The sequence below is a fragment of the Tauraco erythrolophus genome, chromosome 7, assembly GCF_009769465.1.
Source record: "Tauraco erythrolophus isolate bTauEry1 chromosome 7, bTauEry1.pri, whole genome shotgun sequence".
In the NCBI taxonomy this organism is placed as follows: domain Eukaryota; kingdom Metazoa; phylum Chordata; class Aves; order Musophagiformes; family Musophagidae; genus Tauraco; species Tauraco erythrolophus.
This window is the reverse complement of record NC_141471.1, coordinates 48,917,164-49,060,494: the sequence shown is the minus strand read 5'-3', so window position 1 is coordinate 49,060,494 and position 143,331 is coordinate 48,917,164. Positions and strand designations below refer to the sequence as shown.

The window sequence follows — 143,331 nt, the reverse complement described above, 5'->3', positions numbered from 1 at the left end:
AAAAAGGCTTTTCTCAGCCTGTGAAAGATGCTGGCCAGGATGCAAAATTGAGTCTTCACTACAGGGAATAAATTAGTAGGGATGGATCATGACAGTAACTAACAGCAGTTTTTGGAGGAATGTTGGGGAAACTCCTCCCTTAAGAGGCAGTTACTGGGAGCTTCTCAGATGAAGTATATTGGTAGACTTTTTTCTGACTTTAATAGAGCCGTTCTGATTCCCAGCAGCTGGCAAAATGTTCTTCTTTATCATGTTCATATTCTGCTGTCTTTCTGCTAGGAAAAAAATCAGGGAGCTGAGTCACTTAAATCAGATACAAGTCAAAAGTAATTCAGTGGAAATGAATGAAGCAAAAAAAAACCAAAACCAAAACACATAGAAAAGGTAAAAGCAGTGCCCATAGAATCACAAATATTTATCAATCTGTAAAAATATGAAGAGCCAGTGGCACTGTGCTTCCCTGGACTTCGGATATAATGAGGTTCCTTAGACTACACGCACATTGTAGGAGACACATTGAGGTCCAGAAAGGTTCTGGTGCTGCTTGCTTTGGTAGCCATCCTGACTGGCGACAACTCGCCCTGCCCATGCCCTCCAGGAGCACCGCTGCCCTTCTCTGTCCAGCGTGCACAGGTTTAAGGAAGTTTTTCTGCATATTTATAGATTTTATTGATTTTTTTAGATCTATAAACAGAGCTAGAGAAAATGAAAAACTCACGAGCCCAGAGATTTGTCTATTTTTTTGCCATGAGATCAGCTGATTTGACAAGAGCTCCTCACACATCTTGCCTGCTCTGGCTCTGCAAAGGGGAGAAGGGTATGGGCTGAGTGCAGTGGTGAGCATTAGCTATAGGTGGCACACTTGAATAGGGCTAATCCCTGCCTTCCCCTGAGCAGCCCCAGAAACCCTTTGCAAGGGATCAGGACAGCCACAGCTGTCTCCCAAAGGGAGCCTAAGCTGAGCATCTGCTCTTCAGCAGGCAGATACATCCACATCTGCACCAGCTGTGGATAAGCAGAGCTGCTGAGAAGTCAGATTTGAGCAGGTCTTGCATGTGGCTGTAGGTGAGCCCGGGCCTCTTGTGCTGTTTGCTGGGCACTGGGATGCTGGTGGTGTGTTGTTCATCAATGCTGTTAGAACAAGATCTTTCTCTTGTCTCCCTCTCTGGCCCCCTACTCACCTCAGCTGCTCTTGACGGGTCCCTGCAGGATTCGATCTCCCATCCCGTCTGAAGCTCCATCACACCATCCCGGGACCAGCCTGGAACTGGCTGTCTTGCTGCTGTATCACCTGGCCAGGATGCTTCTGGGACCCGTGGTCTTTTCCAGGCAGCCAAGTCTCTCCTTGAAAGTGTACAAGAGGCTATAAGCACCAGCTGCATCTGCATGGATAATTTATGGTTCAGTTTGTGAAGCTAGACTAAAACCTCGGCAGCAACATGGTGTTTTCAGGTACACTTAAAATGAAAACTTTTGGGGTTTGTTCTCAGTGAAAAAGTCAGAAAAACACCCATCTGTTTGGGATCAAAGTGTTTCATGGGGGAAGGTGGAAGGGCACTCTAATTACCTGGCGGATTTCTCATTTTTCCAAAGCACAAACATCATTTTAAAGCAAAACTGCAAGGGCAGAACACAAAGAAAGGCAAGCCTTGCATTTAGGAGCTGAAACCTCACATGTTGAATTTTCGTAACATTTCCCCTTGTTTTTTATTTTAGTTTTTATTTTCCAGATGAAGCTATTTGCTAAATGTCCCCACCCAACTTCCCAAAGGCTGCTGGAAATGACTCAGCTGTGCCCCGTCTGCCCCAGACCAGAGCAGGGCTGTGCCTGGGCAGTGGCAGATGGCGCTGAATCAGGCCAGTTGCTGCCCCATCACCTTTGCCCACCCAGGCCAGACCCTGGCACCTCTCCAGAGCAGAGGCCCCTTCTTTGAGCAGGCAAAGACCACCCTAGCCCCCATGGGAGATGCAAGGTGCCCTTGCTCTATCGTCTGGACAGTGTACCCTCGTGCCTCACTGCCCCAGTCCCCAGCTTGTCCCCAGGCGGGAGGAACACTGAGTCATCCACCTGCAGCTCCTCGCAAGGCAACTCACTCAAAGGAGTCTGAAAGGACAGGCACCATCTTCCAAGTGTGATTGACAAAAGCGTTGTGTTTTTGCTTGAATTTTAGATAAGAAGATAGCATGTTCTTTCGTCACACCTCCCCCAGCAACAGCCACTTTCACACTTTACCTGAGAGAAACCACCTAATGCGAAAACATGATACTTAGGTTCCAACGTTCCCTTTCTCAAAGACACCCTGATACTTTGCCGTGTCTTGGCTTCCACCCGGGTGCATCCACATTGCTCAATAACACTAATGACAGTTGTTCTTAAATATCCCCAAGAGGCAGGTGATGGAAGCATGCAGAAACTGGCAAAAAGGGATGAAAGGATTTTGTTGTTAAGGCTTTATCTACCATGTAAGGACAGTTCCTTGGCTGCAGCAATATTTCTAAGATAACAAATAAATAATGCTGCTATAGTCAACTGCAGTTCAAGCGGAGAAGAGCTCAGATGAACTGATGGAGCCTTCTCTTCTGTGATCCTCTGGTTATAAAACTGAGTCTCAGATCTCAATTCATAATGCAGAAAAAGCACTATTTGAAATTCAGGTATTTTTGTTTCAATTCTTCATTTAGGATTTTATGAGACTGTCCTTGTAGGTGTCTGAGCAACAGGGTATAATTTTGCTTTTTTATGCTGGAAGAGCAATGTCTATTTGTTTTTAATGACAGCAGAGGAAAAATGACAAAGTTTGCACCCTGGCTTTTATATACATCCTTATGATATGTAAAAAAAAAATCAGAAATTTAAATACAGGCAAAAATTATGACACCAAGTTGTGTGGTGTTGTGGACACGCTGGAGGGAAGGGATGCCATCCAGAGGGACCTTGACAGGCTGGAGACGTGGGCCTGTGAGAACCTCATGAAGTTCAACAAGGCCAAGTGCAAGGTCCTGCACGTGGGTCGGGGCAATCCCAAGCACAAGTACAGGCTGGGCGGAGAATGGATCGAGAGCAGCCCTGAGGAAAAGGACTTGGGAGTGCTGGTGGATGAGAAGCTCAACATGAGCCGGCAATGTGCACTCGCAGCCCAGAAAGCCAACCGTATCCTGGGCTGTATCAAAAGGAGTGTGGCCAGCAGGTCGAGGGAAGTGATTCTGCCCCTCTACTCAACTCTCGTGAGATCCCACCTAGAATACTGTGTTCAGCTCTGGAGTCCCCAACACAAGAAGGACATGGAGCTACTGGAACGAGTCCGGAGGAGGGCCACAAAGATGATTCGAGGGCTGGAGCACCTCTGCTATGAAGACAGGCTGAGAGAGTTGGGGCTGTTCAGCCTGGAGAAGAGAAGGCTCCAGGGTGATCTTATAGCAGCTTTCCAGTACCTAAAGGGGGCCTACAGGAAAGCTGGAGAGGGACTTTTGACAAGGGTGTGTAGTGATAGGACAAGGGGCAATGGATTTAAACTGAAAGAGGGCAGATTTAGATTAGATATAAGAAAGAAATTTTTCACTCAGAGGGTGGTGAAGCAGTGGAACTGGTTGCCCAGAGAAGTTGTGGATGCCCCATCCCTGGAAGTGTTCAAGGCCAGGTTGGATGAGGCTTTGGGCAACCTGGTGTAGTGGAGGGTTTCCCTGCCCATGGCAGGGGGGTTGGAACTAGATGATCTTTAAGGTCCCTTCCAACCCTAACAATTCTATGATTCTATGAAAAAGGAAGGGAAAACTTCTGCCTGCATCCACAGCACATGGCAAGTTTGACTCTTCTGGTTTTCCTGAAGTGCTCTGCAGCTGAGCACGGAGATCTTCTGATACCTGGCAAATGAAATATGACTAATCAAGATGGGAAGTGGTTTTCCTGTGTGTAGGTTGATTTTGTTAATATCTTCCTACCTCAAATGGCAAAGCAACACTTTGGAGAAAACATGTTTCTTAAAATTTTGAGCATATTTCCACTTCGGGGCTGAAAAAGCTTTGAGGCTGGGGAAGCAGAGACCTCTCCTAGTAAAACCAGACTTCTCAATCCCGGCATAGCTGAGGCAGAGAGAGAGCAAGCCTGAAAAACTGCTAAAATGGCAGCAGGTTTACTTCTCCTGCTACAGAGCACCAGCCAAAAATAAAGCCACACCTTGAAGAAACCACCATAAGAAGTCTCTGCAGCTCTTGTTCAAAGTCTGTGGGTGGGGTTTTAGTGGTCAGGCTCTTGAGGTCTTTCATGCCCCATCAGAGTAGAATGGATGGAATATTGTGTGTGCCAGGCTGGCCATGGCCAACCCTTGGGCAGGTTTTTCATCCACTGGTGGGATTAAATGTGTGCTCACACTTCTGATACAGCTGTGCAAAGGTCAGGTGACACAGCTTAAACTGGTGAAGAACAGGGGTTTAAAATGAGTGCCTGACTTTGGCAGCCATCACTGAGCACCCCGCTTTGTTGCTTTAGCACAGAGGATCGGAGGCAGGAATTTCCACTGCTGCAAAAAAAAGTTACGAAGCTTTGTCTTTGTACACAAAACGGGTGGTTATGAGCTGATTGCATTAAAGCACCACAAAACCATGCAAGTGAAATCTCAGTTTGATTTAAGTCTGGTTACACCTGTTTTTGTATTTCTGTATTAGCTTCATGCCTTCCTGCCATCAAGGCACGCTAAATTAATATAAGCCACGTTCAGATTGGATTCAGTGTAACCATTTTTATACAGATTTCTCCAAAACCTGCTTTTAAGCTGGCTTGAAGACAAAATGCCCTACTCATCTTTTGTAGAAACTGAGTCAAAGCGTCACCACATGTTCCTGAAGCAGGAACTAGTACATCTTTGTTTGCTTCCTGCACTTTTACTGAACTCATCATGAAACCAAGCATCACACTTAGCTGAAATACTACCAGTTCCCCTTTTGTCCCTCCCGTCCATTTTCTCCAGGTGACAAAGATGGCAGAGTAGACTCGTGCCCTGTTTAGGGGACACCACAAGGACCTGACAAAGTGTGTCTGTAATTGTAGCAATGGGTTGTTGTCACAACCCTCATCTCTTTTTGCTCTCCTTTTCTGCCTGGGCAGTGAAAAAAAGCAGGGATGTAATCAGATGTGGGAGCATCACTTTCATCTTTCTTCCTGAGTTTTCTTCCTGAGTGGAGGTTTCTTGCCTCTGGCCTTTGGTGATTGCCCAGACGATGGGGCAGGCTGTCCCACAGCAGAGGGAGGTATGCTCAGCTGAAATACACATGGTGCCTGCAGTGGGGTCTCTTCTCTTGCCCCTCCTGCGACGTGTGATGCTGTGCCTGCAGGGCTGGTGATGGAGGGCAAGCTGCACCCCGAGCTTACGCATCCGATCAGCCCCTTTCCTTTATGGCGGCTCCCTATGGGGTGGTATTTTGGGGGAGGAAGGGTTCTGGAAGCCTGGCTGGTCCCACTGAGGCTCTGGGCAGTGTCTAGGAGTTTGCCTAGACCTCTTGGAGCAGGATTGCAGAAGGTGCTCATGCACCATTGAGCAATGTGACCCTATGGAAGGTCTCATGCCAGTCCAAAACTGTGGGGCTGGGGAGCAAAGGACACAAGGGACACCTTAATTTCAGTTGGCAGGAGCTGAGGACTGCAAAATTAAAGCTGTCCTCAGCAAATCACTGTTTCCCAATGAGAACCTCAAAGTTGAAACCTCAGGTATGAATCACCTGCCTTTTAAAACTCCTTGAGGTTGCAATCAGTTCAGTGTTTGGGTTAAGGATTAAATCAATGAGGCTGCAACTTCCTCTCCTTTGCGGTAAATGCAGCACATCCACATGCTGGCTCCCAAATTCCCTGTGTTTCCACTCTACAGCTTTGTCTCAGGAATATGATCACCCCAAGATCCCTCTGCTCACATCAAACTGAGTCAGTGTAAATGATCTGCAGCAGGGATGGGAAGATGAAATGAGGCCAGAAAGACAGATCACTGGAGAATTTCACCCAGTGCTTTGTGCAGCAACTTTGCTGTGGTCAGTGGAACTGCACTCACATGCCCAAATTTGACCCTGTGGGTATCTCTCCTGCTGAGATGCGAAGGGAAAAATGAAAAGGGAGATGTACATAGAAGTGAACTGGGATCCTGCTGTGAAATTGGAGCCATCATGATGATCAAAGATATATATTCTTAATTGTACTTTTACAAAAATAAAACCAGGCAAGGACCTTTTGAGCAGGAACAATATAGACCTTGATGCACCTTCCCAGTGCTTCCTTTTCGTGCTTAGCTCTGGCACTCTCCTTCCCACGAGCTGTTTTGTAACCTCTACTCCTTGTTGCACTGTGTGTTGCAACACAAACAGCCCCATGACGACAATTGGGGTCTAATGCGTGATAGTGAACATTCAAGATATTTAAATAGGGTGGTTTTTGGAGTCAGGATCTCAGGCCAGATGATGGCTCCAAATCCAGCTAATTTGCACTACCTCAGAAAGACAGTTTTGTTGGCTCTCTGGAAGACCCTTCAAAACAAGAGCAATGTTGCAGTACAGCCTTGCTGTAGTTGCCCCAGGCTGTCCCATCTCTTCCTCCTCAATTATTTTGGGCCACTGGAAATGGGATCACAGCTGGAGTCTGCCAGTCCTGCTATTCTTCGTGGCTGTGGCTAGATCCTGGATAGGGGCGTGAGCTGAAACTGGCCCCAGGAGGCAAAGCTCCTGCAAAGACATCCTTAATCCGTCTCTTCCTGAGATACCTTGGCTTATTTTTTAATGTTTTCTTGGAGAAACTAGCATGTTTTAAGGGTACCACAAAGTATCACTGCAGAATGAACAGCTGAGAGTGAGGTGCAAGTCTGGGAGACAAAGACCCTGGGCCAAGGCATGCGGGAGGAGTTTGTCTTGCTCCCAGGACTGGTTACACCCTTGGTTACCACAACCTAGCTGAGGTCCCTTTCGTCTTCTGAGGACCACTCATAGGCAGATCTGATCTTCACAGCACTGTGTCTATGTAGCTTTCTCTACGTAGCTTTGGAGAGCTACAGGGCAATGGGAGAAAGCATGCACATTTGAGAAGATTTCTCCTCTTTTCTGGAAAGACATGGAGCAGCAATTCCAGGGCATGCAAGGAGGAGCTGACAAGAGCTGGTAGCAGAGCAGAAGGTGTGCAGGAGTCCTGCCACCAGCTCTGCAGAGCTGGATAGCTACGCAGCTGTGATGCCAAAAGTGGAAGCTGGGGCACGTAGTCAAATCAGCTTTGCTCAAAGGGGAACCGGATGCTCTGGGCCCAGATCATGCTCTCGGTTTACAGCAGGTAAAGTTAAGCCTTAGCTAGCTGCAGAAGACCAGGTCCATACCCAGCTGACAACACTGGCAGCAGAGCTTGGTTCCTCGAATCAGTGCAGTGCAGCAGATGAGGAAGAGTTGCTGTAGCACTTAGAATCATAGAACGGTTTGGGTTGGAAGGGACCTTAAAGATCATCTAGTTCCAATCTCCCTATCATGGGCAGGGACACCCTCCACTAAATCAGGTTGCTTATGATGTGGGGCATCCACAACTTCTCTGATCAACCTGTTCCAGTGCCTCAACACCCTCAGAGTGAAGAATTTCTTCCTTATATCTAATCGAAATCTACTCTCTTTTGGTTTAAAGCCATTGCCCCTAGTCTTATCACTATATACCCTTGTAAAAAGTCCCTCTCCAGCTTTCCTGTAGGCCCCTGTCAGGTACTGGAAGACTGTTATAAAGACTTCATGGCAAAAAAAAAAGCAAGATCATCTCAAGCGTGGCCAAGGCTAAGGACCATGCAGGAAGTTTGTATCTCCAGTGGAGATGAAAGGGCTCCCCAGGGGGGTAGATGGGACACAGGGCAAGAGGCTGTGCAAGGGGAAGAAACACCTAACAGGTAGTTGTCTGGACTGTGGAACCCACACTGTGCTTCCTGCTTCAGCATTGCCCCAGTATAGAGCATTTTATCCATTTTAATGGTGTAATGTGAAATCCGTGGGCACTCTAGGACCCCATCTCATGATTAGAGGCAGAGAAGCTGGATGACAGCTGCAGCAGTCAGGGAGACAACAGCCCTCATATATTGGAACATGCTATTTCCAGAAAAAGGGACTATAAGTACATCTGACTGCTTGGTGAGTGGGGGGAGACTTGATGCCCAAAGGCAGCCAGTGCTGTCCCCGCACCAGCCTCCAGCTCCCGCCATCTGTGCATCCCTGCAGCCCCAGGAGCCAGCAGCTGCTGCCCCATGCTGCAGCACTGGAAGCTGCTCCCTCCCGGGCTCCTGCCAAAGTGCGTGCTGCCGGCTGAGGAGGTGGAGGAGGAGGAGGCTGTAGCAGAGCTGAGCTGGGAGGTAGGTAGCACTCGCAGGCGTGGGGATTTTGCTTTACCTACCCAGTGTTGAGGAAAACTTTCCCAAACCCTGGCACTTTACTACAAGGGACTGACCAGTGGTGGTATTTTAAATTTAGGACAGCCTGTTGTTTTGCTTCTTGTGCTTCTGGTTTTTTTTTGGACTCCCTGAAGCCTGATTGCTGTTGCAAGTCTCCTTCTCTCGCAGCTGCGTTTGCACTGTCTTGGAAGCGGCTGTGTCAAAAGTTGGTTGCTCCTTCACCTCTATCTGATCCCTGTATTTTCGCACCCGTGGCTCTGGGTGACAGTGGCCCAGAGCATCTGCCGGCTCTGCAGCACTTCTCACCTTTGGTAATCCTGTCCCTAGCATCTGGGCCAGAGATGAGAAAGGATTTGAAACCCAGTCACGCTAGGGAGGAACAGGGCAGAGGATGTTTTCGGCTCAGGTGCTGCATGTTCACACTTTGGTGCCAGCCAAAGGGCTGATCCTTTCTCACCTGGCTAGCTCTCTGAAAATGCTTCAGATGAAACATGGGACCTATGTATAACCCCTGGTAATCCCTGACTACCAGCTGAGCTGGCTGCCTTTTATGAGAGCATGATTTTCTCTCCATGCACGGCAACTCCCTCCCCGGTGCTCTTGTGCTGTAGGTAACCCCTTCCTTTCAGCGCCCCATGCACTGTGCCGCAGCCACGGAGCGGGATGTCAGGGCAGCGGCTGCCTGTCCAGCCACCTCTTTTCCACGCCACCACTTTGCTGACACTGCTGAAAATTTCTTTGTGTTTACTGGAAGATTAGGTGCCTTTTGTTTTTGCGTAAGATTGATTCTGAGTCAGAGCAGGCAGACCTCTCTGCTGCGCCCATTGTAGTGCATGCTTCAGGACAGAACGGCCGTGCTGAAACAGGAGCTGTGCCAACTGTAGTTATGACTTTGTTTTGCTAGACCAACCTCTCCAAGTCCTTTCCAAGTTCCTCAGTTAGTTATTTGCTAGTTGTGTGCATACCCAAAAGCCTATGTGAATTTATTTCCTGAAGAGTTTCTTGGAGGACCACCGAGCAGCCTTGAGATCCACATTCTGATGCAGGGTGGTGAACGCTACTTCTGACATGGTTCTATAACACCTGAGGGCCATTTGTGTGGTCTTGTTGGCCACCAGTACCCTCAGACCATAGTTTAGGATCCTAGACCTAAGATATACTAAAAACCAACTTTGCCTCCAAAGTGTGTTTGGATGTCAGGCTTGCAGGTGATTCCCAGGGCTGAATCTTTAACACAGCAAGTGATTGAATGAGCCTTTTTTGTCACAGGTTTCTAGAGAGCCTGGAGACAAATGTGTAATTTCTCTATACAGTCACTTCCTCTGCTTGTGCAACAGGGGAGTAAAAAGCTGTGTTTTATACCAAGATTAATGCTGCTGAAATCATGTTGGGAGCACACTCATATTGTTGACCCGAGTGCCTTACTGGGAAGTATATTAAACATTAACCTCCTGTGGTATATGTGGTCAGCTGCTGTACGATGTCTTATCAGAATACCTATTCATGTTTCAAAAGGCAAAGAAAACCTCAAAACATATTGCATATTTTTTTTTTTATGATGTGATCTTACTTTGCTGCCTTGAACGGTGGATCTATTTATGACATTACAGTGGAGAATTTATGTTTTAACTTTCTGTTTTTAATTTTCCAAAATCGAAATGAGACGTAGCAGGAATAAACGAGGGTTGTTCTATTTCATCTTCAGACCCATTTTACTGATAAAAGTCCTAAATAAATAAAAAGGCAAGCCTTCTTTGTCCCAGCTGACGACAATTATCGCTGGCAAAGTGAGATGTGAAGGTTTTCCAGTGCTGACTGCCCCCACCTATGCCTGGGCTCTTCCTTAAAGAAAGCTCACATTGGGAAGGGTTTTCCACGTTTGGAATCACTGGTTTTGCACATATTTCATAGGATAAAGATGAAGCAAGCAGAGGGGCAATCTGGGTAAAAGAAGCACAAACACCCAAACCACTATTTTTGTTATTGGATATTCAATATTATTTGAGATGAACTCAAGAACTTTCTTTTTCTTCAAAGATTGCCTAAAGCATTGTGGCTCAACTCCTGACTTCAGGATTTCTCTGATGTCCTTTGCTCTGTCCAAGAAATGCCCACACATTACTACTAATCTTGTCTATAGAAGCTGGTCTTTCATTTGATCCTGGTCAGAAATACACATTCACACTTAGTGATTTCAAAAGGTTAACGAAACTTTTGACTTTTTACTCTTCTGCCTACAAACTTACAAGAGGGGAGGTGTGAAAGCTTGATGGTTCTTGAAGTTATCAGAGTGTATCAGAAAAGAGTCAGCAAAAGAAATTCTGAGTGTTGTAAAAGGAAATATAGATTTTACCTATGGAGTGGCAAAAGTTCATCTGTTTTGTCCCACTCATTTGAAACCCACAAGATCCCCTGTTGTGCTTTCAGTACACCAGAAAAAACATGAAGCTGCAGTTTGATAATGAGAAGGAAAACTACCCCATGCATCTGCATACTGGAAAGACACTCGTCCTCTTCTTCAACTCAAATTCTTGCTGGATCTCGTATTTTTCAGAGTGTTTTGGGCTGTATCTCTTACCTTCATTGAGCTGAGCATATCCATCCCCAGGCACAGGAGAGGGATGGAGCGTGAGCTCTACCTTACCCAGGCTAGCCTAAGGGATCCTCCTCACTGCTAAGGTGAAGAGCAGGGGTAAGAAGGGTTGATGCATAAAGCAAACTCCCTCCTGTCAGTGCAAGGTGAGCCATGCTGCAGCTGAAGCCAGGCTTGCAGCCCCAGCGCTCCGGTCTGTGGTGGGAGGAGTGCCTGCCCCCCTACTACTTTACCCTGTCCTGCCAGCAGTACTGCCAGCAAACCCTGGCATGTCTCCCTGTAAGCAGCAAGCCTTTGGGCTTGATTATTTGCTTGTTTTCTCAAGCAGCACCGTGTAAGATCAGGGGTGAATTTAGTGATCAGTGAGCATTGATCCCTGCAGGTTTTGTACCTGCACCGATGCCCACAGCCTAGGGCATGCCTAGGGTATCTGCTAAGCAGTAGCACGGTCTGTCCTGCTTCCTCCTGATGTGTCTGGACGACTTGCTGGGTCCATGCTAAGGTGCTGGGTGCAAGCAGCCTTCCTTCTCCCCCAGCAAACTTTGGTGCATGGGCTCAGCGTGGCTGCACTTGTTCGCAGTGGTGCGGATGGTGGACATGGCTGGTGTGAAAAGGAGGCTCCCTGGTGGATCTTTGATGTTGAAGATGAGTTCCCAAAAGCCTTGTGCTGCAGCTCTTGAAAGAGAGCTACACCCCTAGCTCTCCTGACCAGAAAAGTTTGAAAGCTCTATCTGATACCAGTGAACAGCCCCCTGAGTTGCAGCATCTAATCATACTACAAAAGTGTGTAAGTGTCTGTATTCTGCACAGCTGAATCCTTTTAGCCTTATTTTCACTGTCGTGAGTTTGATCCTTGGGCTTCCAGCTTCCAGTGCGATTGCCATGCCCTTACTGCCATGCCCTTGCCAGGCCTTTTGACTCACCACCTCTCGTTCAGCGGGTTGAGCTAACTGGGAGGTTTTCAACACTTTTCATATCATCTTGCACATTTCCTGCAAGAGGTGACAGAAAAATGTGTTTCCTGAGATGAAGTAAGCGAAAAAGAATAGCTATGAAAACCAGACCAAGAGAACCTAAAAAACCAAGAAAGAGAATAAAGCTGTTCAGCAGCTTCCTGTTTACCAGAAGCTCAGATACAGATTTATCGGCGGTGTTGCTGAGCTCTCCTCACACCTCTTCTCAGACCACAGCAGCGCAGGAGGTGTGTGTCACCCCCCAAAGCCTCCCTTCGCACCCCCATGGCATGAGCAGAGGCCTGAGGGAAAACAGGAAAGACAGGACAACACCTGCTTTGAGACCACAGCCACCGCGGTCTTGTTGGGAAGTGCCAGCAGGACGGGACCATTGCCCAGATTTCGCTGTGTGATGCTCTCATGCTGAGAGCAGCCTGCCCCAGGGAAGTGTCCCCCTTTCCGAGGAGACCCGCTGCCAATGGCAGGTGCAGGTTTGAATCCACAGTCCCTGAGTCACCATCTCGGTCTTAAACCACACAGGCTCCCGTTTTAAGAGCATGGTTTCATATGTTGAAACCCTTTTTTCCTTTTAAATTCTTATCAGAATCCAGAGCTGCTTCCACAGGAGGCTCCTGTGATGAGAGCGGAGCCGTGCTCAAGAGGCAGACGCAGGTGCCAGTGGCCACACAGGGAATTTCCCACTCCACAGCCCCCTGGTTCCTCCCAGACACTGGGCAGGTGTTGCCCAGGGCCAGCTGGGAGGCAGAAGCGACAAAGCCACTGCAGTGCAATGGTGAGCGTTTGCAGGGCTCAAAATCTCAGTTAAATGGCCTCAAAAACCTCAGTTAAATGGCCAGGAGCCAGTCTGGCCATTTAACTGAGTAGCTAATGGAGTGCCCTCACCCACGCCCCAGCCCCATGTGGATTGTCTGCGTTTGCCAGAGCCAAAGCACGTTGCGCAGGGTTAGGTGGCATTGGTGCGGTGGGAGGAACCCTGCCTGGTTTCTAGCCCTCAGACTTCACACCTGAAGAGTCAGAGAGCCCTGAGAAGAAAGCCCTGAGCATTGGCAGGAAGGCATGTTGTGATTGTCAGTGGTCTCTCACCGGCGCCGTCTGGCCAGGCACCAAGAGCAGAGCTGTGCCCTGGCTGGGCAGCAAGGCCACCTCTCTGCAGACCTGCCGGGGGCAGGCAGCCCTCCCACTCTGCCCCGTGCACCCAGGACTGGGTGCTGTTGTGAGCAGAATGCTGGGTCCGGCATGGCCAGTGCCAAGCTCTGGTGGTGAGCACTGGGCAGGCAGATGGCACAGGTAGCCTTGATAATCTGGTGGGGAAACATCAGTTTACGCCGGAGAGGGTATTATGTGCCAGTCAGCGTAATTACAGTTCCCAAAAAGCACTAGAAGGAGTAAGCAGCCTGCAAGAAAATACAAAGAGTCAATACAGTTTTGTCAAGAAGCAGCTATGTCAAATCAGCCTCAGTTACAGCCTCATGCCAGCTGGGCAAAGCAGTGGTATCCCATACCTCGGAGCTAGCAAGCTTTCTGAGCGTATCCAACAACCTTTACGTGGATGCAGAAGCGGTCAGACAGTCAAACTCCCGAGCGGTCGCTGCCAGACAGGAGAGCTGCCCAGAAGGGTCCTGCAGCCAGGGCTGCGCCCTGCACACCCAGCGTGTGCATTACCGCTTTGGATGAAGGGCTGATGCATGCCACCACCTTGGGAGGGGGTGCAAATGTTCTGGGGGACAAGATGGCTGCTCAAATTGACCTTGACAGATTAAAAAGCCTGGAAGCAATGGGCTGCAGTTCATTAAGGACAAATGCCCACTTCTGCACATGGGCAGGGTCAGCCGAGACCACAAACACAGCATGAGGAAGGCAGCACTTCTGGAGAAAAGGATCTGGGGCCAGTACCCGGCATGAGAGAAGCATGAGTCACCAGTGCTACATGATTGCAAAAGACAACAGCTACCCCAGGCAGGTAACTCTTCCATTCTGCTTTGCCAGGGGTAAGGCCACAGCTGGGGCTTTTTGTCTAGTTTTGGGCACTGAGATGCAAAAAGATTAAGGAAAACTGGACAGCTGCCAAAGGAGAACAGTAGCTAACAGTGATTAACAATTTAGCAAACATGACCTAAAAGGAAAAAAATGAAGGAATATGAGCTATTAAGATTGAAAGGGAACATTATCTTCAAATATTTTCAAGCAGCTAGAAGAAAGTAGCAATTGTTTTTCCACAGATAAGATAAATAACTGACTTAAATCATACCAGGAGAGTTTTAGACTAAGTATTAAGACAAATTTACAAGGAGTGAGTTTGGAGAAGCACTGGGAAGGTTTGTGAGGAGAAGCTGGGAAGAAAGCAGGAGCTGTAGGAGCAGGCTGAACAACCATGTGGCAAGAATGACAATGGGACACTGCCCCTGCCTTCAGGATGGGGTAGACTACATGATCTCCCAGTGTCCCATCCAGCCCTGTTTTCCGTGATTGCTCTGTTCTAGCTCGTTCTGGCTTGCATCCTTCTCTGCTCTCCACCCTTAGGCAAAGTAGTGTCAGATGCTAATCTGAGAGGTGCCTTCGCACTGGTGTACGGAAGGTGTGGGACAGCAAAGGCTTAAAAACCTACGTGCTTTAGGATGAGAAAAAAAGCATCAGCTAAGGGACAGATGGAGAAAAGTCATGTTCTCAAAGACTCCATATGCAAGAGATGTATTTGTTTACTTCTTTCTGTCTCACAATTACCCTGTCGTAAAACATGAGCGAGAAAATCCCACTCACTGCTGACGTTGTTATGAATGAGTTACTGTACTGGGAGTTTTGCAACGCACTGATTTCGGCTTTGGTGAAACTAAGCGATTGTGCAAGGCCACAGCTGTCAAAGCCATAATCCATGCGGCTTTGGTGCCGGCAGTGAAAAGCAGAGCGTGGAGCAAGAGTGAGCTGATCCAAACCTCACCAAGCACCTCCAGCTGCTACTGCTGTACAAACTCGGGAGGTTTTTTTCTGAGGACTCTCTGGCCTTTTTTTCTTACTGAGCATCTGCTGCAGGAGAGAGCACCAGAGCAACGCCAAATCGGGTTTTCGTACGCACATTTGTACATGTCTGCATACACAAGTACTTTGTCACAGTAATATAACTCCACTTTGGTGCAGGGTGTCAACATTTTCACTGACCAAGTTGGAAAGAAAAGTAAAAATTTCTGTCTGCTATCAGCAAAATAGACGCATTTTTGTTCTACTGGAAAATTTTTGAAGCTTTGAATCCTGCCTGTTTTTGAGGAAGAAGGGTTAGAAGAAGAGGTTATTTATAAAAAAATGCTATATTTGAAAATGACACATGTAAAAATGAAAAATGACAATGTTTTATCTGGAACTTGTCAGAATAAAGTATTGTGACTCTTCTTCATTTTTTTTTTCTCTAATTTGGAGGCAGGGAATCCCTTCCAAAAGAACTTGACACTTTCAGAGTTATTTCAGTCAACCTAAATATATCTTTTTGATGGCAAAAAACACAATCACTCAAAACCTCACCCGGTCACAAAATCTCACCCACCTCTTTGTACAGAGGTGTACAAATATGTTATCCACATTAAGAAAGGCAAATGAACCATTCTGCCATACGGCGTATTTGTACCTCTGCACTGGCAATGGTCTGATTAAACAATTTTGATTAAGATAATGTGGTCCTACTAAGATGGTGTGTTGATAGCTGAAGCTGAAAGACCTAATCATTGTGGCAATTACTGAAATAGGCAAATTCCTCAAAAGGTAGCTCCTATGTGCGGTTTCCTCCTGCACCTCCCAGGTGACTGCCAGTCCTGGGCACCCAGGGCTCTGTGTCCCCCTTGCCCGTTCCTGCTACCACATAGGAGAGGGGTGCAAAGGATTCATCGAGGGTGCTATGGCTGGGGAAGGATGCTTGCTGGTCCATGCAGGCAGTAGAGACACTCAGGAGAGAGTTGTTGGGGCAGAGAGATGGCCAGGAGGAGGAATTTGGGATGGGAATTTCGTCAAAGTGCTACCTGCCACGGTGCTCCCACACTGCAGAGGGCAAGCCCATCCCAGCCCCCCACCTCTACCTTCCACTGCAAAGCTGAACTGTCGTCATTGTTCTTCCCATCAACAGTGATGACTGCTGGTATTTTACAAGCTATTTTAGCTGAGCAACCTAGCATCTCTGAATGTTGGATACCCCCTCTTGCAGTTAATCTTGGTTTTGTTTCCTCTGCTGAACTAAGTCACCTCTTCCCTCCTCTTCTGATACGACAGAGTAAACCCTCTGAGATGTAAAGTGAGAGCTGATTTGAAAGAGAAAGGCCTCTTTTTGACTAAGAAGCTGCTTTTATTTTGCTGTTGAGCAAAGGCAGAGGCAAACTTGTCCTCCACTTTCCAGCCAGATGCTATGATAGCAAGCAGGTCCAGGAAATACTTAGTTTTTTCTTGGGAAATATCCTAGCAGGTAGGTATCTTACTCTGCTTTTACTCCCATCTTTTCCTAACGGCTGCTGCACCAACACCGCAGCCTGTGCCATGGTGTCAGAAATGTGCCTCCCATCTGCCTTACCAAAGAGCCAGAGCCATACTAGGGCTTGCAGCTGGTGCTCCTGAGGCCAAAGCAAGTTCTTGCTGGTGGTGTCTTCTGTTGCAACCATAGTTTCCTTTCAGTGTTCAAACTCGGTTCATCTAGATCGTCTGTAGGAGGAAGGAGGGGTTCCTACAAGAGCAGGCATAGCAGTTTTGCAGCAGCTAAGCCGTCATCCCTAGGCTGAGGGGCTGCAGAGGCGGCACAGGATAAGAAAACCCTCCAAGACTAATGTCTCGCTGAGTTAGCGTGCACAGTTGGTCCCACAGTGCCAGTGAATATGTCTGGCTGTAGGAGCTGCAGATGTGGCCATGCTGTGTGCCTCACAGCAAGATTCGTTTTGGTCATGGCGTTTGCCGCAGCTTGGCCATTTAACATGGGGCTTCAGTGGAGCATCACGTCCCTGACCTTGGGGCTCTGAGTAGTTTAGGGGAGTGGAAGTCTGCGTTACTCTGGTCTGTTGGTCACTTTTAGGCTGACAGTGACTTCAGCTGTATGAGGCGTTGCATGTTTTTTTTTCCCCACTGAAGCAACTTTTCTGACAGAAGATAAACCAGCAGAAACGGTAACTTCAGAGTGTAAACAGAAGAATTGCTTCTGTGGTGATGGCAGCAGGCACAGCTAAAGGGGAAGCGTGAACGGCGTGGTGCACAGTCTCATGGTGTGAGACGCCGCAGCACCCGCCGGCTGCCTGCAGCCACTGCAGGCTCACCCTGACAACCACCAAACCCTTTCCTACAGTGACATTTTTGCTGTGTTTTTTAGCCCGAGCAATGACTGAGATGCCTGTGCACTGGTGTTTTCAGCAAGGTAGTGATGCTACACGACTCTTCTCTCCTGCAGCTCACAGTGCTGACTGGGGCCATGAAGTGTAGTGTGTGGCACGGCTTCTGCATCTAAACCAAACTGGCCATAGGTTGGAGCACCAGAGATACCAGCAGTCAGTTGTCTCTGTTTACTGTATTGTATTTCTTTCTCATAGAAAAGCCCGTAAGAGTATGGAGAGACATCACTAGCACTGGTATTAGTGCCCAGCTAAAACTCAACTTGAGGAACACTGCAAGGCAGCAGCCAGGGCTGCTGGAGAAGAGAACTCTAGGGTGAATTTTGGATGGGTTCTTAGCAAACAGATCTGAAACCTCCCTCCCCTTTGGCTCCCAGTCAGCACCTTGGGAGCACCCTCAAGGCCCTGGGAGGGACTGTCCGGTGCCTGCTATCCTGTTCCCGGCTATGTGAGCCCCCAGACCAACTGTCCCCTTCATACGCTTAACCAAAGATCATTTTACACCTGTTCTCCTCCCGCAGGAAGGCTGCTCCACAGCTCCAGCACCCCCTTAGCAAACTCCCTTCAGCCCGAGGGACAACCTGTAAGTATTGCTCTCATATGCCTCTGCTTTCTGCAAGGTGAGACAATCCTCCTTTTCCCTTAGCCATTTCCTCGCTGAGTTGTCTGTATGTAGCAAACGTATCCCTCCCACAACTTTGCTTTACCAAGCTGAGCCCAGCTCGCTCACGCTGCTCCTCCTGCCACCTTGCAGCCTCTCTGCACCTCTTTCCGCTTGAGTTCAGCACTTTCGAGTGCAGGTGACCTTTAATGTTTGTGTTCATTTTACCACCTCTGTGTTCATTTTTAACCACATTTTCTGCTTTGTTATCCTCCTCAGATGAACTTCAAAGGGCTGTTTGTTGGCTCTGTACAGAATTCCTGTTTGCCTGCATGGCCCTTGTGTAACTCAGGACAAGGTGAATGCTACTCACAGACTGAAAAAGTGTCAGGAAGGATACAGGTCATTACTGCCTGACTCGTAGCTGATGGTAGAGAAAATCAGAAACGCGTGCCTCCCATCCTCCCCCCACCAGATATCCTCCTCTGAGTTTTCAAGGGAAGTTTAGCACATCGACAGCTTTCAGCACCCCGCATCTATGAACACACCAGTAGATGTTTATCTCTACCACCCTCCAGCCCAGCAGTGCTCCATCTGCTCTTGCTCCGCTCAAATTGTAGGAGAGCAGGTAGGGCTCAGCATGGGGCGAAGAATAAAATCTGCCTTCGGTTGTTCTCTGTCCCCAACCTAGGCATCTTCCATTAGTTTTCATCATCATAATTATTGCCCGTTCAGCCAACAGTTCCCAGGTCCACCCCTGTGCTGTGGGCCTCCTCTCCCATCCACCCTCATACCTGCTGTTCAGGGACAGCACCTTTCCAAAGTCATATTTGTCATCTCCTAAACTCATCTGTGCTCCCTTCCATTCATTGCCTTCCACAAAACACATCCTCCATTGCCTTTAATGAATTTTCTTCCTCTTCTGAGAAAAGCTCGAGGGATGGCTGTGTCAGGAACACCGACCACCCAAGACGCAGTGCTGGCATATAAACCTTTCTGAAAGCCAGGCAGGGCCAGGGACTGAAACATGTATATCACTTCTCAAAATGCAGTAAAACTCCTCTTGGAAATGTTACATCAGACTCTGTAATTCCACTGTTTCCCTGCAAAACACTGGCACCACCACAATTTTTTCCTCCCTCTCCTTATTACCAAGCTGTTACCCATATTCCAAGCATAGTCCTCTCTGGTCTGCCCGAAGTGCAGCAGCCAGCTGTCCTCCAACCACAGCAGTCACCAGGCTTGCTCACTTGTATCTCATCTCTTTTTTTCACTTGAATTCAAGATCTTTTCCTTGCCTTTAAGGTCTTCTGCATCTTTTTGCTTGCTCCAGCTTTCTGCAGCTCACACAACATTTCGTCTGACATTTCATTGCTGCACTCTTCCAGCTTCATGCCTCACTTTGCCTGGCCATGCAGAATTGCAGCTGGTAAAAATACACAGCTGGAAGATTTCCAGATTAAAAAAATACACCTTTCGAATGCACTGAAATATTTTTGCAAAATCATAGTACATGCAACACAAAATAACTCAAGAAAAAATAGATTTTTTTTTTCATTTTAGAATATGTATAAGTGTTTTAAAATGTGGATATATTTAATTCTTTTATTGGTTTCATGTCAAACTATAGTTTTTTTTTTTTATATGTGTTAATAACTTACCAGCCAAACTAATGCAAAAAGCATCCAATGGAAAAGGGGATGTCTTTAACTAAGTGATGTTTTGATCATAAGAGGAAGTAGTGAAAGCTGACTTTATTGATTTCTAAACAAAAAAGTAAATAGAATGGAGTTACATTGTGTTGTACTGTATGTCTGTAACAGCAGGACATACTATTGACATATTATTAATCATATAATTAATATCTAAAGAATAGAATAAAATAAAGTTCTATTACAACAATGTTCAAATATTAATTCTGAAAAAAAAAAAAAGCAGAAAAAGAAGAGCTGGTCTCTCTTATGTAACAAGATCAAGTGAGTACTTGGAGGCAGGGTGATGCTGTGGTCATCAGCAGCATTTTGAGTACCTCAAGGGACAGGTCTTTCCTTCCTGACTGTGCTACTGACTAATGCCAGGTCCTTCATTAGTTTACTACTTTTTTTTACCCCAGCCCATTTTCTCACTTTCTTTTTGTCTACCTGCAGTATTTAGCCTTTTTCTTCTTTGAGACTCCCTTTCAATATTTGTTTATGCATCAGCCAGCAAGCTGGAAAGCTACTTTGTATTGGAGCTGCTAGCTGCTCCCAAAGAAAAAGTTAATAACTTTAATAACAGTCATGCTTTGGATCTGCCACATACTAATTTGGGGCTCTTGGGCAAATGTCTTGCATTCTCTGTGCTCCTATAAATCAGGAAAATGGTGCTTGTTGAGATTAATGGATTGAAAGCATATCATCTGACTGACATAAAGCACCACAGTTTACAATAATAAAGCACCACAGTTTACAATATTACACAAAACAAAAATAATTTGAAGTTATTGAAAAAAAAATTCAAGCCTGTCCGCATTTCAATATCTTGTCCTTGACCATATATCCTAAATGCACTAAAATATAGTTCAAAAAACCCCAGTGTAGCAAAAAACCTCTGAAATACTTCCACTTGAACAAGAGGCATCAGTAGCTGTGAGTTCTTATTTTCTTCAGAAAATTAATACATTACTAACGGAGAGGGACATAACCAGATTCCAGTATACAAGTCAATATTAGCTGAAGGAAACAAAAAATGAAAATAATGCATCTTGCAAATTATATATCAGCTTCTGTAATACGTTGCAAATTTATTAGGGTGTGTTCTGTGATGGAGACATTTGAACTTTTAGATTTTTTGCTTAAATCAGGAGTGGCTGTGAGGAAGGGCTAGTTAGCACATGCATGAAAAGGAGCACACCTGTTCATGTGGTACCTTTACTGTCTTCAAAAAGAACCGTATTTGATTTCTGTTTCACAGAATGTGTTTCTAAGCCTTTTCACCTCTTTTCCTGTTTACAGCAGCTACAAAACCTTCTATTTGTCTCAAAACCTATCCTGTAACTGGCAGCTGCCCATTCGACACCCGCATAGCACCAAATTTCAACCCTCTCCACAAGTGATGGAGTAAAACTCTTGGAAACTCCTGAGCCTGAGAGAGGACAAGGACAGAGTAGAAGGAGAAGGCGATCGGGGCCAACTGAGAGAGCAGAGACTTCTTGTAAAAGGTAAAGTCCATCCACAATTAAAGCGCTACTCTTAAAAGTAATGGGATCACTTTGGCAACCAGAGAAAAGGATAACTTGCAGCAGTTATCTCTCTCTTGATACTCTCCAGAAAGGTGCTTTTTCAGTTTGACTGTTTTGCCAACTGATGTGGAGAGAGGAGAAAACGGAAAATGCTGTGCCTTGTCAGAAGCTGTCAAAGACATTAGTGGTGTAAAGGTGTTCTGGAATTCTGAAGTGGAGCATGTCCAGTCTCTGTTCAGCCCAGGAAAAACACTTCTGAATTTTGCCAAAATCAGATGCATCATATATATCAATCTATATCTATAGATTTGTATCTATGTATTTATATATCTATAACACAGCATTCATTATTTTTTGAAAATTTTTTACTTTTGGTTGTTGAATCTATGAACTGCTTTTAAGGGGTCTCTGACTGGCAATTAAGAAAAGCAAGCCATTGCTGCAATACTTACAGTCACAGTGTGCCAGGATCACACACCAAAAACGTTAGCAGGAAATATTTTCTACCCATATCTGTTGCTGCATGAACAACTATTATCTAGTGACTCAACTAGAGTTTTGATATTTAGGTGTCTATGCGTGAAAGCAAATTTAAAATTAACACAGATGTCTTACCTACAGCTGAAAACTAAATATAGGAAAGAATTACATTATCAACGTAGATTGCAGCACTGCTTTTCTCTCATCACTCATCATTTCTGAACAAGGAACTCTGTAGGGTTGAGTGTTGTATTTGTAACAGGTTCCTCTTGCATTACACGTGCCAATTGACTTTGGTGGAAACAGTCCTGGTGCCTCAAGAAATGATGAGACAGGTCAGTGAGACATGAGCAACATCCATACCTGGAACAGAGGATGAACACTGATGCCAGCACCCCTCTGTGCTGTGCATATGGATCCTCCTGTTTCCCTGCACAAGGAGGCATAGCCAGGCAAAGGGTTAATTCTCATTCCTTCCTCATCTATACAAAAATTTTCACCGTTCTCTCTCTTTTCATATACCTGAGCTGCAATTTTTAACTCAGGAGAGCAGGCTCTCTACTTTTAATGAATTGATCACTGTCATTCATATTACTGCTGCAGCTTAATAGCAATGATTATTACAAATAATTCTTCTCGCTTGGAAAGTCTGTTTTTGGAGCTCTTTCAAGATGTCATCAACCCGTATGCAAGCATGCAGGTGCAGTGTACAATAAACGTGCAAATGTCTTAACAGTGACAAGGCAAACTCCTTTGAAATGAAAAAAAGGTGGCTAAAACACTGACTCAGTTTTGGAGAACAGGTCGAACTATTTTAAAGCTGTCTTTATTGTAGTTCTTCAGGAATGACAGCGTTGAAACCCCCCATCCCCCAGATTGTTTTCATTTTCTCTAAAGTAGAAAACTGAAGTTGGGCAGAACAGGCAGGAGCGATAAACTGCTGTGTTTTAGCAATAGGCACAGACGAGCTGCTCACCAGCTGATGCGGAGGTCGGTGGCAGCCTTGCTGCCGCTGCCCGCAGCTTGGCACAGCAAGTCCTGCTGTGTAGCCCTGTGAACTCCTTGCTGCTGCAGACTTTTTTTGTATGTGATCCTGCACCCACCCATGGAAAACTTGCTTACATGTCTCTGCACTCCATGCCAGTATCTAGCCCTGATCAGCTCAGCTAAAAATGTGGTTATGCTGCTGGGTGATGTCTTCTTCAGTTGAGACACTTTTATAAGCATTTTATGCTACAGACAAAAAGCTTCCCCACCCCAGGGAGCACCAGAAAATCCAGATTCTTAGATCAGATGCAGGTTTTGTACCATTTTGCACCATTACGACTATTCAGAGCATGAATTTTTCCCCGTCACTGTAACGATGAGGGACTAACTCACTGGCACGGAGGCTGTTTCAGGGAAAACGAGAGTATCCCAGTGCTCATACTTACATCTGTGTAAGAATGATTGGCAGGCTGCAGGTGCAGCCTTTTGGGTGGTACAGCTGCTTTTGTCCAGCCGGTGAGATCAAGACTGCATTTTGCAGTCCTGCTCTGCCTGGAGGCTGACCCAGGGGCTCGATGGGGCACAGAGAGAGGCAGAAGCCACCCTGGGAGTTCCGTGCCAGGACAGCCAGCCATTTATCCCTTGCTTTTTCCTACACAGGTATCTGCGATGAATCCCACAAGCCAGTTCCTTGTCACAACAGAATATGACTATGGATATGATGAAAATACTGCTCCGTGCAATGAAGGAAATGGCTTTCACAGATTTAAATCCCTCTTCCTGCCAATTCTTTACTGCCTTGTGTTTGTCTTCTGCCTTTTGGGAAACTCCTTGGTCCTTTGGGTTCTGCTGATGAAGAAAAGGCTGACGACGATGACTGACATCTGCCTGCTGAACCTTGCAGCTTCCGATCTCCTCTTTGTTGTGCCTCTCCCTTTCCAAGCCCACTACGCTTCAGACCAGTGGGTTTTTGGCAATGCTATGTGCAAGATAATGGCTGGCATTTATTACACAGGTTTTTATAGCAGTATTTTCTTTATAACTCTCATGAGCATAGACAGGTATATAGCAATTGTCCATGCTGTCTATGCTGTGAGGATACGGACAGCCTCTTGTGGCATAATTATCAGTTTAATCCTGTGGCTGGTGGCTGGCTTGGCTTCTGTACCCAACATCATGTTCAACCAGCAGCTGGAAATCGAGCAGTCTGTGCAGTGTGTCTCCACATACCCACCAGGCAACAACACCTGGAAGGTTGCTTCTCAGTTCACAGTCAATATCTTAGGCCTCTTGATTCCTCTTAGCATCCTCATTTGCTGCTATGCCCAGATACTGAAAAACCTGCAAAAATGCAAAAATCGAAACAAGATGAAGGCGATCAAGATGATTTTCATCATTGTTATTGTTTTCTTCCTTTTCTGGGCTCCCTTCAACATCGCACTGTTCCTAGACTCCCTGCAGAGCCTGCACATCATTGATGACTGCAAGACGAGCTACCAGATAGCCGTGGCCCTGCAGCTGACGGAAACTATCTCCTTCATCCACTGCTGCCTGAACCCCGTGATCTACGCCTTTGCTGGAGTGATGTTCAAGGCCCATCTCAAAGGACTGCTTCAGTCCTGTGGCCGTGTCCTCTCCAGCCCTATTAGAGGTTCAGGGGCTGGTCAGTTGTTTCCAGCGCCCACCCAGCTCTCTGGCTGCTCTGACAGCGCAGGGGTCCTCTGAGCCCACTTGAGCTGCTGCCTTCTGGTGCGAGAAGTTGGCCTAAGCTCTGACATGGCCCTGGAGGTTGTACCATGTGTGCAGCATCCTCTTTGGAGGGCCAGTATATCTATGCCTGCTTTTGGCATATGCCATGAACTACGGCACTAGTGGCGACGTTATTTTCTTAAGAGCACTAGTGCATTTGTGCAATGGTGACCCTACAAGCTTGCCACAGAATGATTTTTAGTGAAGTTTTAGAGCTCTTTTAATTCATTTCAGCAAGCAAGATGCTTCCTCTAGTACTTATCTTCTTCTCTGATTAAAACATTGCATCTGCCTTACCCCTAAATATGCTCTGCCTTGTGGAAGCTGTGGGAAGGCATGGGGAAGTGGGGAAGGGGTTAAGCTTGGGATTACTTCACATTGCAAAGAGGGAATCACCTCTTGTCACTGCTCCCCCTTTGCCTCAGCTGCCAGATAAAGAGGCCTCTCAGCTCAGAGTCCTGTTGCTTTGCTGTGAGACGCTCTCAGCGGCATGGCTGTGGGGTCCCTGGAGCTGCTGCTGCCCAAAGCAGCCTTTGGTGATGATGCCTTCAAAAATAGCACAGCAATGCCTCCAGGTGCCCCCTATCCTGGTCGCTCGTAGAGGCCCATACACTTGAATATGACATCGTCGTCAAAGCAGCCTGGTAGTCTGCATCATGGCTGGAGGTGTGGGCTCTCCAACTCGATGTCCCCAGCGCTCACTGCTAAATGTAAACACTACAAAATGGCATGTAGCATGTAGGCTCCATCTCTTTTTCCATACATAATTATTTTCTGCCATTTTAGAAATGTTTTCTTTTAATAAACATATTAACTGCATCTTTTTATGCCTTGGCTCCTGAAAGTCTTTCTAATAACTTGCAAGCCTAGATTAGGCTAAGGAAAGAATGTTTTTACTGATTGTTGATCTGGTATCACATAAAATACATCTGATGAAATTGAGAGGCACCCTGGAGCTCTTCAGCAAAATAAGTCTTGCCTCTACTTTCCTGCTGAGAAAGATTTGTTCTCAAAATCCCAATAAAAATTCACAGTGAAAAAATAATATCTATGTTGAGGTGGTGTTACTGTAAACAAAATTTTTCAAGTTAAACAAGGGAGTACCTGAAACCAGGAAAAACACAGCCTGGGTATTGTCAAAGATTGTATTTTCTAGGCTAATAAAAAGTATTATAGGTTTTCTTAGTTCTACCTTTCCTTGTGAAAACATAATTGCATTTTTTAATGTTTCCTAAAAATTTCAAATACATTTCTAACCTCAGTGCCAAAATATTCTTACTGTTAGCTACATAGTATAGAAAACACTTCTTTCATTTATGATTGATAGCGTAATTAACATTTCTAGGTTTCATTCCTCAATGGATAAGAAATGCACTGCAGCTCAATTATTATACTGTTTAATTTCTCAGAAGACTTCTAGATACTTGGAAACAAAGCCCTCTGTTCATGTATTTCTGCGGTGTTTTGTACTGTGCAGGCACTTTAATGATTGAAAGAAACATGGGCCAGCATCTCAGGTCAGATATCTTCCCCTTGTGGCTAGAATTTTGGAGTTTGGATAAAAGCATTTCTATTTAACATGTTTTGTGACATGTATGATTATCTTATCTGTTGATGTTTCAGATTAAAATGGAAGGGAGAAGAAACAGAAGTTATAGGTATATATACATATACGTATATTACTTTTTTAATTGGCATTTTGAGAAGAAGGGAAGATGGAAACGTTTTGTGGCCAGCGCTTACACACTGACACTTTCCCAATGAGCAGCATCACTGTAGCTTAGACAGCACAAAACTTGTCAACAACAATCTGTTTTTTTCTGCAGCTGTTATGTTCTCCTTGGAATAAAGCAGGTAGCAGATGTACTATTTACTCAATTTCAAGGGTTCTGACAAAAAATAAAGTTGGTAAAACAATTTTGCAATCTACTTATAACCAAATCAGCTAGTTTTCATGAGCTGAGATGTTGTCAACTGCAAATACCACTTCAAAAGCACCAAGGATCATTCAGGTTTCATGCCATCTGGATTTCCTGGTGCTGTGTGTGGTAGTGTGAATATATATGCCAAAATATCTAGCCCAATCTCGTTCCATTAATTTAGTGGAACAGATCTCCTAATCAGATGTTGCACAACAAAAGCAATTAATGTACCTCCAAGGACCAAACTGTAACACCTACCATTGATATCAGATTGCCAGCTAAAGTGCTAAGAAACACTTCCCATGTTTGGTAACATTTCCCTAGCTAGTTCTAAAATGTGTCTCGACCTGCTTGAACTTTCTAGCTATTGATTTTCATCTGCCATATTTCGCAATCGTCTACTTTCCTGTTTCATGTTTCTCTGCTGTTTTGTGGTATGATGCCTATGACACTATGATAAGAAAGCCTGACCTTACTCTAGTCCAAGACCACTTGGCAGCATGCAACAAACATCCAAATGTGCACATCCATTAAATCCCTTCCAGACCTTTAAGATAAATAAAGTGTAATAAACTGTGCAACACAGTGCAAAGGAGAACAGGGAGAGTTAGAAAAGCCAGGACATCATGTAAGATAAGGTGCTGTCGGTGATTCCTCCTGGCTTTTCTGTAGCCTGCAATTGCCAAGTTCACAGCTTTTGTAATGTTCCACAGTCCTTATTGACAGCCCAGCCTTAAGAAGATGTGAGAATGAATTTTAGACATATCACATTTGGCCCACCTCCCCAGACTAGGGTCATGAGAAATCTGATTTGATGAGGGCTCTTGGGAGATTAAAAAATGAAGGTGGGAGATCATTCTACAGGAAGAAAAATTCCTGAAAGCGAGGTTCTGCCTATTCAGGAACAGTGTTTGGAGGCTGTGCACACTCTGGCTTTATATCTCCTCAGCCCTGTGAAGCTCCCCTCTTTCCATAGGAAACATGAAGACCTGCACCTGGTGTGAGAAGAGAGTAAGTGCTGTTTTGTTGTGTGTTGACATCCAGATTCGCCCTTATCGTCTCACAGGTGTAGAGGCCTGTGACCCAGCTAAGGGGCTATGCCCTCCCAATGGGAACAGTGACAGGAGGTCAAGGGAGACAACCCACAGAAGTTGTAGAAAATGTCTACTTTCCTTGCCTCTTTCACTTCTAGGGAAGAAAACTGGATGTTAATTTATGACTAAATACTGGAGTTTCATTTATTCAACTTTTTTTTGGCTGCATCTGCTCAAGCTCCTAGGAATGAACAGGAAAACACAGGTAGAACTCTCAATTAAGATGCTTAAGCAGTATGAAAAAAAGGGGGAATCAACCCATAGAAACCACTCATTGAAATTATGTCAGAAATCACACAATATTTCAGGATGATAAAGCTCTGGAAAAACATCACATTAAACTTTATCTTATAATGCTACATTACTTAAGCTAATCTTCTCAGTAAGTCTGGGAAACCATGAGTATATGCCTCCAAAGAGAGGCATTTATACTCTGTATAAATGAACAATTTATTCAACGCTCCTACCGGTTGTTCTTTGCTGGCCATCAGATGCTGAAGGCAGTGGTCTCCAGGCAGACCGCTGTCATTGGCAGCCCCAGGCAGCTTTCCAGCCCTGGAACCACACAGTCTCAAGAGGTTAGGCTATTTGGCAAATGCTGTGTGACATTCAAAAGACATTGAGGATTATTTCACAATAACAAAGTTAGCGCACAAGTCACACACACTATTAGGTGGCAAAGACTTAGAAAAAGTGTGCTTTAGGTGCTAGAAATAACTTCTTTTTCCAGTGCAATTTCTACAATGGGCAGTTCAGGGTCATGAAGAGATAACAAAGTCACTTTCAAAATAAGAAATGTACCAATCAGTGAATACAGTTTCACACAGAGAGACTGCTTCAGAGACACAAACCTGTGAGATAAAAAAAGTGTTCTGCTGTGCTCAGGCTAATTAGCAGCTGAGAGCTATGATGAACAGGTCACATGGCTGCTAGTCCTGGACCTAGCTCAGATGTACCTGTAACTGTGCAGTATAAACACATTTCTCCACTTATTACAGCCTGTGCACTAAAATGTCCCCAGGACCTGCTTTTGGAGAGTCTCTCAGGTCTCCAGCAGTTCAGGGACATGGACATCAGTAGCCTGTGACAGTAGGGGCATGAGAGGCATGAAGAAGCCTCAGAGGCTGTGGCTGGCATGGGAGATTTGTGACAAAACCCAATAGTGCCGTTAACTGCTGGGAACCCAGCACAGGGTGTCTCAAAAGAATATGGAAAAAAATATGTCAACAACGGTTGTTCTACAGTACAAAATAAAACTGTAAAGTGAAAGACGATCTAATCTCTCAGCAGAAGAGGGAAACATGAAGTTATGACTTGACACTGGTCTTAATTTCAGGAGCTGTTTTAGCCACTCTCCTACTCAGAAATTTCAACCCACTGTGATACACTCTAGAGTTTCAGTTTCCTTGCCCCTTCTTTCTTCTGGGGCACTTCCCTTAGCACAGCCTCCCACTCCTAAGGACTACTTCCTCTGTTTCAGGAGTCTCTAGCACCTTGATTTCTTTTCTGCTGTAAACATGCTAAAGGGTAAGTCTGTGCCTTTGTCCCAGTCCTTTCCTCACAACACAGCTCTCTGCTTCTCCACATCAACCTGCCAGGTTGCTGGCTGTCAAAAGCTGCCCTGTGCAGAAGGTTGGTGAGTGAAGGATATTGTTGAATTCCTCTAGCCTCACTATCTCCAGCTCAAAAATATAAACGTTTCTTGAAATACATTACTATATCTTCTTAGTATTGTCTTGTGAAATATTCACTGATTACCTCTTTTTACAGGGGAATGTAACAAGGGAGAGACTTCCATGACCTGTAAATGGAGACTGTGCTTTCCGAGTGTCTTCTGTAGCCCTGTTGCCCAGTAATACGGTATTGGTATTGCTGTTGCCAAGCCATAGTAGTGTGCAAAGTCTCAGGACTGACACTTACCAGTCTGGCTTCGTCTGAACTCATGTTGACCTGCCTCAAGCTTTATTTTTGCTTGGTTTAGCTGCAACAGCAGTTCTTCTGAGCAGGTAGCTATATTTAATTTGTCCTAGTTTTGCTTATCTTTGTGTGGCACAACCACGGTTTTTATGCAGATAGTAGTAAAAAGTAGTTATTCTTTCTAATATGACTCTAACATGATGCTGCAAAATAGAGAACTACGGTCCTAGTATGATAGCAGAGACTTTGAGAAGTAGGGACAGAGGATGAGGTGTAGAGGGACCCTTTCATGAGGCACCAACAGGCTGAAGCCATTGACCTTAGCACTCAGAGGTGCAGTGGAAAAGTAAAAGCACTACACTTAGAAAAGGGCTGTAAACTAGGAAATGTGTATACAACAGATTTAACTATTGTTTTTATTATTGCTATTATTATTGTTAAGATTATTCTGCCCAGAAGTATTAATGTATTTTCTTTCTTTTTTGTCTTTTCTTTCTTTTTCTGAGATAATTAGATCTGGACTAGTAATGATTGTTGGATTTGACTGCTAGAAGTTCAATTACACTAACAATAAATTCTTGGATTTGTGTAGAAGGTGTTTCCTTTTTGCCCATAACAGAATTGTGAGTATTACATTTGCCCCACAGGCAAGGCCAACTAGGCATCGTGCACCTTGGTAGACAGGCTGGGTTGTGGCACTGCAAATTTGTGAGGTATGGCACCGCTTCAGGGAAACCCAAAACAGATGTGAGAGAGTGAAGGTGCCTCACTCTGAAAGCTTGAGATGTCACAGGTCTGTATATGATAATCGATTTAAAGCCAAGTTCTGTCACATGTTTGAGATCCACCACTGAATTCAGTGAGGCAGGATGCGATAGTCATCAGGATTCGTATAACGTTTTCCAGGGCTTGTCATCAGTGTTATAAAGATCCAGATAAGAAATACTTATTACTTACTTCTCTTATTTAAGACAAAGATATAAAGAAGAAGAGCTGGATCAGCCAAAATCAATGATATGGCTCATTTGTGGCCACACACTATAACTACCTGTAGTCCTTATGCTAGAATCTTGGCTACAGAAACACACCTCATATGGTCTTCGTTCTGATCCCTTGTGTAGGTTTTGCTGTTCTTAATCAGAAATACATTATAACCAAATACATTATCCAATGCAAACCCCAAATGCATTAATAAATTCACCTAGAAGTGAGACACAAAACTTTCTGTGGTTTACAATTTTCTGCTGAAATGACCTCATAACACCACTAAGTTCTGAAGGTTGCCTGACTTCAACTTTCTTTAAGAACCTGAAAACCTCAGAGGTCTGCTGAAACTCTGATGACCCTTAGATGACTCCCGCGCCCAAACTCTCTCTCTCTGTCAGCAGTTCTTTTCCTTCTCTTGAGCTGGAGAAGATCCTCAGGTGTTCCCTCTCATTCATCCCAGTGCACTCCAGTGTCAGCTAGTCAGTCTGTCTCCCCTCCTAATGGGTTGTCCTGTTCTCCTCCTCCACACTGATTCTCAAGCTAGCTGATAAATCGTGTTTTCACTTGTCACAGCTTTCTGATACAGCTTTTCCAGGTTGTGGCTGACGTCCAGAGCCTTTGGCCCTAATTTTTCTAGGCTTTTCTTTCAGGCAGAGAAAATGTTAGGCTATATCCCAGGAGAGACTCCTTGATTTCTGCACTATCCAAGGACAAGTGCTAGTAATACTGAAAATACATTGTGACTTGAAGAAGTCTTGTAAAATGGAGGATCAGTGTACGATGTTAATTCCCCGAAAAAACATGCCAGCGATAGTTTGGTTTTGAGGCTTCAAGGGAATCACTTCAAGCTTTATGTAGGACTTATCCCAGCACACCTTAGTACGACTCAGGCAGAAATACCAGCTTTCCTCTGAATTCTCTTGCTCAGATGGCTTTTCAGTTGAAGCTATTTTTATCACTTACCTGTGGCTTGCTTTCATCTTAACACTTACACAATCTCTTCCAAGAAGAATGGCAAACTAGTTTGCATGTGGTAACTATATCGGCATAAAATAACTATTGCAGAGTGATCTGAGAGCTTCACAAATACAGATGGACTTGGCTTCATATCACACTTGCTTACACTGATACTATTTTGCACAGTGGCACAAACAGCCTATCCACAGCTGTTCAGCTAACAGAACAGGTGTAAAATATCTCACTTGTGGATAAAGCTGTAAGCTACCTCTTCCATTCCCATTATGAGATAGCAATTAGCACTTCCTTTAAAAAAACAGAAACAATGCAACAAAATTTACCGCACCATAGTGCAGAAGATACCACAGTGATACTCATTGGCTGAGAATGGAGAGCAGCATGCACAGTCTGTGGTATTACAGACTCTGTGGTGTGGTTAGTTGGCCGTGGACTGTGACAAAGGAGGTTTTGCTGGCTTACCTAAAGCCCAGTGTTTTCTTATATTTTGTCTACAGGATTTACTAAGGAAATGGTGTCTCCACCCTGTAAATAAAACCTGTCAGAAGATTATTAAGGTCAGATTCAGTATGTCTAGAAATTGATGTAGTGTGGTTACCAAGCTGGCTTCAGGCTGATGGACTCTCCATGGGGAGTTTTCTCAGAAATAAAGCTGGCTCCACCAGACAGGTGCAAAGGAGCATGAGCCCGGACTGACAAGACCGAAGACTATGTGAGACTGCTTGTGTCTTTTGGATTCAGTTTCATTGAGCAGTCTTGCAGATACCTGGGAAGCAAAATCAGGGAAGACTTACGTTTCAGAGATGCCAAGTTCTGTGCCACAAATACTACTGGAATCTGCAAGCTTGTCACAGGGCAAGCACAAGTTTCACCAAGGGATCTAGGCACTTAGGCCTGAATTTATCTTACCTACCCTTAAGTGTCTACTTCTAGCATATAAATTAAGCACCTTCCCTTTCCGCTTAAACTTAGATTTTCATAGATGGCCTCTGAGGTTGTGTTCCTCATGTTCCAGGACCCAATGTGAAGACTGAGAACCAGCAGCTACAACAGGTGGGAACCATGGCCCAGGATAATACTTTGCTTTGGAGAAGAACAGTTCACAAAACAGGTTCCCCAAATTAATAGATGCTTGACAGTGTTATTCATAATCTTGGCTCTTCAGCTTCCTCACTGCAAAATGGAGATAATTGTATCAATTCATCTCGTAAGTGTGGTGAGAAGACAAATACTGTAATATCTGTGAAGCTATCAGATATTACCCTTACAGAACCAGAGATATGATCATGAGGGAAAAGCAAAATTCTGCAGTACAGGAAGGGTCTGGGTAGTGTACATTAAATAGGGCCTGGTCCTGCATGCTAGTGAAGTGCAATAAAAAGAACCCAGAATAACCAGTCCCTCAGCTGGGAGGATGGCTGCTGCAAACTGAATGAAGCATCATTATGTGCCTACTCAAGAGGCTAACATGAAGGGCAGACTGCATTGGTATTTCTGATGAGAAATACCAATTTCTCATCTCCAGGATGAGCTGGAGATGCGTGCACATGAGCAGGGCTACGACCTTATTGGCATCACGGAGACATGGTGGGACGACTTCTATGACTGGAGTGTCAACATGGAGGAGTATAAGCTTTTTAGAAAGGACAGGAAGGGGAGACGAGGAGGGGGTGTTGCTCTCTACGTCAGCAACCGGCAGGAGTGCGTGGAGCTTTGCCTGGGGTCGGAGGAGGAGCTGACAGAGAGCTTATGGGTCAAGATTAGAGGACGGGGACGGATAGGCGATGTTACAGTAGGGGTCTGTTACAGGCCACCTGGCCAGGAGGACAGAGCAGATGAGGCGCTTTATAGCCAGATAGGAGCAGCCTCGCGGTCACAAGCCCTGGTCCTCATGGGGGACTTCAACCACCCTGACATCTGTTGGAGAGACAATATGGCAGGGCACAGGCAGTCCAGGAGGTTCCTGGAATGCATGGACGACAACTTCCTCCTGCAGGTGATAGAGGAGCCGACAAGGAGGGGTGCCATGCTTGACCTTGTGCTCACCAACAGGGAGGGACTGGTGGGCGATGTGAAACTTAAGGACAGCCTTGGCTGCAGTGACCACGACACGGTGGAGTTCAAAATCCACGGGGCAGCAAAGAAACTATACAGCAAGCTCTGTGCCCTAGACTTCAAGAAGGTGGACTTCGGCCTCTTCAAGGACCTGATGGGCAAAGTGCCTTGGGAGGCGGCCCTGGAGGGACGAGGGGCCCAGGAAAGTTCGTCCACATTCAAGGAGCACCTCCTCCAAGCTCAGCAGAGGTGCATCCCGATGAAGAACAAGTCGGGCAAAAAGACCAGGAAGCCCGCGTGGATGAGCAAGGAGCTCCTGGACCAACTGAAAATGAAGAGGATAGCCTATAGAGGGTGGAAGCGGAGACAGATAGCCTGGGAGAAATACAGAGAAGCTGTACGAGTGACCAGGGATCAAGTGAGGAAGGCTAAAGCCCTGAAGGAATTGAATTTGGCAAGGGATATAAAAAGCAATAAGAAAAGCTTCTATAGGTATGTAGGGGACAAAAGGAAGTTCAAGGAGAATGTAGGTCCCCTCCAGAAGGATACTGGTGCTCTGGTTACCCGTGACATAGAGAAGACTGAGTTACTCAATGACTTTTTTGCCTCAGTCTTCACTGATAAAGCCTCTTGTCTTACCACCCAAGCTGTGGAAAGAACTAGCAGGGACTGTGAGGATGAACCACCGCCCACTGTACTTGAAGAGCTCTGCTGCTTACACAATAGAGAGAATCAAAATTCCAAGTGAAGGACTGTGCGGATGAAGTTGCCAAACCACTGGCCATTGTATTTGAGAAGTCGTGGCGGTCTGGCGAGGTCCCCAATGACTGGAAGAGAGGGAACATAACCCCATATTTAAAAAGGGGAACAAGGAGGACCTGGGCAACTACAGGCCAGCCAGCCTCACCTCTGTGCCTGGCAAGGTCATGGAGCAGATTCTCCTGGGAACCATGCTAAGGCACATGGAGAGCAAGGAGGTGGTGGGTGACAGCCAACATAAGAAGGACATGGACCAGTTGGAGAGGGTCAGAGGAGGGCCACGAAGATGATAAGAGGGCTGGAGCACCTTTCCTATGAGGACAGGCTGAAAGAGTTGGGGCTGTTCAGCCTGGAGAAGAGAAGGCTCCGGGGTGACCTTATAGTGGTCTTCCAGTACCTCAAAGGGGCCTACAAGAAAGATGGGGAGAGGCTGTTCAGGAGGGCCAGTTGTGATAGGACAAGGGGTAATGGTTTTAAAATAGAGGGAGGTAGATTCAGATTGGATATTAGGAAAAAATTTTTTACCATAAGAGTTGTAGAACACTGGAACAGGTTGCCCAGAGAGGTGGTGGATGCTCCATCCCTGGAGACGTTCAAGGCCAGGTTGGACGAGGCCCTGAGCAACCTGTTCCTTGCAGGGGGGTTGGACTAGATGACCTTTGAAGGTCCCTTCCAGCCCTAAGCATTCTATGAGTCTATGATTCTATGATTCCTTGTGTAGTTCTTCCTGTGGGCAACTCAGAATATTTTAAGAATACATTGAACTCCCAATTTACTTAATCTCAGTTGTCAAGTCTTACTTCCCCAAGGCTCTGTGAAATGCCCCAAAGCTGTGAGGAAGTACTATGACACCTGAGTAGCTGACGATGCAACTTTCATATGCCGTCAACAGAAATTGTGTTTTGCTTTTATGTATCTTCCTATCTCTTCTAAAACACAGCACCCCTTTAGAATACCTGCATGGGTATGAGGACATAGGGGAAGAGGAGGATGGCCTTTGCAGCCTTACTCCTGTGACATGATGGGGAGCACATACAGTTTTCATGGGCATGAGCAGGGTACAATCTTCATAGTGCCCCATAGTCCATCAGCAGGACTGGTCTTTAGATCTACAGCATAGGTCTCTTCCTCTTCAGCAAAGGATGTAGGCAGCATTATCAGGCTAACCTGCCAAAAAAAACACCTCAGCCCCAAAGAACAGCAAATCAAAATATTCGGCTGGATCTTTTTCCAAAACAAATAATGGTTTCTCATCACCAAAAGCCCCAAAGATTTCATTCAGGTTATCTGAAACATTTGATTGAGCTATAACTCAGTTTTATCAATGTACAGGTTAGCTGTCTGGTCTGAACTCATTGTCTAGGCTTTTTCTATCACTAAAGAGAGACTCCCCTATATGGCGATTCATTCTACCCTAAGGTGGAGTAGTTTGGAGGCAGATACCCTCTGGAAATACCTACCTCTATCCTTTGACTATAGAGGGAGCCCTACACCAGCTAGCCGATTACCAGCTAAGGGTGGGAGAAACGATTCCTACAGCCTGTAACATTCACTTTGAAGGAGTCTGGAATGAATTACCTACTAACAGACCCTGCAAAGTCCACCTAGTGCTCCTCCTAGTGCTCAACGGATGTTGCCACATATCCATCCCTGTAAGATTGAGGATAATCAGCAAAATGTCTGCTGAGGGCTACTGTGGATGAGGACACTCAAGGAGTCTACTGCACGGGACTCAGTAATATGTTTATTGAACTCCTTTTTCAAAACAAAGCATTTACTTCATCCATTTCACCATAAAAAGAGTAATAGAAGCACAGCACGGCTTGGTTCCCTCTCATCAGTTCTGTCAGTGGTAGTGTTGTGACAGCTTGTAGAAAACTCCAGCTGAAGTAAGACAGTTTTGTTGCAGAAATTTTTCTGATTTTTTTGCAGAATTCTTTTTTGATTCTTCTCTTTGGTACAACCAAGCCATACTTCCCTGTTTATAGAATTTCAACTGATTAGCACGGAGAAGTTTACGTAGTCTTTTCTTCCCTTTTTGCACTTTCTAATTTTGAAGATGGAGAATCTAAGTAGCTCTCTCATTTTATAAGGCAAGCAATCTTCACCTGGCAATGTCTCTGGCTTTGGGAGGCTTTTCTCCCACTGCTTCCTCTGCTTCCAACTCCTAGGCAGTTTTTCAGATTAGTGAGTATTTATAAAGCTCACTAAACCCTTACAGGAAAGATGCTAAGAGTAAAATCATAGAAAGTAAATCTGAGAAAGCTCTCCAGATGTGATCTAGGCCTTTTCCAACCATTTCTCACAGGTCATGCTTGCTAGACTGATGAACACTTCATTCCTCTCCCCTGGATTTCTTCAGAGTCCCAGCATCCCTGAAAAAGGGATTTTCAGGTGGCTCTGCCCTTTCTAACAGGGCCTATCCTCTGTAATATAAGCAACCCAGACTGGAGGCACAAAGAATTAAAACTCTTTCAAAACAATGTGTGCAAAACTGTGCTTTCTTTCTCAAACTGGAAGTGAGTCGTGAGTCATGAGTCACTCATTCCCCATCACAAGGATTCATCAAACCCAATACACCAAACTCAAGACCACTGCTCACCTCACAGATTATGAAACTAGCGTGTACGTCTTCCAAGGATGACTTCTGTGATCTTTCCTAGGACTAGTCTGTGTAAGAGAGAAATTGAAAACAAAAATTTATCCATTCCCGAGAGACTTCAAATTTTAGCAGTTATAGCAATATATAGATGCTTGCAGATTTGTATAAATTTATTTCTCCTGCATTTGTTTAGAAAGTACTATCTGCATAGGCTGCTTGCTATACAACTAGATCTTTTTCCTCTCCTGCATTGGAAGAATTGAATCCCAAAGTGCTGCATTTGCTAAGTTTCCAAAACTTTTGCTGTCGCTTACAGGCCGGCTCTGCTAGTTTCAGCTGTAACTGCTTTTGTTTGAGCAAATTGATAGAGCAAGCGAAAAGAAGGAGCTTGGTGACTCCAGAAAGTCCCTGAAAAAGGCAGAAGGAAGCCCCATTGTCACAAGACAGGGAGAGAAGAGGGCAAGGATTACTTCTGGTACCCTAAGACAATTACACCCACCTATAGCCCCTTGGCAATGGAATCCAAAGGAGTCCCACTTTTGAAAGCCAAGACAAGCCCCTTCTCTGGGTGATCACCCCTCTTTCTCATGGGGCTGTGAAAACAAAGTGCCTTAGGCAGGATTTTTGATCCTGCAAGCCAAGCATTTTTTTTACCAGGCATAGTAGTTCACAAAAGATTAAACTTGCAAATAGAACTGCTGAACTAGCAGCCTGTACATTGAGAACGAAGAGATGTCCCAAGTGGTAAAATGCGTAAGTTTTCAAATTCAGACAGCAACTCAGAGGGAGATAGTATAGAAAGAAAATATGGGTTATGGCTCCCCGTTATCCACTGTGTCCCTGGAAGAAGGGCCCTTTCTACTCAATCTTGAAAGTTTTCAGTGTTTTACAGTCTACATTTACAGCAAAATTTACACAGCCCCTCCTAAATCGTCAGGAAATGTTTATGTTCTTTCACCCCTCTTCCTAATGCCTTGCTTAGGCACTCCTTCTGAAACAGCTCTGTGAGTTTCTTTTATACTGTCTGGAATACATGTGTTCAGGTTATTTATCACTGGTTTTATTGAAACTCCACATAGACTTTCTAGGAAATTACAAAATCCAGCTATAATTGTAGCACAAGCCAGCCTTATAGCTTTTCAGGAATACTGCAGGAAACCACCCAGCAGTCTTAGAGAAAATGGTCAACAGCTGCTGCCAAAACCCTGCAAATTTGAAAAGTGTAGCCTTGCTATAACTTAGTATAAAATTGTAAAAAGACTCCTCAGGGGGCAGATAAGTGACCATATTATTCATCAGTCCTGGTTTATAATGATCACTTACATAAGCACCAATTATCACTCCAACTGCTGGAGGCTATTGCAGCTGCAGTGCCAATGGCATTGGTGAAGTGAATGTTTTAAAAAGATAAATGCATGACACCAGCCTGTACACTCCACTATACTTCCTGCCTTTGAAGTTAAAATTTTTAAAACCACTTTCTGTTATCTCAATGTCTTTCTTTCTATGGCTTTCAATCCTGCAATGTCACCACATCAAAAAGGGAATGACCTGCAGGTTCCAGCTTGCCTCATAGAGTAGCCTCTTAAAGTGTAAGATGATTACAAATGGCTTTGCAAAAATTATAACAGATGTTTAAGGAGGACTGTAGGGTGTAGACTGCATGAGCTGGCCACATAACTGGAAGGAAGGTAGCTCTACCAGCACAGTGCTCTGCCTGACCTAATTAGCTCTGAAACATCTGGACCTTGACTTGTCTCTCTTCCTAATGCTCACCTAAGGCAAGTATGATTCTGTCCAACATGACACTGTTTTGTATAGTATAAACATATCCTAATTTTGCTTACAAATTCTTTTTCACTAGTGATGATGAAAGGGAGAACCATGTAGAAATTATGTAGAAGTCAGTCAGTGACAAGGAAGAATATTGTGGTGGGGTTGTTTCAACAGTCATTTTGGAGACCTGAATTTAATTTTAAAAGCACACATTCTATATGCCAGGTATTTCACACCAGTTTCTGTTGAGCTGCAGAGGTGTCTAGAGAAGCTAGAAATACTTATTGTCCTGAGAACAGGATTTTATTGAATTTAACTACCAATTCTTAATCATGTAGAGAGATGCAGTAGTTGGATACTGAAGGCTCCAGTTCCAGCTGGAGCAGAAGAAGTAGATGCCCATAGAGTCTTCACCCCTCAGTTCTGAACTCAGCCTGTAAACTGAGCGCTTTCAGAAAAGAAGAACCATATCCTTGATTCTTGTAATAACGTTTTGCAATAGATGACACAGGAAGTGCTGTTTCCTATTTTCAGATATAGGGTTTAACTATGTGTTTATTCACAAAGAAGAAGAAGACATGGTCAGACAAAACAAGCTTGATATCAGTGAGTAGCTGTTTTTTTTCCTTTCTTACATGTAAATGTGTATACATAGATATGGATTCACTCAGTGGGGAAATACATGTGGCTTATGACAGTGGTAGTAGAGCTACCGTTCAAGCAGAGATGTTATCTTTAAGAACTATTTGGTCTTGTAGCTAGCTTACAACTCAGGATGGGGCTAAATGTGAGAGCAGAGAATTGAACTGGATAAATAGTGTAGAAAATTATAATCTTTTTTGTACTAGAAACTTACTGGGTCTTGGTTTCAAAGCTGTTCAAGGAGGTCAGTAGCTTGAAAATGTATTATGCTGATGATATAAACTGATCAGACATTAAATCCTTCACACTTAATCTAACCTCCCCAAATCTAAGCCATATCTTGCTCTATCATATGCAGATGGCAGATGTTCTTCACCACTATCCTATCACATGATTTCTTTGCATTATGCAAGCATTTAATCTGTTAAAGGTGTTGTTTCATTATCATGTTATGAAGGGATATGTTCTTTGGGATTGGTTCCTCTTTTTAATGTGATGTCTCTGAGCCACCACATTAGAAACCCTGTACTCCATATCTCAGATAGATCAATCATTATCTGGCTTGCAATTTTTACATTAATAAAATTCATCACTATCACACTGGAATTGTACCATTCTCACACACTAGGAGAGGTGAATTCCTCTGCTTGGATAAATGAGACTTGTCATTTGGGTATTAGCAAAAAAGCTACAATAACCTAATAATAGATTTTTTTAGGGGGTAGTATATCAAATATGCAGCTATAGAAACATTTGGTTTCATGGAAGAATTACATTGTCATTTGCCAGGAAGAGTTCATAGTGCCAGAGAAGTGAGCTTGAAATTGTCTGTGTGGAGACCCTTATGGCAATAACATGACAGGGACATGATCCTATGACATATGTTGGCAATCTCCACTTCAGACTAATATCCTTCTTTTTTTATACTCAAGTTCATCCCCAGAATGATTTTGACTACAACTGTTGTTTGAATTACTCTGAATTCAATGTTTTATCTGAAGCAGTTTAAGCAGAGGCACCAAAAAAAAACCCCAGTTAAACAGATATACCAGCACAGGATTTAGCCTACACAAGAGAAGAGCCTTCTTACACATCTAGTCATGATCTGGAGGAAGACATTTAATAGCTGTCTCAAGTTTCTCTTTCTCAGAGTGCTTCTTTTCAGTGCTTATGCTACTCTTCTGCTGTACATTTGTTTAGGTAAGAACACCTCCTACTTCTTTTGACTTGCAACCACTTAGGCTGGCTCTATTTAACTGCAGAAAAGCTCAGAATTTTTGCAAGATTGTCTTTCTGGTTTTAGTGGGGAATTGAAACAATTAGGTCCTGAGGGTTTACAGAGAATTAAGCCTGTTTCTTCCGGCCTAAAACATATTCTTCCTTGAAAGTTCTGCAGGGATGAAAAAACCTCATTAGTTGGGGGCAAACAATTCTGAAGAGAAGATGTTTCTAATGCTCAGCTGTTATAAAAGAGGAAGAGGTTTCCAAAGAGATTTTTAATTTGGGAAGGGACTGTCTTTCCCCAGTCATACCCTGGAAAGAAATCCTTTGGTCACTACCACATGAAAAGATGTGTTTGAGGGAAGCTGAGAGTCTTACACCTTCATCTTTTCCTTCAGCTTTCTTGGTAAATCAATAAATGTACATATGTTTATGCTTGTTCCCCAAGATGTCTTTGGTGTCTGTGCACAGTCTTCTCTGTAGTTTTGCCTGTCCACAGACTCCTTCTGGAAAGTCAAAGGCGAAGTTTAAGGGATAGAGCTGTTAGCAGGAAACATTGGGCACCTCTCTTGCAATGCCTGCTGTCAGTATATGGGGTATTATTTGTCTTCATTTCAGTTTCAGTTTTACTCTGTGCTACATCGTACTTCTCTCTCTCTTCATAAAGTGACCCAGATGCTGCTGACACATAGTTTTAAGCTCAGTACAAGTCATTAGGCAATTTCTTTTTCTGTAGGACAAACACTGCCATTTGTGAAAAGGAGGAGAGTGAGGGCAGGGGGAGTAGCGCTGTGTTACCCGTTCATACATTTCAAAAGAGAAGCCTTATCTTAGACCATAAAAAGGGAAAGGGAACTTTGGGGTCATTCAGTTTTGAGACAAGTGGTTCCATTAATGCACGGATGCTCTTCGAACTTGTGGTTATCAAATGTTCTGGTTTCCGTGAGGAAACTTTGTCCAAATCCCCTTTAGGGCACAGCAGACTCATTGAGCTGTGACAACAGCCATCCCTGAATAAGTCAGTGTAGCAACTCAGGAGTCTCTTCGCTTAAATTACTCTGACATGGAAATGTCTCATAGTCATACCAGCACCTGGACATTTCTATAGCTGAAGGTGACACACTATAGATAACAGCTAATACTCAAGAGCTGGCAAAGCTTCTCTCAAAGCAGCTGAAATACAGAAATCTGAAAAGACGTGATTCAGAGCTACATCCTCTTTACCAGAATCTCTGTTGTTGCATTAAGTGCAGCTTTGTTTGAACTTAAAGACTTGAAATCACATTTATTTTGGCTCACAGCATTACAGTTATTAGGAAGATAAAATTTACTCCCATTCAAGTTGTAACCTTATTTTCTCTGCAAGAACTCTTTCCCAGGGTGCAGGTATTGGGCCCAGGGCTTGGTCACACTTCACTGTACTTAACCTCTTGGAGACTCAGAACATAACCCAGTCCTCCAAGGGGAAACGAGAGTAGACTCTTGAACTGCTCATATCTTTAGATGCTTTTGCATGATAACCACACAGGATAAATTAGAAGGGAAGGAGGGCACTAAAGAGAAAACTCTCCTTCTCTTATATTTCTACCTTAGGTTTGACTCAATTACCCGCTTTTGCAGAAGTTGTCCAGAATTTCTGTTAGCAACCAAAACTACTCTATGCATGCAGACACTGTGGGTTTTGGGGCGGGACAGTGGGCACTGATGGCCGCAGGTGGTCCATAAAGTAAATGAGAAAGCCATGCAAATTTAAATCATTAAGACTCCTGAATATTCATTTGTAATTCTGGAAGGAAAATAAGAAGGAAATGAGTCAAATAATCACAAGTTCCCAAATCAGAATCTCTCAGAAGAGCTCATTTATACTTCCAGCCCAAGAGCAGAGATAAGCCTGGAGATTCCTTTACTAACACACCTATTCTGAATGTTCATGCCTAGACCATTCGAGAGCCCAAACCAGACTTCTTGTCAAGGGCTACAGCTTCTGCAGAAGATGTTCCTTTCTACATGAAAATGAAAATTGGAAAAATATTTAAAGATAAATGAAAAAAAATTCAAATGCAAACAGTAGTTTCCAGTAGAATTTGTTAGCAGATCAGTTTTCTAGAGCTCTTTGTGATTGACATCACTTGTGTGCAAAAGATAAGAATTTTTTTAGAAAGCATTTCAGAAAATATTTTTAATATTCTGTGCTTGTTGTGAAGAGGAAGATCTGAATTCTATCTTATGCAAATGCTCAGAGATTTCCAACCAGGTCATAGACAGAAAACAAAATAACCACAGTACACACTGTCTTTCTAGGCAGCATCAATGTGACTTGTACAGGGCAGGAGTTCAGTTTTGGTAGGGAAGGTATACTGGGTCTGACCGGGATGGACTTAATTTTCTTCACAGCACCCCTTGTGGTGTTGTCTTTTAGACTTGTGACCACAGCTGGGACAGGTGACTCAAATTGACCAAAAGGATATTCTGTGCCATGTAACATCATGCTCAGCAATAAAACTAGTTGGGGCAGGAGGGGAAGTTTTTCCAATGTAGGTGTTGCTCAGAGACTGGCTGGTCATCTGTCTGCTTGCTGGGAGGTGGCAAGCATTTAAGCATCTGTTCTTGTATCATCTCTTGTGTCTTTTTCTGTTTCCCTCATTATTCAATTCACTTTAACTCAAGCCACAAGTTTTCTTGCTTCTGCCCTTCTAACTCTCTCCCTCATCTGCTGTGGAGGGAGTGAGTGGCTGGCTAGATGGAGGCTTGGCTGCCATCTGGGGTCAACCCATCACCGGAGATAAGACTTGAACAGCAAAGGAGACAAATCTGTAGGGAATCAATTATCTTTAGTTCTGTTACTCCCACAATTATTTTCTGTTGGTTTTAAATCTCAAAATAAGTTCCAAACTAGATTAAAAAATTATTACTTTCTTTGTATATATACAAAGATTCAACAAGGCTAAGTGAGTTAGAGGAGGTTTAGATTGGACGTTAGAAAAAATTTCTTCACCAAAAGGGTTGTCAAGCATTGGAACAGGCTGCCCTGGGAAGTGGTTGAGTCCCCATCTCTGGAGGTATTTAATAGGCCTGTAGATGTGGTGCTTAGGGACATGGATTAGTGGTGGACTTAGCAGTGCTAACTTAATGGTTGCATTCGAAGATCTTCAAGGTCTTTTCCAAACTAATCAATTCTAGGATTCTACAATTCTACGATTCTATAGGCGTATGAGTGTGTATATAATATGTATGTATACTAGTGCATATAGATGCAGTGAAAATTGTTTTGACACTGTGCAATCAATGAAATTTGTTCATGAAGATTATTTGTATTATATATATATCCACTGAGATAAGGACTTGGCTTGCAACTAAGCTCTGGATTCTGAAAAGTCTGTAATTATCTATCAGGAATTAATCCTTTCCTCAAACAGCTGAGTAGGCTGACACGAGTTTAAGACAATTCAGAAATTTCACATGCTACAACTCGGAAAGGCCAGCTTTGTAACTAAATTGAGCTTCTACCTAAAAGCAGACTGGGGACCTTCCCCTGTTTCACTCCAGCCATGGGATGAGCTTCTTCAGTTACATTTAGTCTTGCAGAACTCAAGTCTTGCAGAGAGAATGAAGTGGTGGTTTTGACAACGTGGTCTCTGTAGAAGTCATCTGCAATCATGCAGGGTACACCTCACCATTTAAAAAAAAAAGCATGAACTTGTACCATCAGAGTGTGAAATATAGATCTAGCAGATCTAGTGAAAGGGAATATTAAATATTTGCACAGTGCCCAAGTCTTGTCGTGCTTTGAAATAAAGAAGTTAATGTTTTGGAGCAAAGAATGTTTTACAAAAGTGCTGCTTTTTTTTTTTTTTCCTAAAAGAGCTGCTGATAGTACTTAAGAAATACAAACCCTTAGATACTTTAAAATCGTCTATTAACTGTCAATACACCTGAGCCACAGCCACTTCCTTTACCAACAAATATTATCTGAGTATTGTAATGACTATGAAGTTAACGCGGCTGTGGAAAAAAACTGTTTCACAGAGATTGCCAGAGCTTCCTGAAAAACAGACTTTGAAGAGTCTGACAGCATTTATTTTCTTCCCAATAAATTGTATGTAGGCAAAGCTGAGATCCAAACTGTTAAAAAGTGCCAATTTTCTCTTATTCCTTGTTCTCCAGAAGCAAACTTCATGCCATACTCAACATGCCGAATGTAATGTCTAAATATGGATGTTCTCATTCTTGATACTGTTAGGAGCAGAGTTAACAGCCAGACTCAGGAAGAACCTGGGGAAGTGGTGGGAAAAGGGTTGGCAAAAGCAGCACCTCTTTTTGTTTAGGAGATGCAGATTTTGCTCCAATAAAGATTCCTCCTTTTGGGGCAGATTCACATCTGCGCTGTGCTGCATAAGAACCTCCATCAGGAGCTGGCAGATCAGGAGAGACTCAGATCCTCATTCTTAAGGCCACAGGAAAGTGATCAAAGACCATGCAACCAGTCCCTTCCGCAAGACCTCAGCGTAGGTTTAGCTAAGTTAACCACTTTGACACAAATTAAGAAAAGGACTTTAACATTTTGAGTGATCGGTGCTTACAGCACAAAATAATTCTTTCTCCTGAATGCTTTTGTCAAGAGAGACACAGAAAGACACTTCAGCGATTTCACAGGCTGTAAATCAGAATGGACCACTATGAGCTTCTACCTAAAAGCAGACTGGGGGCCTGCCCCTGTGTCACTCCAGCCATGGGCTGAGCTTCTTCAGTTACATTTAGTCTTGCAGAACTCAAGTGCAGAGAGAACGAAGTGGTGGTTTTGACAACGTGGTCTCTGTAGAAGTCGTCTGCAATCATGCAGGCTAGACCTCACCACTTAAAAAAAACCTACATTGCGGGGCTGCAAGCAGGAAAGGAGCAAACATTGCTGCACCACATGAGTGCTCAGGGATTACAGAGCAAGTTGGGGTAGATGCACTGCCTGAAGTTTTCTGTGTCAGGAGCAGCCTGTTGCCTTTGTCAAGAGAAGAGACATCAAACTGTCAGGAAAATGCAGATTTCAAAACCATCAACCTGCTATGAACAGCCACCAATTTGCCATGAAGTGCCTGATAAAAGCAATTGTGATGACACAGGAAGAAAGAGCAGCCCTTTCACCAGACAGCAAACAGCTCTATTTGAGTGGCAACCAAACGCACCCATTTCACTTCCCCACTAAGTGACCAGGAAGCACATTTGGTCCTTCTGACACCCGTCTTCTCAAAATCCTCTTCCCAGCTTCTCATGGGACACACAGGAATTCTTCCATTTTCTCCAGGGGTCTGTGAGAAGACAGGTCTCCTCAACTTTTCAGAGACCAAATTTCACAAAGCTGTGCTTCTGCATCTGGCTCAAAGTCCTACTGGGGACTTGAGAAAGGCAGAGGGTTTGATGACAGGAAGGGTTGACACCAAAGTCACAAGTCTTTATCTGCTCCCACTAGAACAGAACTCGCCTGAGGGCTTTCACAGCTCTGCTGCACACTCACCTCCCAGGCTGTGACTCCTTCTTGCAAGGGAAGCCCAGTCCCCCCAGCAATCCCCAAACGAAAACTGGAGGGACAGAGTTTGGGCAACCCTTGCACTTCCTCAATTACTATGTCACCTCACTGGAAACACTGACTAACAAAGGCTGAAGGACGAGATCAAACAACTGCTACATGTGAAGAACTTAGTGCACACTCACAGCAAAGGCCATATCTGCCTTTTGCCTTTGTGCCCCCTCCAAGACACTTAGCCAATCCAAACTTTGGAGCTCCTGAATCATGACTGCTAACAGCTATTGAAACATGGAATCAAAACTGCTTTCACCCCCAAGCACTGGGGAGATCTTTCAACTGACAGGAAGATGCCACAACAGATACAGGTGTTACAGGCCACACTGAGGCCGTCATCTGTTATGCCCTTTATGCCATTTGCCAAGGCGTTTGCTCTCTGTTCTTTCTACAGGACTGCGCACCGTCTTCCTTCCAGAGCCACCTAAGACCAGCACGCTGCCACGGCCCACGCCTGACCCAGACTCTGCCAAGGACACAGCGTTTGCCGTTTTAACCCAGACCAACGCTGCCGACTCGCTGCTCTGCAACACCCAGGACAGCAGGTCTGCCAGGTGGGTATGTTTAGTGCTGTGCAAAGGTCATTTCCACACCTCCAGCAAACCTGATTCCCACATTAAGGCATTAAGGCTCCCAGGAAGTCACGAACAACCTGAACAAGCAGCAGTCAGGTTGTTTTACCCATGTCGCAGCGCCTTTGCAGGCACCTCTTTACAGCTGGCCAGTGCCTGGTCCTCCTTGGCCGAGGGCTACAGAACAGGCTGGCAAGATGGGAAAGTGGCCAGGTCCCAAGGAGAAGTACAGCTACGCTCTGCGTGCCAGCCACTGTGCTTTCCTGTTGCTCCCTTGCTGGCTCTCTCCATCTCTTTGGAAAGCCACTGCTGAGCACAACAGCCCCAAACTACCCACTCCTTGGGTTACCTTCATCAGTCCTCTGCTTGTGGCTGGGTCAGGCTGCTGACAGGCTCCACTGAGGAGGAGAAATGCACCAGACAGCCCACACGTAGGAAATGGCACGCAGCACACGTCCAACATGCAGCAACGTGGCTTCACAGGTATAGAGACGGGTTTCCTGGGAGCTCTGCAATTTCATTCTCTTCCACAACTTGACATAGTAATGCTGATGAGCTCAACAGCGGAAAGCATTCCAGATGAGGACATCAGAGTGTTTCATTCCTTTCACTGCCATGCTTGGAGCTTCCTCTGCTTTAACATCCTGTTCTTCCTTTCCAGACCAACACATCATGGAAAATCATACCATGGACTTAACCGACTTCCCACTGACAACAGAATTCGACTACAGCGATTCGACACCGTGCCCAGGAACTGAGGAAAAGCACTTTGCTGCCAAATTTTTGCCACCGCTTTATTCTTTGGTGGTGATATTTGGCCTCACAGGCAATATGCTTGTTGTCCTTATCCTGGTAAAATACAAGAGACTGAAGAGTATGACTGACATCTACCTGCTCAATTTGGCGATTTCTGATTTGCTGTTTGTATTTTCTCTCCCTTTCTGGGCTTATTATGCAGCTCACGATTGGATTTTTGGGGAGGCACTGTGTAGAACTCTCTCAGGTGTCTACCTCCTTGGCTTCTACAGCGGAATCTTTTTCATAATCCTGTTGACCCTAGACAGGTACCTGGCCATAGTGCACGCAGTGTTTGCTTTGAAAGCTAGGACGGTCACCTACGGCATCCTCACCAGCACTGTCACTTGGGCTATTGCTATTTTTGCTTCTATTCCTGGCATAGCATTTCACAAAACTCAAAAGGAAAATTCACGTTATACTTGCAGTGCTCATTATCCAGGCGATTCCATGATAAACTGGAAGTACTCCTATACTTTAAAGATGAACATTCTGGGACTTATTGTTCCAATGCTCATTATGATTTTCAGTTACTCACAAATTCTAAAAACATTATTGAGATGCAAGAATGAGAAGAAACAGAAAGCTGTCAGACTTATTTTTGTGATCATGATTTTTTACTTCGTCTTCTGGACACCATTCCATATTTCTTCTTTTTTGCATACATTTCAAAGTTCCCTTTTTGTTGCAAATTGTGAAATCAAAAGTCAACTGGAGAAGGCAATCCAAGTGACAGAAACAATCTCCATGATCCACTGTTGTATCAATCCTGTGATCTATGCATTTGTTGGAGAAAAATTTAGGAAGTATCTTTATGCCTTTTTCAGAAAGCATGTTGCAGCCCATCTCTGCAAAAAATGTCCAAATCTTTATCGTGAAAAATCAGAAAGAATTAGTTCCACATTCACACCATCCACTGCAGAGCATGATATCTCTACTGGACTGTAAAAATACCTGAAAACATTACTTAGTAAATGTTGCATCACTCACTCTGCCTTAAGGCCTGCCTGACATTGTTTAAGATCTTTGTGTCAACCACTGCTGAAAACTGTATGACCCTCAGTTATTGTGGCAAACTCTTCCCTGAGGTTACAGCATTTTCCATTCTTAAACTATGAGAATCAGTGAGTTCTCCAGGAAACATTAATACCATAGCTGGATCACATCAGGATTTGAATGGGGCCCAGAATAGTATGATTCTGTTTCTTGACCCAAATCCTACCCATTGAACAAATGCTAGCAAGATTTACTTGGGGGGAATAAAACATTGAAGAAACTAGGGAGTAATATGTTATCTCACAAGAGCCATTTACTGGTATGTGAATATTTTAAGATAAACACTGGGAGGAAGCTTTGAGGATTGATGTACCTGTTTGGTATCCAACATTAATAGAATATTTTTTGGAAGTGACTGTATTCTTTCTGCAACATGGTCAAGTTGCAGGGGGAAGGCTTTTAGTTTTCTTCATTTTTGCCCCTACCTTTTATTTTCCCTACATGAATAAAAGATGTTTCCAAAAAAATGAATTTAAGGATGAGTATGAAATATATCAAGATAATATCTCTCCTCTGATGGGAGAGTTGACTGATCTTTATGTTACTGGAGCCATTTAACCCTAGGATTTATCTGTTAGCTAATAGTGTAGTCAATTTTAAACATAATCCTTTTGACTATAGGCTAAGTTACAGTATTTTTATCTTAGTTCTTTAATTTTATATCTGCCATATCACTGTCCAGTTGCTAACATTTACCAAAGTGGGATTTTAATGGGCAACATTGTGATTTTTGTGGATGCAATTTTACAAGTAACTACGTGCACCAAGTCTACTGACTGCACAACAAGACAACGTTGCACTCTCCAAAAATAGGAGCTTGTTTCTGACAAATCGTATCCCTCCAAGGAAAACAGCACTTAACTGATTAAATCACATCAGCAAAGATCTGCAAGGCTAGAATGAAAATTACCTTGGTATTTGTTATGCAAGATTCTTATGAAAAAAATATCAGGACTACTCTCTGAAAGATTTTGGAGACCATGAGCAGAGTACTGAGTGGAGGCCTCCCTAGTTCTGGGCAGATAAATCATGTGTGTAGAGGAAGACTTTATATGGCAGATGCAGTAATTGTGTCAGGCTAGACCCCTGCATGAGAAAAACATGCTCTCCACATACACAGTAGTCTGACGTTTGGGATGCACTTCCAGGCAGACAGTAGCCTTGGAATTGCAAAAGCATCCAGCTGCAGGGAAGACACACCCACTTTGCCTTCCGAGGAGAAGAGTGCCCATAGCCAACTGGTGCCTTAATTAGAACTGCATGCTAATTGAAGACTTGAGGCCATTAGTCTACTGGTGTGCTATGGCCATACATTTATGCCATTATTAGGAGTTTCCCTGTAAAAGACAGTGGTATTCTAGAGACATGATGTTAGCTAAGAAGAGGAGGGAGGGGCATAGTGGAGAGCTTCTTGCTTCAAACTCTAAGGAAGTGCAGGTGAGCACTCCTTATGCAAGTGACCTGTCCTGCTTTTTTCCCCATTTACTTCAAAGGGCACTGCACATGCATGTAAAGCCTTGTTCATGGAAAACTGGAGGTGTGGGTTCAGCTAGCCACCAGGCAATGTAAGGATACATGAGAGGATTCCACACTATTTAACATTAGGCATATGATCTCTTCAGTGTCCCTCAGTGGTCAGCAAAGAAAAAGAGATGCCTGAGTCAGAAGCAGACGTGGGATTGAGTGCACCCTCAGCAGGTTTGCTGATGACACCAAGCTGTGTATTGTGGTTGACATGCTGGAGGGAAGGGATGCCATCCAGAGGGACCTTGACAGGCTGGAGAGGTGGGCCTGTGAGAACCTCATGAAGTTCAACAAGGCCAAGTGCAAGGTCCTGCATATGGGTCGGGCAATCCCAAGCACAAGTACAGGCTGGACAGAGAATGGATCAAGAGCAGCCCTGAGGAAAAGGACTTGGGGGTGTTGGTTGATGAGAAGCTCAACATGAGCCGGCAATGTGCACTGGCAGCCCAGAAAGCAAATCGTATCCTGGGCTGTATCAAAAGAAGTGTGGCCAGCAGGTCGAGCAAGGTGATTCTGCCTCTCCACTCTGCTCTCGTGAGACCCTACCTGGAATACTGCATTCAACTCTGGGGCCCCCAACATAAGAAGGACATGGAGCTGTTGGAGCAGGTCTAGAAGAGGGCCATGAAGATGGTCCGATTGCTGGAGCACCTCTTCTATGAAGACAGGCTGAGAGATTTGGGGTTGTTCAGCCTGGAGGAGAGAAGGCTCCAGGGAGATCTTGTAACAGCCTTCCAGTACCTAAAGGGGGCCTGCAAGAAAGCTGGAGAGGGACTTTTTGCAGTGGGTAAAGGGTTTAAACTGAAAGAGGGTAGATTTAGATTAGATACAAGGAAGAAATTTTTTACAATGAGGGTGCTGAGGCACTGGAACAGGTTGCCCAGAGAAGTTGTGAATGCCCCATCCCTGGAAGTGTCCAAGGCCAGGTTGGATGAAGCTTTGAGAAATCTGATCTAGGGGAAGGTCTCCCTGCCTATGGCAGGGGGGTTGGAACTAGATGATCTTAAAGGTCCCTTCCAGCCCAAACCATTCTATAATTCTATGATTTAAATGGCCTCTGGGGAAGATTACCTGTCCAACTGTAGAGGGAGCCTGGAAATGCCAGCCTCTTAATTTAGGTAACAGATGCCTTAATCTAGGTGGTGCAAATACTCTTCCCCCTCTAGCCTTATAACATTAAGGCACTGCTTCTATTAGTTGTTAGCTTTTGTCGTATCAGCTATTATAATCTGGCCACTACCAATCACTCACCATTGTGAGGTTAATAGCCACAGATAGACTAAAGAACAAAAACTATTCTCACAGTAAACTTTCTTGCTTGGAAATAATATTTTTCCTTTCTTTTGTACTTTTTTACTGCACTAAAGTGAAAGCACCTTTTTTATATTAAAGCATAAATTAGTTCAGTGTGATAGAAACCCTGCTGTAACTGTGATATTTCTACTTCTGTGTTTTATTTTAAATTCTTTTCTTGTTGGAATTATATTTCTTCCTGTTTCCATGTTAATGCAGTGAAATTAATAAAATCTGTGTCTGAAAAAAAAAAAAAATACCCTGTAGCCTATGTTTTCCTCCTAAGCAAAAGGCCATCAGCTCTGCTGTCAGAATGGAGGTTGCAAAAAGATGCAACTATGGACTGAAACACTCACAACACCACACCCAGTGAAGCAACCCAAAACGAACAAGCAGAGAACTGTCTGCCCAGTCCAGAAGCTACTGTAGCTGGGAAGCTTTTATCCACCCCCAAACTTGGGAAGAGTGTGTTACAGTAGCTTTAGTAAAGTCTGGGGCCACAGATTGTAGATGTGAAATTTGCAGGTAGGAGAAACAGGGATGTGTACAGAGGAAGAGGAGGAAGATAGTACTTACTCTATTAATATTGGGATAAAGACAGGATTCTCCATAGACTTCCTACAGCTAATTTCAGGTGTCCTTGCACTGCATAGAGTGATCCCAGCAAAGTGATGTGCCTGATCTCCCAAGTCTTATGTGTAAGGAACTTTAAGTATTCAAAGTTGAATATGGAAATATCCTTCTACTTCACCATGTCATTCTCCATGTTCCACTGCCCCAGTTCCTTTTTTCAGCCTACGATCCACACCTCCTCCTCTCCTCTCCCCTGCACACTCTTCTCGTCTGTCCATAATAGGATAGGCTAAATTCTATACCCACCGCCTTTGTCTTCTGATTTGCATTTTCTATTTTGTGCTGGCAGCACAACAAACTAACTAAACCTAAAGATGATCTTATTTTTATGTTATGTGCCCAGGCAGAATAATCCTTGATTCTTCATTGTAGCTTTGCACTGAGACAAGCAAGGCTCTAGATAGTTTTGTGACAAATTGTGTGTCTTAATCAGGCAGATGTGACCGCAGTATGGTGTAGCTACAGGCCACGTAGCTCCAAATTAGGCTAACAGGACTTCATGCAGTCTGGTCACAGTGTGACAGAGCTACCCAAGGAGAAGGTTTAACAAGATCCCCGGTCCCTATGAAAGAGAACTAAGTCACCTTGGCAGAGAGGTGGGGGAAATTTTACAAATATTCCATAACTCAAGCTCTGCAAGGAAAAGCATTGACATGAAGATACAGTGTGTATGTAAGAGCTAGAGAAGCAGGCAGACACACAGAAACTGTGCGATGCACTAGAAAATGGCAAGGCACACCAGAATTGTAATTACAGCAAAGAAACAGCTAACACAAGGAACTAACAGCTAACTGCAGCATTTGGGAGGCATCTGAACGGCTCTGATGAGATATTGAGGAAACGAAAGCAAGCACTTGAGAGGCTGTACGAGCAGCATCAGAACACCAAAAAGATTCAAGACAGGAGCTCTGTGAACACTACAAGTAAATTGTTGCTTTACAACAAACATTGAACAGATAAGTGGAAACGGTTACAAGTTCACAATTTTTGGTGCTGAACTTCTGAAGAGATAATGTGTTGATTGGATTTCAGCATGCTCATGAAAAGAATGCCCAGGTGCCATGGACAAGTATCTATGCACAGCTCCAAAACCAATCAAACAGTTTAGTTTATGCACAGGGCAGGATGGAGTCTGACTTTCCTGTTAGGAGATGCTACTGCCGTATGTTCAGAGGCATGTGGGGAGGAACATCCCACACAGCAAAAGAGAACTGTGCCGAATGTCAGGCAGACTTCCTAAGGGGCAAAAGGAAATAGAGTAAAAGTGCGTATGTGGTATTAATGAGTGCTGAGCAGTACTCACAGCTAAGCACTAGATTCATAATCACTGTGATTGGTTTATCTGTGGTAAATATAAAATGGACAAACACAGAAATAGTGAAACTTCTGGTAACCAGTGCATAGGGATGTCATGAGACTTTCTTGTTTGTTAACCCAACTGTGACTTCATGTGTACATATTTTAAATAAGATAAAGGTAAATGGAGTACAAAGGAAGAGGAGTAGATGAAAATGGTTAAATAGAAAAAAGTAGTGGCAAAAAAAAGAGAAAATTACTTTATTAGATTTAACAAAGGCTAATAAAGTAATAGCCAGAGTAATGGGAAGATCAGAGATAAATATTTTAAGCAGAACATTAAAAGATACAGGCGAGTAAGAGAGACTTTCAGTTATGAAGCTTCAAAATAAATATTACTCCTTCCAGTGAAAATTACAAAAGGAATAAACATGAAGATAAGGACAAATTTACATAGTATCTTGTTCCAGTTAACAGAAAACAAACGAAGTGTCAGAACAACATGATGCAGACCAGGTTAAATGGCACAACAGGCAGATACTGCTCATTTTGAAGTTTAATTTTGCTGCTGTTTTCAACTGCTGATGCCTACTGGCCTTCTCCTAGTTTCTACTGTGGTTACAGTGGCCTTAGAAGCATTACACCTTAGTAATAAAAAAAATAAGCTAGCAGAGGAAACAAAACCAAATCAGTAAATTCTGGCGCATTTAGAATATCAGTAGCAATCAGGTCAACACAACGAAGGATGTTTGTCTAGAAATAAGGGGTGAAGGCATTGCTTTGTACCCATATTCTGGCAACATTTGCCTATTAGGAGCATTACTTCATTTAGAAAATGAAATGGTAGGGAAAAGAAACGTGTAAGTTTGCATAACTGCCAAGCAGTTTTGTAATTCCTGCGACAGTGGCAGGAATCTTGATTTGAGTGTTTTAAGTCTGAAATGACTGACCCTGGGAAGGTGGGGCCACAACATTGAACTGGAGGAGAGCAGTGTTATCAGACACACAGGCCAATGTGCAAAAGTGCACAAACCTTCAGGTGACGATCAGCTTTGCAGAGCAGTCTACAATGTTGTGCCAGTAAGACTCTAACCACATGACACTAACAACAAGGTCTATCCTGATACCAGACTTTTCAAATGGAATGGAAACCAAGTGGATGGAAGTGAAGGAGCCATTTGGACCTAACTTGCAGGGATGCTATCATGAGGTATGCACAATTACAGACTACATCTAATCTTTGGCACTCAAAAGCACTTCCTGGTTCCAGGGTCCTGGCACACACCTTGTCATTGTAGAGACTCTGCCCATCCTTTCTGTGACCTAGTTTTCACTGAGAAGAAATTGGATGTGTGATATTCCCATCCTGCCTGATAAAAGGTCCAGGATTTACATGTACACTGAGGAGTATTTCTGATTCACAGTTGAGATAGCCCCAAAGAACACTTCTAGACCTAGAATGTATGTACTATAAATGTACCTGAAAACAGTGAAGTGTGAGGATTAAAGGCCTACATAAAAAGGAGATTGAGAGCTGAAAATTTGTGAAATGTATAGCTACAGCCCAAAAATAAAATCTATTGTACTATGATAACCCCTTATACGTAAAACAGGGCAGCATACATCAGAAGCTTGGATAAAAATGATAGGAGGACAGCGCTCCTCCTCCTTGCTGCATGAGGAAACACAGCTAGTTCAGAGCATCTTGGGGAAAGCCAAAACAAAAATAATACCATGACAGTGGAATTAATATGTGCTGCAATGGATAATTATGTACGTGCAAGATTTACAAGAGAGAAACAAACAGAAAACGGAAGAAGAATAAGGGGAAAATACCCCCTTGATCTTACTGCCAGGAAACAACCATGTGAAGAAGTAGTGCTAATGCAGATTAGAAATGCTTCTGTCTTCCAGAGTTTGTTTTCTGTAGTTCAGCTTCCTTGAACCTGTGAAATGTGTAAAGTGTTTTGTTGGTTTTTTGGACATGGATTTTGTGAATATAACAACAAAATGAGATATAATTGGGGGAATCAATAGAAAAATAAATGCATCCAATCTGTGTTCAGGTGTCTTCATCAGACCTCTTCTCCAGACGAAAAGGATGATCCGCTTTGCTGCAGTGACAGACTTTGATGTTGTGCACTATTGCATTGTGTGTCTCTAAGAAAGGTATCTGCCATTCTGTCCTAGGCCTTTTTTTCCCATGGTCTTTCTTCTTCGAGTGGTGCAAGTTTGTAATAAATGGAATGGAAAAAGTTAGTTGCATTTTCGAGTTTCTGTACCCATAATTCTGCTTGATGACATTCGTATGTCACACTGCTATGTGAGCATCTGGTATGTGTCCTAACAGACATCTCGGTACAGGTGTAGACTTCACGTAAATGATGACATCTCCTTGCAGGAGCCCCATATCACTTAAATACTGGATACTTGAGTGTGATGGCCTGATTACTACGAAGATGAATCATAAAATCTATCACTAGATAGAAGAGATTGGTGAATGCAGTTTGACTTGATAGTGTACATGGCTGCATATTTGCTGAGCACATCAACTCGAGCCCCACGGGTAAGGAAGGAAACCCACTACCATTCTGGGAAAGTCTTTATGGAGGAAATGTCACGCCACTAAACGTAACTCCTACTCATCTCTGAAAGTAAAACCATAACAGGTAAAATTCTAAGCTATATCATCCCACTGTATTATTCCTTTTATTATTGAACAATAGCTTCAATCTCTTGGTAAAATTATGAGCTTCACCTGTAGGTAACGTTTCTTAAAATCTGCCATATGCAGCTCATGGCAAGCAGCAGTGCACTTTTTCAAAGAGATGGTGGGCAAGAAATTGAGAAAAACTGAAAAAATCTGACTTGTGACAAAGGATGTGCTACTTGCATTGTCCATACTGCAGTGCTGACACGCACTAGATGAAGGCAATCTGAAGGCAGCAGGGAGGAGGAGGTGATGCGGCAGCAAAATGGTCAGTCCCAGGCTGGTGTGATGGAGCTTCAGACTGGATCAGAGGTCGAGTCCTGCAGGGGCCTGTTGAGAACAACTGAGGGGAGTAGGGGCAGAGAGGGAGACAAGAAAAAGATCTTGTCCTAACAGCATTGATGAACAACACACCACGAGCATCTCAGTGCCCAGCAAACAACACACGAGGCCCGGACTCACCTACAGCCACATGTAAGACCTGCTCAAATCTGACTTCTCAGCATCTCTGCTTATTCATAGCTGGTGTAGAGCTAATTGAACCTATCGTGTAACTGCTGAGAATAAAGTCACAGCGCAGGTGCCTTCTGCCAGAGTGTGTCCCTGTATTTGGGCTTCCAAGTATCATAGCTATTCACACGCTCTGTGAGGAGTCTCTCATCCAGCTGTAAGACCCAGCTGGTGAGCAGACCAAAACCATTCCCCCTAGCTGCTACAACCGTGAGTGGCAGAGGCCCTCTGCTGGTGTGCAACACCTTCTGTGATCTTAGGTTGCTCATCAGTAAATGAAATACCTAGCTATGTACGCTTGCTGCTCAGACTGAGCTACGAGAACAAAAAGCTGCAAGCAACAAAATGAACAGATTAATACAGCAAATGAATCTGTGGAAATAAGGGACCAGCCTACCACGGGCCTTAGTTTTAAGTAGTTGTTGTTATTTCAAATGTTTGAGACCAGTTTTGTGAGAGCATATCTCAGAATCAAAAGCTGGATGAAAAATGGGCAAATCCAACAACAGGTTTGAGACTGCTTCCCCTGTTCATATAGTGCGACATTATGAAAGGTTTTAGAGTCTCCAGTGGGTTCAGTAACACGTAACAAACAGTGAGCAATGAAGCAGGCTTCAGAAAGAAATCCTTAAAATATCTGTTAATTTCAGTATGTAGACTGTTTAGGAAGAATACATTGACAAATGAATTTGATACAATACCTTTTTCGAGAATTGTAAGAATTCATTATAAAAGTGCAGGTTTTTGTCAGCAAAGTTTAGCAGCAATTAGGAGCTTGATTTAGGTGTGGTGGAAACACATTTAGAAGCAGCTCTTTCCACTGACTCTATAGGGGGTCTAATATAGTCCACGAAGTAAGGCAGTGTGAACATACCCTTAGAATACCTTAAAACTGTCATTAATTTTGACGCTGAGACTCCAGACTGTCTCCCTGTAGATCTGAGATGTAACTCAGAAGCTGTGATGCCCTTGACTTCTGCTAAGGAATGGCAGCATCCAAAGCAAGACATCTCCATTGGGCTTTTGGCATTTTAAAATCCTTTAAGGATACTAAGGACTGAGTACAGGAAAGACATCCCTTTAGTGCCTTCGCTGGGTTGATACGATGAGATACTCCAGCACTCTCCAAAAAGATGTCAAAGGAAGGCAGGGAGTTGCACTTTATCAGGTATCTTCTCAGGGTTTCTCCCTCAGGGGTTCTCAGGTATCTGACAAGGCACTGTCTCTTTCCTGCTTCCTCTGTACCTTTCTTGCCTCCTGTGTGGTTTCTCTGATGTCTAAGAAGGATCGAAAAAGCTGCTCACCAGGAAGCTTCAGTTAAACTCCAAAAGTCACAGGAATCAGCCACAAGGAAGTAAGTTGATAAGAAATTAGATTCTATCAGGCTTTTCTGAAGCTCGATTCCAAAAAGTAAGTACCAGTTTTGTCTTAACTTTTAAAAAAAGGTCAGATTCACTAAATAGACTAAATCATAGTCTTACGAGAGGGATTAAAACAAAAAACACAGTCCAAAAGACCAAGTTAGAAAAAAGTAGAGTCAATCACATCTCCTAAAATATAAGGACTGCAACTCAGAGTAAGCCAACAGAAAGCGCAGGTAATTCTGAATGAAAGTGTAAGCTTTATTCAAAAGCTCTATGTTTTGCTCAACAATAAAAAACATGAAAGAAATTTAATGATTGAGAAACATAAAGGGATGAACCTCATGCAAACTGTTCTTGATTCAAAGAGGTTAGCTAAACGAAAAAGAGAAAACAACGACACAAAAACCTTTTTCTAAAACTACAGCTGTGGGTTGTGAAACCTTGAGTTCAGCTCCTAGGAGGATCCTCCACAATTTCAACATCTCTACACATCTCTCTGAGTTAGAAAAGTAACGTCTGATAACCCATTTTTAGAAAAAAGAGAACTGCTCCTTGATTTTTTTTAAATGAAAACAGATTTGTTTGCTAGAAGTTTTCAAACTGATACATCCTTCTTCATGCAGGAAGAGGTGGTTTTGATCTTTATCTCGTGACTGAAAAATTGGTTTAGTGTTACTCTTGATGCAATAATCCAAGCCATCGCTTGCACCATAACATATATGGTAAGTCATCTTTGCTGCTTTTTTTTTTAAAAAAAAACCCTTTTAGTAGTTGCTTAGGTAGTCTAATACCTGAGGTGAAAAATACTTGTGGAATCTTGCCAGTGTACTCATCTTTAAAAGATACCCGGGGGAAATGTATAGGATATGTTGAATGGAATACACTAATTTTAAAGGACAGAACCGCTAGAGCACTTGAGCAGAGGATCCAGGTAAGCAAAGAAATAAATCTCTAGGGATTGATCTGAGTAAGAAATATAAAGGAGTATGCCTCTGATTCTTTCTCTGAAGATGACATATAATGATGGAAATCTGGGTTTTAAAACTGTTACTGCAAAGACAAAGCTGCTTATTTAAGTGAAGAGAATTTACTCTTCTCACAGGATGACGACAGAATATCTGATGCTGTATTTTAAACACTGTCTCATGGAATCTGTTTACATGAAGCATAGCTTAGCATTTTACCACCATTTTTTACCTCCTTTTTAATTGTTACCATCTTATAGCACTGTGCAAATGAACTGAAACTCATTTTAATAAAAATCTTTGCCTTTTTAAAAACAGAGAGCTCTGATCTCAAACTCAGCATGAAAGAGTGGCTCAGCTCTTCTATGGAGAGCTTTTCTCTTGAGAACTGCATAACTGCTGGTCTCAACCAGAGCAACAGAATTCATATAGCAGATTGCAGATTTCTAGAAATATTGCATTTATCTAAACTGTATTCAAAATAATATAGACCTCTTTTTGAGGTCCTTTCTCCAGAGGTCTTCCAGGATTATCTTTGTGGGGTTTTTTTCCTATTGATCAGGAAACACAAGCCCAATTTTACCTCTAATTAGGTAAAAAATCCAGGTTGATTAACCCAGTGAAGTATTCTAGACTGTGGCCAACACTTTACTAAAACAGTGAGATTATAGGACAAAGCACAAACCCACTTACAATTCCTTTTTCTGGTTTCCAAATTAGTATCTGTAGTTTCCATTGCCTGCATGTGTGGAATAATATACACAATTCAGAGTAGCAAGTACTTTGGCAGAGAGAGGCTTCTGAAGCAAAAGCTAGGCTAGAGGAATGGGGCTCAGTTAACGGAAGGAATTGCTCAGAGGGGAAACCACCATTTAAGCATGTAAAAAGGTTGAAAGGAAGCAGATAAGGTGCAGGGAAGATGTGGTTGTCATTCCAGGAAGGCAGAGGAAAAGGAGGGAAAGCACTGAGATAGCAATTAGCAGGAAGATGGGGCTGTCACAGAAAGAATTACCGCAATAATATCGAGGCAGCATTTTGCAATAATATTTGCATGAATCCTATCAATCATATACTTATTAAATCCTACTCTGGGTTTATGAACCAAGTGTTTTTCATACCCATGCTTATGCATGAGCATCATGCAGGTGCAAAATGATCGAGACAGGATGTGTTATATCTGGTACTGTATTGCAGCCAGTCCCTCATTCTATAATCCCAGTATACAGCATGGCTGACACACCGGAAAAGGGGATATTTAGCTATATGCAGTACCAGGGACTTGTACCATCAGAGTGTAAAATATAGATCTAGCAGATCTAGTGAAAGGGAATATTAAATATTTGCACAGTGCCCAAGTCTTGTCATGCTTTGAAATAAAGATGTTAATGTTTTGGAGCAAAGAATGTTTTACAAAAGTGCTGCTTTTTTTTTTTTTTCCTAAAAGAGCTGCTGATAGTACTTAAGAAATACAAACCCTTAGATACTTTAAAATCGTCTATTTACTGTCAATACACCTGAGCCACAGCCACTTCCTTTACCAACAAATATTATCTGAGTGTTGAAATGACTATGAAGTTAACGTGCCTGTGGAAAAAAACTGTTTCACAGAGATTGCCAGAGCTTCCTGAAAAACAGACTTTGAAGAGTCTGACAGCATTTATTTTCTTCCCAATAAATTGTATGTAGGCAAAGCTGAGATCCAAACTGTTAAAAAGTGCCAATTTTCTCTTATTCCTTGTTCTCCAGAAGCAAACTTCATGCCATACTCAACATGCCGAATGTAATGTCTAAATATGGATGTTCTCATTCTTGATACTGTTAGGAGCAGAGTTAACAGCCAGACTCAGGAAGAACCTGGGGAAGTGGTGGGAAAAGGGTTGGCAAAAGCAGCACCTCTTTTTGTTTAGGAGATGCAGATTTTGCTCCAATAAAGATTCCTCCTTTTGGGGCAGATTCACATCTGCGCTGTGCTGCATAAGAACCTCCATCAGGAGCTGGCAGATCAGGAGAGACTCAGATCCTCATTCTTAAGGCCACAGGAAAGTGATCAAAGACCATGCAACCAGTCCCTTCCGCAAGACCTCAGCGTAGGTTTAGCTAAGTTAACCACTTTGACACAAATTAAGAAAAGGACTTTAACATTTTGAGTGATCGATGCTTACAGCACAAAATAATTCTTTCTCCTGAATGGTTTTGTCAAGAGAGACACAGAAAGACACTTCAGCGATTTCACAGGCTGTAAATCAGAATGGACCACTATGAGCTTCTTCCTAAAAGCAGACTGGGGGCCTGCCCCTGTGTCACTCCAGCCATGGGCTGAGCTTCTTCAGTTACATTTAGTCCTGCAGAACTCAAGTGCAGAGAGAAAGAAGTGGTGGTTTTGACAACGTGGTCTCTGTAGAAGTCGTCTGCAATCATGCAGGCTAGACCTCACCACTTAAAAAAAAACTACATTGCGGGGCTGCAAGCAGGAAAGGAGCAAACATTGCTGCACCACATGAGTGCTCAGGGATTACAGAGCAAGTTGGGGTAGATGCACTGCCTGAAGTTTTCTGTGTCAGGAGCAGCCTGTTGCCTTTGTCAAGAGAAGAGACATCAAACTGTCAGGAAAATGCAGATTTCAAAACCATCAACCTGCTATGAACAGCCACCAATTTGCCATGAAGTGCCTGATAAAAGCAGTTGTGATGACACAGGAAGAAAGAGCAGCCCTTTCACCAGACAGCAAACAGCTCTATTTGAGTGGCAACCAAACGCACCCATTTCACTTCCCCACTAAGTGACCAGGAAGCACATTTGGTCCTTCTGACACCCGTCTTCTCAAAATCCTCTTCCCAGCTTCTCATGGGACACACAGGAATTCTTCCATTTTCTCCAGGGGTCTGTGAGAAGACAGGTCTCCTCAACTTTTCAGAGACCAAATTTCACAAAGCTGTGCTTCTGCATCTGGCTCAAAGTCCTACTGGGGACTTGAGAAAGGCAGAGGGTTTGATGACAGGAAGGGTTGACACCAAAGTCACAAGTCTTTATCTGCTCCCACTAGAACAGAACTCGCCTGAGGGCTTTCACAGCTCTGCTGCACACTCACCTCCCAGGCTGTGACTCCTTCTTGCAAGGGAAGCCCAGTCCCCCCAGCAATCCCCAAACGAAAACTGGAGGGACAGAGTTTGGGCAACCCTTGCACTTCCTCAATTACTATGTCACCTCACTGGAAACACTGACTAACAAAGGCTGAAGGACGAGATCAAACAACTGCTACATGTGAAGAACTTAGTGCACACTCACAGCAAAGGCCATATCTGCCTTTTGCCTTTGTGCCCCCTCCAAGACACTTAGCCAATCCAAACTTTGGAGCTCCTGAATCATGACTGCTAACAGCTATTGAAACATGGAATCAAAACTGCTTTCACCCCCAAGCACTGGGGAGATCTTTCAACTGACAGGAAGATGCCACAACAGATACAGGTGTTACAGGCCACACTGAGGCCGTCATCTGTTATGCCCTTTATGCCATTTGCCAAGGCGTTTGCTCTCTGTTCTTTCTACAGGACTGCGCACCGTCTTCCTTCCAGAGCCACCTAAGACCAGCACGCTGCCACGGCCCACGCCTGACCCAGACTCTGCCAAGGACACAGCGTTTGCCGTTTTAACCCAGACCAACGCTGCCGACTCGCTGCTCTGCAACACCCAGGACAGCAGGTCTGCCAGGTGGGTATGTTTAGTGCTGTGCAAAGGTCATTTCCACACCTCCAGCAAACCTGATTCCCACATTAAGGCATTAAGGCTCCCAGGAAGTCACGAACAACCTGAACAAGCAGCAGTCAGGTTGTTTTACCCATGTCGCAGTGCCTTTGCAGGCACCTCTTTACAGCTGGCCAGTGCCTGGTCCTCCTTGGCCGAGGGCTACAGAACAGGCTGGCAAGATGGGAAAGTGGCCAGGTCCCAAGGAGAAGTACAGCTACGCTCTGCGTGCCAGCCACTGTGCTTTCCTGTTGCTCCCTTGCTGGCTCTCTCCATCCCTTTGGAAAGCCACTGCTGAGCACAACAGCCCCAAACTACCCACTCCTTGGGTTACCTTCATCAGTCCTCTGCTTGTGGCTGGGTCAGGCTGCTGACAGGCTCCACTGAGGAGGAGAAATGCACCAGACAGCCCACACGTAGGAAATGGCACGCAGCACACGTCCAACATGCAGCAACGTGGCTTCACAGGTATAGAGACGGGTTTCCTGGGAGCTCTGCAATTTCATTCTCTTCCACAACTTGACATAGTAATGCTGATGAGCTCAACAGCGGAAAGCATTCCAGATGAGGACATCAGAGTGTTTCATTCCTTTCACTGCCAAGCTTGGAGCTTCCTCTGCTTTAACATCCTGTTCTTCCTTTCCAGACCAACACATCATGGAAAATCATACCATGGACTTAACTGACTTCCCACTGACAACAGAATTCGACTACAGCGATTCGACACCGTGCCCAGGAACTGAGGAAAAGCACTTTGCTGCCAAATTTTTGCCACCGCTTTATTCTTTGGTGGTGATATTTGGCCTCACAGGCAATATGCTTGTTGTCCTTATCCTGGTAAAATACAAGAGACTGAAGAGTATGACTGACATCTACCTGCTCAATTTGGCGATTTCTGATTTGCTGTTTGTATTTTCTCTCCCTTTCTGGGCTTATTATGCAGCTCACGATTGGATTTTTGGGGAGGCACTGTGTAGAATTCTCTCAGGTGTCTACCTCCTTGGCTTCTACAGCGGAATCTTTTTCATAATCCTGTTGACCCTAGACAGGTACCTGGCCATAGTGCACGCAGTGTTTGCTTTGAAAGCTAGGACGGTCACCTACGGCATCCTCACCAGCACTGTCACTTGGGCTATTGCTATTTTTGCTTCTGTTCCTGGCATAGCATTTCACAAAACTCAAAAGGAAAATTCACGTTATACTTGCAGTGCTCATTATCCATCAGAGCAGAGAAATGGATGGAAGCAATTCCTGACCTTAAAGATGAACATTCTGGGACTTTTTATTCCAATGCTCATTATGATGTGCAGCTACACGCAGATTATAAAGACATTACTGCAATGTAGGAACGATAAGAAACATAAAGCAGTCAGACTTATTTTTATCATCATGATTGTCTACTTTTCTTTCTGGACACCATACAACATTTGTATTTTCTTGCGTGATTTTCAAGGTACGTTTTCCATCACTTCTTGTGAAAGCAATGGTCAACTGCACAAAGCAATCCAAGTGACAGAAACAATCTCCATGATCCACTGTTGTATCAACCCTGTAATTTATGCCTTCGCTGGAGAAAAATTTAGGAAGTATCTTTGTAGCTTTTTCCGAAAGCAGATTGCATTCCACTTCTCTAAATACTGTCCCGTTTTCTATGTTGACACAGCTGAACGGGCTAGCTCCACCTACACACAATCTACTGGAGAACAAGAAGTTTCTGTGGCGTTGTAAATTGTGTCTAACAAAAAAGCAGAACTGACTTTTGTGAAAGCAAGGCTGTGATGAAAGCCTGCAGAATCTGTTGAATATTGGCTCTAAGGAAGCTGCAAAAGATCACAGAACACGTATTTAACAAAGCTTGTATTTGCTCATGCATTTGGATATTTGTATATAAAGGAAAATAATGTATCAAATGAGCTATTTAGGTGTGCTAATGTGGGATTCTGTAGGGAAAAAAAGTGTTCTCTTTTTCTGTGAATGTAAAAGCACCATTTTGTACGATAGGGCCTAAAGGCACACAAAGGCTGAGGGCCTAAGCTAGCAGGCTCATCGACCGATCTTCTGAAGTGAACTAGAGGTTAGAAATTGACACTGGTTCTTTGGAAATATCTCTTGACCGTACCTCACACAATGTATCTGAGTCATTTAAACTCGTTCTCAGTCACATCTTTTACTAGCCTGGTTGTGTATCTCTGTAAATAATGCTAAATTACTGAGGTCTGTGATACAGAGTCTTTACAAGTGGTATAGGAAAATTTTATACATTTAGAAGAGACCGATATTTCAAGGTATATTTTCTTTTGCATATGGTTGAATACCAGCCTCTTGGATCTTTGCCACAATAGTTTTAACTACTAGGTGTTGACATCCAAATGACTTGAAAATTTGATATTTCAGAAAGCTATATTTTAATCAACTGCTGGTTTATATGATATTCATACTAAAAAGCTAATATAATGAGCTATCATTGATCAGAAAATCAATGTGTTTAAAATATTTTAAAAAAGAAAGTATTGCACATGGAGCTTTAACCAGGATAGATCAAATATGAACAAGTCACAGGGTTTTAGCCTTTTAGTGCAGTGATTTTGCTGGCAATTTTTCTAGCCTACATAAGAGAAAAATTTTTAAATATGAAATGAACACAGTTGTACTGGCTGCAAAACCACATCAGCATCAGAGGTGTGAAAATGATTTCTGAACAGGGTTGACCCAGATGTTTTTTTGAGATAAGTATATGCTACAGACATTGAAGTTATCAAAACATAGGACTAAGTAAAAATATTCACTGTTCTACAGAGTCAAGGATGTAGAGCATCTCTTTTTTTTATTTGTTTGTTTTAGAAGTAGGTATCATTTGGGGGCTATAATACTTTTTTTTTTTTTTTTTCTGACATTTAGGAGTTTTACCAAGAGCAAAAGCTTCCGTAATTAGTAGGACTGATAGTCAAACATGACTGGGCTTCCCCTTAAAGCTCAGATCCTGCAAAGCACTTGAACACATAGAAAACATGAAATATGAGGATACTCAGGTGCTTAAGATCATACTATAATCACGCTACCAATTGATTTAGGTTGAGTTGTCCTTGTTAGCATTTCTTACATTTCCCCTAAGACATATGGAGACTCTGGAGACAGAAAATTAAGAGAATATTTTGATTGCTGTTTTCATCCAGTAGGGTGATTTCTGCTTCCCAGCTCCTCTAGATGGCCTTTTAAATAATATTTCCAAGGGAGAAAATGTCTCAAACAGCCCCAAAGAGATTTTACATTGCCAAGTGCTTGTGAAAGCAGGAAGCGAAATAGGGAAATCTTTGCTTATCAGACCGCTTGGTTTAAGTTGTTCAGTTTTGTCATGTTAAGCACCACTTTTAGACTACAACGACCTGGGAAATACAACAAAAATGTACTATACCTTCTAGTTTATGACGTTTTCAGCTGCGTACTCTTTTGTAAGACTCTGTGCATCAATTACTTTCTGGACTTTGCATATGCTTTTAAAACAGGTACCTACATCAGTATAAGCAGAAATCAGGTAATTTCAGCATAAAATGACAAATACATGCATATATTTTTTAAAGGGATACGAAGCTACATGCAGTAATTTCTACATAGGATGGCTTTTTTTTTTTCTTCTAGAATACATTCATGAAAATATTTTTATGTTTTATTCTGCTCTTGATCAGAACTTTAATTTGGCCTCTAAGACACCTTGCCTTTAAGAAGTTACTTTCTCTGGAGGGCTTTGATGCCAAACAGGTTATGTATCTTGACCAGCCCTGCAGGAGCAAAATAAGACAACCAATCGTGCACGAGCACTCTGACGAGCTTTTTGGAGAGGCATGTCAGAAAGCAGCCCCAGTCCTTTGCAGTATTCTTTTCCATAGCATGGATCTTTTCAAGCGACACGCAGCTTCTGAAGGGAAGAGCTGGAACTTAGAGATTGGTGGCCCAGTGGATCAGCAGCTTATCAAAAGTTTTTATCACTTCACTGAGAAGGGACCACACTTCAGCAAATGAGAACAAGCCAGATTTCAGCTACTGTAGTGAACTGTGATCCACATTCAAGGAGATAACAGAAAACACTGTACTTGGTAGCACTGCTGGTGCATTCAATTAAGGACTCTGCCAGTAGATTGTAATAATATTTTGTATTATACAATCCATTAAAGTTAAATTGTGTGTTAGATTTCTTGATCATTTACCCCTCTGCTCCCCCTCCGCCCTTTTTTTTTAGAATAGCCCAGAAGAATTAAAAAGTAAGAGAAATTCCCCTTCATAACGGGTTGCTATGATGGTGAAAGAGCAGGCAGAACTCAGGGATTTCCAAGTGGACTAAGAACCAGCATCATCAAATAACACAGGACCATGAGGATAACCCCAGTTGCTTGCCACTGGTAATTTAATAACAAATATGCTATTTTGGTTGTCATTACAGTTGTTTTTGTTTATTTTTACAGATGGGAAGAGCACTAGATCACACAATTCACTCTGATCCTAGGAGATAGATCACACAATTCACTCTGATCCTAGGAGATGAATATTAAGTGTTTTTAAACTAAATAAGCATACAAAGGAGTTTTTTGTGTGTTTAGGACCTGCCTGGTGACTGAATAGCTAACCTCTAACAATTACAGTAGACGTGTGCACACGCTTTCCTTCAGTTTTTAGGATTACGGTGCCATCATGTGGTAAGGTTTCATTCTACCAAACATTATCACTACCTCTGGCAATTCTGTTGGTGCTTTTCTCTTTCGAAACAATTCTTTTCCCAAGAGGATCTTACAGCAAAATGACTGCCCCCATTACGGGCAGCATTAACATTATGCAAACAGCCGCAAGATGTAGAAACCGTGTGAAAAATGTTCATTTGATTCGTGTCAATAAGGGACAATGGATGTGCGAATAGGCAGCAAGGAGTAGGGTGCGCCGATTTAAGATAAGTGAAACGCAGATAAGATCTCTGTGAAACGCAAAAACGTAAACCTGCGAAATGCCTCATGATGCTGCTAACCACCAGAGCGGTACACAGGATGCTCTGTCACTACAGATTAGAGAACTCTAGTGACAGTTCATCATGATGCAAAACAAGAAAAAAGGAAATGGTGAAAAATAAAAAAGGATGGAGAGCATAAATGCTGGGAAGCACTCTTTAGATGGTCACCTTCCACTTCAGGATTTTTCAGTCATTTAGAACATCCTGTTATAATACTGTTAATAGCTACAACTGCTTGAATATTGTTACTAACACTGCTGTATGTATGGGTTTTGTGCATGTTTAAGAAGGTATCTTCAATGCACAAAATGTTATATTAATCAGGAAACTTACGCAAATAAAAGAATTTACTTGATTTAATAAAAAGGGGGAACTGATAGAGGGAATATAGGAGTAGACATAAAATCACATGAGAGGATATATATATTGGTTATTGCTTAAATATTAAATCCTAACAAGTTATTGCTTAAATATTAAATACTAACTGCTACATTAACTACTGTATGAATTATTGATTGCCATTATTGAGTTGTGAAGTCATAGTCCCTGCTGGCTGCCCAGGAAGGAGGCTGGTGAGAGAGAGAGATAAGGCAAATACCAGCAAAGTTGTAACTCATGACCCACACATTTGTAAGGAGGAAGGGAAAACAAAAACTAGCCCATGTGGGCAAGATAAGGACTAACAAGAACTAACATTTGTCTTCAGACAGTGACAGGAAAGAAACAACCAGGTGTCCACCCAAGGATAGGCTAGGCTGGAACCAGTTTGGCTCTGCGAACGCAGCCAAATCAGGAATTTTAGGGAAGAGGTGAAAAGTGCACAGTGAGGAAGACCTCCAGCCTTCATCCTGAAGACCCCTGCCCACGACCACCAGAAGGCGTGTCAAGGAGGAGCCTGAGGCGGATCCTGAGGCAGGGACTATGGAAATGATCTGCAAGAGACTGACCTTTGCGGGGGCTTATGAGTGTGTTTGTGTAAGTATAAGAAAAACTGCCACGGCAGGTGTGCGTCTTGGTGGAGCGGAGACTCCCGGCGCACCCAGCGCTGTTTGCTTGCTTTTATTCGCCCAATAAATGGTAAACTTTAATTGGAGTTCTGTTTGGGACTCACTCATTTATCACACATGCATGGCTACTGAGAATGGAAATGCATTGGATGAGTGGGAATGGTCACTTTTTAATGATTCAGGCAGATGCAACAGCGTGACATGGGACAAGCGAGGTTTATTTTAGTTCCTGCACAAGTTTTGCACACACTCATGTCATTCGGATTCCAGCCACCTGCTCTTGAAGGAAAGCATTTGACGCTCCTGGCATAGCGTGGAAGCTACAAGAATAAAAATACATTCCTTACCGCATTTCCTTTGGAAAAAAACAATACAGATTGAAACTTGGATTGAAGTGGGATGCTCACACCTCTTCCAGACCCTGGCAGCTGTGTTACTGCCCCTATCTTCCTCCAGCAGAAGCCGGCAGCACCTATGCCCGAGCCTATTCCAAGTGAGCTCCCTTGATGGACTTGGGGTTTTTTGCAGAGCAGGTGCCAGGGGCGGGAAGCAGCCTTTCTTTTCATCTCCTACGGCAACAATTCCCGGACCGCAAAGGAGTCTTCCCCAGGTTACTGCTCACTAAGGTCTGCGCGGGCACCCTGCTGCCTTCCACGGCCACACTTGGGGCGCAAAGCTGAGAACGCCGCACTCACAAGTAACCAGGTGCGACACGCCGCAGGGCTAAACCAGCGGGAGGAGGAGGAGGCGGCGGCGGCTCGGTGAGGAGGCGGCGGCGGCTCGGTGAGGAGGCGGCCAGACCCGCCGGGCCGCTCCTCACCACAGATCACCACATGCCGCCGCGCGCCCCGCCCGCCCCCCGAGGGCGCGAGACGCAGCGCGAGCGCGGCGACCGAGGAGAGACGCCGGACCATCGCGCCACGCGCCACCCCGGTGCGCCCTGCCTGCCGCTCGGCAATGGCCCCGGCGAGCGTCCCACGAGAGCGCACTCGCGGCCGCTCAACGGCGCGGAGCCGCCCCCCCGCCCATTGCCCCGCCCCCCGTTGGGCAGCGAGCGCCGCCCCGCCCACTGGAAGCCCCGCCCCCGTCCGCCCCGCCCCGCCCCGCCCTGCGCCTGCGCAATGCGAGGGCTGTCGCTTTCCCGCCCGCGGTGCGGTGGGTCGGGGGTTGGGTTTCCGTTCCGCCTGAGGGTCTGGGTCCGGGTCGCGGCGCGGGGTTAAACTTGCAGCGCCGCTGGACAGCAGGGACCAGCGGGTGCGCGGAACCCCCGAGATGGGCGCGTCGGGCGGTAGCAGGGTGCCGGCGTGAGGAGGAGGCTCTGTGGGGAAGAGGCCTCCCCGCTGGGCTCGGCAGAAGTCGGCGCCGAGGCTGGGCGGTGTGGGGCAGGCCTGTGGGCCGGCGGGGGCACGGACGGGGACGGGGACAGGGACAGGGACAGGGACAGGGACGAGGGGGGTTCCGCAGCTCCCGGAGGTGGGCGGAGCACCCGTCGGTGCGCAGTTCCGGGCAGCCAGAACATGTCTGAACGCTTACTAGGTTTTGCTTTTCTAGTTAAAGGATGAAAGGTAGTAAGGAGCCATTTTTTGTGAAATTCATAAAGTCGTCTGGGAACTCGGAATTTTTTTTTAAAGCTCTTGAGGTGAGTAGGTTCGATCACCTTTCTCAGTGAGCTTAGTGAATTATCTAATTAAATGATTTCTGTGGTTGACTTAGATGTGGCTTTTATGTATGCATCTGGAAATAAAACTTTGTGTAACAGAGGTGATTAGTGTTTAAGTTTGTAGAAGAAGAACAATTTTGTTGAAGAAATTGCTTCCTGATCAAGCAATAGTTATTTCAAAACCTGTTGGTGTTTAGTGAGGTGACATGTAGCTTGGAAGGTTTGGATAGTGGTCATTCATCTAAGCACTAAGCAAACTTAGGAAGGATGCTGTGGATTACTCTCCACTGTGAGAGGTCAGTAGGAGCTAAAGGCACTGTGTGACAGGATCAGATTCTGAAAGTTTGTGTGATGAACGTTTAAGTCTGAGTATTGCGAAGACTGGAGGAAATGAAGGCAACACTGATGAGATGTTTTAGCCCTTTCTTCTCCCAGTATACTCTTACCTGGTACCTTTGTTGTGACCTGTTTCAAATAGATGTGTAGTTTCCACAGGATTGGCTATTTGTGAATTGTTAAATAAATGTTGTTGTATGCGCTGTTTTCCTGCAGTCTATAAAAGAATTTCAGTCAGAAGAGCATCTCCAAATCCTTGAAGAAGAAACAGCACTCAATATAAAAGAAAATGATAAATCGCTTTACATTTGTGATCCTTTTAGAGGTGCTGTTTTCAGTCATCTCAAAAAGGTATGCTACCCATCAACTTCTAACTATATTCTTTCTTTTTTAGAAGCACTCGTATCCATACTTACACTCTGTATGTTCTCACGTTTTGCACTGAATATAACAGTGTGAAGTATTCACAGTAAAATCTTTAAAAATTCACTGCATCCTGTTTTTAGGGAAGAAGATGACTAGCAAAGCATAAGAATTATTTTGAAGCATGTGGAAAAACAAATAGTATGATCGCTTCTGATTCTGCTGGAGTCACTAAGCTAGCTCTCACACTTTTTTACCTCCTGAATAACATGATTTTGTTTGGCTCGCAGGGAATTGTCCAGCAAAGAAAGGCTAACTGGAGTTCTGTGACATGTTAGCTATAGCATCTGCTGCTTTTACTGAGGTCAGAAAACCTACAAGAGTTGTACTGTAAAAACAAAACTGTCAGCTGGAGATGCTAGAGGAGGAGGAGGAGTAAGAGGACAGGCCAAGGGCTCTGCCTTCCTCAGGATTCAGGGGCAAGGAAAGACTTCCTTGTAGCACTATACCTTCTGCTAATTTTCTTTGTTTTGTTTTGATTTTTTTTTTCTGATATTTTTTTGCAGCTTGGTTGTAGAATCGTTGGACCACAGGTAGTCCTGTACTGTATGCAGTCCCAGCGATGTGTCCCAAGAGCTGAGTATCCTGTGTACAATATGACCATGGCCGATGTAACAGTATCCTGTACCAGCCTTGAAAAAGATGTTAGGGTAATGCATGGTACATCATGTATTGTTTAGCTGATTATTGTTGATATTTGCTTCAGATGGCTCGTTACTAAGGCAGCAGTCTTACTATATGTAAGTCTAACTGTGCCTATGTTTCGATATACGTAAGTCCTTCCATAGTTTGCAGACTCTGTAGTATATGTAGAGAGTTGTATGGAGAAAGATGGGGTCTTATATGTAGTATATAAATGTGTATGTAGTGGTGTATCTGTGCATGCACGTGTATATGTTACATAAGCATATACGTATATAATCATACAAGATTTAAGCTGTACTAATATGGGAGTAAATGTGTGTTTTAGGGGTTTTTAGTAACTGATTAGACAGATAAGCTTGCTAGTTTGCAGCTATAACGCTACAGACAACATGCTCTATTGCTGGTTACTCAAAACTGCATGGTAAAGATTTAATATCCAGTCAGCTATTGTTTAAATAGTTTATCTTAGAAGTTCACTTTTCTTAAATTCCGATATCTCTTTCTAATTTATACTACCTAAAATGTCAACCACCTGTAAAATTTTACTCATACAGTGTGATTGTAGTATTTTTATTAAGGGCGTTGGTGTTACGTTCAGCTTATCATAAATGCAAATAAAATGGAAATGATATTTGATGTTCTTTCTGGGTTCCATATATGTACATTTTGTATTTTTGAACCTTTGTTTAGGAGAAACCATGGACAATTGAAATCCATGACTTTGTTTTTTAAGGTGAATGTGAGTGTAATGTAAGTTCTTTCTTTTTTTCCTGATAATTTTCTATGATTCTTTTTTCCTCACTCAGGAAGAAGTTCATAAGTATGTGCAGATGATGGGTGGACGTGTGTACAGAGACCTCAATGTGTCAGTAACTCATCTTATAGCTGGCGAAGTTGGCAGCAAGAAATACTTAGTAGCTGCTTCTCTGAAAAAACCTATTTTGCTTCCCTGTTGGGTTAAGACACTGTGGGATAAGTCTCAGCAAAGGTATTAAAAAAAAAACCAAAACAAAACTGATTTTGTTTTGGGAACTAGTAATTCTTATGATGATGCAGACTAGTTTCTTTTTCTGGTTGATTTTACTTTGAAGAAAAAAAAGATTTCATTTTTTTTTCTCTCTTTAATTCCTTTAGCATAATGAGATACACTGATGTGAACATGGAAGACTATGCTTGTCCTGTGTTCCTTGGCTGTACGATTTGCGTGACTGGCTTAAGTAGTTCAGACAGGAAAGAAGTCCAGCGCCTCACTGCTGAGCACGGAGGGCAATATACGGGGCAGCTCAAGATGAATGAATGTACTCACCTCATAGTTCAAGAGCCAAAAGGTACCACTTGCAGAGTAAATAGTATTTTCACTTCTTGAGTTGAGGTGGTGTAAATATATGTAAGCGTAAAAGTTTAAACGGTCTCTGTGTCTGCTTCAGTGTTGCTCTTACTACTTCTGTTTAGGGAATCGCTGTTGATGGGAAGAGTAACACACAGGGCACCCTTACTTTTCTCTGAAGGCATGAGAAAGAGAACAAAAGAGGGAAAAAACAGGGACCCAGGTGGTATTTAAGGGAAGAGAAAGGGAGAATCCTAGAGAGGATGGAAGAATAAAAAAAACCCTAAGGTTTTTGGGAGAGCTGGATGGGACTTAATTTGTATGCTGGTTGAAATTGGATTGTGGACTAATGTTTTTTGACTGATCTATTCTTTGTGCCTTCTGAACTGCCTTCCAAGATAAAATGAAAGCTCCCTTTCTTTCCTCTTGGGAAGATGAAAAGATTGTAGTTTTATTGTGAGAAGAATGGGAAGAGTGGTTTTTTCCTCAGTTTCCCTCGCTTTCCCTATGGGGAAACATCCTAGAACTTTTTTTATTTTTTTCTTGTTCTTGAAAGCTTTAAAGCTTTTTTTGTGTGTGTGTGGTGTGTTTTCTTTTTTTTGCTTTAGGGCCCTGTCATACCATATCAATGAGATTTTTTTCTCTAACTTTATTTAGAGAAGAAATAAGCAGCTTATCAGAAGAGTCCAGAATAATACAACTTGCAAATCGAAACAAGTTATTTGAATTTTTAAATTTTCTTAATGTCTAGCCGTCTTTCAGCAATCACTGTTTGAAGCCATAGCCTTTTAGTGACATGTGATTTTTTTTTTTTATATTTTGTTTACACTTGAAAGGTCAGAAGTATGAATGTGCTAAAAAATGGAATGTGCACTGTGTGTCTGTGCAGTGGTTTTCTGACAGCATTGAGAAAGGCTTCTGTCAGGATGAGACCATGTATAAAATAGAGGCTGGATCAAAAGTGAGTAATACACCCAGTACGTCAACACCTACGAATCTTGCCAGCAAGCCTGATAGTAAGTAAGACCTTTTAAAATACATTAAAGTAAGGTAGGAAACGTTTGTAGGAAGGAGGAAGAACTGTTTCAAACTAGTAGGGTGCTGCTTACTTTTGCAATGCTGGTTTGACAGTTTGAGTTCTGATTCCACTAATGCTTAAAATACCAGAGATTACTTTTATGCACATTGACTATTCCAGTATGTGTAGGCTTAAAACGTGAATAATTGCCTAAAAAGTAAACTTGAATTAGGCGTATGATTGTCTGCTTAAGAATCAGCGATGCATATCTCTAAGTCCTAAAAGAGCATGACTGTTCATACATTCGTGGTTTAAAACCAGTGTCTGTTACAAATTTAATCTTACAGCAGTCTCAGGGAGAAAACAAATGCTGATATAATTTTTTTTTTTTTTAATTTTTTTAGTTCATATGATTGCTTTTACTTACTCCATGCTATTAACAGAAGAAAAGTTAAAATCATTTTGTAAACAAACATGGTAGCATGAAAGACACAGGCAGCTTTAAATGTGTCTTTCCAAACACCTGTTACTCACTGCTACTTCAGGAGATGACTGAACAGGAGCACTGGGTTAGCACTACCAACCCAGAACTGGGAATTCAAGTTACACACTTAGTATTTTTTATTCTTCAGACTTCTATCCTTCTAGCACAACAAAATCATACGTGGCAGTTTTTTATTTTGTTTAATGAAGCACTGGAAAGAGACGAGCCAAAACTAATGCATCTTTTTTTAATTTTATTTAAAGATCATACCCTTTCGGATGTCAGCCACATTTCAAATATCAACTTGAGTGATGTTAATGAAACTGCATGTAGTTCTGCTATGAGCAGCAGACTGGATCCTCTTCCTGATGAGCTGGAAAACTTGGATATAAGTTCTTTTCAAGCCCCTGATGATTTGTTAGATGGTTGTCGAGTACGTTTAACAATCTATAATTTGAAATGTTCAGTCTTAACGCTGTGGAAGCAACTAGGTTGAAGCACTGGCAATTGCTGCTTGAATAAGTTGTTTCCATGGTCAGTAGCAAATGCCAAATTTATTTTGTGTCCACATGCTGTAGCTTGCGTGTGTGTGTATAATTGTATTAAATATGTAGTATAAAGTTATATATTTATAGACGTATGTATTTGAACACTGTAGTGAATGGGTTCTAGAATTGGTGTGTGGGTTTGGGTTTTTTTGGCTGGGGGTTCATTCCCTTAGTAAATATTGAAGTTTTGCTAGATTAATTTGCAAAGATAAATAAATCCAATTCTAAATGCTTAACTCTTGCTGCTTCTCAGGGGCTGCACCATTAGTTTGTGTTCTACAGCAGTCAAAACAAATTATACCAGAATATCCTACTTTGTTTTTCCTTCTTTTTTATATTTTTTTTTTTCTTTTTAAGCCTTTTTTGTTGCTCTGTTCTCTTTGTAGATCTATTTGTGTGGCTTTAGTGGCAGGAAGTTGGACAAGATGAGAAGACTTATTAATTGCGGTGGTGGTGTTCGATTTAATCAACTTAATGAAGATGTTACCCATGTCATTTTGGGGGAAAATAGTGATGAGCTGAGATGCTTTTTGGACAAGACAAGTCACAGGTTCTGATAACTATGTTGCTTAAGGTCTACTTCCACCTCGTTTTGTTTCTCCAACTACTTTATAAACAGGAATTTGATTTGAAAATCGTAAATAGTTCTTGACTTAAATGAAAAGACTTACAGCTAGTATTTATAAGTACATCCTTGTGTGCTTTTGGATACTATAGTTCTTTGGCTAGCCATGAGTCACCTCAGTGAACAGAAAAACAAATATTCTTATTTGTGAAAAGAGCTGTTAACATGTATTTGTTGATACATTGAGGAGGAAGGATTTGGCAACCCAGCAGTGACAGATATAATTTACATTATAGAAAATAAGTATGAAATTCTCTGTTCTCAGACTGAAAGAATTTTTAAAAATCTAGACGTTTGTAAGGTGCCCAAAGCTTGCTTAGTATTGGAGTTACAAACTTCAGGTGCATTTACATACTAATATTTGCAGAGCGGGAAAGGAGAATCGCAGTTCTGAAACCTACTGCAACTTGTTTGTATTACGCTTTATTTCCTAGGCCGCATGTAGTGACAGCAAAGTGGTTGTTGGAGTCATTTAGTAAAGGTTATCTACATCCAGTGGAGCAATATATCCCTCTAAACTACCAACTATTAGAGAACCCAATTTTGGAGCAACCTGGCATTAAGTCAATTCTTCCCAAAAATAACAATCTCTTGAAGAAGGAAGCTGTGAACGTTGCAAAGCACCAGAAGGCTGCTGAAGATGACTTCCTCTCTCAATATGTAAATAATGATTCTACATTAGGTATGTTCTAGGCTCAGCCAACATCGAAAATTTAACTGCTCTTTATTCGTGTTGGAGTTTGCAGCATTTGCTTATTAAAGAGAGAGCCACATCTAGTATGTTAACTTCTATGTTGTGTTTTAGAAATGAAATGTGAGCAGGCCTATATAGAGCAGTTTTTAACTAAAACCTGGCTGAAAACGGCAGAATACTGTCATTTCTTCGTGAAACTGTTTTGAGTTATCTTTGATGTTCTTGTCGAGCAATTAGTGTGGTTGGCTGGTTGCTTTTTTTTCGTTTCAGATGAAGTTGAAAAGCTAACATCCAGAACCTTCAATGATGTTACTCAATTGACTGTTCAAGGAGAGAATCCATCTTCCATCTATGATGGTTCTTTGGGAGAGTCTTCTGCGCTGGCTGAAGGAGGCTTATTTGTCAGAAAGAAATTTCTTCTTCTGGGTTTTGGTGGTGAGGACGAGTCCTGCATCGCAGATATTATAAAGGAGAATGCTGGGAAAATTCTGCCACTGCAAAGCAGAACCATTGCAGACTATGCTGTGGTACCCTTATTGGGGTGCACAGTGAAGCCGACTGTTGGTGATGTTGTCACAAATACGTGGCTGGTAAGGGAGTTACACTTTCAGTTCTGTAAGGAAACAGCTATCTGTATTAGGAGTATGTCTTGTTAGAAGACAGAGTTACTGGTGGCTTAAATGTAGAGTAAGATACTGAGGGATTAGCCTTGTTTCATTCGGCATGTTCTAAATGAAAGCACGCTTTAAAGCCTCTGCATCTGTAAGGTATCTTTTATCTGTTTTACTTCGTTTTCTACAGGCTTGTTAAATAGGACTTCATTGTCATGAATCAGAGGCTTCTTATATGAGAATCTGACTTAATTCACTCTAAATAACGAATTGTAGAAGGAGCTAGTTGACTAACAATGATGTCGTTTGGTATCGTTGTGCTTGTTTTTTGTTTCATGCTATTTACAGCTTTTTAATGTGTGGCAGAAGAGCAAGTCAGCTTTATAGCTCGAAGTGAAAAAGCGTTAACCATATTTGCCAAGAGCAGGCACACGATGTAGACTAACTGCCATTAGTATTTATTTTTCAGTACTAGATAACTTTCTGTGATATAAATCTATACAGACCCTCAGATCATGCCTTGAACTACTTCAAGGGAGCCTCCAGGGTTGGAAGAATAGTAATTGAAAAGTTCTGAATAATGCCTCAGTATGCCAAACGGGACAAAATTAAAATTATTAGAAAAAAATTATCTGATTCAATGGGAAATAATTTGTCTCAGATGTAATTATGTAAGCAGAATTGCTTGTTGTTGAGTCTATAAATGCTGTTGTACAGTTGCTGAAATATTACTGGCATTGTTGCTCTGTGGCTTGATTTACATTTTTATCTCTTTCGTGTTCTTTAAGATAACATGTGTGGAACAGGAGCTCATTTTAGATCCCCAGTCCAATCCACTTTTCACACCAGTCCCAGTAATGGAAGGATTTACCCCTCTGGAAGATTGTGTTCTTTCTTTTAGCCAGTTCACTGGTGCAGAGAGAGACTCCCTGGTTTATCTGGCAGGACTGCTAGGAGCAAGGTATGTTTGTCACCATTTCTTCTTGTTCTTAGCCAGTGTGATGAAATCCATTTGCATTTAATTTTTTCTTTTACAGGAGTAGCAAACGTTAGAGTTAAAGCTCTTTGAGATTCTGTTCGTTTACAAAACCTAGTGCTGAAGAAATGAGACATTATAATGTAGTTCTTTTATTTTCTTCTTCTTTAGAGAAATTTAGTCAGTATTCACACAGCTGAATTTCTACCGCAAAACACCGAGTCTCAGATTTCCCAATGACTGAGTCTCAGTGATTTTGCTCTGCTCTAGAACAGATTAAAAAAAGTCACCTTTTCAGATGTCAGACCTTCTGAGTTGCTCTTCAGTTGTCCAGGAGTGGACTGTTGTTCCCCCTCTTCAGTACTATTCAGTCCAGCCTCATAAACAGTGATAGTGCACCGTTTCTTAAGAGCTGGGGTGGTAAATTATTTGCTCTCAATTTATCAAGATCTTTGAGAAACTAAGAAAAACACGTTTAGTCCTGGAGTGGCAATACTGTATAGCCTAGAGTATCATTTGATCTGATTTGTAGTCTATTTGAACTAAATTCTTTGCCAGTGAGTTGTCAGTCCTGTTGTCTTCTTGGAAGATTGGGTCTTTGATGATTAGAGAAAAACTGTAATATAAAGAAAACTATTGTTCATTTGGAAATGATGCCAGTTGGCTCCAGAAAGGAATCCAGCCTGTCTTGTTAATCTTGCAGAAGAATGTTAGGCTCAGTGTGTAATTTGGAAATGAGGTATGTGAGGACTTCTGGACTATGTTTTCAATACTGACAGAAGCAAAACTTTACTGTTTAACTTCTTTTTTTTTTTTGACGTGGCTGGTAGGTGTAGGTTAGGCTGTAAAGTGCAAAGTGGATGGCGTTAGATCTACTGGTTATTTTTCTGTTGCTTGAATGCATTTTATAATACTATAAGCATGCCCTAAATTAATTTTGTTTATGACTAAATGAATGTTTTATTAATTAAATTTTAGAGTCCAAGAATTCTTTGTGCGGAAAGCCAATGCAAAAAAGGGAATGCTTGCCAGTACCCATCTTGTGGTGAGAGAACCGGAGGGTTCCAAGTATGAAGCTGCAAAGAAGTGGAATTTGCCAGCGGTCACTGTAGCTTGGCTTTTGCAGTCTGCAAGGACAGGAAAAAGAGCAGATGAAAGCAAGTTCTTGGTTGAAAACGTAGACGCCAAAGGTTGGTTATTAGCAAGTTAGGGAATATGATTGTGTCATTGTACTGTTCAGTCATGATAAAGAAGGCAGGTGTGGTTAAATTTTTTCTTTTTCCTAACACCTTTAAAGTATTAGAGCTAAAGGCTATTTTTCCAAGTATTTTTTCCCTTTTTTTTTTTCCTGCTGTTAAGTCATGATTATAGAAATGATACTGTGTGTTTGCTGCAAGTCTCTTGAAGCCAGTGGAGTCTTGTGGTTATCAGTCAGTTGCGAATCAAGCTCAGTGTCTCAGCTTGGTCTTTTGACACGTATGCTGCTCTGTAGATTACATGGGAATTGATGATAGATCCAGCTTAGAACTTCATACTTGTTAGTCTGTAATGACGAGATGCGCCTCTGTTCAGTCCTTCATGCCTGCTTCATCTTCTGGTGCTTCTGCTCCTTTTCCAGTTATTTCACACCTTTTTTTTTTTTTTTTGCAATATTTCTTTCATATTAAGATGCAGACTGCAGTGATTTAATACTGAATGTTAGCAGACCTATTTTATCTGTGCCCTTGTGAATTAATTACACGGGTCATTAAGAGGACAAAAGGTATGTGTTTGGCATAGGCATGTCTTAACTGTGTATTACATTTTTAAAGGAAAAAAAGTAGGGGGAGGCGGAGGAAATGAGCAGTAAAATGTAAAAGCAATTCTTGTACTAATCTTTTTGAGCTGTAAAGATGATGAGTCATGCTTATCTAGAAGTATGTATGATGGATAAGCTTTAAAGGCTTATTCCTCACTAAATCTCAGTCCTATTAATCCCAAGGCATAAGGGACTGGAAGTGTACATAGTGACCTAAAGAGGTGTGATTCAGTCATGAATGTGAAACAGATTTTATATTGCATGGAAAGTAAGAACTAAGGAGGAGTTACCTTTGATGTTGAAAGGGAAGAATTTGTTGTGTATTACATCTTTTTCTTGGATTTATATTTTGATAGTTGTTGTATGTATGTGTGAACCGCAAATGGTGTGAGCGGTGAGGCATTGCTCACTTTTTTTCAGACACTTAAGAGTCAAGCTCAGTACCACTGTAATTCAAACTAAATAGTTAACTGGAAGAGACACTTAAGATACTGGCTTTTAAAAGGTAATTGTCAGTTTAGAGCATTTATTGGAGGGGATATAAATTTTTTTTTTTTTTTAGAGAAAGAAAGGTCAGATGAACTTTCAGTTGTTTCAGTAAGAGTGTATGTAAGGTTTGTGTTCAAAAGAAAAATCAGATGGCTTGCTTATGTTTTCTTTGTTTCTTTTAAAGATAAGGAGAGTTCCATTACTCAGCTTAGCAAGACACCAGCAACTGTTAAATCTCCTGATTCAGAACAGCATACTTACCTCCTCGAAGCTGGGAAAAAAACAGCTGTGACCCCTCTTGATATCAACAGGTTCCAGAGTAAAGCTTTCCAAGCTGTGATCTCTCATCATATTGGGAAGACAACCCCTCTTGTGCAAGGGAGGCTGCCCCAGAAAGAACCATCTTTACATCTCGATACACCGTCAAAATTTCTTTCCAAAGACAAGTTGTTCAAGCCTTCTTTTGATGTAAAGGTGATTGTCTGCAAATTTTTTAGTGTGTAGAGCCAGTAGGGTTAAAGATGGCGCATAAACTTAAAAACAGCACAGAAACATGTGCTTACCTGTTTTTATGCTGTTAACATACAGATTTTCCATTTTGAATAAAGCCAGGAAAGCTGACTCTGTTTATTTATGTATATTTCTAGCTAATGACCTATGGACTACATTTATTGACTAGTAGATGCTATAATGTCTTTAACAAAGCTCCTTTGTGCTTATTGCATCATATGCTCATGTGTTCTACACCTCACACAGTACACAGTCTGTGTTCTTTGCATCTAAAGACTGAGAAATAGAACAAGCAGGCTTAGAATTGCTCCAGATATTTGGAAACAAGTGTTTGCTTGTTTTGTGATGAAATGCTACTTTAATGACATGTTTTAATGCAATAGCTTTATAGCAATTACAAAATTGTTACTGCAGATTGAAAAATATGTTGGTGTTTTGCGTTCGTTATCTCATTCTGAAGGCCACAAAACGCTAGAAGAACTACTAGTTTTAGAACAAAGGAACCCATCGTGTACTTAGCGAGTATCTGTGCTGCAGTAGCTCTTGATTGACTTAAGTGTGCTTTGGAAGGCTTCAGGTTTGTTTTTCATTTTCGAGGCCTTAACTGAAAGATGAATGCATTGATTTCCTTCAGAGTTGTTGGGTTTTTTGGGAGGTTGTTTCTGAGTTGCTTGGTTTGTTGTCTGTTTGTTGTTTTTGTTTTTTTTTAACCCCTCTGCCCACAGTAGAACAAAACACGTGTAACAAATCCAGAAGAATCAAGTGTTCTCTTTAATTAGTTCTGTGTCATGAAGAGAACGCTCTAGGGAGACCTTATAGTGGCCTTCTGGTACTTAAAGGGGGCCTGCAGGAAAGATGGGGAGGGACTCTTTATCAGGAAGTGTAGGGATAGGATGAGGGGTAATGGTCTTGAACTGGAAGAGGGTAGATTTAGATTTGATACTGGGAGGAAATTCTTTGCTGTGAGGGTGATGAGTCACTGGAACAGGTTGCCCAGAGAAGTTGTGGATGCTCCATCCCTGGAAGTGTTCAAGGCCAGGTTGGATGAGGCTTTGAGCAACCTGATCTAGTGGAAGGTGTCGCTGCCAATGGCAGGGGGGTTGGAACTAGATGCCCTTTAAGGTCCATTCCAACCCAGACCATTCTGTGAGTGAGTCTTTGATTCAATTAGTACTCTTACCTTTTGAAACTAATAGTTTACCACTCTGATGATTTACAAAAGCAAGATATTCTAGACTAAAATTTCTCTTTTTTAAAAAGGGCGATAAGAAATTTGTTGCGTTAAGGGTGCAGATAGAATCACGTACTCTTGTATGTGATTCTTGTGGGAGAAAGTATTAGTAAATTAAAATAATTGGTTGGGATTAGGAATACCTGGATTTGGCTGGCCCCTGGCTTTTTCATTGAGGGCCCTTTTCATTGATGGCAGTGAAAAGAGATTAGTTGTCTATCTTCTTCCTGTTTTGCAGACTCTAAGATTGGGATTGTCTTGTACTACTTTTGTGCAACGCTACTACAGTACATCATCCTGGTTTAGGAGTATGAAGTCTTACTATAGATTGTATTTGTGAAACTTGACCTTGAGTGAAAATGTTCTAACCTGTTCATGAAAGTCAGTTGGTTGCTTCTTTTTTGGTAGGATGCTCTGGCTGCTTTGGAAACTCCAGGAGGTCCTGTTCAAAAAAACAGGAAACTGAGCACACCTCTCTCTGAAGTCATCGGCAGAAACTTGAAATTGGCACTGGCAAACAGCACAAGGCATACAGTAGCTCTTACTGCCAGCCCTCAGTTGCCCGCTGCACAGCCAGAAGCGGTAGGAAATTTTGAGTTTCAGTTTCTGGACCTTAATTAAGAAAACACCGTAGATTTTGTGATTTAAGATACAAAGGAGTTTGTGAATTGTGCTTTGTGATCTGTTTGAGTAGAAATCTATATGGTTATGCATTCTTTAATGACAATTGAAGGTAAGATGGAAGAGTTTCCTCCTGGAAGGCAAAGAATTTTAAAACCTTTTTCTACCATCTGTACTACTATCTTGAATATTAAGCAGTTTTTAAGTAACATGGCATATAAATATGGTCCAATTTAGACTTCGTAGTATTGAGATGAGAGGATTTCATCACATTTAAGAAATTCCCAGGCCCCAGGTGAGCAGGATTAAATATTTTGTCTTGGATTGAATTTAGGAGTTCTTTTTTAATGCCTGCATCTTCTTTTCCTGTCTTCCTCTGTAAGGTGCTGCTCTTCTGCTTACTGGGAGGCACAAGATGTGATCAGTTGCTTACCCCCTTGTAAAGACACATTATGTTATCTGGTCGTGTAGTCATCTTGCCTCTTCAGTCTAATCTTCCCTAGTGAGAGAAAACAGGAAATGATGAAGGAGGAAAGGGAGCATTTATGTATCACTTGCCATTTTAGCATGCTATTTACTGAAGAGGAGGGGCGAGAAAGCTAATGGCTCCTTAATCTTACTGTTGTTTTTTTTTTTCACTCCAATACAGTGAAGTACTACTGTGGCATCAGGTTTGATAATTCCCTAGTTTCAGTGTTCAAGAAATGTTCAGTCTATGACAGAAAGAGCAGAATATGTTCCAGGGAGACTGGCTGACAGCGAATCTTTTGTCTTTGAATTCCTAATGCATGTTATGATGATAGTGTTGGGTTTTGACCATGGAGTTTGGGAGCAGCAAAAATAGAGAAAATGTGTTTATCTTTGTTTTGTTATTATTGCGTATTTTACTACATGCTACACTAAATATTAAAGTATTTTGTTATTGATACAGAAACCTTTGAAACATGACTGTCCTTTTTTTTTTTTTATCCCTGCTGCTTGACCAGGAAGAAGAGCCCAAGCCTCTAGCTGATGTTGTTATATACGTTAGTAAAAAACTTAGTAAGAAGCAAAGTGAACTGAATGCAGTAGCAGCTTCTCTTGGGGCAGACTACAGGTATCAACTGATATACAAACAGCTTCTAATCTTCTGCATTAATGTGACTTCTAATAAGTATGAGTCTTTGTATTCTGACGTGCTTTGTCTACATGACCTTTTGCTGTAGCTAAACATTAGATTTCACCATCTTAAACAATTTCTATTGCAAAATAAGGCCATCTTTCCCCACAACATCCCCAGTCTCTGTGTTCTTGGTAAGTCTCTCTTGGAAAGTCTGTTTGTCCTGAATTCTTCCCGAATTGCAGAATACTTTTTTTTTTTCTTCTTTTTTGAAGAAAACTATGAAACATGTTTAGCTTTTGAGTAGTTTAAAATTTGCTTTATATTGCAGATTTTTAATCTGATATGAATTTGTGCGTGTTTCTCCCTAGCTCAAAACTTATTATTTTACAGATTGTAAGCATGGCTAAGTTAGTGTGCTTAAAAAAAGCTTAGGAAGAAGAGGTTGTTATGAAGAGAAACTACAGACTAACATTTATGATTTAAGACAGAATTCTGCTCCCACTAAATCTGGTTTATATATTTTGTTACTGACTACTACAGTAAGTGTTGTCATTCACAATCTGGCTGAGAAGGTTGCCCTTATGTTTGGTAGTAGCTTAGAAATGCTGAAGATATTTGCATTAGATAGCAAATACCAGTTTTTATTGGTTTAAATGTTAGTATCCTGCATTTTGTTTGTTTTGAGGATCAATTTTTCACTTGCAACTCAATATGTCAACAGAAGAAAGCCATTTTATCCTGGGTCACATGTTCTTTTCAGAAACTGATTTGAAACTCCACTTACTTAAAACAAAACTAAAGCAGACCCCCTTCTTTTCTGTATGTTTATCAGATTTAGTTTTGTTCACTTCATGAAGGCCTTCAAAAGATGTTGTTCTATCCTGTAACTGAATGTTGTCTTTTTTTGATGAAGAAAGCGGGCTCATTGCTTGTTTAGGCATAACAAAATAGGCAAAACAGTATTTTAACATGAACAAGGGATAGGACAATTTCTGAGCTGGATTTCTGATACCTTTTGATAGAAATGACATCTTCAATGTATTTTGTTTTCTTTTCCAGATGGTGCTTTGATGAAACAGTAACACACTTCATCTACAAGGGAGGACAAAATGACAACAATAAGGAGTACAAATCTGTTAAAGAACGGGGTATACATATTGTTTCAGAACACTGGCTTTTAGAGGTATGGAGCTTGCTTTGTTCCCTTAGTAAAAGTGAAGGGAAATGGGGGCTTAAAACAAGTTGTACAGCATTGGATTCTTTGTGTTTATACTAAACATCTATAGGAACTGATGTTTTGCATCCTGCTTTGAATTTATAAATTGAGTGATCAGTTTTCACTACTGTACTTTTACCTTGTCTTGCATGAGGAGGAAATAAATTCTTTTCCATTGAACATTTCTGCAATGCCTCTCAGAATGCAAGCCACATTTTTCTCTTGTGTAAAGTTGTTGTGGTTTAATCCCAGCCAGCAACTAAGCCCCACACAGCCACACACTTGCTCTCCCCTGACAGGATGGGGGAGAGAATCAGAAGAGAAAAAGTGAGAAAAATCGTGGGTTGAGATAAAGACAGTTTAATAGGTAAAGCAAAAGCCACACACGAAAGCAAAGCAAACCAAGGAATTCATTCACTCCTTCCCATCAGCAGACAGGTCATCTCTAGGAAAGCAGGGCTCCATCACATGTAACAGTTACTTGGGAAGACAAATGCCATCGCTCCAAACGTCCACCATTTCCTCCTACTTCCTCCAGCTTTATATGCTGAGCATGACATCATGTGGTCTGGGATATCCCTTTGGTCAGTTGGGGTCAGCTGTCCCAACTGTGTCCCCTCCCAGCTTCTTGGGCATCCCCAGTCTACTTGCTGATGGAGTGGTGTGAGAAGCAGCAAAGGCCTTGACTCTGTGTAAGCACTGCGCAGCAGTTACAAAAACATCCCTGTGTTATCAATGCTGTTTCCAGCACCAATCCAAAACACAGCTCCATACTAGCTACTGTGAAGAAAATTAACTCTTATCCCAGCCAAAAACAGCACAAAAGTACTTATTTCAGTGATGTTTTTATTGTACTTTTCCTATGTTTAGATTTGAAATTTCTTTTATCCCAATCAGTTTCTTACCTTATGTTAACTGATGTTATTACAGAGTGCCCAAGAATATAAGCGGCTTCCTGAATCTCTCTTTCCTCACACTTACAATCCCAAAATGAGCCTGGACATCAGTGCAGTGCAAGATGTCAGACTCTCCTCCTCCAGCAAACTTCCATCAACTGGAAAACCAGCGGAGGAAAATGAGGTATAATGTGTGATAGACATTCATGTTCTGTGAAGCGATTTGGATTCAGTTAACTTAATTGTTATATTAACATATTACTAAAAACCATTGATGCTTATTTAGCAATGCCCTGAGTCAGGGTTAGCTAGTAATTATTATTAACTATCACAGATGTTCCTTAAGGTTTTTCTGCGTTGGTAATATTCCTCCTCTAGAGCGATGGAGGGAAACATAGGCATTTCAGGATTAGAAGTGCTTTCCAAATTTGACATGATGTAGGTCCAGTCTTTGCCTTCTCTTGTAGGTAACAAGATCCAAGGTGTGAACTTGCCTTAATAGACACTTAGACTGCAGAATAGATGTTGTCAGTGATGATGCTGTTCACTGTTTTACTGTCATTACAGTAGCAGAAAGGTTAGATTTACTCTAAGGCAAGATTAATAATCTTCAGAATTTATACAAGTGTTGAACATGGGTGAAAAGCAAATAATTTTGGTGTCTGAGAATTCTGCTTGTTCATTGTTTGTAGATTGTGCCAGTGGATGAAGATGATGCTGAAGATGATGTAACAACTGACCAAATAAAGGAAATGGTCACTATAGGGGAAGAACAAATTGTAACAAGTGAATCCAAAGGAGGTAAATGTAAATCACTGTTTTCAAAATAGTTGTGGAACATCAAACTATCAATATAAGCCTTTCACGGTTTCAGGTGCTGAATGTTAAGATCTGGAAGTGTTAGGTACCATAGTTACATTCCAGTCAAGTACAGCTAGCCCTTATGGTTGCTGCATGAGCGGAAAGGGTTTTGCTCTCTGTTTTAAAGACTTTCACAGCCCGTAAGGAATTCATGATCATCCATTGCAAATTATTTAATTTCTTTTTATTTAGTAAAAAAAATAAATGAAACCAAATTATTTAGTTTCTTTTTTTAAAAAGCACTGGTTTGTCTTTAATATGAGGAATCACGGTTTTAGAGTATACCTTTTGTTATATAAATAAGTGTGTTACAGGAGAATTGTGGATATAAGTTAGATCATGAGAGCTAATTCAGAAGTGAGCCAAATGGAGACTTCTCCTTATGTCTCGGAATAGAGATCTTGGGCATACGTAGTTTTCCTAGATATTTTTCCCAGATATCTTCTCTTCTCCTTAATGATTGTAGTCCCGATGTGGGGGTTAGGGGCTGAAATTGACTGGAATTTCAGTTACTTTTCACTTGTTACAATATAGCAGTCTGGACCTTACCAGTTTTGTTCCTTCTCTTAAGTTTTAACCCAAGCTCTAGAAATGAGGGAGAACTTCCAAAGGCAGCTGCAGGAGATCATGTCTGCCACATCACTAGTGAAACCACAAGGGCAAAGAGGATCCCTTTCAAGGAATAGTTTTGATGGTTCTCCAACCACTCCTGATAGCACACGATCTGTGCGGAATGGCCGCAGTAGGGTCTTGGAAGCTCTAAGGTATTGATTTGTGTTTCAGAGTATCTTATTTTGTCCTGTCTGCGAATACTTAGGCTTTCATTAAAATATGAATGGGTCTCCAGGGTTTTCAGATGTATTGCGGTTCTCTACTCATGTACTTAAGTTGTTTCTCTTGTAATTCAGAATATTTAACTGAAAATGCTAGATAACGTCAGAAGGTTATCTTAATCCGTAGTGGCTATCTTTCTTTTTTTTTTTTTAATCAAAAAATCACAGAATAATATGATTGCTTTTTAGTTTTGGATTGAATTGTGCCAACTGAGTTCTTTCTCTTCAGATCAGTTAGTGTTCTTGTAGATTTCAAAGAAAGCAATGCTGTAGTATTTGAGTACACAGGTTGTACACAAGTAGTAGGTATTCCTGCAAAGCACCTCTGTGAATGTTTCTCCTATTTTCTTTTTCTTTTCTCTCTAGAGAATAGGATTTCAACTCTAACAATGTCGAGCTACAGTGAGAAAGTAATGGAAACCTTGCAAAATTATTCCTTCAGCTTGGTGTTTATTTGCAAATTAATAGATTCAGTAGAGTACACTAATTTTGGTATAACTTATCAATATGACACATAATAAAAACATCTCCTATTGATACTTTGGTTGCCGTTTTTCAGCCATGCTGATACTTAGGCTCACAAAGCCATGCTGCTGGAGTTGCTTTTATACTGAAATTTTCCCCTTTCTCATCCATGCTTCCTAATAATGAGGTCACTTGGATGCTACAGTTGATGTGATCATTAACGCATTGTCTTCTAGTATGATTGTCTTCTGTAAAACAAATATTTGAGATATCTGTGCTTTTTTTCCTTAGGCAATCCCGTCAGGCACTCACTGATGTAAACACAGAGCCATCCCAGAGTGAGCAGATCATCTGGGACGATCCTACTGCGAGGGAGGAGAGAGCAAGACTTGTCAGCAACTTTCAGTGGCCTAACAGTCCTTCCCAGTACACTGAGCAAGGTCAGAGTAACGCCAATAAGAACATGGATGAGTCTGCCATCAAAGGATCTTTAGCTGATGCAGAGATTGCTGGTATAGGTAAAATCAGAAATACAGTATCCTTGTTCTTTGCTACAGCATCCATTTGATCTTTGGGACTTTTAAAATACAGTAGTGCTTGAATTCTGCTTTTTTTTTAAAAAAAAGCATTGTCGGCATTTCTTGAATGCCAAAAATACAATTTTCCATCTTTGAGCTCCATTATGTGTTGCTGTTTTTCAAAGAGAAGCTTTCCTATCCATTTGCCATTTGTGGTCAAACACCAAGGCAGTGTTTGTCTAAAAGTAGTCTGCATCAACTTCAGGATGTTTTTTTTGGAACCACAGCTGGTTTCCAGGTAACAGTTCGGGTAGGTATAGTGGAATTCAGGTGGGAACATAAGTAGCAAAATCTTTTCAATTGTAGTGGAAATATTCAGAGATGACAAATGGAGATACAGGAAGAAAGTAACCCATAAGCTCAAAAAACCAGATATACAGAGCTGCCATTGGACATGCTTAGGTCAGGATTCAGGGAAGATAATGTATTCATCTTCCTTGTTCTTTTTGAAGTCTTCAGTCTACTGCTAGAACTAAGAAAGCAACATACTTATGTTTTTTAATCTATTTTTGCTTTCTTCCCATTCCTGCCTACTGAGAGATAGTGGAATCCTTTATTTCTCTCTCCCCACTGCCTCCCTCCTGCCCCCAGATCCTTCCCTCATGCTACTTACAGAGTTTCTGCTTGCAACAATAGTCTTCCTGAAAACTGACCCTGTCCTAGAGGAGGCTGAAGAAAATTAGCTAAATGCATTCAATTGATTTTTGGCTCCACTGAATCAGTGCAGTTTAGCCAAATAAATTTGGCCATTTGAGGGTTTTGGGTTTTTTTCAAAGCCAAGGCATCCAGGGACATCAGTCTGCAATATTGCAGTTGGTGGTTTGTGGTATAAGGAAGAGCATCTTTATGAAAGGCAATGGTGAAACGTAACTGTACATGTTGTAGCAGTAGTTGCGTTTTGTCCTTTTTTATTTATGTGTTTTACTTTATCCATAATTATATTCAGCCAAAGACAAACCACGCAACAATGCTTTACTTTCACAGCTGTTCCTGAGGCTGGGGATGGAGATTTGATTGAAGGTCTAAACAATCCTGTATGTAGAAATCCTGAAACACCAATTAAAGATCACTTGATCCCCACTCCGCAGGCTCCTAGCATTGCTTTCCCACTGGCTAACCCTCCGGTGGCACCACAGCCCAAAGAAAAGGTTTGTCATATGAAGAAATGCTTACGATGATTTGTGTTCTGAGAGGTTTAGTGACACCTCAAGAAGTTTTTGAGCTTGATGGTAAATACAAAATAAGTGAATATCTGCATTTAAAATCTTGAAGTAGATTACTGTTGTGCAGTTCTGTTTCTCTTTCCCCCTTTCTTTGATATTTTGAACAAATGATGTTTACTCAAATAAATAAATTTGATTGTTCAGTCAAATAAAGCTTTCTGTCCTGTTAGTTCCTGCTGGAATGCTGAGGTAGGCTTTGGATTGGAGAGTACTCTGTGTATTACTTGGAACTCCTCCAGCTGTGTTACGATGATGGAAGAAAGGTTAGGCCTTTGTTTCCCTGGTGGTATCTGGAATTAATGTTCAGGTACAAATGGAAAATTATTTTTTTTTTGCCAAAAACCTGGCTTAAAATTCTGCTATTTTATAGTGAACTTGGAAGGGGCTAGGAAAATGAGCTTGGTCTTTTGCCCACAGTGTATCACTTGATGCTCAAACTTTCAGCAGGTATGTGTCTTCAGAGGCATAAGGTGTCATGTTACTAAATAAGCTGTGGTGGAAATGCACAAAGGCCCTTGAAGTTACAGAAAGTCTGACTGACTGGGACAGTGTGATAGATGGATGATGATTTCTTCATGTGTTCAACTTGACATTCAGTGGATAGGAATGAGGGATTAGTTTTTATGACAGATTGGTTCAGCTGTGCCCTGGAGAAAGGGAGAACCAAGAGGATGTTAAGCAGGAGCCTAACGTTGATTTGATAAGATCCATGCTTTTGTCAAGTGATTGACAGGTTTGGTTCTGCTTTTCCTGGCTAAAGGCAAACTTAATATTAAAAATAACCCAGAATATGTTTGGCAGAGGAATAATCAGCTGTCAACCTAATCCTTCTGTCGTATTTTCTAAATCTGTTACTGTATTTCCAGGCTGTTACAGAAGATGAGAAGGCTGATGAAGAACCAGAAAAACACCGTAAATTTCAGCTGTCTTCTCTTAATCCTCAAGAAAGATTTGATTACTGCCATCTGATTGAGGAATTAGGTACTAGATATTTGGGAAATGCAAAGAATAGTATGTGTCTGTTTGTGTCTGGTCAGCTGTGGCTCACTGGGGAAAAGAAAGGGCTTCTGTTAATGACTCATCAGATTTGAGGTCTCAAATTTATGGCTTTCTCCTCTTGTGAGTGGTTCTTTGACTATATTATTATTATGTGAGTGATCAGCTTTGCCATAAAACAGCAATGGTTTTGTCTTCTGGCAGTTTTCTTTTAGCTGTCTCCACAACAGCCTCATTCTTTACTGCTGGGAGTGCCCAGGATCTGCTGTCCTCTGGTATCTCTCTCATTCCTGTTTGTGTTACAGTGGCACTTTATTTTTATCAGTGCCACTCTTTCCTGGCTGCTTCTCCTTCCTTGCCAGCTTCTGCCCATGTCACTTCAATGATAATACTTTCAAAGTAAATTTGAGTTACGTATATTTTTATCTGAATGGAAATAATTCTCACTTTTGAGTTGATCCTTTCTGTGGTACAGCATGACCCTTAAATAATTTGTATCACATTCATTCCTCAATTCCAGGTGGAATAGTACTTGAGAAACAGTGCTTTGATCCAAGTTGCACGCACATTGTTGTGGGATATCCTCTTCGAAATGAAAAATTCTTGGCTTCGATGGCAGCTGGAAAGTGGGTGCTTCATCGTTCCTACCTGGAGGCATGTAGAGGAGCTGGCTGCTTTGTTGAGGCATGTGACCTTATTATTGAGAAATGAGTAATGCTGTACCTTTTTGTGTATCTTTTTATTTTACACTACAGAAAAGGACTTAACCTCTCAAAACCAATTAGCAGTTTAGGGTGCCCGAGCCTTTAGAGTTTCAGAGAATCTGAAGTCTGAGAAATTTTTGACAAGCTTTTCTCTGAAAACTAGTCCTGGACCAAACTCCTGGTACAGGATAAATAACATACCTATACTTTTATAGTTGCTTCTGAAGATTGAAGCTTGAGTACCTTTTGGTAAATTCTAACTCGTATCAGCTAAATTTACATGGATCTTGTTACATCAGGAATTAAATCTTGATCCTTTCAATAAATGAACATATAATAGTTTTAAATAATCCAACTCTATGTACAACCATGTGTGTAAACGTTTTTGAACGCTATCTCTTCCAACTGTTCACCTCCCTAAGCACTATTTCACGCTTCTCCTGGGTCACGCACTTCTTTCACATTGACCAGGCTAACTTTAAAATAATGCCTGTAGGCTGGTTCCTATCTTTATGTATCAAAACCAACTTTCATCATTTTGGAAGACAATGCAGAAACGTAGAGTCAGTGGTGTCCAGAGTAGTGAGTTGCTTTGCCCTGCTTTTGAATTCCTTTGTAGATAACTGCAGGAGGAATCTGGTTGTGTATATGACTTGATGTCACAGAAAATATGAGTTTATTTAGACCCATATGTGCAATTGAGAGCCATATCGCTAATTTTAACCTAGAGCTGTTTTGGCCAGATAAAGTCAATATACAAAGCTAGAGTGAGTTGGGATTTGTTCTGGATGGGTTTTTTTGTTGTTGTTCTTTCTTTTTGGTGTGTGTTTTTGGTTGTTTGTTTGGTTTTTTTTTTAATTTATTTTTCTGCTGCTAAAGTTGGCAGGACTGCTTTAATTCAAGCTTATGATTGTTCTAGGAAGAAGATTATGAGTGGGGAAGTAATTCCATACTTAATGTTTTGCCTGGAATCAATGTAAACCAGAAGAAACTAGCAATTGCAGCCATGAGGTGGAGGAAAAAAATTCATAAAGGGAGACAAGCAACTGGTATTGTTGAGGTATTTAGATAATCGTGTAACTTGTACAGCGTGGGTGGACAGGACAGGGATTGTCACCAAGAAACTCGGAAGCTTAATTGGCAGGGAAAGGTAAATCTGCCTTGTTATTAAGAATGAAATGGATATATTCTAGTTCAGCTAAAAAACTTTTAGTGCTGGTATATTAAAATTCATAATCTCCTCTTGAACCATTGTTGATGTTTTGCAAAGCTGGAATGTGGCTACTGACACATGTAAATGTCCCTCAGCCACAAAGATGATGTTCATGCCTCAGAGCTCTGATTAGGGAGCTAACCTAACTTGGCTTTCCTAGGAAACTACAACTGGTACTCGCAGTAACAGAAATCCTGTGCTGTGCCATATGGGTGAATACAGCTCTCTGGACAGCATTCTTCTTGCTCTAATAGTGCGCATGCTGTTGCACTTCAAACAGGGGACAAGTTTACGCCTTTCCTAGAGTACTTTCCATGACTTGCAGTGCAAGTTCCATACTCTTTCAGTGAGATTTTTGAAAGTGGGACTTGGACTCCCCAAAGTCTCTTAACTCCTCTCTCCAATCAGGCATTGCAGTCAAGTATTCATTGAAAGGTAGAGATACTGCTGATGTTTCAGTTGCATCAGGATAAATCTTGACTCGCATGTACTTTACAGTAACATTTTTAAAATGAATGCTTGTAACAAATTGCCTGCAGCCCTTGCCTGCTTGGAAACTGCTGTGAGTGCTTGTAGGAGGCATCCCGTTGGCCCTACGTGCTGTTACCATGACTGAGCTGATAACATAGTACATGGGATGGGGGACAAATGTTTCCAAGTCACCATTTTTCTTGAGATGTGTTTCTGTAAATGAGCGTCTGGTGTTCTCGAAAAAGCACTCGTTGCCAAGGGTCTTTTCATGGATCATTTTGGCCATCCTGTTATGCAGGTGAAAGGGCTTGGTGGCAAGCTGCCTGACTGTGTGGTGTTGGCCCAATAGTTGTATGTTCTGTGGGTTTTTTTCTGCCTTTTATAATTGAAGACAAAATGAGGTGATAGCAAATCTTTATCTGATGGATATTCTGGAAACGGGAAAATTATAGATACATTAAGTCTTTGTACTTTTTTAGTACCAATGTACTTTTGACTAAATTGAGTCTTTTATCTAGGGAGCTTTCAGTGGCTGGAAAGTGATTCTGAATGTTGATCAAACCAAGGAAGCGGGATTCAGGCGCCTTCTTCAGTCAGGAGGAGCAAAAGTATGTAGTTTTTTGCAAAAAAGAAAGTTAAATTCACATATATTTCTACTTTTTTTTTTTTTTTTCGTTTCTGTTAAACTCTGTGCTGGGCATTTTCCATGTAAGTAAAAGGTCTTAACCAACAAAATTTATTACACAAGATGGCTGAGACATGGTCAAACGGTGGGAGGAAAAAGTTATCTTCATTTTTGCATGTGGTCAGGCAGGGCAGCTTGTCTGAGGTCACACGAGTCAGTAGTGCTGGTGGGAATTGAGGATAGAATTTCTGTGCCCTGCTCTAATGAGAATGATCACCCTTCTTGAAAGGTACGTGGTGGTACAGAATGCAGCTGTAAATGGTATTTTATTTTCCATCAGTTCACTAGTTAATATGATGAGTGAAACGCTAGGTCATGAACTGCATTTGTCTTGGGGAAGAAACACAAAAATAAACTCGTTTTCATCTGTCGTGTTCTAATCTGTAGGTGTTTTCCAGTCATTCTGTGTCTCTCTTTAAAGAAGCGACTCATCTCTTTGCTGACTTCAGTAAGCTGAAGCCAGACGACACCAGGGTTAACATAGCAGAGGCAGCAGCCCAAGGAGTGAACTGCCTGAAACCAGAGTACATCGCAGACTACCTCATCCAGGTGTGCATTGGAGGGTGTTTCTGGGGGTGCTCTTCACCTGTCCCACGGGTGGATGGGGCAGGCCCTTGCCTCCAGCAACCCCAGCCACCTGATGCCTCTGAAAGGGACTGCAGCTCTACCAGTTGTGTGCCTCCTTCACCAGGAATTGTGGCCACAAGTGCCTGTGCTGCGCATTTTCATCCGTGCCCTCGAATTTTAACTGCTAAAATGTGACTTATTCTAGTGCTGGCAGTGGGATCTGCTGCCGGGTAGGGAGCTTGCAAAACATTCTCAAAATGTAGGTGTGCAATGTTCGTTTTGTTATTTTCAATTTTAGAAAACTAACAAGCTGTTTCTTTCTTCTCAGAAGCTTCTTGAGCTAAACAGAGGCTTGAGCTAAACCACTTCTTTTTTTCCTTCCTCCACTCAAGGAGCCACCTCCCCCAATGGAGTCTTACTGCCTGCCGGAAGCTGAATCTTACCTTCAGAATAACACAGAACTGGGAACTGGATTATCACAGAAAAGAAAGGCACTGGGAGAAATGAGCAGAGTCAAGCGATCCAGAATACACTGAGTAGATTCCGTGTTTTTAACCTGTACAGTTTTAAATTCATATTTATATTTTTTCATTCTCAACACAAACATTAAAAGCTTTGAGTTTCACTTCTAATTTGTCCTGAGATTAAAATAAGTTTACAGTAATACTCACAGGAAAGATTGCTTTGGTTACCAGTAGCATCTAAAAATTTGGCAAGAACTCATCCAAAAAATACTTTATCTCCAAAATGTTATGGTAAGTTTCCCACTAATAATTTTGTTTCGGGATACCATTGTATAATAATAGTTCAGAAACACTTTGCGAGATGCTTATCACATCTTTTATCTGTGTGTTGTGGGGAAAATACCAGTTGATAAGAATGCTGTTGCATCTCCCACACAGTATTGGTCTGAGGTTTTATGTGAATTTTTCCTCTTTTGGTATTCCCTACTGGGGAGGGGGAAGGGAAACCAGACCAAAAAAACAACTGGCTTGTAAATTTTGGTAGTAATAGTGGGTGTAATAAATTACTTCTATAAAACAGAAGTGCTGTTGAGGTGCTGCCATTCTGAGCGCTGATGAATCTGTTCAGCAAACATAGAACCAACTCTGACAAGAGATGAAGTTTGGCTGACCCTGCTCCCTTTTTGAGTCTGCAACAGAACCAGAGGCTGAACGAAGACATTCATTTCCAGCAGCTGGAAATGTTCTTAGACAACGGCAATATTTGACAAACTGTTTGACCTTTCAGTAACTATGAGTGTGGGTCTCTACTGAACTTACAGTATGTGAGGTGCGCTGTGTTAGTGGGGGTAAAGGTGTTCATGCTTAGGAGATAAGAAGAGCTGTATTTAAGCAGCTGTAATTGCTGCAGCCTGTTAGGACAGAAAAGCCCAACATCCAGTTACACAGGGCCAGTGGAGTTGCCTGGGGAAATATGTTTAACATCTTTAAAGTCTATTTAATTTACCTCTTTATTGTTTTGAAGGTGGTGGGGGGGAGTATGTTCTACTTTAATTTTCTAGCTGCTGAATACTCTTGTTTTATAGAAAGCCTTTGCAGCAGTATCAGTTACGGATACAAGAAAAGAGGAGCTGCGAGCATCTCAGCCCTGTGCAATCTGGGGCATCTTGCTCCAGGCTGGGGACAACTAACCTTTTGCTGCTGAGCGGAAGGGACAAGGGACCTGATCTGTGGGAGTCCCTAGGTGCGAGGGGACCGGGAAGGCAGCTTGCCTTTATGTACAAGGCTGTACTTTGTGCTTCTGCTTCCCACTTTAGTGCGGTGGGTGTTTTGTCAGTGAGCTCTGGAACATGCTGTTGGGATGGCATGAAGGAATTTAATTGTCAGGAAGCAGCAAAAGGTGGCAGTGAACACAAGGGACTTGATTCTTTTTAAAAGGTGAAATCTGTTCCCCTATCAGTAGGGGCTTAGGCTGTGCCATGATTGCTACGTTGAGTTGCAGTGACTACAGTCTTAACACCTGCTTTGCTCTTCTCGATCTTAACAGCTTGATGCTTTTTGCTATTTGTGGATGTGGAAAACACTATCTCTGACATACTGAAAATAATGCTGTTGTTAATGCCTTAAATCACGTTTTTAATTAACTTTATTTCACTGGCAATTCTTTGTTCTACCTCCAATATACTGCTTTGCATTGCAGGCATTTTAAATAGGTGAGACGTAAGGGTCCTGTGACTTTATTACATTTTTTTCTTCTTCCCAGTCCTCAGAAGAAGCTGCTGTGAAAGGGTAGTGCTGCTATTCTCACTTCACAGATAAGAAGCCACTCCTTGACCCACTTAGCTAAGCTTTAAAGAAGTCTTGGAGACTCAGAGTTCCTGCAGCTGCTGTGAATCCTGAGAGCAGAGCAGAAGGGGAGCACCTAAAAGACAGATACCAGTCCCCAGTGGACTGACCATTACCTGTTCTCCAGCCATCTGCTCAGCTTGTGCCTATGTACGTGCCACAGATGGGCCACAGTGTGCGCTGCCCAGGGGGACATCGGCTGTAAGCCAGGGGGGAGGCAGGCACTAAGCAGCTACAGGGAAGGAAGGGGAGCACTGAGGGGAACAGAGGCAAAAAGCAGCTGTTGAAACCAGAGCCAGCCCCTCTTCTGCACTGGGCCTGAAACAACAGCCTGACAAGCAGCGTGCTACTGCCTGTCACACTGGCTGCTCAGAGTCACTGAAGAGAGGCGTGAACACAAAAGCGAGACAAACGTCGAAGTATAAATTCAGTTGGTGCCATAAGATAAGTTTATTTTCTTCAGCTTTCTTCACAGGAAACATCACAAAAGTGCTTTACAGAGGTTGATACCATTACTCTAACATGGGACAAAAGGACAACAGGTGTGTGCACTGCACAGTCAGAAGTTGTCATATGCAGAAGCCATGATAGGTAAACCAGGGTAAAAAAATCTACTGACAAAAAAATATATATATAGTTCAGGTTTTGAACTTAAATTATGACTATAAACATATAATTATATAAATATACAGGCACCACTAGGTTCCTGTGTTAACTGTGGGGGCCACACAGGGATTCTCAGAAATAGATATTGTACTCTACTGAAGCAGTTTCTGCTGTGCTTGGTGGGCTCCTGGCCAACCATTTTCCCAGCCAGACAGGATCATTCTTTATTTCACACTACAATAAGCACTCAAATGGCTTTATCTTCATTTCTTCAGGTTACGTCTGGTGGTGAGCCATTCTGGTGCACTGTTGAAAGCAAATTCAGTTTCCTATTTTTTCACTTACAGAGCTGTCCTCTTACTGTTCTACACTCAGTCACCTCTTCATAAAAAAAAAAACAACAATGCTTTAGGCTAGACTCTGCTGTCCAGGAAAGAGTTTTGTTTGAGCTAGTGTGTTACCAGTCATGCAACCCTACTCTTCCATAGCTGAACTGTGCTTCCAGTGCTACTGCCTTCATTTTTGCTGTAGTCTGTGGGAATTATGCTCCTGTGTAGCCTTTGAGGGTCTAGGTTTAAGTTCTTCAAGGAGATCACATCACATTTTCTGTCTAAGCAATTTTGCAACAGATGGGGCCATGTTTGTGGTGCTAGAGCCCTGACTGAAGAAATACAGCATGATCAAGACTCAGGAGTTCTTGCTTATAGAACTGCTTTCTAAATAAGTGGTGAATAATTCAGGCACCTGACTAGAAATCCTTGGCATGGTAATAAAGTAGATGAACAAAAGACGGGAATACTCTTGGGTAAAGTAAGGTCAAGTCAAAAGATTTTTGCTGGGCTTTGGGTTGCAGAAAAAGAAATAGCAGAGCCAATTATCTAGAAAACACTGTGATGCCAGTTTACAAAGCCAGTTTGCCTTTTACCCAATTCCCAGATTAAAGGCACTGCATAGTCAGAGAACTAGTCAGTCCTGAAGGTTACTGGGTGGTTAGTAAATAACACAGTTGGGATTTACAGTGGCAAGACAGGGCTTCGGTGAGTGTAGCAACAGAGATGAGTCTTTTAGATGCGTGGGAGAGGGTACGAAGTCTAACAACTATCAGATACTGCTGCATCTTGCTCTATTCCTCCTGTGCCCCCTCAAAATTAACAAAAAAAACCACTCAGCTCCAATTTGCCAACCACTTTATAAACCCCCAGCAGCCACAGTTGTTTTTGTCAGAACACTAGTAACTGCTGTAATAGAACACCTAACAAATACAATTTATTTGGATGCAAATTCCATGGTACCGTCTTCTCAACCACTTACCATTAGTACTGGAAAGCAGCTGTTCTATATGATAGCAGTATTCTCATATGGAGACAATGCACCTCTTAACTGGTAGGCTATACATCCTGACGGGCTTGAGCCTTCCCTTCTGACACCTCCTTTATACTTAAAAGCATAGCATTACTGGTAAATGCAGTCAGCACGTAAAGACTTAACCTTATTTACAGATTACCATCTTTAAAATACAAGATGAGAATGTGAAGAGATGAAACAAACCACAAAGACTAAGCCTGCCCCTCACCATTGCTGCACTCACTCGTCTTCATCTCAAATACGGTAATCTAATTTCAATGTCCAGTTAAATACTACAACAGGTAAGTTAGACAAAGTGTGGCTGAGCCATTGGTTGCTGGTCAGAGACCAAGTAATACATCTGCTTCGTTTCTGCCACAAAGAGCAGAGTAACACAGAAATTTAAAACAGGTTTGGTACGGGGCTTGTTCACTTGCCCTTGATTCTGGCTGTTGTATCTAGACTTTAAGTGAGAAGATCTCGAGTCAAGTTTTAATGAAATTGCTCTCTCAAGTGACAGAAATAACTCCACCAAAAGCAACGAAGCTAAGCTCTGAGAGATCAGGTTCACTTATAGTACATTTGTTTTCTTGTATCAGCCTGTTTTTATGGTTTGAATCATTTTGTTATGGTTGTACATACTCTGCAAAGATACAGAATAAGTGATATGTTTTAATTAAAAGAAAGGAAGTTTATAACAACATTTTAACTAATGGTTTTCTGTAGGCAGATTAGTTGAAATAGACAGTTACAACTCCATGACTTCAGTGCTAAAACTGAGCTAGAAAGAAAATCAAATACAGAAGGTAGGAGACAAGAAACAACAGAAAAGGTCAGACTGAGTACAGGTTAGTAAGAGCATGCCATGCGAATCCCCGGTAAGAAGAGTGAACTATGCACATGAAACTGAAGACTTCAGTATATCGGACAGCAAAAGCCAGTGCCCATGGAAAGTCATTAGCTTTGTCAGCACTGGGGAAGACGGTGATTGCCAGGGTAAGCTAACTGACTCTCTAAACTTGGCAATTCAGTGGCAAGTGAATGTCAACAGAAAATAAACCCAAGGCAATGAATACTGGAAAGGCTTTAAACCACTCATACATGCTCTGGTGGACTCTCAATTAGTTGTGATCTTTCAAGGGGACGATCTAGTCATCACCATGGACAGCTTGATGAAGACATCTGCTCAATGTGTAGTTGCAGTCAAGAAAGCGAATAAGATGTTAGGCTGTATTAAAGACAGAACAATATGGAAATTATTACAGCATGTATTTATCTTAGAGGTCCTCAATGAATATTTGCTGCTTCATCAGCACCTTAGAAGAGTGACATATTAGAAAAATACAGGGAGGAGCATGATGAGAATGGTAGAAGCAGCTCTTTGTAGCTGGAAAGACAGTAAGACCAAGGTAGTTTATTTGTAGAGGGGAAAAGAACAGATGATACACATCTTAAAAGTAATTCTCTTCCCCACCACATAACAGGATCTATACCTCAAGTCATTTTAAGTCACCTATCAATTTGTTGACCAAAATATCACTCATCATCACCACTACACGTATTCCAAAAAGCCCCGTGTTATTCTTTAGAGCTTATTATTCAGCTAAACATTTCCTCTGAAGCAACTGCAAGTTTTCTGAAATTTAACAGTAATCACTTCTGACAGAATTGTCACAGCTGATGCACATTAACAACTCTTTCAGAGGTGCTGCAATGATAAAAATATCAGTAAAAGATAGCTGCTGGGCCTAATCTCTGACCAGCACCCACCAGAGGTCTAATTTGTCCGTATGCATGCCACCATCACATTCTCTCCTTCTATTTGGAGGCCCACTGTAAAAGCTGAGCAATGAACCTTGAAATCATCAGCAACAGCAGACAAGGGCATATTCATAAAAATTATTTGTTCATGTTCCTCCAGCTGCAGTTAACTGATGGAACAGGAGATAACAGTAAACAGGATATTCACCTCTTCTGTATCTACATTCCTCCTTCTCCTACTTCTCTCTCTGCTTAGCCCTCTCAGCTCTATCTTCTGATCATTTCTTTCCTTTATGTTTCACAGAAATCTTTCCATGGACAACTATTTCCCTTGGGTTTATTCCCTTCATCTTCTTCCTCCACAACCTGCCTTAATACCAGATTTTAAAAGTTTTGAAGATTACTCTTTCTCCTGTATTTCCACTGTACTGGCATGCTACTTCAACTTAAATATGGGAAAAGATAAAGAGTAGGACAAATGTGTGTTTACATGTGGAGAGGGGAAGAAAACTACATTCCTGCTAAAAAATACCACTTAGTATCCTGCCACAAATATATAGTTTCAGAAGTAAACATTTCTAGTTCACATAATTTGAACAAACTTTAAACCAGCCACATTGTAAGAAATGGCTATCAACTGTGAGCAGGATTTTATTTCAGTCATGAGGTTTCCAAAATATAGCAATATTGATTTTAATAGATTTCACATAAACAAAAAGCATCATATTAATATTCCATTTGGGCTGCACAGATAATTAAAGAGACGAACTTTTTCCTTACCTGTACATACTAAATAAGTCTAATTACATAATACTTAAATAGAACATATATTATATTCTGTAGAAATAAGCAAAGTAATATTAAAATACGGTAATGAACGCTAATATAAAGGTCTTTTAGCATAGATTTTTAGTCCTCTGTAGCACCTTCCATCAGCCCCAGCCCTTGGCAAAGAACAGCTTTGGCCTCACCACACCCCTGTGAGGTAGGTTGCTGGTGTTTTTTTGGTACAGCTGGGGAAACTGAGGCAAAGTGAAACTAAATTACTTGAAGTTAACACAGCAGCTCAGTGGAAAACCAAGGCCAAATCCCACTCTCTTGGTCCTATGCTCTTGCTACAAAACGGGCTTGCTTCTTTTTGGTGCATGCAGTTTTAGATGATACTTTCCATTCCAGTATTCCAGATGCACTACTTTTTCTGGTTAATACATGATAACATTTTTAATACTTATATTCTGGCTAAACAGCCTATTGAGCTTCCTTAACCTTGCTATATCAAAATATATTCTAAGCAGCTGAACATAAACCCTTTATATACGTACCATTAGAAGATGCTTCACAAAAAATGGAAATGTCTCCATAGCAATTTGAATCAGTGTCTCAGCTTTGTATCATGCAGAAGTGAAAAAGAGTTTTCTCAAATATGAAACAAGCTGTTTCCCAATAAGACTGCTGAACTATCTTGGAATTTGTCCTTTCTCAGTTCTCTCTTTAGGCAACTGGTTAGACAGCTGTGTAGCAATGCAAAATTCTACCTTCGCTCTGGACAGGTTTTTCTGATTCCTTTTTCTTTAAAAGGAAAAAATAAGAAGGGATGCGTTCTCCAAGGACTGAACTTCACACACTTTTGCTGATTTCAAGTCAGATGGATCTGTCACTTGTGAAAGCAGCGCTTACCCACACAGCACTTCTCCTATCCAACCACTTACCCTCCACTCCTTACTTCAGGCTACGCATTTAATACTATCATTTAGAAAATGGCCTTCCTAATCCCTCTCTTCTTATACCTCCTGTCTTCCATTTGCATTATTTCCACTCTTTTTTTTTAAAAAAAAAATCTTCCTTCCTGTTCTATTTCACTTCAAGTGTAGTTCCACCATGTTCTCTTTGGTGCCTCAGAAGCCAAACTCGAGATGCATGATAGTTATGACTCAACCAAATCAGTATTGGACTCCTCAGTTCTGTTTTCTGCTGTTATTTCTTCTTCCATTTGCTAGAGCTTGCAGGTTCTCATACTAACCTTGACACAGACAAGCTGACTTTTTAACTTTTCTGAAGAATTTATCAGCAAATAGATCAGATTTCCTACTCCTTTCTACATACCTAATTTATATACTTGAAACTTAAATACTTATTATTTTCTTACATTCTCAAATAAAGCCTCTATTTAAAACTCCATTAAAATGAATTTGTGAAATTAAAAGCTGAAAACAGAGGGGGACAATTTGGGAATTAAATTGCAGTCAGGCAGTGAAACCTGGAATGTAGCTTTTCATAAAGATTTTTAAGTACTTGAAGTGTTTTTGGTAAAATTTAGTTTCTTGAGCCTCTGATACAAATTGGTCACGCGAAATATGAGGTATTCATTTCTCTGATCATGTCAATATTGGAAAAATTACTACCTTGTAAATAACCACTTTTTAAGCACATGAAGCCCTTTTAGCCTAAAAAAGAGAATCATCTGCTCTATTTTAGTTATGGTATTTGACAGAAAGCCACAAGCAAGTTTAAAACTGCTCAACCAGGCTGAAATTAGGAGGAGAAAAAACATACAACTATTGCAAAAGTTCAGAGAAGCAAACTCCCAAGACGTGCAGCCCTATCATATATTGTGTTTACTTGACCTAAGCAGCACAGGTGTCTCAGCCATGTTGTGGTGAAAGAGCTTCGAAGAGCTAACAGACGCCATCAAATGCCAAAACCCCTAGTCCCTACGGTGTCAGGTGTCTAACACCATTTATACCATTAAAAACTCATCTATTTGTAAGTTTTGTAAGAGAGTTACTTTGGACATGACTGGTAACGCTAGCTACAAAGACAAAACTGAAGTAGCAGGAGACAGTCGCTTTTAGTTGTCAATTCCTCTTCATTCGTAAGATTGAACATGGCACAGCTAGACCAAGGGGGCGGGGAAGGCAAAACTAATCCCCCTCCTACATTTATCATCAGGCCAAGTAAATACAGACACCAGATTCCTACAGCGGGCATTTGGGAAGTCCAACTTTATTAAAGTTATCTAGGTTTTGGCATTTTAACATTCCTTACATACAGACTGTATCACTGAGAACCACAAATCCAAATTGTTCCTTTCCCAGTAAGTACTTGACATTTAAATGTTCTAATAGCAAATGGTAACTTTACGGCTGCATTTTTATTTTAAGCCAGAGAAAGTAGGACAGACCCTTTAAATTGGAAATGAAAACTAACCCACCATGTAAGCATGTTACAGGTTAGGAAGTTCCTGAAGCAGCACACAACTGCATTTTACTGACTGATATCAAGAATCTCATTTCTGCAACTGAAAATCCTTCATTTATGGAATGAGCCTTCAACAAGCATTCTGAAGGAATGAAGCGGACATTCTTAGCATGCCTCAAATGAACGCAACAACAAACCAGATAAAGTTGGACTTCAGAGTCTCAAAAGCATACTGAGCTTCCACAGAGGACTCACTTTCAAAATTTCCAGCATGCAGAACAATTAATTGTTACAAGGAAGATACTGACAACTGGTATTTTGATAGTTGCTGGCAGCAATATTTAAACACAAGAAACACTTTAAAAATAGTTTAACATTCTGTACTACGGAAATCTGCTGTATTTCTGACTTTTTTTCCTTTATGCCTCCAGAAAGAACCTGGAATGATATGCTTAAAATCCCCCAAAATAACACCTCTAGTTGTCAGTAGCTGATGGGACTCCAGTGACAGCAACCATCCAACCATCCAGAGGTGTTTTGTTGTGGTTTTTTTTTTTGTTGGTTTTTTTTTTTCCTCATTCTTCAATTTAGCAGAGCTACTTTCAAGCAAAAAGCAAAATCAAAGCTTTGTTCATACTCAATTCACAATCTCAAACCAGTTCCATACGGTGGGAGTAAGAAGACACTCTGACAACAGCAAACTAAACTTCTATGCATAAATAAAAGTCACACTAATATGCACTGCTACGAGCTCGTAAGCACAGCCCACCTGACCATAAGGCTGACTACCCAACTCCACAGCCTGTCCCTTAGGAGATTCGAATACTCTGTGTTTCCTCAGCTGTTGTATGGTCATAGGCTGGAACTGAAGGTAAAGATTCATTAGACTCCAGAATCCATGTATATTTCCATTTTATTTGATTTGAAACTTGTTACAGGATTTTCTTGAACTGCCAGAATTCATGCTCAAAACCTCAAATAAGACGGTACAATGGACAGTCTCATCTACCCTTCATACAGGAGACTAGAACTTGAGCCATGTGCATCAGTGACCTCAATCACTTTAGAGCATCAGGAAAAGTGTTTCAAGATTTCACATTGCTATCACATCAAGTGACACATGTCCATTTACCTCCAATTTCACAGAACTCTTCACTGACAGATCAACGGTTTTGCTGGCAACAATGTATTTTCAAGGAAGATACATGGCTCAGAGCCCAAGGTACTGGTATCAGTTGTTCAGTGGGGTTTTGTTTCGACATAAAATCTCCAACTTTTAAGAACAGTCTCTTGAGCCCTTTCTTTAATAGCAGCTTCAAGCAGAAGTTTTAGAGACAGTTAACTCTGCAAGGGCAAGGCCGGTTTTAGTCTGTGCACAAAAGAACCAGGTGAAACCCCAGCCCCACTGAAGTCAACAGCAAAATTCCTATTGGCCTCAGAGAAGCGGATTCAAAGCGGGTCAGCAGTTAGTCAAAGGGAACCCAACTGGGCGATTCCTGCACTATCCTCATCTTCTGCACATACACAGTACTCCCACACATGTAAGCAAGTTTTGTTTTGTTCCCTTGTTTTTCTTGCCATTGGCAACTCTTAGAGATGTTGGGTCTATTTTTTGGCATTTACTCTGAGAAACCTCAACACTGGAGCACGCCACTATTGTACTTCATTTTGCTTCTGGTGTAAGAATTCAGAGAAGAGAAAAACAGTTACAGCAGGACACTTCTTGTACTTGACAGGTTTCGTTTACTGAATCAGTCACAAGCAGTGTCCTATATTCTTAGTGTATCAGTGCCATTTTGCCTACTTCCTACACTAAATTAAGTCAGAGATGACAACAACTTAAAAGAAGTCACTGCCTTCCATTAGTATTAAGCTTCCTGACTTTGGATAAACACCATTTATGAGTTTTACTTAGAGGATTTCTGCCTCAAAAAGCCTGAATGCTTCACAGAAGTAGCCAAACAAATAAGGCTTACCAGCTTTAGTTATCCCTCTGCAGACTAAGCTATTTTGGTTATCAAGTAACCATTACCCTTCAACAAACAAGTAACTATTTTCAATAGAGGGTAATTTTTTATCTAGTATTGCTACTGCCAGTATCTCATTTTTAATAGACAAATTCTGAAGACTGTACTTGGAGTCTGGATACCTCTGTGTCAAATCAAAACTAAGTCTTAGTGCTTTAGGGTGAGAAAGACAAACCTCATGACAAAAAACAAAATCAACCCTACTTCACTACAACATCTCATCATTAATTAAATATACTGCAATTTGATACCAGAAACAAGGCAGGCATTTTTTTGTGGAGAATAGAAAAAAAAAGCTTAAACAGAAAACCATGAAAATGGCTAATGCAAACAGACCATTCAAACCCATCATTCCTCAAATCTGATACTGAATGAATTTTAATTTGTTTTGCAGTTACTTCAGTACAGCTATCTAAAAAGGTAAACAAACTACAGCTCTGTTGTACTTGGATAGTATGAGTGGTATGGTACGCTCCAGAAGTCTCTAGTAGGCTATGGCTACACATGACAGGATTCCTCAGAAGGAGAACACAATAGGTTTGTCATTAAGGTCACTTAAATCTTTGTTATAGCAAATTGGAACCAAATGGCTGACTTCTGCAGGATTTCTGACAGGAATCCAGTAGAGCTGGTTTCAAGTTTCAGATGGCCACTAAAACAGCTGTAACCTTCTCTTCCAGAAGTTGTGATCCACATGGTGTCCACAATGAGTGCAGCAAGTCTGAGGTAGTCAACCTTTACGAAGGCTCAGTATCTGAACATAAAAAGATTTTTGAAATGACCACTGGCTGTAGGTATCTTTCTGAGCAAATAAAGAACACTGATGACTCTTGTTCAATCATTTACATTAACACGCCCCATATCCAATGGAGAAGTTGTAACATATTATGCTTCCATAGTGCAGGAGAACCAATCGCTTACGTCAAAGTAGTCTGCACTTGCTGCAGTAGATCCAGCAGAAATAAGGTGGCATGTTCATCATAGCCGTTAGCTGTAGTTTAGTTACCTTAGTAGAAGGGTTACCAAAAAAGCACTCCTTAATTGTAATGTGTATGCAGCTCTACTGATCCCCAAGCACAGCATACTGGTTGTCTAGCTGAAGTTTAAGTGCCTGGTTTTTTGAGACCTCATCCCTACCTCTAGTTTTGTGTTTTACTACTTCAAAGCTCTTCTCCATTTCTTTATCCCTAAGGGAAAATAAATGTAATCAGTAAATATCTTATCACTAGCTTGTGAATTGTGAATTTCTAGTCGATTTCCACCCCATCCCAACAAAAACATTACAAACACAGAACACTAAGGTCTAGAGTTTTAACAGAACAGCCAAATATTCCCAAGCAAATCCTGTAAAACCTTATCTCCACAATCAAGCTCATCACTCAGTACAATTAAGATTAAATTCTAAATTTCATTATTAACATTCTCAAAAGTAAATCTAAGTGCATTTATGAAAAATAGGTTTTAGAAAGCAAAAGTCCATTTCTAGAATGCCTACTCAGAATTTCATCTTAGCTCAATTTCCACTGTTCAAACCCTAAAGCATCAATGACAGCACACCTCATTTGCCAAGCAGTCAAAGCCACACCAAAAAAAACCAGCAGAAACAAAGCTTCTGCTAGGCTGTATCAGTCAATAACACAGCAAGCAGAAAAAAAAAAAAAAACCCAAACAAAAACAACAAAAATCCCCACCCCAAAACTCAAGTGAATTAGGTATTGGTCTAGCTATCCCTTCTGTAGGGAATGAGGCTTTGGAAAGATCAGGACTCAAAAGCAGGGTGAGACTCAAGTCTTCAGCACCACAAAATATAAAACACTTCAGCAAAACTGGGGGGGCTCATCATTGTAAACCACAGCTTCGACAGCAAGTTATTGATTTATATTTGCATTAAACTCCATTCCTCCGTTCAAGTTACCTTCACATCTCTCAAGAGGAGGCAGCATGTTCAAGACATCCTACTCATGTCTACTGAGAGTAGTAACAGAACCTCACCATGGTGCGTATCTCATGGAACCAGATGCTGTCAAGAGCAGAAATATTCTGCTTCAAGGAAATTTCTCAGCAAGTCAAAGATACAGTAACTGGCCGTCTTGTTTGGCTATGTCACAGGGCTATGTCCTACTAAAGTTATTTCATGGGAAGCCCTTCCTAGAGTTTGAAAATACAGTTAAGACCTCTCCCCTATCTCCTTGCCGAACAGAATAATTTCTTAGTTATTTCTTTCCTCTGTGGAAAGATTCAGGCTTAAGCCCTAAAACAAAGTGAGAGCTTAGAGAAGGCAGCTAAAACATGTCTCTTAGGGAATTAATGGAATGTACTCACTTTCGACTGTCTACAAGCTTGGCGGTGGACTGCAGTGATGGAAACTGCGTATCGCTATAGATTTCTGGTGGTCCTTGCTGTGCTCTCCGCGGCCTGCCACCCTCCCTGGCACCAGGCGGCCTGTACACACCACCAGTCTGAACTGGTTCTGGGGTTTCTGTAACTAGTTATAAGAAGAAGATTTAGACAAGAGAGTAAGTTTGCATTCATATCTGGAAAACAAACAAATAAACAAAAACCCCTCCCACAATCTTACAAGTATGTTTTCGCACCTTTTAAAGCTCTGGAAGCAAATATTTTAGATGAGGCAGGCAATCAGGTGTCACCTAATTTTACCTATACTTAGTAGTCAAATTAAAGTGTGGCTCCATTGTATTGCCTCGCAAAGTTCAATGAATTAAAACCACTGATGAGGACTTCATGTTTCTTATTTGCAATTTATTAGCAGCTCACATTTAAAACTAGAGATTTAAACACATAATTATATATTTGCCAAATCTTATTTAAAGCACCTCTTCAGATGCAGAACAGAATATCCAAATAGTTCGTGTATTTAAGGTAACAATCTACAATGAAGTAACACCAATTAATTAGCTTTACCCCCTTGGCTGCACAAACAAGAAAACACCCAGCAGGCCACTTTTCAATGAATTTCTCAATGGAAATCAGATCACGGCTAAGTAGTTTATCTCTGCTGATACTAATAAATTATATTTAATCAAAACTCATGTCCTATCCCAGTTAAAGAATTGATTTTGGAATGGCATGTTCTCTGAACCCTAGAACTGATTTCAAAAGCGTACTACCAACCATGGAACTCTACTCAAGAACTGCCACATTAGACATCAGACACTGGCTGAACATCCACTTGATTGTCGAAGCAGTACTTTTAGGTTAACAGAAATGCTTCCAACAGATATTTTGCAGATTGCAAAGTAGAGGGATCTCCTTCAAAGCTGGAATGCTCCGCCACCCAGTCCCTTTCAAAGTCAGAAATAAAACCTCTCCATTTGTGTTTATTTACAGTATCTGACAGTACTATCGATTCAGTTCCTCACATCCTTTCACAAGGAGATTTCCTCATTTGCCAGTATGTCAAACAAGCCATAGTAGGTTAGAAGGTGCCTGAATAGAAACTGCTCCTTGAGCTCTACCTTCTGAGCAGCTTCATTCAACCTGATACGCTTTCAGCTGGAAAAAGCAACAACTTGAGTTAGATTTACCAATCGGTTCAACAACAGGTGCTGGTGCAGGAGCTGACTTGTTCCAAGGACCAGATGATCTGTCTACACCACCACCAGTCTCCTCCCAGCTGTCACCGGGTTCTTCTCTTTTTTCACTTTCATCATCTTCTTTTTCACTATAAGAGAGAAATGGTAAGTAGCATTTTACAAGCAGAGGTTTAAGACTTGCCAGAGATGACACAATCGCCATAGACAAGGCTTCATGAGCACTGTACTAAAGATACTAGATTTAACCAGACTACATTAGTCCTGTAAACACTGTATTAGTACTTCCATCTGAACAATTTTTTGGCACAATACTACATAACTTGGCAACCAAGAAGGAGAAAAGTTCTTAAAAGAAAGACAAATTCAAACTGTACTACGTGATCAAAAAAACTGACTTCCTATTTTGAGTGTAAAGACTTTTTTCTTACTAGGACAGCCATGCATTTGGATGTGATGAGAAAATAAAGCAGGAAAAGGCTGTAAGTCCAGCTTCAAGAGGAAGAAATCGTGGAAAAGTAGTGACAGAAAGCAGGTCCTGAGCTCCCTTTCCCTATAACCACAACCACCTGAGAAACACTTATAGTACCCATACAAATATAATCTAGAAGCCAACTCAGATTTTTTCTTTTTTTAAAGCAGGCAATCAAAAAATACAGACAGAAAAATATGCCATTTTTAAAAAGATAAATCCTATGCAAAATCCCAGCTGTATTTTATTTAGACTATTTTATTCTGCATAGCAATAGTCAGATACTCAAAATTTGCTAGACAAAGCTACTACAGAAAGCCATGTGGTCTAATGGGACATACGTGCTGGGTGAGGCTGTTAAAAAAATGAAACGTGGTCTGAACAGCAGCAGCAAAGTGTGAATACAGAAGTAGTTCACAACACACCAAATTCTACTAAACATGATTGGATAAGCTTTCTATATAAGTAACAGTCAGAGAACAATTAAAAATATCTATAATTTCTGAAAATTAAACAGCCTTCCACTGTTCATCCAAACACAGCAACGATCTTAGTAAGCTGGACCAAGGGCCGAAACATATCACCATCCTGTTTTAAACTACAGTCAAAAGCAGATGCCTACAGCCTAGCTAGAGCAGAGTAAATATACATAGCATCCCCACCAGATACCCTGTGTCTTATTGTGAAATAGATCTCCAGACCTGGATAATTTGTAACCTCCAGTGGATTTTTCTTCCATCTACTTCTCTGCTCTCCCATTGAATATAGTTACTGAGTGGTTCAAAATACTGCAGCAGAAACTTCCACATGCCTGAAAATCTGCCACAGCATCAAAAGCACTCAGAACACAGGCCTTTGTCTGGAAAACCAAAGTACCTGCTTTTCCATCAAACAGTACCAGCAGTCAGTGAAGCAGCAGCCCACTTGTTACTCGTCCTTTCAGATGTGATTATCTGCTGTGACACTTGGACCAAATATGTGCCAATGGCCTAAAAGGACTCGTTACGTGAAGGGGGGGATGTTTAAAAAAAAAAAAAAAATCAACCAAAGAATATGTAAGACCTGCTCAAACAGTGAAGAAAGCATCTATTGCACTGGTTACAGGTAAGATGATTTTAAGATGGCATTATTCTGATCATCATCAATACCAGGACAAGGAGGATTATGTGGCATTCTAAGACTGAGGTCATAAAAATCCTTTTTCTGACCAGATGAAATGTTTTTCTTAACCAGGACAGACTTAAGCACATACTTACTTTGGTCCAGACTACAGGAATGATCTAATGAAAAAGCAAACAAAGAATCTTGGATAAGACTCAAATGCAGTCCTGTGGGATCTTGTCATGGGACACTAGTTTTACCAACTATATTTTTCTGTTTTTGAGATAAAAACGCAATGGTTCAGGAATTCACTCGCCAAAATGAGATGCTGAGTAGACTGAGTCAGATGCCCTTACAGGAGTCAAACAATTCAGTGGGAATTACTATCCTGCACTCCTCTTTGAGACTACTTTACTCTCCTGCTTTACTATCTTTATGGAGGGGAATGTTAAGCATTTGTAATAAAAAACTGAGTCCCGATCAAAACAGATAGACCTAGAGTATCAACAGAGATTTAGAAAATAAAGAGAACATCAACAGAGAACAGTTAAACCTAAGTTGCCCTGCAGCAAACTTCTATACTAGCAGAAACATATAAAACATCCATTTAATTGGACTTCACGGAGGCAGCTCTGAACAAACAACTTGCTTTTTAGATATAGGCAATAACGGGTAATGATTATACAGGAGAGAAAAAGAAAAAAAGCCACTAGTACCTTATTTGCATGGACTGAACTCTAAGACCACTATAATCAATTTCTTCCTTTTGCTCAAACTCCTTCCAATCATCCTCTTCCTGTAAGAAGAAAAAAATACAAGCTGTTATCTTCTTTACACTGAACATAGAAAAGAATGTAACTAAGATAACACAAAAAAAACTAAGGGTGAAGGTGCAATTCCATGGGAAACTGATCTGTGTGCACCACTGGGGACAGGATTGTGCTTCCTCCCTCCTCCCCTAACTTACTATATGTCATCTAGGACACATTTGTGAGCTGACTAATTCACTGGAACAGCTAAGAAATGCCCCAGTAAAAAAGTCATCCAAGTGAAAGAAGACGACATCATCTTAGTAAAAATGCAGCAGGAAGTCAAGGGACAACAGAAAGTAGGGAATAGGACTGTGCGGTCAAGACCAGGGAAATACAAGGGCAAGACCTCTCCATTTTACTAACAGTAAGCTTTTATGACAGCTTGAACACACAGGAAGCTTTAGATTTACTTTTCCATCACGTATTTCATGAGCCAAACAGTAAAGAACATTTGGAATAGTTTATGGTGGATTTATGACAAAGATTAAATTGGTACATTTGACTTTCACATTCACAACCACGTTTGCAGCCTTTCTTGTTTTCTTAATAATGTTTTTATAATAGTAAAAAGGTCAGCTTCAAAACCACAGCAATCTTAGTACACAAAAATAGCAGAATACTAGTCTTTGGAGAGCACCACTTTAAGATTCTAAAACGGGAGCTCGATTATGTGTTTCAGGAACAAGGAACCCACCTAAGCGGAGCCAATTTTGTCCTACTGTGTCATCAGCAGGTTCTGGGGTCAAGGTAGGCCAGAAATGGCCCAGAAAAGATAAGAAGTCCTCCCATGTTCCTAGTCACAGCTCTAAAACACACACAGCCTAAACAGTAGTTTACATAATTCCTACACTCCACGTGAAATGCAGTGATATTACTTTAAATATGAAAACCTTGCAAGCAAGGTCTGCCAATGGCACAGCCCCCTTTCTGCTGAACAGCTGGGAATACAGCTTCTTTTAAGACCCCTGTCCTAGGATCTTCTACATTATTTAACCTCCAGCAGGAAAACTTTGACATGCTTTAAAGTAACAGAAGTAGAGACCGACCTCATGTTACTGCATCGCCTGCTGAAGATTCAGTCTTTTGGAAGGGCGTGAATCTACAGCTCTAAATTCTTTTAGATTTCTTATATCCTCATCTCCATGGAAACATCACAGTTTCCGAACGAACATACCTTTCACATTTAATGATCTTTATTTCTAATTCAAGGACAGGCTTCAGTCAAAACCAGATAGTATTTTACAAGTAAATGAGTGGAAGAGCAGCTGACAGATTACCACTGACCTTGGTCTACTCAGAAGGCTACTGCAGGTGTCAAGCTCCCCAAGTTAAACATTAGGAAACAGCAGAGTATTTCTTAGAATTCTTTTTAAAATACACAGCACGGCCAGTTGTAGGGCACTAACTCAACTACGATCACTTAAGCTCCCCTTGCATTCTCATCGTTCCGCCGCAACACGGTACGAAAAAATCCCTGGCAGTAAAACCCTTCCCGGCAGGAAGGCAGAGAGCCTGGCGCACTTTTGTCCGCAGAGGCAGCGCGATCTTATCGCCAAGGTCCACAGGCCGCACGCCACGAAGCCAGGCGGCCGAGGGCTGGCACCTGAGGCGAACGCCCAGCGCCGGCCGCTGCCTGGCGCCAGGACCCAGCAAGCAGCGAGGGCTGCTCAGAACCGAAGTCGCAGACTGGGCGCCGGCCCCGCGTTCCCCGCTCCGCGCGGGTGCAAGGCGCGGTACGAGGTCGGGGCCCGTCCGGGCCGGAACCCGCCGGGCTTCTCTCCCGGCAGCAGGGCCTGCCCGGCGGCCCCGGCCCGCTGCCGCCGCGCTCCGCGGCAGGACAGGCCCGCGCCGCGCCGGGAGCCCCGCCGGGCACCGCGCCGCTACCGAGCGCGCCCGCATGGCCGGGCGGCGCCGCTCCCCGGGCCCCGGCGCGCCCCCTGCCGGCAGGAAGGCGCCCCCGGGGCCGGCGGAGGAAGCCGTGACCCTTCCCCCACCGCGGCCCCGACGGAGCGGGGCGGCCGCGCTCACTCCCCCCTCCCTGCCCCGCTTCTCCCCGCCGCACCTTGGTCGCCGCCTTAGCGGAGCCGGCGTTGGAGGCGGCGGCCCCGGAGCCGCTGCTGTCAGCCGGGCGGGTTCCGCCGGCCGCCGCGGCCGCCCCCGCAGCGTTAGAAGCGGCGTTGGCGGCGCTGGAGGCGGCGGCGGCGCCTCGGCCGCTCTTCTCCTTCCGCTTCTTCTTGTCCCGCTTGGCGAAGAAGTCGTCGAGGCTCCTCTCCTCGGTCTCCGCCATGGCGGCGGCTCCGGCTGGCGCCCGCGGCCGGGCCTGGCGCGCGGCAGCCGCTCCCGCCGGCGGGGCGGGGCAGGGGGCAGAGGAGGGGGCAGCGGCGGCCCCGCGCCAACAGGTCAGCCTCGCGCGGCGGCGGCGCGGCGCCCCGCTGCCCGCCGGCCCTGGCCGAGGGTAGCGCGCGCGGCCGCCGAACGGCTGCGGCTGCTGCTGGCCGAGCCCGCGCGGTCCCGCCGGGCTCCCGCGCTCCGCGCTGGTGGCCGCCGCTTGACACGGCCCGAAAGGGAGGAGGGGGCAAGGCGGCCCGCCGCGGGGCCGGGCTGGGGAGAAAGGGGCGGGGCCTCCCGGCCGTGCCTTCTCCTGCGCATGCGCCCCGGCGCCCCGACCAATGATCGGCCGGGAAGTCAGTGCCTGTCGGCCAGTCAGAAGTCTCCAGGGGCAAGGTGCCGACGTTACGGCGTGAGAATGCGTGGCGGGCGGGTAGGCGGTGGCGCGGCAGCGGATTGGTCGAGCCGGCCGGGGGAGGAAGGCGCACGAGGTTCGGTGGAGCGCGGCGGCGCGTGCGCGCTGAGGCCGGGCTCGCGGGGCGCTGCCGGCGCGTGAGGCAGCCCGGCGCATGCGCCCGGCGGTCGCTGCGCGCGCGCGTTGGCCTCCCAGGCTTCCGTCGGCAACTGAGGCTAGCCGGCGGCCCGCGGGGGCCGGTGTCGGGGGCGGCCGGGCAGGGCTCGCCGGTGACTGGCCGCGGCTCCCCGAGAGGCGGTTGGCTGTTTCCTGCGTCGGGGGCAGGCCCTTCCTGTCAGCCCGCCGCGGAGCGAGAGAGAGGCAGGAACGGGAGCCCGAGGGCGTTGTCCCCGCCCGGAGCGCTGAGAGAGCGGCCCCTGCCCTCAGCCGGTCCTGCCGGCCCAGGGCGCCTCACAGCCTGCCGAGCGGCGGCTCGATGTGTGCCCCGCTCCTCACTCGTGAGGTGGTGCGGCGTTCACTCCTAGCGTGGGCTGAGGTGACTAAGGCTCGGCCTCCCCGCGCCCTTACACTGCCATTGTAAAGGAGGCAAGGAAGTAATTTAGCTTTCATCTTGGAAACGATGTGGTTAAGTGAGTAAGTCTTGAAACACCACTCTGCCTAGGATGTCCGGATGTGTTGGCGTAAACTTCTGAGCTGCTTTCCTGACTCGTAGTGAAGCCCGGGGAATATCTGCTGGGAATCAGACTTCACAGTGGGTGTCTGCGGATTGTCACCACTGGCTGTGGATGCTGTAGTCACCTTTAGCTCTGGAAAGAAGCATGGGAGTTCACCCACCGTGGCTTCAAAATGCGTTGTCAGAAGTTTTGAGGCAGGACATTTTCAAAAAACAGCCTTAGACTGCCATGAGTCATAAATAGTTGCATGAAACATCATTGTTTCTGGTGACTGACTGTTGGTCAGCCCTCATAAGGAGACAGATGTTCCTACTGCTAAAGTGTGAGCCCAAACGGGAATTTCCTGTCAAATAAGCATTGGTTTGTATTATAGTAATATAAAAACAAGCACGTTTGTATTCTTGATTTATTTAGTATCATTTTATACTTTGTGATGGTTTTTCTTGAAATCATTACATGCATATATATGTATTAACATATAAATGAAAGCTTTTTTTGAACTTTGGAGAGTGTTTGGCAGTCTCTTTAATTTGCGTCCATGAAAATACTGTTACTTAGTGTTTTCCATCCATAATTCTCAGCTTGTTTGAAAGAACAGGGGAGGTGCTATTGTCATATTGCAGAAGAAGGTTTGTTACAGTCCTCTTTTCATGTCTGTCATGCTACGTTCTTCCTATGTTTTTCTATTACCATTAACATTCTGTGCACTTACAGGATTTGATCCTGCACAGAGCAGGCCCTGAGAAATAAAAATTGCAAGTGTGTTAACAGTTCATCTGGTAATGTTGAGAATGCCACACCACTTTCGATTTTGCGACAGGAATAATTACTGAAGTAGAAAGCAAATTCGGTAGCTAAGTCTCATTTTCTGTGCCTCCTTGATGCACTTGGGCTCCCCTCCTACTCCTGCTGTCTCCTTCGTTTGACAGAAGGTCACGTGGAAGACATGACGCAGGACAGCTCGGTGTGGAAATGTGTTTGATGTTCCTTTCATCAAAGTGCTGCCTTCCCTGGCGTTTGTGCTCCATCACTGCCCAGGAAGCTGACATACCTCCGCACTGCACCATGCCGTGACTTGCAGGCTCAGCACTGATAATAATATGCAACTAAGCAGACAATTTGCATCCCTCAGCTTTTGTGGTAGGTAAGCTAATAATGGCCACTAAGTACGGAGCTGTGTCTGATTCTAAGCTACACTTTTTTTTGAATTTCAGCAGCTGGTGAAATATTTTCCTTGCATTATTATGGATAACCCTTAGTATCAGGCTGAAGAATGTGAACCTGATGCCTTTTTGCTGCTTTTAGCATCTGCGTCACTTGTCCCTTGCAAAGACAGTGCTGTAAGGCTGGGATGACCAACTCTGGATTAGAAACATAATAATACCTGTCAGGAGCAGAGTACCAAGAAACATTTCAGCTGTTAAATCTGGAACAGACTCACTGAAAACCATGGAAAATAGCAGCAACGTTTTAGGCCTCAGAAGGCTTAGATCCAGACTTAAAAGACATGTCTCAGTTGGCACTTTAAAGGAAGCATCACTTATGCAGTTATGCTTGGATTTGCCTCCCACTTCTAGTTTTATTTTTCTGTAGAATTGTGAAAACGTGCTGATGGACAGCATTTGTAGTTCTCTGAAAATGCATTGTGTTAGCCTTTATGGTTAAGATTGTCACTGTGTAAAATGTTAGATGCAGAAAAAAAAGGGTCAGTATTTCTGTTTTGGTTTTTTTTCCTCTCTCAAGTTCAATGATCTGCAATACTTATGCAGAGGACGTTTGGCTGAAGAATGTCTCGCAGGCATGGACTGGCAGAAGTAATGTCTGTAATGCAAGGAATACATCCAGAGTGCCACATTGCCGTGAGGGGAGCATGAGCTCAGCAGGCAGCTTTCTACTGCACTATATATCGCTGACCTGTGTGACCAACCTTTGGCAAGACACAGTGCTCCAAACACCTCTGCTCAGGTACGGATGTACCCGGAGGACGCTGAGGGCTCTGTCTCTTTCCCCCCCCAAGTTAGCAGTGCACGCTGCGGCATGCTGGTTGCGGCATACAGTGGTGCCTGTACACTTCCCATATCCGTCCTGTAGCTATGATGAGTCTGGCCATGATGCTGTTTCCCTGTGCTTCTTGGTGCGTTTTATAACGATTCGGGAATGAAGCACTACTGCATGTAGGGGAAGTGATGCAGCAGCTACTCTTCATGTGGAGAAACTCAAGAAAGGAAAGCCAAAAAGTGAGTTGTGAGTGATACTACAGTTGTTAGGAGCAGACTTCCGTTTCCAGTCACCCAGTGCTTTGTCTTACCCTTACTTCTTTGGACCTAATTATCTCCATCCTGCGACATGAAGGTGACAACGCTGCAAACTACTTTGACATTTGCAGAGCACAAGCAGAAGAACACTCATAGGCAGATGCCTGCTTAAGGAAATTGGAGAAGGTGCACTTAGGTGCAGAGTGGCTTGCAGAAGGTTCTGGCGGAGTCCTTGCCACAGCATGGGCCCTGCTTCTCTTTAGGACCTTAACCTGCCTACCAGCTTTGGGGCGCTAAGAGTTTGCTGTGATTTCAGACCTCTGCAGCCAGAAGGGAGAACTGTTTTCATGCCCATTTCTCCACCAGTAATTGCCATCTCAAAGCAGTCAGTGGTGGCAGCAGTGCGTGGTGTGTTGTTGAAGTATTAAATATTACGCAATGCCAGCTTGAAGCCACCTTAAAAATAGTCTTTTATACTGTAGAATCAGTATAATAATGCTTATGCTAAAACGTAAACAGTCGAATGATAGGCTGGAGTACCAGTTCCTTGCTGGTGTGGTGTGCCATACTCGGTGTGAAATCTGAACCAAAGCATGGGCTGGCACAGGGCTGGCACCCTCTGCTTCCCCTGCGGATGCAGCAGCACGCGTTCAGGCTGTGGCGCAGAAGCAGCTGTGCCCAGCTGAGGAGGAGGATAACGTGCAGGGATGGTTTGACGGCACAGCTGATCCGACCTAGTGACTGGCTGTCGCCGATGGGGGTGGCCGTGCTGTACAGCCCTGGTTAGCCTCTGTCCCCCTCCCATCTGCTGCCACTGGCGCATGTCTGACCCTGCAGTGGCCTAATTCAGGGAGCTGAGTGGTAGAAAAGTTTCCCGGCATTTTGCAGGGCAAATTTTCTGCTGATTTTGCTTCCTGAACTGTCTCTTGAGACATCAGACAGGTGCTGGTACTAACACACGACAGGGCGATGGGAACGCACAGCAAGCGAGGGGGAGTAGAAATGTCCTTCTGTGCAGCAGGTGGCTGTTAGATTGTGTTATCTGTGCTCTCTGGCTGCATCCTGGGGCTTTTCGTAACAGCAAATGCCACGAATCCCTACACGGAACTGTAAGTGTGATATATACTGCAGGAGATGATAAAATCTGGTTTTTGGTTTTGGTTTTCTTAGGAAAATCGGTTGGAAACATGTTCACGTGTATTTAATGTAGCAACTGCTAGACTAGAGGATAAACATAAACCAGTTTATGAACCTTAGCACCAAGAAATAGTTGTGAAGCCTTTAGTGTCTCATGTTCTCGGTTTCCCATGGTGCAGACTAGTAATGCTCAGATAGCACTCAGGCTGGCGAAGCGTGCGGGGGGCTGTGTGCCTAGCTAGGTAGCTAGCAGCAATCCATGTAAAAGTAGAGAGACTTCGTCACAAGAGCTTTAGCGCTTCACATGAAAGCACTTTGTTTTAGAAGGACCAGATGTGCTACATTTGACTTCTGACGAACTATTCACAGAAATAATCTTTTCAGTGGCTTTTGGTCTTTGCCAGGGATAGAGAGAAAAGCTGCTGGAAAATCATCATTTATGCTTAGCTGCTTCCTTCTTTTCCAGCCACTTCCCCATACTGGAATACCTTGATGATTTTGCAAGAAACTATTTCCATTCCAATGAATAAACATTTCAGTAGGAATCTAATCTAATTTTTAAGAAATATGCTGGATCATCTGAACCTACGATCCAAGTTTTGTTGGAACAAGAACTTAGAATCATATATGAGAAACTTTAAAACCCCTTCCCTTCACATCACAGTATGATTGTAGACTCATAATTTCACCAGATTTGTCTCTGTCAGTGACATTTACGAAGAGCAGTTCCACAGTGGGAGAGCCAGCAGTCTTTTCATACCTGAAGCATCGCTAGAAGATAGCAACGAGATCTGATGCCAGATTGTATGTTGTTACGCTGTAGAATTCATTTGATGATTTAGAGAAGCTGCTGTCTATAATTACAGCACACATGAGAAAGAAAGAAAACCTGAAAACCTATCAGGGGGCTGCTACGAAGAAATACACAAATAATTTGTAAATTCCCTCTTCTTTCTCCAATCAGAGAGAAACTGTGTCAAGAATGAGGAGGAGGTTATGTTTCACCGTTCCTAGACAGCATCCAGTTAACAACCCGAGCGTCTGTGCCGCCTCATCTCTGGTACCACCACGCGTGCGTGTTTTCTCTCATCATCACTGTTCTTGATGGAGTCTCAGCTTGGTAAGTTCTGCACTGCTACGTAAGAAGGTGTTATTGCTGCTCTGAGGAGCCTACATCCTGTCAGCTAAAAAAGGGCATCTGCCATCATCTGCTGTTCTTTTATAGTTGTTGTTGGGTAATCTCTTAATCCAGTAATTTTTAAAATAAAAATCTTGCAGGTGGTACATGCCAAATGGCCTTTTTGGAGAGATTAAATGAGGAACTGTTTGGCAAGTAACTGTATGGGGAACGATTTTCCATGTGAGGAGGAATGTGCGAGGAAAGGCATGACAACCCTTGTGTGCTGATTCCTGTTATTCACTGGTGGATCGAGTATAGTGGATTTGGAGTGTATTTGATTTTGTCAGTCATTCAAAACTAAGTAGCTTTGTTAGCTGATGTTTCAATTAAAGATCCGAAATACCTACAGACTACCTCTTATACTTGCTGTATCCCATTACGTTCCCTAATATGTGCCATTACTCAGTAGTCTTTGAGTCCACTTAATGAACTGTGTTGTCACCCCACGTAACTGTCGGTAGTGTAAAGTCCTCATCCACCGAACACGCGTATGGTTAGCCTCATTCCTGTGCAGCGACTTGGGAAGGGCAGCCAGCTGAGATTTTGCGTGACAGGGGCCAAGGTTCCTTATGTTCCTCGGACAATGCAGGATCTGTCTTTGCACTTTATGTGACCATACCTCAAATGCAATACAATGAGGGTGTCAATATTTAAAATATAAAAGAAATTCAGGAGTGAAAGATGGAAAATCTTTTTGATCATGGTGCCATCAAAATAAGAGAAACTAGCTAGGGTTACCCATGTGTTGATGCTGTGTGGATGCCTGTTCAAAAGAAGTTTGGCCAACCTGCCTTAAGGGGTGTTGATATCAAGAAAGAGCCAAGCATATAAAAAAACAAATATCACAATATATCAAAAAGTATCACATTTGCACAAACTGACACCCTGGCTAGGACTCTCAGTATCCAGTAAAAGGACGTGACCTGGGCTGCAGGCAGAACTGCTGTTGCTCTCCTGCACCTTCAGCTTTTCCAGAAGTTTAGGCTAGAGTTAAAAGTTGTTTGTTAAGCGCCACTGGGACGTTCGCATGAGCGCCTGTGCTGGCTTGCGTATTGCAAAATGAATCACATCGAGTTAATAGCCCACTTTAACTGCTTCAGCACTGTTTGCACTAGACTTCACTGATGGTCTTGTGACACAACAGAGCACTTGCCATTTCCACGTGGATGCTGTGTGCGCAGTGGAGGGGTAGTTCAGGCTTCATATAGTTGTACTATAAAAAGAAAGAGTTGACGTGCTGGAAAGTGGAGGGCCAATGTTCTTAATCCAGCCCTCTTGAGCTATCATGAAAATACTGGAAGGAAAAGAAAGTCAAACGAAAAACCTGATACTCTATTTTTATTATAATTTTAACAACATGAGTAAATTGAAATCTGTAAGCAAAGCAATTATATGAGGAGAGTCTAATAAAGTTGTTCAAGCTACAACCTACTTTGATTGTTGAATCAAACTGAATAAAGCAGGCTGCTTTGATGGGTTTTTAGCTTCCACGAACATAACTGGCAGTGACATCTTTTGCTTTAATGGCAATGGTCTTCTGTGGGCTGGGAGTTTCATAATCAGCTGAAAGTAAAAAAAAAACAAAAACAGATAAAATTGGTCACTGCTGCAAAGAGGAAAATTGCTGAACCAAGTACTATCTTCAGTTCAGCTGGTGAAACCTCATCAACTTCAGCAGGATCTGATTATAAAAAAATTCCTCCCTGACCTGAGCAGAAGAGCAAGTCAAAATCTGTGGATCAGATTCTCAGAGGTTCCATGGTTAATGGTGATTAAGGATCTTAAAAAAGCCCAACCAAGCCACCTACCACTGTAAAGGCGTTTACAGGTTATTATCAGAGGACAAATATTAAGACTCTGAACTATCTTTCTTCACCAGAGCTACAGTCGGTGGGCCTGATTCTGTCCTCAGGCTTCAGGGGAACTTGTGTGCTTAGCAGGGGAGCTTCCCCAGCATCACAGCTGTTGTATTTGGACTGCATAGTGGGAGAGGGAGGGAAGGCATAATGTACTCAAGGCAAGAAACAACAGCGCAGCTGCTTTGCAGCCACTAATGTAGCCCCCAGATGCTGTAGTAGCCTTTTAATCTCACATCTCAAACCTTCAAGGAAGTGAAACTCATAGACCTACTGGTGTATCCCTAAACCTCGTCCTTTTGTGCCAGTGCTGGAAACCACCCATCTCCAAAACATCAGGAACCTCTGCATGACTGGATTTGGGGTGTGCTTCCCCTTTGGCAGCTTCTTCAAACTTCACCATCTACCACCCAGCCTTATGAAACATGAGAACCGCCCTAGTCCTCCTGCCTCCAGCAGCCTCACAACGCCTTCCCAGGGAACACATGTTCTTCATTCTCACTGCACACTTGCTTTTAAGGACAAGTACCTGCTCTGTTCTCCATCCAGAAGGCAGTGATATGCAGCGATGTCTTTTTCCAGCTGTTGTTTGCTGGTCAGTAGGTTTTCACGATCCCGCTGCTGCTGCTCGGTTTCTACTTTGATTTCTCCCATCTCTGCCTCCAGCTTGGAAATCACAGAGCCTAGGTTCTGCAGTTCGATGTCGTGCCAGTGCTTGGCGTCATATAAAGAGTTTTCCAGACCCCTCTTCTGTAAGGGCAGGACAGCAGACATTAAACCAGTCAGTTTTCATATGCTTCATAGTGATTTTTATTCAGGTGTGGCCAATATCTCTGTTAAAAATGCTTAAGTGGAGATGTACTATTTTGAGAATTCCTTTATTTAGATCCTTTGAAAAATGTGTATTATCATTACAAAGGTTGAACTGCTTTGGTTAGAAGGCACAGATATTCTTCACATTGTCAAGTACTACCCACCCAGCGATCTCAGTGACATTATGATCGAGTATGAAGACACTGAAGATTGAAATTTGGGGCCCAGTTGTCAAATGTGGTACACTTAGTGCTCCACATCAATCAAGAAGAGCCCAGAAATGTCTGGCATCTCTAGAAACAGGATTTATTCTTAAGTCTGCATCCCAAGACGGGAATGTTTTCCTCAGGAGGTGTGTTGAATTTGCACACAACATACCCATTGAAACCCCAATGTTACTTACCAAGGTTCTCAAAGATTCCGTTTCTGCTTGCAAGCTCTGTATTTTGCAGGCGGTTTCATGGAACTCGGTTCTGAGGCACTCCACCAGCTCTTCCTCCTGGGTCCGCACGGCAGCTGTTGCTTCAGCCTGTTGCTGATCAAAGATTGCGACTGCTGTCACAGCCTACTCAAATGATGCTTTAGTTTCCTTACATACCAAGCTGGCGGTTAATATTTTCACAGTTTGTGGCAATTCTGTCTTTAAGTTTGATTCTGGTATATTAAATCCCTCAGCTGAACAATTCTGGATGCTTCTTAGTGTCAAACTTATCATATTTTCTATGCATTTACTGTAAAACAGCTTATACATGTAAGTGTATGTATTTTATCTATGTCAACAAAAGCTGTTCAGCTTTCATACTCGTATGTTATAATGACCTAGAAAAAGAAAATGTTGCTGTAATTCTTCATTTTGTAGCTATACTTTATTATTTTTTTTAAGTTAAGTGTTTTCACTTAGTCTATTGGGTTTCAGAAGTATTCACACCTTGATTTTCACAGAGGATTCTATGAGTCAGATAGCAAGTCATATCACAGAGGTCCAAAAAATAATTTCTGGTAATTGAATTAAGATATTTTTATGCAATTTCATACTCTTGTTGCTTGTGGGTTTTTATATGTGTTTAGTTCAGGATCCTTGAAATTAGGTGAAGGAAAAGGTACCTTAGTAAAAATAAAATTTCTATACTTTTTAATGAGGGCTGAGATCAAGGTTTTCAATCCAGAGCTCTGAGCTCTCTAGCAGATACAATTCTTCAGTCAAAACCTACATTTCTTCTGATTGATGCTAAAGTTAAACTATGCAAAATACTTCTCTTCCACTCTGAAAATTCATCTTGACCCTGTCCTGCTTTTCTGATAATGTGTTCCTTTATTTTAAAAATAAGATCACATTTTTAAAAAACATAGGACCATGCACCAGAAATAATTTTTATATATTTTTTTTTTGGTACCACCATGTGAACCCCACATCTTGGTCATTGTGAATGAAATAATCTCAGGTGCAAAAGGTCATCTAAGTACCAGTTAAGTCTCAAACAGAATTTAGGATTTATGAACCTGTGTTGCAGAGGGCTGAATTTCAATCCAAACACCAAAACTGTCCTTTTCAGCAGATTGCACAGAGCCTGTATTTTCCAGAAATACTTTATAGGGGCTCGTGCTTCAGAGAGACATAATCCCACCTCGCTAGTCTTGGTGAACTCAGCCTAGTGATCATGGCCCTGCCGCTCTGGAATAATTTGTGTCTTCTAAATTGTGTTGAGAGTGTAGTCTGCATGTTATTATGGTTCGAGGACTATAAATGCCTCTTTTTAAAGAGATATATAGGGCAGGCAGAGTACCTTTGCATCTATGTTTGTAGCCTACACCCATTACCTGAAGCCTGGCATCTCTGGCATCTCTCATTCACATTTGCCCTGCTGATGGCCCAAATACCACTTATAAATCCCACTTGCCCTCACCACAGATGGTGTGGAAACTCCTCCAGGAGTTACCCGAAGCTGTCACGGCTACCTGATTTTAGTGATGTGAATGATAGAACAGGCAGATGGAGTAGATGGAGGTGGCCACATCAGGCCCTAAATACAGGATGACACAGCAAGTAAGCACACGCTGAATGAGCTCTAAAGCTTTTGGTACACAGAAGGTTTCCTCATCCTCCTTGCAGGATTACCAGCTGAGTTGCCCCAAGAGTCCACGTGGAGGGGGCTGCTGGGCATGACACTTGGCCCCAGCTTCGGCGTTCTTTCTGTAGAGAAGTGCAGACGTAGCCTTTGTGCCCTCTTCACTAGGCAGTTTGTGTTTCCTGGGGACTCTGCTTCTCCTGTTTGTGAGATGCTCCACAAGGGAGAGGCCATACTGAATTGTGGTCCTCACAAACAACTGGATTAATGGAGGGAGAGGATGAAATCATCCTCCTAAATCATTATTATTTTGGTGCTTGAGCTTCTGAGGAATGAGCGGATTTCAAGCTCATCTGTACAGTTCTGAGCCAGGCGTTACACAAGAGTGCAGAATCTCTCATTAGTCAAACAGACTTGATTTACGGAAGATGATTAAAGGATTATTAGGGATAGGAAACCAACATGCAGGGCCTGATCAGCATGATATCTGCAGAAGGAAAGTGACTCTGATAAGCTCTTAAGAGTTCTGGGAACGTGTTAGCAAAGTGGCAAAGAAGGGAGAAACAATTGGCATAATTCACAAGATTTTTCAAAACCTTTTACAAGCTCTAGCATAGAGGGCGACAGAGGAAGCTGTGTACTCATGTGCTCAGGGCAAAGCATTGCCATGGGTCCACAGCTGGTCAAGAGACAGGACATGAAGAGGAGGATTAAGGTCTAGTTCTATTATGAGAGAAGTTTAACAGCCTGATGCCTCGAGGTTTACTGCCTCGGGGATGAATCATGAACTAGGAGGATTTATGGATGGCAGGAAACAATATAGATTAGCAATAAGCAGGGGTGGATGTATGGAATCAAACTAGATGAATGAGCAGTGCTGCATGATTAAGTAAGCCATGTTTTGGGGGAAAATATTAAGCAGCTTGTATGCCTTACAAGGGTTTAAATCACTTGTGTCAATTCAGGGAAAGGTTTTGAGCATTATGGACAAAAAGGTGCAGAGCTCAAACTAATGAACTGGAGTTTTGAGGTTACTTACTTATCTAAAAAATCCCATGTGAAACCCTGTTAGGTATGAATATAAATTGGTCTGTTTTGATTCCTGAATACCTGTGAAAAGTCTAGCCAAGATTGCAAGTCCAGTCAGAAGACAAAGCAAATGAGGCAAGAGAATTGGTCAGGAAATCACAAAAGTACTGCCCTGACATCTAAGTCCGTGCTAGGACACCATTTAAAATACTTTGGTCTTAACTGTTCAAAGCTGCACCAAAGAGTGGGTGCAGAGAAAGGAAATTAAAGAGTTAGGGACCAAGGAAATCTCCCAAAGAGAGATAGAATAAAACAGCAATGAAGAGCAAAGGAGAGGAGGGAACTGCTCTCTTTCTTCTGGTGTCGCAAAAGAGCAAAGACAAATTTTTCACAATATAAGTAACCAAATGAAGCAACTTAGCTACATAAGATGACATAAGTCCACAAGCTTGGTTGAAAAAAGAGCTGGATGTAATTAGCAGAACTTGTTATCTGTATAAACAGTCATAATCTGAACACATCTGGATGAGAAACAAAACGGTATAAGATACAAAACTGCATCATCTGTGTTTAATGAGAGGTATATTTGGGGACATAAAACCTTAGAATGTCTTACCAGAACCTGCTTTGAACTGAAACTGATCTCTGCAGAAATCTGTGATGTTCTGATTCTTCCTCCCATAAAAAACCAAGCCAAAACAGGAATAACTTAAACTAGTAAGAGCTTAGTCTAAGATGGCTAAGTAGGGATGGGTTAGGTTATGCCTGCTTATTGGCGCTTCTCTGCAGCATCTGGTGTTGGCCACAATCAAAGGCACGATAATGGGATCCAATGATCCGTCTAGCATGAGCTGGCAGTTTTCTCCCCAAACGGTATCTCTTTGCTGTTGAACGACCAGATGCTGAAGGTGTGAAAGAAATGGGAAGAAAGAAGTTGTGCATTTGCACAGCAGGTGGAGGAACAGGAACAAGCAGGACAGGACAGTGGGGACACTGAAGAATTTGGTGCCGTCAGAGTAACGCTCATTTTGCTGAAACCCGGCAGTGGGCTAGGAACAGATTTTCTGGGAAAAGTTTAGGAGGCTACTGAGGATGCTCTGGCTTTTCAGGGCTGCATATGCTTTGTATGGAGGCACTCTCAGGGCTCATGTAGTTTTTTGCTGTGTCACTGACTTCCTTTGGGCTGTATAAGCTGAAAATCAGGCACTCACAGATTAACCTTATGAAAACTTTGCTTAGTAACAGTCTGGCCTGCTCACAGACTTGATGGGATCTCTGAGATAAGCTCCTCTGGCTATCTTCTTCTACACTCCCTAGCATCTTTGGCATCACTGTTGTCACAGGATTTTTCTTCTTTATTTTGAAAACAAACACCTACTCAGAGCTTGCATATATCTTTGCAAACATATTTCTTGCTTTTCTTCTGGTTTGGCTTCACTATCCTCTACTCCTCTCATGGCAGCCCTGTTCCATGGAATGGGCATGGGGGGCGGGCTATGTTTTTGCTAAATATTTCTATAGCATAGCTGTAGTTAATGATTTGGTGTGCCATGCTCTGCTGTAATAACCAACTCAGAATGAGATGGCTTCTAAAATACAGGATCTTGCACTGAACTCAGTGCTTCGGGTCTGCAAAGGTACTTATTTCAGCCAGCCCCTTTGGAAAATGAGCGATCCTTCCTGACAAAGAGCTGCACTAAAAGGCAGAATTCAGACTCAGCATCAGGAAAGGAGAGAACTTGTGAAGGGAATGGTTATTATAATCACTTTTAATTTCCAAGTTAATATCCCATTTTCCCACCACTGCCAAAGGAAACAATTTCAAGGAGAAAACCACAAGGAGTCTGTAGCTGAATAATTAGTGTAGAGCGATATATTTTGCCCTTTTGATTTATCGACCCCTGTAAATTGTTCAGTGGAGGAATGGCCCTAGTAAGAAGGGTAACAACTGTGGCTTATCCAATGCAGAAGGTATCAACTGATTAAGTTTGTTTTTCTCAGCCAACATTTCAGAGCCCTTAGAAGTCTTCCACAGACACCTGTGATGTCAGCAGAATCATTTCCACTGCTGCTTAACTCTGTGCATCCCAAGAAAGTGACTGATATTTATGAGCTTATTTTCCAATGGACTTGGACTATAATCTTTTAGATTTTTACCATCTTTTTTGTTTCAAGAAAAACCCAAACACTCAGCCCTCGAAGTTACTGCAGACTATTAGACAGATTCTGTGTTTGCTTCAAATCCCTTAATGTCAGAGTGGGTTACAAACCACTTACCTTGGTACGGAGTAGGGCACCTGTCTCAGCACGATTCTTTTCAATGTCTCTCTCCCAGTGGATTCTGATTTTTTCCAGTATGTCATCCAGGCCACTTCCCAGGGGTACATCAAGTTCTTCCAGCTGAGATCCAGCAAGCTGCTTGTATAACACCTTCACATCCTTGAACAAAAATAACAGACATAAAAGAAGGTGAACTGGACATTTGAATGGTATCTTCAGAGGGGCTCAAGGAAGAGCTCTTTTGGTTCCACAAACAGAGAAAGTAATTAAATTTGGTTCCAAAAGGTGTGTCTACATGAACGATTTACTGCACTGGAAGTTTTCTTTTTCAGATGTGGATTTGCCTTTCTTCTGCACAGGGAGTCTTGCTGGAGTTCCCCTTGGTGGAAGGAGACTGAAGCCTGGCCCCAGGGTGCCGCCTGGAGCAGCCCTCTCGCAGCGGCAAGTTTCTCCAGCAATCAGAGCTTGACATATACACACACGCTGCACACCCAGGGCCACAACTATATTGCACTATGCAATAACATCAACATGCAGCTACTGGGAGATGTAACAAGTTGTGCAAAACAGCAGGAGCGCTACAGCCTTGCAGCTTGTGAGCCTCATGTGTGCTTCTATGTGTGTGCACATTAGATGATGAGAACTCTCCTTCTCTGGGACAGCATTCTGTTTTATTTACATATAAGTGCTCAAAAAATATGTAAGCAGGAGAGAATTAGTGTTCTAATGCTTAAAGTCAGTGCATCAGTTGTACAGTTGTGTTCAGGAACACAAGAACAAATGAGATTTGCACATGTGTCTGAACTGTTGGGCTCCAAAATCCTTTTACATCAATCTGTTTACATGTGCTATTGGCACGAGAAAAAAAAGTAGTGTAGAAGCACCTTAGAATTGTGTTTGTAAGCAATGGCCCCTGACAGTGACAATACTGGAAAAAAATAGATGGGAATTAGGTGAATGATGAACCTGCAAGAATAAAAGCCTCAAAATGTGCACACTCCAAGTTCACAAAAGCTTCAAAAGGACTTGACATGGATTTCCTAGTGGGGGCACTGGAGAAAAGAAAGATTTCAATTAGTTCAGGAAAGTCCTTGGGACTTGATTGTGCCAGAGCTCAGCTGGAGTAATTGCAATAGTTGCTTTCAGCCTTTGTTCTGTGCCTTCTCTTGAGCAGCTTCCCCTGGTGCTGCTGCCACAGGAAAACCAGGTCTGTGCTGAGGTGGTCCTGTGAATGCCCAAGTACTCCCAATGGGTAAAGAAAGGGGCATCCTTCCTCCCTGCAAGGGCTCCTCGCTGGCTAAATGCAGAGTGAGAGGAGCTGTTGGGAAGCTGTTATTCTCATTATGCCATATATCTGGGCAGAGAAGGGCATCAGTGCCAGCTTTCCTCATTGCACAGCAATCATTGCAGTACATGGAGGTTTAAAGGGGATCTTGTGTATTTCTATCCATTTTCTGTTTTCCTTCGTAGCTAAAACAATTTCCATCTTTCTCATGCCGTGCAGTGGTGATGAAGCCACTGCTTGCTTTCTGCAAAATGCCAGCCTTGGGATTAGACTCATGAAAGTAGGGAGGGGATGAAGCAACCTCATCTTGGCAAGCCGAGTCTCCCTATGGAGACCTGCAAGAAATGGTGGATAGTGCCTCACTTCAGTGAGCCATCTCAGTTCAAGCTCTCTTTTACTTTTAAGGCATCAGCACAATTACTTGCTGTCTCTTATGAGGGATTAGTAGTAGCTCCATATTCAAACCCCCATCAGTAAAGATGCTGATTTGGGTCAGATCCTGAAACCCCAGCTGAAGAGAATAAACCACCTTCATGCAAATAGTGCTGGCGAATGCAATGAGTAAGTGGGAAAGTGTTGCAAAATTGGGTAATAACAGGCTCCCCTGCTCGCTGCCTGTCCCTGTGACTTGCTTCAGTGGTGTGTTGCTCAGGAGAGACTCAGTTTCGGGAGCTGAGCAGCTTGCTAAACCAAGCAGGATATTTTCAGAAGAACTTGCTAAATGCTCAGCATTAGTGCAGCAGGACCAGAGCTTGTTCCCTGCACACACATTTCCTCTTTGCATCTCTGGCTGAGAATCAAACGTCATTGTTGAGATGTCCACATACGTGACTGGGCAACCCCATGACCATCGTGTGGTGTCTAGCAAGAAATGAAGTGATGACATCTCTGCCATGTCATATTTATCAGACAAGAAAGAGTTAAAACTTAAATGTAAGTAATTTGATCATGCCTCAGAGGTTAGCGTTTTAATGGTGAAGAGAGAAATAGGAGCAGTTTTCAGGGCAATCCCCCACCCAGAAATGGCAGGCAGAGCTTTTTGGTGCTTGCTTTGCACTAGATGTGTGATACCAACCAGATGAAACAGGCACACATGGGCTTTGCAGTGTCCCGAGCCTGGACTTACTTCTTCGTGGTTCTTGGACAGCAAAGTTAGTTCTTCTTTCATGCTCTCTATCTGACTCTCCAGATCCATTTTAGTTAAATTAGCATCATCAATCACTTTATATAGGGAATTAATTTCATCTTCCACTGCTTTTCTGAATGGCTGCTCATTTTCATACCTGCAGAGAAAAAAACAAACCACGAACCCAAACCTTAATACAGCACAGCTCAGCAAGAAACACCTGCATTTTTTTTAAATGACACCATTGTGCTAATTAGCTCTTGTGTCCCAGACAGAGGCACAGAAACACAGAAGTTATACTTTGCTCTCACCTTGTCTTGCTATACTTGAATTTAACTGCCTGAAGTACCCTGTCATTAACTCAGAGTGTGATAAAACAGGCCAAGTTAGCAGTCTGTGCTACGGTGGTTATCAGCCTGATAGGACTCCTGAATAAGCACGGAGAGGCGCGTGGTCTCTTGCTAGATTTGGTATTTATGTGCAGTGTGACTATGGGTGGTTTTTCTCTGTTTGCTTGGCTGTAAAATGAGAATAACTGTTCATTTGTCTACACAGAAACGTTTCAGAGCTATGGTTAAAGAAAACGTGCGCATCAAGCATTACTTTTACTAATGAATGTGCTGATGGAAGTCTGATCCATGTCCCAGGGTCCCAGCCCGTTCTTAAGAACAAGTCCTAGTAGTATCAAAATAAATAGGAAATCTGAGCAGTTGGTTTGTCAACAAGCAAACAGCTTGTCTCTAAACCAGGGCTGCAATGGTAGGGAAAATTGTGGCAGGCAGTTCTAGTCTACAGCGCTGCTTGCTGCATCACTCTCATTTGTACCTTTTCATTTTAGGCTTTCCATTGAAAATGGTGGCTGGGTTGTATGGCAAATCAACTTGAGTGGGAGGCTTTTGTGTCAAACCCAGCCAACCTGGGGACCTGGTGGCCAGGGAGGTTAGACAGGAGGGTTGGCAGACTAGATGGGAGCCAGCTTCGTAAACAAGTCCTGCACTCTGCCTCTTGAGAGCCACCTTCGTTGGTGGGAGTTCAACAGCTTGGGAAAGTGGTGGCTGATGCCTGTGAGAATTAGGAGCTTTTACTATGCAGTGGATTGATTTGACATTGGTTTTGTTATGCAGACTGCTTGTCCAAGTCAGCTGGCATTTAAAGAAAAACATTTTTTTAAAACTACTTAAAAGACAAGTGTAGCTTGCTGGATGTAAAGTCATGAAATGAGTAGCTCAGAGTTGTCTCTTTCTGAAATAAGAGGCAAACCTAAGAACATGTTTAACACACGTTTTGATACAGTTAAATAAAATAATACCAGAGAAAGAGACGAGTTTAAAGGATTATAAAAATTATAAGAAATAAAAATCAATTAGTGTGATCCAATTTGTGTGTCAGATCTTGCAAAAAGCTATTTGTAAATGAACAAGTCCGTTACCAATAAAAGCTAGAAGGATCATCAAGCCTTCTGTGTAAAATTTCAAGAGCTTCATGCACTCAAGTACACGAATATTAGGCTTTGCAAACAGAATGTTAAAAAACTAGTCTGTCAGTATTTAAGATCATCCTTTACTATTCAGTTCTCTCAGTAAAGACAAGGAAAATCAGTTCAGCCCATTTCTGTTTTCTTATCTAATGTTCCTACACTCACATTTGTGGTGGTACAGTTTTTGCTTTTCAGCTGCTGCTGTAGAATGACTTTTACTTCCAAAACCCCCCGTGTGACACTGCAAATTAAAACTAATAATCACATGAATATTTGGCTTTATAAAATGTCAACCCAAATTTGAATGAATACTGACTGTTCAGTAAGAGATCAATGTCTGTATATCAAAGAATAGCTTAAGTAATTTTCATAGTGCACATTTTTGTTACTATGAATCTTCAAACTTTTCCAAAATAATGTTAGCATCATAATAATTTTGCTGTTACAAACCCCCTCCCAAGTCAGATGGTTGAATTTTCAACTTAAAAGAAGGAGCCCATTCTACTCAACTAAGCATTACTCTCCTGTAGAGTTAGCGTTTGCCAAGGCAAAGTTTCCAAGAAAGTGGCCAGTGAGTTGCCACCACAAGACTACCTGTCTTTAAAATCTTCAGCACAGGCTTGAATGTTCTCAGTGTGCAGCATGAGACGAGCATTTTCAAGGACTGCTTCGCCCACCTAGAAGAAAGAGACAACAGAGCTCAAGCAAGGAAGAGCTTCAGCACATTAGCTACATGCACTGTACATGTATCTTAAGCAGATGTATAGCTTTGATTCTGAAAATAATCCTTTAGCCTAGAGCTATTCAAGTGACTCATTCCAGATAATTTAATCAATGAATTTTGTACATATAAGTTCACAAATTCTCTGCAAATAGGCTGTAGTTTGTCATCAAACTGTTCATTGCTCCTAAGCATTCATCTTGTCGTGGAAACACATTTATTCTGATTGTCAGCTGGTCGCAAGGGGTAAAATTTATTACTGCGTGCAAGGTACGTTCATCATTTAAGTCCCACTTATATTATCTGGATAGAGTTTAAGTAGCACTTATGCAGTTCCTATTCTACTTCCCATGTCAGCAGTCCTCTTCAGGGTCATCCTCTTCGGTGAGCCAAGGAATATTTGTTGCTCATGCCGCCTGCGAGCCGTCCTCAGCTCCCAGAGCGTCGTTTTTCTTCTCTGATGGGATCCTGTAAGCTCTTGCGATAGATATGAGACCTGAGAAGCAGGCAGTCTTCAAAGATTATTACACTGAATGTGAAAGGCTTTGGAAAGATTGTGCAAATAAGACTGTGGTATCACTGCTATGGCTCTGGGGTGTACCTTTAATGGCCAGGAGGCACTTGAGGGGGAAGCAACCCTGAAAGGCTTGTGACTTAGCAGCTTGTCGTCATTCAAGAAGGTTACATAAAATGATTAAAAGGTAAAAAAGACCACTGCCTGCTGGGGAGTCACACGGGCACTGAGCTATGGAGGTGACCAAAGACACGCTGAATTCGGTACCAGGCTCAGAGTGATCATCTCTGCAAATAACCACCCGGGGGCTCCAGCCGTCCCATGGTCCATGCCGTTGCTCTGGAGGAGCTAAACTGAACATCTCTTTGGTCTTTTTCAAGAGATACCCATGGAGATTTGCAGTTGAAACTAAACCACCACAGGAATAAGAGCAGCTTTTTAAGTGGGCCGAAAGAGTTCTTGAAGCAGAAATCTTTCTTTAGATAATTAAGTCTGCAACTAAATGAGATTGTAAATCCCCTGAAGCATTCTGCTCCCCCGAGGTGAAAGAGGCCACACCATGCCGAGACATCGAGGCTGTGTCCAGACAAGTTGTCTCATCTCGAGTACCGCAAGTGGGATTTTTGCCTTACTATGGTCCTGCCTGCTCTTTGGCATGCTGCTTGGTGACAGGGTGGAGGTGGACATGCAAGGCTGAAGCATTTCTATGTGATAATTAACATTCACCCTCACAAAAAGTGGCTTACTGCTCCAAATGTCTTACAAATGCTTGGACAAACAAATATGAAATATGTGCAGGCATCTGATAAGGAGAGATCTGGAGGAATAGTCTGTTCCCTACATGGAGAAGTCCATAATGGATCATGAGGTTAAAAGCACTCTACATCTTTTAAATCTGAGGAGGCATGAGAGTTTAAAAAAAGTAGCTTGCTTACTTCTCACCTACTGTTAGGAACGAAAAGGGAAGGTGGCTGTGGCTGGAAGGCTGGGGCTGGAGCTCCGCTCCTGCCAGCTCCAGCTCAGCTTGGCTTCCAAAGGAAACAGAGCTCTTGCCATTGCACAGGCCGCCAATTTTCCCTTGATTGTAGGATTTCTTGGCCAATTCCACCGATATGATAGAGGGATAGGCCGTTTCAGGGACATGCAATTCCAACATGATTCATGCAAAGAGTGTCTAGACAGAGGAGAGAGGTCCTGTGAATGCCACCACTGGGCAAAAAGTCCCAGTTGAGGCATGAGAAAATTAGAGAGTGCAGTGAACGCGTAGGAGTCAGAGGTGTTGTGAAAGCCACAGGTGTGGGCAAAGAGATGGTACCTGAGGGCACACCAGACAGCCCCCCATGCAGCACGCAAGTACAGAAGACCTTTAGGTGCTCTCTTGCACACAGAACTGGCTCATCTCCATCGTTCAAACCCTTTTTTCCTTCTTTTTGTTTTTTTGCAACCCCGCTTTACCAGCACTGGACTAACTCCCCAGCCCCCGGATCATCCTTTCTGCGGCACTTTGGAGGGGCTGGGCAGAGCCGGAACTTTGGGGCCGTGCTGCTCTGCTGTACTCAGGTCCCCTTGCACCAGGAGACCTGAGTTTCTCCTGAAAGATGGAGAAAAGACATTTTGTTTTCACATGGCAGCAGCACGGAGGAAGAGGCAGTTCTTTGATCCAAGCTCTGAATTTTTGGTTGTTCTTTTGTCTTCTTTTTCTTTTCTTTTTTCCTACAGAAATTATTTTGTCTTCCTGCCAACTTATAAATGTATGGATTGTCAGAGAAGCTTTTATTTCTTTCCTGGCTCAAATCAGGGAGTAGAAACGCTGCCTCACGATTTCCCCTGCCCTGTCAAAACAAGCCCATTTGCCTTCGGCAGTGAGCGCCCACAGTTACAATATCTGACCTAACTTCTGATGAAAATGAATGTCTTTGGGGGAATTTGGAACATCCCACCAGCAAAAGCAACATTAAATTCTGTATGTTGCACAGTGCCACTCAGAGGTACGTTAATGGTGAAGTTTAGAGGCTGAATTCTGTGTAAAATGGCTTTTTGGCTGCATCAGAAGTAGAAGCAGGGCATAGCTGGTGATTTTCCACTGCCCGGATTTCTGCCTCTATGCAGAGAAAAACTGGTTTTTAAAAGTGCTTTTCAGTACTAATCTTGTGGCTTTATTGAAGCATTTGAGGTGGCTTCTTACCTGCCTCCCAAGTGGATGTCTCTACACAAACCTGAACTGTGCCGTGTAAGTAAAAATGGTATTAAAAAGTCTAATGTTTGGAAGGCTTCAGAGATGAGCATTGTAGTGGGAGCCAGCAGGCATTAGCCTTTCAGCCCTCCTGGAAATGAGCTGTGTACACTTTAAATCTGACCATGAACCTAAAGGATAAATAATTACACGGTAATTTCTATGTAGAAATCATGTTTCCTGAAAAATTCTCCCTGATTCGCATAAGCTGTGAAAGCCCTTTTATAGACTTGAGAAGAAGAGATGTAAGACTTCCATCTAGTGGTTCTTTTGTTTGATTTAATTCTCCTAATAATCAACAGCTGGATGCAAACAGGCAGCATTAGCGAGCCGGGTTGGTAGCCACTTTGCTGACACACGTACCAAAACGCATGATGCAGCAGTTTAGGAAACACCCGTCTTTGTGTCCGCTGGAAACGAGAGGGCTCCCAATGCTGCGGCCACTTGGACACGGCTGCCTCCGCTTGTAAAGCAGAAGGCAACGCTGTCCTGCCTCACAGGGCTGCTGGGAAGCTTAATACGCTGATGCTTGTGTGGCATTTAAATGACCGAGGTGGAAAATGTTATCAAAATGCAAATATTATTGCTAATAATAGCTCCTTTAAGTCATGCATTGTCTTTCAACACTCGCATCTGTGATGCACATACACTTTTTGAACGTGATTTTTTTTCCGCTCTTGAATTAACATTGAATGCTTGTGGTATAAAACATCTTAACTAGGAAGCAGCAACAATTTTCTTTGATTTCACTGTGATTTTATGGGCATGAAAACACAATTTTAATTTTTAGCAAAAAAAAATATTATCAAAATCTGCATCAACGTACCGGCCCATTTACTGGGTTATGATTGGCAACAAGGAAAACCAGCTGCTTTAAGGGAGTTTGCAGACTCCAGCCTTGATAAAGTGTGATGTGATACAGGCATTGACGGGGAGAATGTGTCCCTGGTGGCTGACAACTTTTTGACTTTTAACAGAGATCTGACCAAGTTTGGAATTGCAAGATTTACTACGCCTTTCAAACTCTTAGCTGTGCTTTATCGATAGCTTTGTATCGTTTTGCTTTTCTTACAAATGCCTAATCCCTTTCTGAATGCTGCTGAATTCGTGGCCTCAGGTGTGGCCTGTGATAATGAATCTCATGGTTTAATTATTCATGCAATGGAAAATTAGCTGGCTTTTAAGTTCACTTCGGTTAAAGCAAATGATGCCTCTGTGGAGAAAGATCAGAAGATGCTGGTTTAGTCTTTCCTTCCACACGCAGGAGGAAATGGTTGATATCAGCCCGTTGCCTCCAACACATTTTAATTCACAGCTCAATCAGGCTAAAATCACGCAATGCAGCACCAGCTGCTCAGACGCCAAGCAGTAAACTCGTAACGCTTTCGGTCGTGCTGTCCATGTCAGACCCCTTCTCAGAGCCTAGAGGAGGAAAACTCGAAGGTAGCAAGAGTGGCATTTGTTGCATCGCCTTGGGAAGAGTAATACCTGGGAAGAGAGAGGCTGGGAAGATTGATGGGTCCTTTGCTGATTCCTGCTGCATCCAGGAAAACACGACTTCATTTATACATTGGGCATTTTTGTAAGTAAACAGGACTGCATCAAAGAATGCCTGGGTCTCAAAGCTGGAGAGAGATACCTCCTAAAGAAACGATCTGTAAAAACTGTCATGTTGCCGAAGCACAAGGAGGAAACCTCACCCGCTCACCGCACAGCCGCCTGTGAAGGTAGTCCAAGGTTACGCTGTTGGAGGTGGCTGAGAGGACGTAATTAAAACTAATTTATTGCCATCCTCTCTATGGTGGTCGACCAAGCTCTGTGCCATTTTGTGGGAGTTTGTTGCACCCTTAGATCGGTAGCAGAATGCTCTTTCGCCCATTTACAGACGCTAATCACACTCTGTGTTGCATTAGAGTGAGTTAGGGATATTACTCAGCGGTTCTCTGGGCCCCGCTGCAAATAAATTATTGGGTGCGAGTCGAAATGCGTCGATTCCTCGGGCTTTTGGTCCTCTATATTCTCCAGGCTTAATATTAACACTGAGTAAATGGTGACAGTAAGGCCAGGTGCAAATAAAAGTATCTCTATAGAAAAACTCTAGTTATCTTTCAGATGCTCCCCAGCATGCACAGGAGTCACAGCAGTGATAGAATTGGTGGAGGATGTTGATTCCTTCTTCTGCTTTTGTGTTTAGTCCTGTGATCTGAACTGTGCTACATGCCATCTCATAGACAAAATGAATCCCTGCATCTCCCATGCAGCTGTAATTGAACGGCCGCGGAGGCTGAGCTACCCTCTCCTCTCCGTAAACTCGCTGAGTTTATTTCAAGCGTCCGCTTTTCCCAGGTGCTGCCCCGCTCCCTGGGAAGGAATTACCATTACAAACAACCTCCTATCCTGCAGAAGAGACACATTTGATTAGAGAGAGAATTTTCCACAAGAAGACGGGGATGAAGTCTGGAGAAAAGGAGTATGCCCAGGGTAAAATGAGATGAATTTGTATTTCTGTCACATGAATTCCTCTCTGCAAGGATTTCTCATTTCCTTCGCTTCCTGCAAAAATCCTCCCATTTTGCGCCTGTCCCAATTAGTGTGCGTCCACCTGCTCTGCTAGAAACCAGCTGCCCAGGCAGATAATTAATGCTGTGAGCTGGATATCGCATTCCCATCATTCAGCTCCTGTTAGTGATGCCCTGCTGCAGGAATAGCTCTGACAACTGCGATGAAACATGAGTGTTTTTTCCCTGGAGGGACCCTCCACCCGTACCCTCCGAGTCACTTGTCTCCATGTTCTTCCCCCTAGCTCTGTGTTTGGGAGAAACGCTGGCACCCAGCTGTTATTGCTGAGAGGAGAACTACCCAAAATGTGGGATGCCAGAGCACATCCCAGGAAGGGCAGGAGGGAAATGGGACCTCTGTTCTGCTGGGGTCTCTCCTACCCCACTGTGGAGATGGGCCCTTCACGTTTCTGATTTTGGGACCAAGAGACTCCTACGTGGCCATCTCCTCATCTTCTCACTAGCAGGGCAGAAGGAGGGGGCTCCTGCCTAGACCCTTCCCTCAATTGTGTATTTTCCTTTGCTGCTTCTTGTTCAAAATCTGTTCCTATCGCAGGCACTGAGGTTAGAACAGGTGGCAGCTCAAGCGGCTTTCCGCCCCATGACCTTCACAGCTGCTTCAAGCGAATGGCACCGAGGGGTTTACGGCTGCCGGGCATCCCTCCCGGCTGAAAGCACGGGGCTGGCAGGAATCAAAATGAATCCTCAGACTTTGCAGGAGGCTGAAAAGAGGATATGTCACATTAAGGCGGATGCGGACATCTACAGAAAAATCCAAATATATTTCAAATATATTTACAAAAACGACATCTAGATGTACGTGCCAGGTATCTCTCATTTCTGTTAAACCTCACTCCCGAACACCTTTTATTTTTCCTACTGGGATGCATCATGGCAGGAGAGTACTGACTTCGTGTGATTGCAGCCGCTTCTGTGGCAACAGATTTCGATGCTGTTTTTTAATAGATATAACAGTTTCAATGTCAATGCTGGTATACCTTTGCCAATGAGCTCTAGGATGAAGGAGTTAATTGGTGTTGGGGCTGGATGAGGTCCTACCTTCATTTTGGGTTAGATGCTTAATATAAAAAACCAAAAAAACTTATTAGTCAGAATGGTACACAACAGCTCAGATGATAGCTGAGAAAGTCAAAACCCACTAAGTGATGCCTCTTGTATTGATTTAATTGAAGCAATTTGGATAACCTTATGCATTCAGTAATTTGTTTTAATGGCTAAATAGATATGGATGATTCTAATCTTTTTCTCTTATTTTCTATGATACCTGCAAATGCTATTACTACATCGCTTTATTTTTCTGATTTTATATAGGAAGAGCCCAATATTCAAGCTAGATTTCAATATGAACTGCTCTTATTTCCTCATAAGAAAAGGAGATAGAGACAAGATGGCAGGATGACAATATAAGGAAAGCTTAAAAGGAAAGTAATTTAAATGAAAAATTATGACATGAGTAGGTTCATCTGCACTACAATGTTGGGGTTTCATATAAAGAAAAATAAAATAGTCCTTCCTAAGTACCTACAGTCCTACTTTTTTTGTCTTAAACATAAACCCCAGTAGCTGCAAAATGGGACACTCGTCTGGAAAACACGCGATGGCAGCTGCAAAGCATTAACTCCCCATCTCACATCAAAGACCCCGTCTACCTCAGTGAGATGATAGGTTTGAGGGTGTCAAAACTTTTTGTAAGCACCGCAGTTTCAGAGCACCCATTGCCTTCATCAGCCAGTCCCTTCAGGAAGCTTTACAGGATTAGTGGCAGCAATGTCATTGACCAATACAAAAAGGTTACAACTTTAAAAGCCAGTTTTTGACTGAGTGTTTCTGGTGACTCGATCTTCTTGAGTTTATGCTGCCGCATTCAGGGTTCAGACCACATTTGTAGCGTTCTGGGTGAAGACCTGTCCTAAGAATGCAGTGCACTCTAAAAACGTACCCTTTTTCCTATGCCAGAGGTAAAACTCCGTCCAGCCCAAGGTAAAACACAGCGTTGTCTCAGGGAACGTAAAATGGGCTTTCAGACTTTCTGAAGACCCACTGACAGCGTTTTCTGCACCTGCACAAGCACTGCTGGGAAAAGATGTGCAAGATGCTGGGCTCCAGTCGTGCTCTTCGAGGCCCCATCCGCTCCCGCTGGCTGGGAAGTCGAGAAGTTGAGGTTTCCGAGGTGCACCAAGACCTCGGGGGACAGAGCCCCACGTTCCCTGCAAGCTGGACGTCAGCCTGCAAAGTCTTACTGGTCTTATCAGTCATCAAGAGGAACTGTTTCTTGTCCACAAGGGCAATGCATATACCATTTTGCACCCCCTCCCAGTAAACACTTTCCCGGAAAACTTGCAGCCTGTGGTGTACGGAGAAGGTGAGAGTAAGGGATGGCGGGGTGGCGACAAAGGGAAGGGAAGGAGTTACTAATTTGTAGCCATGTAATTATTATTTTTTAAATAAACAGAGCTTTTGAAAATGTGATTAAGCAAACGAGGGAATAAAGTAAAAATCTGAATTGCTAATTGAAAAAACCCAAACAACACGCTTATGCTGATATCACGTTGAGGGATAAACTAATTCAGTCCTAGCAGTTTTCTTTTAATAATTTTGACACTCAGTGTAATAACCACAGCTAAGGAAAAAAAAAAAGTAAAAAAGGAAATCCCCCATTTTAATCAGCCCAGACTATCACGCCTTGGGGTGCATTTCAATCAGCCCCATGTGCAGGATGCCCGAGGCACTTCTCCTTTTAATAGCCATTTTCCACTACACACTGTGAACCGATAATGCAAATTATCCTGAAGATAGATTTAAAACCCTCTGTCTAGGGTACCGTGCCTTGAAATCAGGTGGCATTCATCACCAACATTGACCCTCGCCGCTCAGGGTTGCTAACGACCGGTGAAGCTCTCCCCGTGCCTCCCGCTGCCGAAAGTGCTCCGGCGCTCACCTGATGGTAAATTGCTTCCCAGTTCTCCCGCAGCGCTCCCCAGCTGCCCACGCTAGCCGCTTTCTTGTCCAGGTAGACTCTGATGTGCTCCTCCAGCTCCTGGTTGACCTGCTCAAGAGCTCGCACCTTCTCAATGTACTCCACCAAGCAGCCATTCAGGCTCTCGTAGGAGAGACCTCTGCCCTTCTCCAGCCCCGGGGCCAGGGGCACGGCGGCGGAGCTGCGCAGGCCCTGGAGGAAGACGCTGCTGATGCCGAGGGCTCTGCGGGACACTCGGGTGCCCAAGCTGCTCACACCACCGGTGGGGACAGTGCCCACGTAGACTCCAGGGGGTCTCGTCAGGCTCCCTCCACCTCCGACGCTCACCCGGCGGCCGGGCGGCCCCGAGCCCTCGGCCGTGGAGGAAGAGGGCTGCTGCCCCAAGAAGGACGACCGGCGCCTGGGCAAGGGCATGATGCCGCTCCAGCCCGCCGAGCGCCGCCGCTCAGCCCGGCCGCCTCGCCCCGCACTGGCGGGAGGGATGTGCCGAGCCCAGCAGGTTGGGGCTCGTGTGGGGTTTCGGCTTTGTGCGACGGCTTTCTGGAAGGGGGGCTTTGTGCTGCCCGGGAGCGCCCGTCACATTGTCCGGGTGGCCGCTGGGTCAGCAATCCCATTTCAGGGGAAATCTCCCTGCTGCTGCTGCTGCAAATGTGGCAGATGAAAAGCACAATGGTGTTTACAGGGACAGCGGGACAGGGATTCAGTACAACGTACGCATTAAAATACCAGTGGTGTTTTCTACGCTGACGCCCAGATGATTTCCTACCCTTATACCTGCAGGTACCTAGACATACATTACAAACGCGTTGGCTGCTTGCACCCGTGCTGGCTCTAGACAGAGTCTCGTGCAGCAAGGCATTACCTAAAGTTAGCAAAACCCAAACTTTTGAGGAGGCAGCAGGGCCACGACCAAGCCGAGCCGAGCAGAACCAGCCTTTCGTTGTCGCAGAGCCTTGAACGCTCCCTCGGCTCCGCTGCAGCTTCTGGATTTCTCTGTGCTTTGGCTTCACCACCCGACCAAGGCACATTGCCCCAAACCCAGCAGATTTTAACCAGGGACAAAGCACCCTCATGTCTACCCCGTGCTTTAACGCCACATCAGCCACTGCTCTTGGTCTCTTCAACAAGGGCCCGTTTCACGTTGGCCACGTAACGTGGCGACAGAGCGAGGCGACGGAGAATCGAAGGAAAAGGGTGAAACAATCCCTGGGACTCACTGCAGGGGATGGGGGAGTTTCCCCCGAGCTTCTTTTTATGTCACTGCTCTGTAGCTACTGGTGATGGGGTGGGTAGTTCATAGGTACATCAGTAGGACGTGTTCACGGTGCAGTGGGATCCTTCGCTACCCAACGTTAGGTATAGCTTTTTCCACTCACACACAGGGATGCTTCACAGCCAGGACGCTGGGCTTGTTCCAGCGCAGGATTACCGCGTGCGCATCTTTGCAGGCATGCCTGCAATGTGCTGACCTTGGGCATTGCCCTAATGCGGTGTAGGTTTGCACAGGGGCGGCGGTGAGTCTTTGGCGAGATGGAATAACAATCAGAAATCCCTGTCTTCTGCGGGTGCCTAATCCTGCTCGCCGCGTTTGCGGCTGGAGTTTGTTTTGCTTGTTTTTTAAGGTTGAGAACTGCGAGACCGCCTGCAGTCAGGGCACTGTTTCCTGGCTGTATGAAGCCTGGGAATAGCACAACATCTCACAGCTTTGCAAATATTTTTGGCTAGTTCCTAGGCATTCTGCATTTCAATTACCAAGCAAACCATGGTGGCTAAATGAGAAGAATCCTCCAGTGTTTCTTACACAACATTTTCAGTGTATTTGCTCTATGTCAAATAAAAAATAAAATCTACCTTGCAGAAGCAATACCATGTATAGAAAACAAACATAAAAATATGGACTTTTTTGCAAAGAACTGAATTTAGTTCTCAGTCACCTTGTTCTCTCTTCCCATCTCCCTGTTGAAGTAGAAGATGAAGGTCCTCATGGGATTGCTTTCACTCTTGGCAAGACTCTCAGGAAGTTTTTACTCTCTAATCAACCAGTGATTTCCAGGAGGCCATTTAGTATTTCATCAGGAGGATCGCAGATATCATATTGCATAGTGTTTATCCCGCGGTGAAAAGACATATTCCCAAAGTGCTCATCCATGTCCATACACAGCCACGTCTTCCTGCTTGCCCTGGTCACCTCGCAGGGTGCATTACTCTCTGACTTTGAGCAGAAAATCAAATATCTAGGAGAGCCCCTGTAACATTACAATTTTCTAATTTTTAGGAAGCCTGTGGCTCGTATTAGGATTTGTGCCTTGGCACAGTAGCAGTACACATGTGGGATGGGGAGAAAGGAGGGGCAACAACACCTCTGTCTTGGTCTGATTCCAGCCATCATTTAGTAAAGTTGCCAGGTTGCTCTGGCTAACCATAGCCACCGAGACACCGCTGGCTGGTGGGAACAGCTGAACCAGATGTGCCACTGCTGTTAATTCCTTTTTCTGGTATCAGCTGTGGCTCACCTTGAACAAGGCCTGTGGTGAACGATGCTACACTAACTCTCTCCTGCTTAAACTTCCTTTTCACACAACCAAGCGATAAACCTGAGCAGCCAGTAGCACGGAGCAGCCAGCTGGAGCGGGGAGTGAACCTGCTGCCTCACAGCCTGCTCCTGATGAAGGGAGTAGTGAAGGCAAAAAATAATCTACAAGGACTGATGGGCAGAGGTGGGGAGAGGACAGCTGAGACTTCAAAGGATGAAGGCCATGTCACTGGCTGGATGATACAAAAAAAAAAGGCAATTTGAGAAGCGAAACTGAGAATCGGCCCATGGTAACAGTTCTGGGTTACTCAAAGAGAGAGTGTCGATTTAGGCAAAGTCTGCAGCCTGCAATCTAGCACTTAACTGGGTAGGACTGAAATGCTGTTTTGCTCTGAAACACTGCATTTTCCTTCCTAAGGGGGGAAGGAAAGTCTCAGAGAGGGGGGCAAGAGGAAACTCGATTCAATGGCACTAACAGTCTAAGCACACAAGACAAATAAAACAGTGAGGAACTGGAAATGTGGTCAAAGCCATAGCATTCAATTGGTGCGAGTC

At 43.0% G+C, this 143,331-nt stretch overlaps 6 protein-coding genes across 6 annotated transcripts; 4 read left to right on the top strand and 2 right to left on the bottom strand.

Annotated features, from left to right (window-relative positions):
• The first annotated feature begins 23,250 nt into the window (after positions 1-23,250).
• On the top strand, positions 23,251-24,306 carry LOC104380982 (C-C chemokine receptor type 8). The gene has a single exon (XM_009988602.2). The coding sequence runs from the start codon at positions 23,251-23,253 to the stop codon at positions 24,304-24,306; it is 1,056 nt and encodes a 351-aa protein (XP_009986904.2).
• A 21,960-nt stretch (positions 24,307-46,266) lies between these two features.
• On the top strand, positions 46,267-48,516 carry LOC147528455 (C-C chemokine receptor type 2-like). The gene is made up of 2 exons (XM_086614674.1): positions 46,267-46,406; positions 47,086-48,516. The coding sequence occupies exon 2, from the start codon at positions 47,097-47,099 to the stop codon at positions 48,165-48,167; it is 1,071 nt and encodes a 356-aa protein (XP_086470800.1). The 5' UTR covers positions 46,267-46,406; positions 47,086-47,096; the 3' UTR covers positions 48,168-48,516.
• A 9,787-nt stretch (positions 48,517-58,303) lies between these two features.
• Positions 58,304-64,723, top strand: LOC147528454 (C-C chemokine receptor type 5-like). Its single transcript, XM_086614574.1, has 3 exons — positions 58,304-58,327; positions 62,119-62,278; positions 62,958-64,723. The coding sequence occupies exon 3, from the start codon at positions 62,969-62,971 to the stop codon at positions 64,037-64,039; it is 1,071 nt and encodes a 356-aa protein (XP_086470700.1). The 5' UTR covers positions 58,304-58,327; positions 62,119-62,278; positions 62,958-62,968; the 3' UTR covers positions 64,040-64,723.
• A 4,720-nt stretch (positions 64,724-69,443) lies between these two features.
• TOPBP1 (DNA topoisomerase II binding protein 1) lies at positions 69,444-94,742 on the top strand. The gene is made up of 28 exons (XM_086614679.1): positions 69,444-69,466; positions 69,863-69,950; positions 70,524-70,658; positions 71,237-71,380; positions 72,182-72,363; positions 72,510-72,703; positions 73,539-73,718; positions 74,468-74,637; positions 75,139-75,302; positions 75,812-76,059; positions 76,342-76,661; positions 77,471-77,643; positions 78,637-78,848; positions 80,130-80,419; positions 82,095-82,268; positions 83,294-83,403; positions 84,469-84,592; positions 85,556-85,705; positions 86,214-86,322; positions 86,954-87,146; positions 87,972-88,198; positions 89,243-89,406; positions 90,348-90,462; positions 90,998-91,161; positions 92,101-92,241; positions 93,384-93,473; positions 93,938-94,099; positions 94,510-94,742. The coding sequence occupies exons 2-28, from the start codon at positions 69,870-69,872 to the stop codon at positions 94,651-94,653; spliced, it is 4,560 nt and encodes a 1,519-aa protein (XP_086470805.1). The 5' UTR covers positions 69,444-69,466; positions 69,863-69,869; the 3' UTR covers positions 94,654-94,742.
• Positions 94,743-106,122: 11,380 nt separating this feature from the next.
• CDV3 (CDV3 homolog) lies at positions 106,123-113,585 on the bottom strand. The gene is made up of 5 exons (XM_086614915.1): positions 113,361-113,585; positions 111,203-111,282; positions 108,908-109,044; positions 107,685-107,847; positions 106,123-106,549 (listed from the first exon to the last, which is right to left on the bottom strand). The coding sequence occupies exons 1-5, from the start codon at positions 113,583-113,585 to the stop codon at positions 106,423-106,425; spliced, it is 732 nt and encodes a 243-aa protein (XP_086471041.1). The 3' UTR covers positions 106,123-106,422.
• Positions 113,586-120,767: 7,182 nt separating this feature from the next.
• Positions 120,768-140,657, bottom strand: BFSP2 (beaded filament structural protein 2). The gene is given in 8 exon segments (XM_086615165.1): positions 120,768-120,850; positions 121,653-121,893; positions 122,360-122,491; positions 127,329-127,490; positions 129,743-129,899; positions 131,814-131,896; positions 132,266-132,436; positions 140,205-140,657. Coding segments are annotated over 8 exon segments (1,482 nt in total).
• Between the last annotated feature and the right edge of the window lie 2,674 nt (positions 140,658-143,331).

Coding starts and splice junctions, on each gene's coding strand:
- LOC104380982 (XM_009988602.2), top strand. CDS start 23,251: ATGAATCCCACAAGCCAGTTCCTTGTCACAACAGAATATGACTATGGA.
- LOC147528455 (XM_086614674.1), top strand. CDS start 47,097: ATGGAAAATCATACCATGGACTTAACCGACTTCCCACTGACAACAGAA.
- LOC147528454 (XM_086614574.1), top strand. CDS start 62,969: ATGGAAAATCATACCATGGACTTAACTGACTTCCCACTGACAACAGAA.
- TOPBP1 (XM_086614679.1), top strand. CDS start 69,870: ATGAAAGGTAGTAAGGAGCCATTTTTTGTGAAATTCATAAAGTCGTCT. Junction 76,060..76,341: donor AAATAATGATTCTACATTAG/GTATGTTCTAGG, acceptor TTTTCGTTTCAG/ATGAAGTTGAAAAGCTAACA. Junction 90,463..90,997: donor CCATCTGATTGAGGAATTAG/GTACTAGATATT, acceptor CCTCAATTCCAG/GTGGAATAGTACTTGAGAAA.
- CDV3 (XM_086614915.1), bottom strand. CDS start 113,585: ATGGCGGAGACCGAGGAGAGGAGCCTCGACGACTTCTTCGCCAAGCGG. Junction 111,283..113,360: donor CCGCTAAGGCGGCGACCAAG/GTGCGGCGGGGA, acceptor TTCTTCTTACAG/GAAGAGGATGATTGGAAGGA. Junction 109,045..111,202: donor GTTCAGTCCATGCAAATAAG/GTACTAGTGGCT, acceptor TCTCTCTTATAG/TGAAAAAGAAGATGATGAAA.